Raw genomic sequence first — 129918 nt, 5'->3', positions numbered from 1 at the left:
AAAATAAAATAAAATAAAATAAGGTATCTAAATCGTTAAGGAAAAAGTAAAATTTTCACTATTTGCACATGGCATAATACTAAATAGAGTAAACCCTAAAGACTCCACCAAAAAAACCACTAGAACTGATAAATGAGTTTAGTGAAGTTACAGGATAAATATCAATGTACAGAAATGCATGCCATTTTCATACACGAATAATGAAGCAGCAGAAAGAGCAATTAAGAAAACAATCCCGTTTACAATTGCACCAAAAATAATAAAATACCTAAATAATAATAATACCTCTAAACTTAAACAGGGAGGTGTGCAGCAGCCACTGGCCAAGAGCTTATGCTAAGGATATAATAGGAAAACATGTTTGTGATCTTGTGGGCTTTAGCGTAAATGTCAGAGCACAGCAGCCGGGAACGCCTGGCTTACACAGGGCAGAACACTGCCCCAACCGAAACTTGATTGCTCTTGACAATAGCCCACGGGGTCCACAGAAACATGTTTAAGAACAGGCCTCACTTGGGGCACCTGGGTAGTGCAGTCGTTAAGTGTCTGCCTTTGGCTCAGGGCGTGATCCCGGCATTCCGGGATCGAGTCCCACATTGGGCTCCTCTGCTGGGAGCCTGCTTCTTCCTCTCCCACTCCCATGCTGTGTTCCCTCTCTCACTGGCTGTCTCTCTGTCACATTAAAAAAAAATAAAAATAAAAAAATAAAAAAATAAAAAATAAAAAAAGAATAGGCCTCATTTGCTGAATGTGACATCATCTAATCCCGTGACCTTCCCCGTGAGGTATTACTATTCGCTAGGATTAATACGGATCATTCCCTTGGTTGTCTTTGATTGTTTATTGCCAATATATATGCAAGGTTGCAGCTGTTCAGGGCAATCGCACTCTTGGCGATGGCACACCTGGCAGTCATCCCCTGCACCCACGCTCTCTTTCGCAAGCTAACCTGTCTGTGCCTCGTCCTTCTCCCGAATCAACGCCGCGGCGCTGCGGGTGGTGTCAAGGCAGAGGTGAAATACCAGTATTCAAAAAACTGTACAACACTGATGAAGGAAATTGAAGATGACACAAACAAATGGAAAGATATCCCATGGTCATTGATTAGGAGACTATTGTTAAACTGTTCATACTACCCAAAGCAATCTACAGATGGCCTTTTAAAATACCAACAGCATTTTTCACAGAACTAGAACAAATAATCTTACAGTTTGTCTGAAACCACAAAAGACCCTGGAAACCAAAGTAATGCTGAGAACAACAAAGCAGGAGGTATAACAATCTCAGATTTCAAGATATGCTACAAAGCTGTAATAATCAAAACAGTATGGTATTGGCAGAAAAGTAGACATAGAGATCAACAGAACAAAATATAGAGTCCAGAAATAAACCCACAATTATATGGTCAATTAATCTACAACAAAGTAGGCAAGAATATGCAGTGGGGAAAAGAAGACTCTCTTCAGCAATTGGTGCCAGAAAAACTGGACAGCTACCTGCAAAAGAATGAAACTGGACTACTTTCTTACACCATACACAAAAATAAACTCAAAATAGATAAAAGACCTAAATGTGAGGGGCGCCTGGGTGGCTCAACTTAGCATCCAACTCTTGGTTTCAACTCAGATTATGATCTCATAGGTCCTTAGATTGAGCCCAGTGTCAGGCTCTGCACTTAGCAGGGAGTCTGCGTGAAGATTCTCTCCCTCTGCCCCTCCCCCTTCTCTTGCTCACTCTCTTTCTCAAATGAATAAATCAATCTTAAAAAAAAAAAAAAAGATTTAAATGTGAGACCTGAAACCATCAAATTCCTAGAAGAAAATATAGATAGTAATTTCTTTAACATCCACTGTAGAAACATTTTTCTAGATATGTCTCTTCCGGCAAGAGAAACAAAAACAAAATTAAACTATTGTGGGTATACCAAAAGAAAAAGCTTTTGCCTACCATAAGAAACCAGCAACAAACCATCAGCAAAATGAAAAGGCAACAGAGTGAATGGAAGAAGATATATGCAAATTATAATTCTGATTAGGAGTTAATATCCAAAATATATGAAGGATTTAAATAACACCAAAAAAATCCTATTAAAAAACAGGCAGAGGACCCGAATAGACATTTTTCCAAAGAAGACATACAAATGACCAACAGACATATGAAAAGGTGCTCGACATCAGTAATCATCAGGAAAACAAATCAAAATGCAATGAGTTAATCACCTCACACCTGTCAGAATGGCTAAAATGAAAAACACAAGAAATAACAAGTTTTGGTGAGGATGTGGAGAAAAAGGAACCCTCATGCACTGTTAGGAATGTAAAATGGTGCAGCCCCTGTGGATAATACAGGTTCCCCAAAAAAAAAAAAAATTAAAAATAGAATTCCCTGCAACCCCTGTCAAAAGACCAATAGCATTTTTCACAGAGCGAGAATAACAATCCTAAAATGTGTATGGAACAATAAAATGCCCCCAAGAAACCAAAGTAACCTAAGCTGGAGGAATCACAACTCTAGACTTCAAGATATATTACAATGCTGTAATTATCATAACAGTATGGTACTGTCACCAAAACAGATACATAGATCAAGAGAACAGAAAATCCAGAAATGAACCCACAATTATATGTCAATTAATCTTTGACAAAGTAGGAAAGAATGTCCAATGGGAAAAAGAATGTCTCTTCAACAAATGGTGTTGCAAAAACTGGACAGCAACATGCAAAAGAATGAAACTGGGCCACTTTCTTACACCATACTACACAAAAATAAATTTGAAATGAATTAAAGACCTACATGTGAGACCTGAAAGATAAAAATCCTAGAAGAGAACACGGGCAGTCACTACTCTGACGTCAGCCAAAACAACTTCTTTCTAGATATGTCTCCTGAATCAAGAGAAACAAAATCAAAAACAAACTGTTGGGACTAAATCAAAATTAAAAGCTTCTGCACAGTGAAGGAAACAATCAACAAAACTAAAAGACAACCTACAGAACGTGACAAGATATTTGCAAATGACATATCTGATAAAGGCTTAGTATCTAAAGTATATAAAGAACTTATAAAACTCAAAACTCAAAAAGAAAATAATCCAATTAAAAAATGGGCAGAAAGCATGAACCGACATTTCTCCAAAGAAGACATCCAGATGGCCAACAGACACATGAAAAGATGCTCAACATCACTCATCGTCATGGGAATGTAAATCAAAACCACAATGAGCTCCCACCTCACACCTGTCAGAATGGCTAAAATCAACAATACAAGAAACAACAGGTGTTGGCGAGGAAGTGGAGAAATAGGAATCCTCATGCACTGTTGGTGGGAATGCAAACTAGGGCAGCCACTGTGGAAAACGGAACGAAGATTCCTCAAAAAGTTAAAAAAAAACTATCCTATGATCCAGCAATTGCACTAATGGGCATTTAACCAAAGAACACAGAAGTACAAATTCAAAGGGATTCATGCACCCCAACGTTTACAGCAGCATTATCTACAACAGCCAAATTATAGAAACAGCCCAAGTGTCCACTGATCAGTGAATGGATAAAAAAGATATAGCATATGTGTGTGTATACACAAACACATACACACACACACACACACAGGAATATTATTCAGCCATAAAAAAGAATGAAATCTCGCCATTTGCAACGACATGGATGGATCTGGAGAGTATTATGCTGTGAAGTAAGTGAAGTGAAGTCAGTCAGAGAAAGACAAATACCATATGATCTCACTCTTATGTGGCATTTAAAAAACAAAAAAAAAATGAACAAAGGGGCAAAAAGAGACAAAACAAAAAACAGACTCTCAACTATAGAGTACTGGTGGTTGCCAGAGTGGAGAGGGGTGAGGGGATGGGTACAATAGGTGACAGGGATTAAAAGTACACTTACTTGACAAGCACTGAGAAATGCAGAGAATTATTGAATCATTATATCGTACACCTCAAACAATATTATACTCTATGTTAATTATACTTGGATTTCTTACAAAGGTATTTTCCAGATTTTTTTCCAGACTAGAGAAAGAAAAACATCTAATAATAGCTCTAGGGCATAGTCTTAAATGCTGGTCTTCAGGAAATCTTGATACTTTTAATTTGCCTCCAACAAGCTCACATATGAGGAAGAGAAAGAGCTCAAATTTTTAAATGTAAAATATTATTTTTTTTCTTGCAGAATAACAAGAATTTTGCTTTGACTATAGTTAAGAGTGAGAGAAGGCATAGATCCAAGGGTTCTTGCCTTCTTTCTGCCTCCTGTGGCTATTTAGAAGACTGACTGAAAACCAAGAAAATACTTGGTGATTGATTAAAGAGCTCTCCAGGACTTACAAAACAAAGAAAATTCAGAAGCGTCTCCAACATAATAATCTGGAGTGGCCACAAAAGCCTGTTAAACACAAAACTGCTCATGGGTACTTGGGACTGAGTATCACTACCCATCAAACACTGGAGCAACTGCTCCTCACCTCAACTGCCCTACTTCCCCTGCTAATGGTGGGACAGCAGGTAAATATAGCAAAGCCATGTACCACACGTGGACGGAGTTGATGTGTATGACACTAAGTGAAGTCAGTCATTCAAAGACAAATACCATATGATCTCATATGTGGAATTTAAGAAAAAAAAAAAACAGATGAACATAAGGGCAGAGTGGAAAAAGGGAGAGAGGCAAACAAGCTGTAAGAGACTCTTAACAACAGAGAACTGAGGAGTAATGGAGGGAGGTGGGCAGGGGGGAATGGGCAAGACGGGTGGTGGGGATTAAGGAGGGCACTTGTGATGAGCCCTGGGTGTTGTACGCAAGTGATGAGTCACTGAAGTCTATTCCTGAAACCAATAATGCACTGTGTGTGAACTACCTAAAATTTAAATAAACAAACAAAAACATGGTAGTAGGATGGGAAATTTTTTGCTTTTAAACTATAGACCAGGGGTTGGCCAAATGCAGCCTGCTGCCAGCTGTTGTATGATCCTCAAGCTGGGACATGGTTTTGACGTTTTTATCAGTTCAAGAAAAACAAAACACTATTCCATGACACATGAAAATTACGCAATTCAAATCCAGATGCATGAATAAAGTTTTATTGGAAAGCAGCCATGCTCATTCATTTACAAATTGCCTCCGATTGTTTGACACTCAAACAGCGGAGTTGAGTAGTGACCACATGGCCTACAAAGCCTAAAACAGTTACTATCTGGCCCTTTCCGGAAGTTTGCTGATCCCTGCACTAGACTAGTACCAGAAAGACAAGAGACCATGTTCTCGTTGTCAGCACTTCGTTCTTTTGCCAGCATCCATCTCCCTCCTTCTGCAGGCCCACCCCTGTTCCTTTCAGAGGGAGGCCTTCTCTCTCAGCACAGTCCTTTGGATGGGGCCAAATCTGTAAGGCAAACATTAAGCCAGTCCCCTTGGGCTCAACAGTGGGGTTGAAGGCACTTGTCTCAGTTGGTCCAGAGTGAATCCTGGGACTTTCAAGGGTTCTCCCACTTTTCCCAAGGACATGAACCTGAGATGTAGAATTGGAATCATGGGTTTCAGGTTCAAGCTAACACAGAGTGAAAGAAATGCAGACATAGAAGCAGAGAGACACACCAGGTGCCTACTACACGGCTGGAGCCTGGATCACGTCACATCTGAAGCCAACTACACTCTTCAATTCAAGACAGTTTTGCTCTTATTTGTTTCAATTTTATCTCCTGTCACATGAAATTAAAAAAAAAAAGAAGAAGTCTTCACCAACACAGCTCCATTTCCATTTGATTCCTGATAGCACCCAGTCCCACAGCATTAACACAGGCAGGCTCTATAAATGCCCATGAATTGGGAGGACGGTTTGAACAGTTGAGAGCTAGGACAAAGAATCCCCACAGGCCTGTAGATACACGGAGGTTAATAAACACAAAGAACGTAGAAGCCACAAAGGCAAGGCAAGTTAAAAATAAGAGCAGCATTATCAATGACCACGGACTGTCAACATGGGCCCCACGGTGTGGCACATATCTGTTCAATGCGATGTCTTACAGCAACATATTAAAACTCCATGGAACAGAGGAACAGATGCTGGGAGGTCTTACCTGTCACAGAGTTAGAGGAGACTGAAACCAGGTCTGCCCAGTTTGAAAGCCCACGCTCACAGATGCTTTGACTATTAGAGCTCCTCTTCCTCAGACACAGGTCCTGTGAGGTAAGGCTGTCTGCCAAGGGCGACCTAAAAACTGGTTTCGATTTGTACTGATCCCTTCCTATGTGACCCTCAGCAAGGGACATTTCCACATCCCATTACCTCACTTATACAATAGAGTGGTCATCTGCCTGTATCAAAAAGTTGCCTTGAGGATTCAGAGACCAAAGACAAGAACAAAAACCAAAAAATAAAAACAAAAACAAAAAAACCATAAAGCTCCTAGCACAGAAGCTGACACATCCCGGGAACCCGAGACGTGCCCTCCTTAGGTTCCCATGCCTGGGCTGGGTCAGCGTGGTCCTGTTGCCCTGAAGCCTCTTCACAACCACGGCCCAGCAGAATTCATTCCAAAGGAACACGCACGCGCTCAGCGGCTCTTGTGGGACCCACAGCAGGCACTAAACGCTGAGAGTGCACCCTTCACTGGCTCTGGTAATGAATTGTGCTTTTAACCGGCCTGACGTGGCCAAGCCTCAAGTTCCCAAGCTGAAGCCCATTAGCATACAAAGCCGCATTTACTGATAAATGCATGTAATTTGTTTCCAGCGTGTCACTGTTTTATGCGTGCTTCCTGTCTTGGGGCTCAAGTGATGAAGTTTTATGCAGTTGTGGGGTTTTTTCTTTTAATTGGAGCTTTAGATTTCAAGAAACAAAAAGTCTGTGTTCAATTTGAAATCTCTCCTAGGTTTGCAATTCTTTGGTGCATTTAAAGGGGAACACGAAAAGGGAAAGGATGAGGGTGACATCTAATAGATCAACCTGGGTAAAGATCAAGGCAGCTTATCTCATCAAATGAAGGAAACACCTTGTCACATGTCCTTTGTAAAGACTAGGCCATTCTGTTGTCTTTCTGGGATGCTGTGACCATGTCTAATGGACCAGGGAAGCAGAGCTAAGAGTTCCTTTTCCTGGACAATGGATGGTCAATGGAAGCAACTGATTCTGATATTCATTGTCTGTGAGATACCCAGCCCTGCAACATACTTGTGCATGACCTTGGTCAATAATTTATGTAAGTTTCAGTTTCCTGTTCTGTAAAATAGGTATAAAAGTTCTCAGTTCATAGACATGACCAGGTACTTGGTTGCAGTCAAGAAGACCATATGACAATCTACAGAAGTATAGATGTGCACACAAGAAAGGTCAGCAGGAGCCCCCAGTGCCCCACAGACAAGGCAGTAAATCTGCCCAGAACGCCACTGCCAACAGCCTGAGCGGATTTCATCATCCCCGTCTCTGTCCTCTTAGCTCATGCTCAAGTTCCAAGAAGCCAGCCTGAGTGTCTGCTTGGCTAACGTGCCTGCTGGAGGCAGAGAGACAGTGTGACACCCCTGGAGGTAGGGCACTACCCCATCCCGTGGAGAGTCCCATGAAGATATGCACCAACCCAGGTCTTTCCGAGGTGAGACATGTCCAGGACAACAGGATGGTTTAAGAATAAACAACCTGACACACAGAAAGCCCTTAGCAACCGACTAAGAACGTAGCAGATGGCCAATAAATGACAGCTATTATTATTGCTATAATTAGCATTATTTTTAGCAACTACCACTCTGGCCACCAGGGGGGTAAGACAGGCAGGTGAAAAAATAGACTCATTTTTTATGAATTCATGATGAGGAATCATGGGGAGAGGGTACAACCACAGACATTCAACAGAGAGGCCAATGCTTCCGAGGAATAATACCCAAGAGTATCGAGGCCACTTGTGAACCATTCTTGGCATGTATCACAGTCCACCTGGACACTGGGGGACCCTCTCCAGCAACACCGGTGCGGCTATGCCGGGGCCTCCCTTCCATGTGGCGGATTCCACCACACCATGAGCAGGGTCCTCAGCTCTGCTCGTGAAGTTTCTTCCATTTGAATGATTTGCCTCAAGTCCCAAGGGTAAGCAAGATAGATCTGAGGTGCTCTGAAGATAACCTTCTAATTTCAAAAGAATATGGGTATGCATGCACATCGTTTGCATCAAAGATACAGCTGTAGTCTTGATATTAGCTCAGTGTAACTAGGCAGAAAATGAAGGTTGACATGGCAATTAATTCTTTGCATCTCTCTGCTGTGTACAATGGGGATTTTTTTTTTAAGGGCAAAATTCTCACCATGGGTTCAAGTCCCATTCATCAGTGGCTCTGAACTAAAATTCAAAGTGAAGTAATACCTTGGAAACTGTGGTCTTTGTAACATTCTGAAAGGGGATTATTCTCTTCAATGTGTGATTTGAGTTGCTTCTGGCGGTCCTAAAATAACTTTGTATTGCGTGGTTCTTCCACTCGGTGAAGGTACAGGATTCCGTATTAATGATGAACCTGAAGACCCAGAGGGTTCAGGAGAGACGTCACGGCCAAAAACAAACCAACCGAAAACGCCCACATATTCAGTGTTGGGTAAGATTTAGAGAAATTAATAGAAAATTAGTATTGGGTTTAAGATTACTATAATCTAGAATATAAATTATTTAGAGATACCTTACTCCACTTCCCCGCCATGCCAGATCTCTCACCCATCCTAATATGTTCAAGGTGTAATCCAAGTTGCGATAGTGATAATGCAAAATGATGGGGATTAATTAATCAAAATTTAATTAGAAGTTAATGTACTGGGTAGTCATTTCTTCATCCAAACAGTAGCTCTTCAGTGCTTCCCATTTGCTGGGAGCAATAATGTGTTCCAGGGATGCGATGGAGAACAAAGGCAGTCAGGAAATGCTGTAAGTTTTCAGACTTTTGGAAGAAAAACACAGTGATTACAGAAAGAAATGCAAACTGGCAAAAGTTATCACTGCTAACAGAAGGGTAAGCCTCCCAGGTAAGACAAATAAGGTTTCTCTAACCAAGTGCAGCAAACAAGATGAGAAGCAAAGACTATGAATTGATACCCAGGTCAATAGTGGATGGGGTAGGTGGAGAGGAAAAGGTTTTGTCAGGCAGTCATCCAACTTGCCTGATCCTCATTCCTTCCCAGGGAATTCTGAAGTCTCCGAACATCATTGTTAACTGGGAAGTATTTATGTCCCTAGACCCATCTTTCGCATGCCAATCAATAGAAGGACAAAAATTCTCAAATCCAGTGCTATTGTTTAAGCCTCTATGAATAAGGCAATGAAGATTATACAGATGACAAGAAGATGTGGTTCACCCCTGCCCTCCATAATACCCAATCTAGTTCTGAAAACATATCTATAAACAAAAATCTAACTATGATAAAAATCTAATAGTTAAAAAATCTAACCTTCATACATTGCTGGGGAGAATGCAAAATGGCACAGCTACTTTGGAAGACAGTTTCCAAAGTTGCCCCTCTGTATAATATAATGATGGGTACATGGCATTATACTCTTACCCAAACCCATAAAATGTCCAACACCAAGAGTGAACCCTAAGGTAAACTATGGACTTCAAGTGATTATAATTAATGGAGATTCATCTGTGGTGAAAAATACACATTCTGGTGGGGGTTGTTAATAATGGGGGAGGCTATACACATATGGGTGCAGTGCATATGTGGGAAATCTACATACCACCTTCTCGATTTTGTTGTAAACCTAAAACTGCCCTTAAAAAAGAAGAAACATTGGGTTTTCATTGGGTCTTCACAGGGAGTAGAAATTGACTGGTGGGAAAGTGAAAACATATAGCCCAAAAGAGTTAATGGAGGAAATAAAGTCATAGATAAGAGACTGACTGTCCAGTGTTGTTGTTGCTGAGGAACTGATCAAGTTGGCTAACTTCTGCCTAATCTGTACCCAATGCAGACAATTATGACTGATCTCCATTCTATTCTTTTCAGATTTCTAAAAATCTTTCTTCCCAGGCAACCAATCCTGAGAAGTTGAAATACAAAACTTAACACGCAAACTGGTGGCACCACTAACGGAAACAACGGAGAGAGGAAAAAGAGCTGAGCTTTGAGGCAAACAGAAAAGATCAATTTAATCTGTTAGTAGGGTAAGCCTAGGAGCAAACTAGTAAAATTCAGCAAGGCCTATTAACCTGGGAATCAGCCTCAGAAACGTGCTTCCAGATCAACATTTACTCTCAAGCCTCTTTGCTATAGAAAAACTACAAACTTCGGTTGGGGATGAATAAGCTCTTCACTGAAGAGGCTGCGGAGTTGTGGAGACCAGGAGAAGTAAGCTAATGGGCTGGATCAGGGTTTTTCAAATTTCATTCATTCATTAACTATTCATCAGTGTGAAAGAGGTAGTAAGAGACATACTAATAATTAGCCAAGACTTTGTCCTTGAAATGCAAAGGTAACTACAAGAATATGCCTATGTAAGTTAAAGGCTACCTGTGTTCAGTCTATGTGCTTCAGCAAAGCCATCTATTGGGTCATTTCTGTCTCGTATTTTTTTAAACACTGCACAATGTATAACTGAATAAAATTTACTAGTCATGTACCAGACCATTCTAAAATCTATGCTCAAAATAACTCTCTTATACAGAAAATACCTCCAGTTTATATACATGAAAATGAGACACAGAGAGGTTAGAAAGTTTCCATGGGTCACACTATTGGAAATGGTAGAGCTGGAATTGAATCCCCATCAGCGTTGCTCCAGGGGCCACCCTCTAACTATCAGACTACACGGGCTAGCCAGAGAGAGTGGAGCCCCTCTGTGGAGAGAGGTCATGGGAGCTTGAGCTGAGAGGTTTCTAAAGGGGTCCTGCACAGAGGGGAGGTCTCTGGAAATCCAGAGTTCTGATGGATGGTATATATGCCATAGCTACACAAACATAAGAAATAGCATTTAACTAAGGGAGACACTCAAGGCGGGGCCTTCACAGGTGAGAACATTATGGGATTAAGTATCTTCAAAGAATATAATTTAATACAGTATATAAACCAATACAAATTCAAGATAGTATATGTGTGTGTGTGAGTATATGGAGAAGGGGGGAATAAGTGTAAGGTGGTATTTATTTATTGGTCAGAGTTCAGTGCAGAAAACAAAAACCACTCTAGGTATCTTGAAAAGACTGGGATTTAGATACTTGCAAAAAAGAAAAAAATCACTCAAAGAGTTAGCTAAATGTAATTTAAAAGGCTGCCTCTAGGCTTCTGTGGGAGTTTTAAGTCCTGCTCACCAAGCAGTTCAGTTCTCCACCTCTGAGACCACTTCCTAACCCCTTGGTGGTTAGTCAAACTTGTGACTAGCTCTGATCACTCATTTTGTAGAGTAAGAGACATGCATTGCTTCCAGGTCAGAGCAGTTGATTGCCAGGACAACATCCCTCCACCCCCTTCATCCCTGTGCCACGGTACCCAGCAAAGACTGAGTCGATGCCTACTTCATCTGTCTGAAGATGAGAGTGAGGAGACACAAAGCACAGGCCCTCACCAATCCACACAGGGCAGAGAGCATAAATAAACAAACTTTTATGTGATAGACCACTTAAGACTTTGAGGGTGGTTGTTACCCAGCAGAACCTCACTTACACTGACTCAAACAGGTTCTGCCTTGAAGATCATCAACTATCACAGCCACGATCCAGAGAGCAGGAACTATGATTGCCAGTGAGTTACCAAGCCGTTGCTGTTTCCATGGCTACCACCACCGCTGAAGCCACAACTTCCCCAGACAACAAAAGTAAAGAACAAACAGTGAACATGAAGTCCAGCTGCTACCAACAGTCACATTTACTGGCAGCACAAAATCTCAGGGCAAAGAATGGTCTTTGCCCCTCTACTACCTTCAAAATCTCAAGGTCATCCCCTAGCCAGGACCTAAATACCATCAAGAATCCTAATGGCCAGGGACGCCTGGGTGGCACAGCAGTTAAGCGTCTGCCTTCGGCTCAGGGCGTGATCCCAGCATTATGGGATCGAGCCCCACATTCAGGCTCCTCTGCTATGAGCCCTTCTTCCTCTCCCACTCCCCCTGCTTGTGTCCCCTCTCTCGCTGGCTGTCTCTATCTCTGTTGAATAAAAAATAAAATCTTAAAAAAAAAAAAAAAAAAAGAATCCTAATGGCCAGAGAGACAGGAGAATGTGGATTTTAGCTTTCTCATCCACATGAGGAAGGAGTATGGGGACATAGAAGGTGATAGACACCAAGCTTGCTCCAGGGACCCTCTGCTTTGGAACCACTGGGGGTGCCTACCACCAGATGCCAAAAATACATAATCAGAATCCCAGGGGGCTGGGCACCTGCATTTTTACAAGGCCCTTGAGTAATCCTCATACACACTGTAGCTGAGGTCCTCTTGACTATGGCCAAGAGGATTTGCCTATAAAGGAGACCTAAAACAACAACAACAAAGACCCAAAGCAAAATGGCTCCCACATGAAAACTATTTTACTATTTTGATGATTCCTGTAAATTGCATGTTTCTTACATAGTTTTAAGTCATATTAAAGTTGGAGATCATGAAAATTTCATTTAGACCTGAAAAAAAAAAAAACCCAACTCTTTCATTTCACAAACAAGGCTAATAAAGCACACACAGGTTAACAATTTTGCTTAAGATGAAGATTTGTAGTGAGACCAAAGAAATGACTGAAAACCAAATAAATTAGATTTGCTCTCAGAAGTCAAGTCTATTCGCCAGCCACCTGAGTATTACCTGCAGAGAAAACAGATCATGAGAAACCCTTCATCCAGAAGCTACAATGGGCTAAGCCTCAAGCCACAGACATATTCTTTTTATTATATACTGTGTATTCCTTTAACATTTGAGCTAACATCTACACTTTGAGAGATTTCACATAAAAATCTGTATATCCAGTTGCTCTTGAAAAATTAAAAGAGCTAACTATTTGAGGCCCACAGTCCCAACTGGCTCCTCTGGAAAGCCGCTACCAAACCCCTGCCCAACCCACAGCGGTACACTCTCCAGTTTGCTACAACTCCCACCAGTCCCACCGTCTCCTGGAAGTTCAGACTGAGGGTCAAGGTCCATTTACCGCCATGCTTGTCTCATTTTTACTCTTAAGAAAGATTTCTTCTAGCTCTATGTCAATCAAAAGGACAGTAACACATGTAGACAATGATGCTGAGTTCTTAGACCTTACTTTTTTTTTTTTTTTTTTTTTTTTTTTTTTTTTTGCGCCTGCCTGGCCACTAGGGACAATTTACCACCGTGGCCTGTATCTGATGGCTTTTCCAACCTGAGGACAAATTTGTGGCACATGGTGTGACCGCCAACTGAGGAGAGCCCCCACGTGGTCACCTGCAGAACAGCAGCCTGGAGAGCTCCCTACGTTTGTCCTCTGGCAGGCGGGACAGTTAGGCGTGCTTTTCCTTACGGAATACCACAGCTCTATGTTTGAGGTAATTAGTCTGGCTCTAAAATTAGCAGTTAAATAAATGTTAATGAACAGCTGTTCCCAATAAACAGGATAAACTGAAATTAATAATTGCTGTATTCATTTAACAAATGAATTACCCACTTTTTAAATACACCGACATAACGTGTAATCTCCTGCCAAGCCAGGCCGGTCTAACAAAATGTATTCAGTGGCAAAATAGGGCAGACCGGGAACTTAGCAGGCCAGATACCTTGCCGCCCACCCTAAAGATACCAAGAAAACAGAAGGCCGCTTTGCTTGCATCTACTTTAATATGTAAAAATAGCTGATTGGCTATGATCCAAACAGGAGGGAGAAGAGAGTAATTGCTTTTTGCTGGAAGTAGGATGAAGTTATGCCAGTGTTCCCCAAAGGGATTTGGTTCTGACACCCTCACCCTTATTTTTTATTGAAGGTACTACTCGCTCATGAACCTTTAAGGAACCCACCTGGGTAGTGTCAAAGAAGCAGAAACCCGCCAGAGATCTTGAGTTCCCAAGCAGTGAGAAGGGCATGAGCTTGGGAGGGCCAGCTCTCCTCCTGACTATACCCATTACCTCAGCTTCCCCATATGTCCGACGGAAACAACAGTTTCCTCATAGGATTATGGTGAGTTTCCCCTGAGATCATATAGGTCAAGTAGCATATTTATTTGCCACATGGCAGTTGCTTATTACATAGTCATTTCCGCCTACGCCTCAAAAGGAAAAGCAGATTCCAAGGACCCAACTTGCAAATAAACGACACCTTGATCTGCCCGAGCCTCTGCATTCATCATTCATACAACCACCATTCACTGTGTCAGACTCTGTTCCAGGCAGGGATGCCAACGTGAACGAGGGCTCTGTTTGGAGCAGTGTACACACGGGTGTCCTCATGGGGCAGACACACTAGTGATGTGCGAGGATTTGCAGGTGAGGACCCTCAAGGGAGTAGAGGAGGTCTCAAAGTGGGAACATCTGGCATATTCCAGAAAGATGATAAGTGTCATCAGAGTATAAGGACACTGTATGATTTCCATTTTTGAAAGGCCACTCTGTGCATGTGAGACAAAGGCAGCAGGAGGGGGTAGGAGGCTCTTGCATGCAGTGGTTTCAACTCAGGTTCTCCAGAAATTACCATGACCTATCCCCTCCCATGCAAAGGGATCCTGACCGCCCCAGGAATTCCCCTAGCACACAGTGTTCACTAGACGACACAAGGCCAATACTGACAGAAGGTGTGGCAAGTACTAGCTGAGTCCTCCACTCTCTTCCCCACTAGGAGCTGGCCCTGAAGGCCATGACCGGACTGTCTGCACGACCGTTAACCCTCCCATCCACTCCTCTGTCCCTCTCCCTACTCACAACATCTGCGCCGCTCATTATCGGAGGGCTGTGCATATGGGGAGACTCAAAATGGTTGTGTTTAAAATATTAAATGACCACAGGCATGTGCAGTGTTTCAGGTTGGGTAAGAGATCTTAGGCAGCCTGGTTTGAATCCCAACACTGCCATTTCTTTCCGGGAAACGCTGGCCAATTTACTCCCCCCCCCTTTACGTGCTGGTTTCCCCATCTTTGGAAGTGGGGAGGAAGGTCCCTATCCACCAAGAAGGTCAAGGATAACACGTAAAAACATCTTTGGCCATAAGCATGTCAAGCACATAGGAAATGCTCAGTACGTATCAGCTGGTACTAAGAGGCCCTCAGTACACAGAGCTCTTCTCTGACACAAATCCCGTTGCCCCGATGACGCAGACGTAGCTGCACAGGAGATAGCCGCCTTCAAAACTGGAAGCAAAGTTAGTGGCAAAATTCCTTAATAGACAAGAAGTGTGGAGTTGTAGATAAAAACTAATGTATAGATGTACTGGCAAACTCTTTAATCTCCACAGGCATTTCTGCGAGGCCAGTGTAAGGGACACCAAACTTTCCAGTAATGTAACGTCCAGCGTAGGCAAAGGCAGGCGAGCCAGAACTCTCACACACAGATGGAGGAGGTATCCAACAGGATAGTCAGCTCAGAGGCACATCTGGCCCTACCTGATACACTGTGGATGTGAGTCAAATTCAACTCACCAATTTCACTTCTCAAGCTGTCTTCCAGAAGACACCTGCTAGGGTGTAACTGTTTCAGTCCTCCCAAAATTCGCAGGTTGGAATCCTCCCACCAACAACAATGGCGTTAGGGGGTGGGGCCTCCGGGAGGTCATCCGTGGTTAGGTCATGCAGGTAGAGCCCTCCTGAAGGCGTTCGGTGCTCTTAAACAAAAGACCTAGCTCTGCCTGCCACGTGAGGACCCAGCAAGATGTCAGCGGACTGCAGCCCCGGAAGAGAGCCCTCACCAGAACCAGACCATGCTGGCACCTGACGCTGCATGTCCCGCCTGCAGAAATGTGAGCAACGAGTTCCATTCATGTTTAAGCCACCCAGTCCATGGTATTGTTACAACAGCCCGAACAGACTACGGAAACACTCAATGTGTACAAGAAACCCCATCCAAGGGTATTCATGGCAGTACTACTACTAGCGAGAAGTTGAAGATAACCTAAGTGATTTCCCCTGGAGAAATAGCTCAACCAAATCACAGTATTTTGGCAATGTGGAATACTACGCAACCATGAACAAAAGGCAGACTTGTGTGTCCTAACATGCGAGTATCTCTGAAATGTACTGCACTCGAAAAAAACAAGATGAAAAATTCTATGTGTGATATGATCAGTAAAAAAAAAGATGCTATGTACTTTTATACACACACGTTTGCATGACAGAATTGCCAGTTGCCTTCTCCACTCTTTTCTCATAACAGAATCATGACTTTATGTATTGTAACAATGGATTTGTCTGAAAGACTACAGTTCCCAGCATCTCTTACAAAGAAGTATAGCCTAAAGACTAAATTCTGGTCAATGAGTCATACTCAGCAATAAGCCAAGTGAAGACCTCCTTCCTTCCTTCCCTGTCCGGCCTTGCATGTGGAGAGAATGAATAATGCTCTTACCACCAGGAGGTGACCCAGAGGATGGAGAAAATGGACAGGGGCTGGCAGACAGGTGCCTGGATCCCTGATGACACCACGCCAGCCTGGACTGCCTGCATCCAGACTTTCCTTGTGTGACAAAGAAACTTCTAACTTACTTAGGCTATTTTTATTTGAGTTTCCCTATCCTAGGCAGCCAAAGCTAAAACCTCAGCAATACAGAAGCCAAATCCAACAGTCTGCAGAGATACACACTCAATTGATTTCAGTTATCATCTCTGGGGAAAGGAGGGCAAGGCTGCAGTAACAGAGAGAAGGCCAAGGAAAATCCAGCTCTTCCTTATTTCATTTTTTAGAATTCATTCATGTATCTGCACATCTGAGAAATGACTTAAAATGGTAGCATCCATGTTAAATGAAAACAGGGGGCACCTGGGTGACTCAGTCAGTTCACCGTCTGCCGTCAGCTCAGGTCACGATCTCAGGGTCCTAGGATCGAGTCCCACATCCCTGCATCTGGCTCTCTGCTCAGCAGGGGAGGCTGCTTCTCTCTCTGCCCCTCCCCCTGCTCATGCTCGCTCCCTCTCAAATGGATAATTAAAATCTTTAAAAAAAAAAAAATGAGAACGAGGGAAGAAGGCAGAGCCTGAGGAAGCAGCAGCTGGCGGGGCTCAGGGCCTCAGGTGCTCCGGAGCTGCTTCTCGCTGAGCTACCCCGCCACAGCCACAGAAGGGCCAGGCCATTTCAGCAACCACCTCCCCAGGGGACTCTCACCCACTGTCAGCCGGGTAGCCCCATCACACACACTGCACCTGCGGACTGACCGCCAGAGACCACCCAGCAGGCAACGAGCCTGGTTCCTTCCAGATAAATAGGAATCCCAGCTGAGATATTTGCAGGGCTTTGTCCTCGCTGAATCCTTAGGTCCCAGAAGGTGAGAGTTAGGTTCATTCACTTGCCCTGTGGGAAGCATTTTGTCTTTCACCATCACTACTTCTAAGTCAGGAGGAAGGCGTATGGATGTCACAAAGACGATGTCACGTTGGACTTCTCCTGTGCAGGAAGAGCGATGCCCTACAATTCCATCCTGAGTCAGCCAAGGGCCTGGGAAGAAAGCGTGACCTACATATTCTGCTGGTCTTGTCCCCCCCACCACCACCACCAACCAACAGAGACAAGGGAAGCTAACGGAGTATGTCACTAAGATTTCACATCCACAGTCAACTCACATTCACCAAGTTCAGATTACATATTAGCAAAATCAGCAAGAAGCCCCAGATGTCTCAACAACAGAGCAGAAATGAAGAGCAATTTTTCCTGATTTCAACACGCCTGACCTCTTTTGTTCCAGATTTGGTTAAAACCCCAACCCTGAAGAGCCAGCCATTCACGTGGTCTGCACGCACACCTGTAAAGCCTGGCCCGAGCAGACCGGAATCATGATAAATCAGCACCCCCAGTCTCAGCTAGGCACTGGACCCGCCCCAGCGATTCTACTGTTTCAGACTGACCACATCTTCACGCGTCCTGAGTCTCACATCTTCCACCCACGGTCCGCCTGTTACCCAGCAGTCTCTATCAGGGCAACTCCCCCCTCCGCCACCGCAGATGGAAAGCCTCCCTGCATCGGCACTGTGTCCTGGCTCAGCACAGCCATCACAGAGCAACTGCCACCGCTCTGCTGGGATTCCTCTCCCCTTTGCATCTCCGCCATGCCTCCCGACACACGCGTGCTCTGGCAAAGTAGAAGGACTGCTGGGGCAAGAGGACACTGGGTCTCCTAAGAAATACCAGGCCAAGTCTCCCGGAAGAAGCAATGCTCGAACAAAGATCTGACGGGGAAGGACCAGTTCGCTTGGGAAAGAGGGGGGCAGAATATTGCCGGCAGTGGGACCGGGCATGTTCACAGGCCCGATGATGGAATAACACATTCACACAGTACTTTCCAGTTCTCCTGTTAGAACCAGCCATGTATTTTCACTTGCAAAAATAAATCCCGAAGAAGCAAAGTCTTCCTGGCACTTTCTTAACAACCAAGTCATCTTCAGCAGGTAGCTATCTTCCTCCGTTCAGGCTGTTGTAACAAAATATCATGGACTGAGAAGCTCGTAAACAGAAACTGAATACTCCCAGTTCTGGATGCTGCAACCCATGATCAGGACACCAACATGATCAGACGAGGGCGCTCTTCCCATAGACTTCTTCTCATTATAATCACATTCAGAAGGGCTCAACCTCATGACCTAATCACCTTCCCCCAAGGCCCCACCCCTAATACCATCACGTTGGGAGTCAGGATTTCCACATGAGTTGCAGGTGGGGAGACACAAACATCCAGACCACAGCAGTAGCCCATACACGCATGTGGCTAGTCTAATTAAAATTTAAAAGTTTAATTGAACAACCTAATAATTTAATTAAAATTAAGTTTAATTAAAAATTAGAACTAAGTATTCAGTGCTTTAATTGCACTAGCCCATTTCCTACTGGGCACTACAAAACAAGGACATTTCCATCATCACAGAAAGTCCTATCAGGTGCTGCTGATCTAACCACTGGGAGCAGAGCAGATCCAAGATTCATAATAACGTTTATTGGGTTTTATTTTTAAATGTATTGTTTGGTTAATTATAGGAAGATTAGTTAACTCATGGCCTTTGGTTAATATCACAAATTAAGCGATCAATATTCTTCTACAAACGTGTCAACAAATTCAAGTAAAACGAATGTGTTTTCCTTACAATTTCAAGTAGTTTCCAAAATACAAAGCCATAGTCCTCAAAAGATTACTCTGTAAGCCAACTACTGAGTATTACGGAAAAGTTCTTTGCCTTTTTAAGTGAACACTTAGAAATTCACCTTTATGCTGAAAAGATAATCAATAGAGACTTCACTCAAGTTTTATGTTTGCCGGTGTCATTATCCTCTATCCTTTCCCTTATGTCTCTAAATAAAGGATAAAGAATAACCCGAATTCAAAATTACTTGTGTTGGGGCATCTGGGTGGCTCAGGTCACGATCTCGGTGTCCTGGGATCAAGCCATGCATCAGTCCGCTTCTCCTCTGCCTCTCCCCCACTAGCGCTAGCACTTGCTCTAATAAATAACATCTTTTTTAAAAAAAAATTTTTTTTTAAATACTTGTGTCAATAACCCTTTTACTCAGCGTTTCTCATCCAGTGCCACGGGGCTTACGGCTTGTGGTTTCAACTTTAAAGCTCTATTTCGGGGTTTAAAACAGTTTTGTTCCAAAGCTGTGAGAGGAAGAAAATGTAGTAAATACACGGCCAGTGGCTGGAGGGCAGAGTGGAGGACACAGTTAAGATCAATGGGGGAAGCAGGCATGGGCCAGGCTATGGAGAGTTTTCACTTTAACCTAATGAGCAGTAAGAAGTCACTCAAGTGTTTCAAGAATAACAAGGGACACGGAAGCAGGAAAAACTTGACCAAATTCGAGTTGCTGCTCAGAGAGAAAGAACAAAGAACCGTCTGGAGGAAGACCAAAATAAATGCGGACAGACCTGTGTGCAGCAGGACTTGAGTGCATGCGTTGGGGCACCGGCCAGAGGGTCACCACGCTTCCCGAGTCGAGAAACCATACTGACATGTGTGCAAACAGTCGGGGGAAACGAGGCAGAGTATGTGAAAGACAAACAATCCCACACACCTGGAGTGTGTGGTCATCCCCGCAACGGGAGGCTTATTGGAAATATTTAGCTATTATAAATACTGATTAATACTCAAAAAGGACTGTGTTCCAGGAGAATTCTTAACTAATAGCTCAACTCCCATTTCAGGATTCCAAAACAAAAATTTATCATCACCTTGAAATTTTAATCTCCTCAGGATTCAAGACTGCATGAGTTTCCCCTGAAATATTAAAGCAACTACCTTTGTTCTCTATATGCCTTATAAAGAAAGCCTCCTTGTAAAGAAAGACGATGGCAATCGTCTTTCCTTTTCTAAGAGGAAGTAAGTCTGGGCCCATTTATAATCCTAGGATTCTATAGGTCATGGCAGAACACAGGGCAAATTCAGCCCACAAACATGTCTTTTTTTTTTGTCTGAATGATGCTTTAAAAGAAAATAAGAACTATTTTTCAATCAGAAAATCTCAGAGAAACCTGGAATACTTTTCTTGAAAAAGCACATCTGACCAAAAATGGGGCTTTCTTCATGCAAGGCAACCATCAGCTAGCAACGAGTGCAAGCTGGTCCTTTGAGACCCAGAACCCCGCTCCAATTCGGGGAGGTCTCCACTGCCCACACACGATATAGGTATTAGAATCCACACAGGTTACACCCCGTTTGTGTCCTCAGCGGCGAGGGACTTTCGTCGCTCGCCCTCTGCTGGCAAATCCATGCAACTGCATAACGCTACCGCAGTCCAGCCGGCTCATTACCAGCTGCAACTAGGTCAGCCGCTCAAAAACAAAATTAATTCTCTTTAACCATATTCCTGAACTTCTTCTAGCATCACATGATCGGTGTTCAAGCAATACAAACTGAATTTGACTTTAACAGCCAACCATTTAAGAAGTGAACAGGCATGCCAAACATCAAATACAAATTGCTTACTACAGTTAAGATTTGCGAAGAAAATTCAGAATTGCTACATTTGCATAAAAAAGCCTCGGGGGGGTTCCCCAAAATAGTATGAGATAATGTCCTCCCATATTCCTGAATATGATTAACGCATATCAATTTGTTCCTCAAGTTTAATGAGCAGCACTGCGCTAAGCCACCCCCAAGACTAGATGCTTACCTTCTTGTCCCAACTTGGTGCTCAAAGGAGCCGTCACAGAAAAGGGGCCAAAACACAAGAGGCTCTTTGTCCCTGAACTCATGCCAAATGCAGCCCTCCAGCAGGGCCTATCACTACCTTACAAGGCCTTCCCACTCTGCATGCAAAGATTTTTATAGCCCACTCCAACTCAACACACTTTGACAGCTCGATTTTGTTTTTAATTTTTATGTATCTATTTTTTTTAAGGAAATTCTCTATCCAACGTGGGGCTTGAACTCACCACCCCAAGCTCAAGAGTCACAGGCTCCACCAACTGAGCCAGTCAGGCACCCCTGACAGTTCTATTTTGAAAGACATATATTTAATTAGAGATTTCTGCTCTATTTTTACCACCATTCTCTCTAGAAGATAAAATATGACAGGAAAGCCAAGCAATGCTTTGATCCTACCCTGCAAGTTAATCACCACATTCCTAACTAGCAGCAGAGCAGCCCAAGAATGTAAAACGCCAAATATTTTGTAGCTGAACTGGAAATCTAAAGGTAATTTGCCAAGTGCACCTAATCAAAGACTCCTGTGGAAATACGATAAACCCCACAGGTGTTTATAAACCAATCTGAATTAGCAAAGCTGAGAAGTCGAATGCTCACAGAAACTGTTTCATGCGTTGCAAGTACAACTTGGGGTCCCAGCAGAGCTCTGGCCCATTAAGCAATTAATTAATCTCAAAGAACAGTTTGCCTTCAACTACATCTATTTGCTTACAAAGAATGTGTTTTCATCTTTTAAACCACCAGTTTCCCGGGAGTCCCTGAGACCCTTACAGGAGGCCCACGAGATCAAAACTCCTTTCTAATAATACTAAAATGTTATTTGCCTTTCTCCCTCTCCTGCTTTCATGAGTGTACAATGGAGTTTTCTAGAGTCTACATGATGAATGATACTTCAACAGACTGAATGAGAAGCAGATATGAGAACCCAGCTCTCTTCTATTGAACCAGATATTAAGGAGATTTGCAAAGACATACAATACTCCACACTGCTCATGAGAATTTTTTTCTTTTAGAAAATGTAGTTATTTCTTACCAAAAAAACCTAATACTTATGTTAACATATCTTTAAATGAATTAGTGTTTAAAATTTTTCTCAGCTTTTAGTTTCCAGCAAGGTCAGTATTGACAGATATAACCCACATAAACAAAATCTCTGAGCGGGGAGGGGTGCCTGGGTGGCACAGCGGTTAAGCATCTGCCTTCGGCTCAGGGCGTGATCCTGGCTTTACGGGATCGAGCCCCACATCAGGCTCCTCCACTATGAGCCTGCTTCTTCCTCTCCCACTCCCCCTGCTTGTGTTCCCTTTCTCGCTGGCTGTCTATCTGTCCAATAAATAAATAAAATCTTAAAAAAAAAAATCTCTGAGGGGGGGCTTCAATAATTTGGAGAGTGTAAAGGGATCCAGACCAAAAGGTTTCAGAACCACTGTCTTAAACAGACTTCCTGTTGTTTATTAGATTAAGCAAGCCCTCTGAAGACTGGTTTCTTCTTTTTTTTTTTTTAATTTACGATTTTTTTTTTAAAGATTTTATTTATTTACTTGACAGAGATAGAGACAGCTAGCGAGAGACGGAACACAAGTAGGGGGAGTGGGAGAGGAAGAAGCAGGCTCATAGCAGAGGAGCCTGATGTGGGGCTCGATCCCATAACGCCGGGACCACGCCCTGAGCTGAAGGCAGACGCTTAACCGCTGTGCCACCCAGGCGCCCCGAAGACTGGTTTCTTCTTAAATCATCTTTTTTGTATCACTAATGAAGACGGGTCAAGTCTGAGAACTCAGCTGTCAATGCTCGCCCCAGGCCTCAGCCCCCGGCCCCCAGGCCCCACTTGCCAACCCTACAGTCTTCAGGGCTTCTGTTGAGGCATTTCCATCCCATCCACTTGCTCAAAGACCGTGCGATAGGAGGATTACAAACATCACGACTCAGCATTTTTTCCACTGGTGAGCGTTTACCATTAGCCAGACATGGAGCCTTCAAGATCTCATTAAAAAGAGTCCAGAACAGTGCCTGAAACATGTGAGCCCTCATTCAATGTTGGCAGTGACGGCAGTGATGCCTGCCTTACAATAATCCAACGTCTTCTTCACTTACAGTTGAGGAAACCAAAGCACCTGTTACTTGCTGCAGGGCAGGGACACAGCTAAGGATTGGCAGAACTGGGATTCCAACCCAGCTCTATCTAAATCTCAAGTCCAAGAGCTCAACACTCACGCTGTGCACCGGCGTTTCTTACACCTTAAGGTGCAGATGGATCATCTGAGGTTCCTAGGAAATGCAGATTCTGACTCCACGACCATGGGGTGGGACCTGGGACTCTGCATTTCTAAGACATTTCTGCATGTCTTTGGCTCCCAAGAAGGCCAAACCTGCTGGTCCTCAATGCACAGTTTAGAAGACTGTACACCTGGCCTCTCATAAGCATCTTCAATGGGTTTTGTTTTTCAGTCTCTGTGTTCATTTTCCTCTATCTATAATGAGATGTCTTTATCCCAATTAAAAGTATTTTTCCTCTCTGTCCCATTCAACAACAGTCCCTAGCCTTCATTCAACCCCTATTTTTGCCCATTGCTCACAGCCACTCAGCAACTACCTTTAGAACATCACATTCACTCTTTTCTCCATCAGCTGAACCAGTACCTCCAGCTGCCGCCAGGGGGCACTGCCGGCTCATCAGTGGTTCGGACCCTGCACCTGCGTCTTGGGAGAGTTCAGTCCCGGCTTTGTGTGGTTACGTGAACTTCTATTAAAAATGGATGGGAACTGGAAAAATCAAACTGCAGGTGGTGACCAAAAGTATAGGTCTCAAACACAGCACACATGAAATAGCAAAAGACATCAGTAAGCGTGCCAAAATGTATTAAAAACTCTCTGGGGGCGCCTGGGTGGCACAGCGGTTAAGCGTCTGCCTTCAGCTCAGGGCGTGGTCCCCGCATTATGGGATCGAGCCCCACATCAGGCTCCTCTGCTATGAGCCTGCTTCTTCCTCTCCCACTCCCCCCCCCCCGCTTGTGTTCCCTCTCTCGCTGGCTGTCTCTATCTCTATCGAATAAATAAATAAAATCTTTAAAAAATAAAAACTATCTGGCCTTGGTGGAGTGTAGGTTTTATGACCAACTGTTTGTCCATCTAAGACAAAAACAATCAAGAACTTATTTGATGCTGGGGCGCCTGGCTGACTCAGTTGGTAGGGCACGCAACTCTTCATCTCAGTGTTGTGAGTTCAAGCCCCACATTGTGCATGGAATTTGCTTAACAAGACAAAAAAAAAATCTGTCTGAATCTAGGAAATGTATCAAGTATTAATTCTAAAGAAAAGTTAGTGGGTATTTTATAATATTAATTGCACTTTGAACAGAGCTCTCCCTCATTTTTCCATGGGTCACCTCCATTCACACTCCAGGCATAAAAGCCCCTTATACCACTATGTTACAAATATTACACAGACAAAACCAAAGATTCACTCATGATGGAACCCAGTAGCATCCCATTCATAATTGTATACATACATGTTTTTTTGTAAATAAACATCAAGAAATATATGGAAGGGTCTTCACCACAGTGTTTTATAGTAAGCAGGATTGCAGTTGAAAGTAGACTTCAATGAGAAAATGTCAAGATTCTGGACATTATCACAGGAGAAATAACTAACTCATATCAAGCACAGAGACAGTGTCTATTACACACATTTCTACCATTCCCCAGGAGCTGATCCCATAGCTCCCTTTGATAATTCATTACCTAGGGTTACAGTTATTAGAAAGAAAATTTATTTTGGAGACACATTAATGTTTTGGAGCTCAAATGCCAAGGACAGACCACATGGGATCAAATCCTAGGCCTATCACTTACTGATCACATGATTTTGAATTAGTTACTTCATGAAATGCAATGCTCCAGACTCAGTGGGCAAAGACCTTGTGATGGATAATGTGAAGAACTCAAAGATTCAATATTCCATCATCCAGGTAATCCCAGTACCCACATGATACAGGAAATGCCAATGACCATAGCAAGATTTAAACCCAGTTCCATGATCTCCAGTGTCATATGGTATTTATGGGCAAGAATGGCTCTTTAGTAATTGCTAAGTCTGGTTCTAACTAAGGAATATACCCAAGGTTGACAGGAATGGCCTGACTTCAATCAGTGACATGAGATCCTAAAAAAATCCCTCCCTCCCAAACTTATACCCTGTTCCATAAAAACATGTGACAGAACACTCAGCAGCCATTTTAAAGATCTAGATCAATTATTCAAAGTTATTTATGACAGAATATGAAAAAGCAAATTTACAAAGATATCTAGAGGCATCTTTTCAAAACTGCATACAATATATAATTGAAAATATGCATATGAAGTCATCTGGAAGGTGTCACATTCATTTCTCCCATGCAGCCTTCCCTGAGAAACCCAGGAGCTCTCCTGCCTCTGAGCTTTTAACCTCTTTTCTAGATTCTGTGAGTGACAGATATACCCTGGAGTTTCAAAAACATACCTCAGGGGCCTCAATAGTAAGTGAAGGGGGTTCAGATAATAGGACCACGATTCAGTCAACTCCTGCTTCAAACAGAATACCTCTCTGAGTTCATCTGTTGCAGGGACTGGGCTCCTGCCTAAGATTTCCTCTGAAAAAAGGTTTCCCATAGCTAAATGAAGAGTCAGTGCCATTGACCACAGTATCAACTTGGTACTCGCCTTGCATTTCCAGTGGTATGGTCTTATGTAACACGACGGATGATCTTTCACCAAAGTACCCCCGAAGAGGCTATCTTCAGGGACTTTACAAGACCTCAGTCCTACTGCCTTGATTTACCCACAGTTATACAGAATGGCTTCACAGATTCTTGTTGAACAATTGAGAATACTTCCACTAGGACATCCATGTTTACAGGACACGGTCTGCTAACCAACAACCAAGATAAGTGTATCAAAGACTGGGACTCAACATCTACAGATCTCCACTGGCTTTTTCTCATGACACCTGAAATCCTGTTTACTGTCATCTTCCACCCAAAAGCACATGCCTCTCAGAAGCATTTTCTAAAGCTGTCAACAACCATTCCTCAAATGGCATTTTATACCAATTAATTGTCAAATACAGTATTATGCTCAAAAGTCAAGTAATTACATGAACCCAGGCTTGGGTTCAACTTGAACAATAGATAGGGAAAAGTCAAGAGTTGTGCTGTCCAGTATGGAAGCCACTAGCCCCATGTGACTATTTTTTTTTTCCTTAAGACCACTTATTTATTTGAGAGAGAAAGAGAGCAGGAGTGTGCATGAGTAGGGGGAGGGGCAGAGAGAGAAGCAGACTCCCTGCTGAGCAGGGAGCCCAATGTGGGGCTTGATCCCAGGACCCTGAGATCATGACCTGAGCCAAAGGTAGAAGCTTAATCAACTGAGCCACCCAGCCCCCCCCACCATATGACTATTTCTATTTAAATAATTTAAATCAAATAAAATTTATAATTCAGTCCCTCAGCTATCTTAACAGCCAGCATTCAAGTGCTCAATTGTCACAGGTAGCTGGTGGCTACCATACTGGAAAGTATAGATAGGGAATATTCCCATCATGACAGAAAGTACTATCAGATAACATTGATAAACTTGGTGGCCTTGATAGCATTTCATAAAGTGTTCTGAAGAACACTAGCCTGGTTAAGATGCTGTAATGGTGGCTAAGTTCATCTGGAAAATTCTGCATCCACACCCCCGCCTTACGTATCAGAGTATTAACATCATGGAAACTCAAGACTCAAGTTCTAACATCAGACAGATGTGAGTTTGAATTCTCGCTCTACCACTTATAGCAGTGTGACCTTGAGAAAGTCATTTATCTTTGAACCTCGGTTTCTTCATTTGATGAATGAGAATAACTGAACTCATTAGTACTGTCACAATAATGAGATAATCCACAAAAAATTTAGCAAAGTACTTCACAAATACAAAAGTCTCAACAAATGTAAGCTCTAATAGTTATTTTTTAAAGTGCAGAGAAGTCCTATTTAACTTTGTTTAGTCCAGCATTTCCCAAATCCACTATCACCAAACTTTTTTTAGAATACATGAAAGAGAGAATAATACCCCCCCCATCAAAGAGGCTTGTGCCCTAAGAACCTGCGAATATTTACCTCACATGGCAAAAAGGACTTTTCAGGTGTGAAGTAAGGATTGTGAGATGAGAAGACCCTGGATTATCTGGTGGGCCCAATGTAATCACAAGGGTCCTTTCTATGAGGGAGGCAGTAGGCTCAGAGTCAGAGAAGAAGACACCATAAGAAAACCAGAAGTCAGAGGCGGGTTTGGAGGAAGATGCTGTGCTGCTGGCTTTGAAGATGGAGGACAGACCACAAACCAAGGAGTGCAGGCATCCTCTAGGAACTGGGAAAAATAAGGAAAAGGATTCTCCCCTATAGCCCCTAAAAGGAATGCAGCCCTGCTGACACTTGATTTTAGGACTTTTGATCTCCAGGACTGTGAGATGGTTTGTACTGTTTTAAGGCTCTAAGTTCATGGTAATTTACTGCAGTAGAAATAGGAAACCAATAGAGAATAACCTGAAATCATCTCTCAAGGTACTGATGTCCCATTGGGAGGCTTATCTGGTAGAAGGAGCTGGACCCAGTATCAGCAATGCAGGGTCTAGCTCAGTTCAGCAAGTAACCTGTTTTGTAACTACTGTCAGGTCAGAAACTCCAGGGTGCTTCAATTTCTTCTCCAAAGTTATGACATTATCAACTCCTTTACCTAATTTTTAAAAAGTGTGTGACAGTAAAAATTACAGACCTACTTCATGAGAGTAACTCCAACTTGCATATTTCAACTCTTGTTAATTACAAGTACTCAGCAGAGGGGTAAAAAAAATGCATGAAGTAGGAAAGTTTTAGAAGAATGTCCTGAACTTTCATTAAGGATTTATAATGAGGGGCTGAAAAAGATTCATTTTTGTACGTTAACGCACTCAGCCTCAAAGCTACCTGAACCAACATTGTATATACCCAGTTGAAATACTGGGAATCAAGTTCTTGTGTTCCTTCCCCTCCACTCAAACATGTTTTCTTTCAAAGATTTGCAATATGGTATTTACTCATTAAGGATGTTTAACACAAGTTTTTTAAACTTTTTTTCCCCTCCCAAGAGGGAGGACAAAACTGAGGGATCTCAAGAGCTGCCTCACTCACTTTAAAAAGAAAGACAAATCCCAGACTCAGGGATAGCAATGTCCTTTCTTCTTCCTTAACCTGCCGTGGAAAACCCGGTGATGGCCACACCTCTGAACACCGCACATTCCTTCCCCAGCTCATCCTTTGCTGGGAGGTCTGTGACAATACCACACGCCACCTGCTGGATTTGGTGGTCATAGAAACAGCCCTAGTCAGTGCCGAGGAAATCATCCCATCAGGATGGGCACCAAGGCAGCAAGAGTATAATACCAAAAACCACTGAATTATACACTTGGAGCAGCTCATACGGCACGTGAATCATAGTTCAATCAAGTTCTTTTTTTTAAAAAGAAGGTCAAAGAAATGGACATGGCAAAGGAGTTTTTTTTTTTTTTATTAGATTTTCCTCTAAATGATGAGACCTGTCATTCCGTAAGGACCAGCAACAAATGATACCCTACCAAAACACAACAGCTGGAGCCAGGGATGGGCTGTGTCCAAAGCAGGATTTTAACCATCCTGGGCCCAAAGAAACATCTCAGTCTTTTAATTGCTGACAAGACTCTGTTCTCCTAAGACCATGTGCACAAAAAAAAAAAAAAAAAAAAAAAAAAAAAAAAAAAAAAAGCCAAAAACAAAAAGCCTGTGTCATTTTCACTGTGGTGACATCAATCCCTGAGACTCCAGGGTCTTTTTGACCAGGCCGCTCATTACCTTCTAACAAAGTTAGAATAGCTACAATTATCCTTGCATTAAAGCAGAAAAAGCAAACCAACTCTCACGAAAGAAAAAAAAAAAAAAAGGTCAAAGAAAATACAACCTGATATCGACCACAGCTGTGTTTCAATGGGACTAGTTGTGATTTTTTCCAAGTTCTGCAAAGTGGGCAAAACGCATCCACGTCCTTATATTCTTACCATCCTCATGCTTTCCAAAGAGCCTTCACGTCGATGTCCAGATTTTATCCTCCATAAAAATCCAAACATTAATTATTAACCCAGGCAAAAATCCCCGGCAGGAAAAAAGTACAAGCCGATGGGAAGAACAAGAAGCATCAACCCGGCCGCTGAGATTCACGGATGCCAGCCCGTGCCCTGCCAGCCAGGAGCCAGTGGCCTCAAGAGGACAAGTCACGCACAGGGTCAGAGCATCTGTCGCCACAGCTGGACAATGACGCTCAACCCACACAATGCGGCAGGGCCCCTTTCGGATAGAACGGTCTCATTTTTTAGGGACCGGGTTCGGATCTCCAGACTCGCTGTCCGGGGAATTTGGAATCAACGGGATAGCCGCCCCTACAGCGGGCTTAGGAGGTACAAAACCAACAGCAGAAACGGGAGGAGGGGTGCCGTTTCGTAGGAGTGGCCACCTAGACGCAGCCACACGTATTCGACACTTACCTTAGAGACAGACGGTCACTCGGCTTGCGTCTGCAGCCTGAACAACACTCCAAGACCCTCAGCCTGAAGTCCGGGGATGTGCCGGTGGGGAAGCCCCACCACCAAAGGGACGCCACACAAACAAGCTAACTGTGGTCCAAAAAATAGCATGACCCGGGCCCTGGGAGAAGGAGCCCTCAACACAGCAAAGCCGTCAGCAAAGAAGCAAGCACCGAGGGCGCCTCGTACCCCCGCTGAACAGAGGGAGAGGGGGTGAGGGGCTCGCTGAGGCCTAACCCACCGAGCGCCCGCGCAGCCGGAGCCGAGCATGCTCAGTAAGCTCCCGACACGCAGCGGGCCCTGAAGTCCAGCCCCGTGCCCTTCGCGCCTCGCGGAGCTTCACCAGCGAGGTCGGAGCTTGCAAGCCTGCAAGCGTGCAGGCCGGGGGAGACATTAACTCCCAGAGACCGACGTCAACCGTGCTAACTTACGTGGTAAGAGAGCTGTTCTCCGCCGGGTGTAATACAGGGATACCGACTACGCAGCACGCATGAACTCCACCACGGCTCTGCGCACGTAGGGGCAGGGCTGAGGTCCCGCTTAGATCTCACGCCTGCCCGAGGACCTTGCTCCAGGTGCTCCTGCTCAAGCCCCCACGACAGCCTGCCTCGTACAGCCCTGTCTCTGAACTTTCCTGGCGGTTCATCCCTCCACCTGGATTGCGGCTCTGCCACCTGGGGGGCCAAGGTCGAGCACCGATGTTTGGCGTTGGGCACCGAGGAGTGGCTCAGTAAATAGTCGCTGAAAGGAAAGTACACAAGTTTTGTATTCCTAGAGCCCACGGGCTCAATACCTGCTGTTGAACTGAACTCCACCAGTTTCAGAATCGTGATGAACAGGAAGTATCCCCCGGCTCATTCTTTAGGGGGGCAGGATAGCACACTATTTGTGGACACCACCTCTGAGTCCCTAACTCTGGGGCCGGACCCACGGGGGTCCCGATCCCAACTCTGTCGTCTATTGGCTGTGCGATCTACAGACCCCAGAGGCAGATAATTTCGGTTTCTGTGCCTCAGAGTTCCCAACTGTAAGAAGGCGATGGGAGCAACACACCTGTCCAGGAGCTGTCCTGAGGCTTCGGTAGAACGTGGAGCACTGAGGTTGGCACTGAGGACTCCCCCAGTAAATGACTGTTGGCGTCACTCACCATTCCCTGGACCTGAGCTATAGAGTAAACTTGGCCCAGCCCTGGTAGAGATCCCACTCAGCACTGCTTTTATCAAAAAGCCACTTAAGTACACCTGAAACTAATGTAACACTGCAGGTTAACTACACTGAAGTTAAAATTTTTTAAAAAGCCACTTAAGGGGCACCTGGGTGGCTCAGTTGGTTAAGCGTCTGCCTTCGGCTGGAGTCGTGACCCTAGGGTCCTGGAATCGAGCCCTGCCTTGGGCTCCCTGCTCAACAGAAAGCCTGCTTCTCCCTCTCCCTCTGCCTGCCGCTCTGCCTACTTGTGCTCTCTCTCTCTCTGTCAAATAAATTAATAAAATCTTAAAAAGAAAAAAAAGCCACTTTAAAGCATGGTTACTCGTTTGCTTTGTCTGGGTTCTTTTGAAGTTTAAGCTGGTTGTGGTCCTTTACAACTTGAATTTTTTTTTTAAGATTTTATTTATTTATTTGAGAGAGAGAGAGAGCACGAGCAGGTGGAGGGGCAGAGGGAGAGGGAGAAGCAGTCTCTACGCTGAGCAGGGAGCCCAATGCGGGGCTCCATCCCAGGACCCTGGGATCATGAGCTGAGCCAAAGGCAGACGCTTAACAGACTGAGCTACCCAGGTGCCCCTGCAATTTGAAAAAAAAATTTTAAATGTCTATGCCTTAAGTTATTGTTGTTTTATTAACGCTGCTCCATTTCCAGGGGCTTCCTCTTTGCATCATTGCTATAGGTGGTGTACCTGTCGGGAAACACAGCCTGGCACCCACAGACGCCTTTGCTCGGGAGAAGGTGGTGGCTGCACTGTTTTTGGGGCCTCAGCGTGAGTGTGGAGTGGAAGGAGAAGACTGTGTTGGGAGACCATTTCCAAGCTGAGAACCAGCACGAGAGACAGCAAATTCTGAGACCTCTCCCTTTCTACCTGCTGCCTTCATATATCGTGCTTCCCCGCCTAGTACATACTGTCCATTAGTTTGGTCCTTCTAAACTGCAGTCTCTCCCTGGCTCCATCATTTGTTTTTGGAAATCATGGTCTCAGATTAGAATACCCCTCTACTGGAGCCTCTGGAGCAATCTAAGAGCAGGGTCATAGCTGCTCTTTACCTTTTCTCCATCCCAAATAACTCTTAACAAAAAAAAAAAAGCTTTATCAAGGTATACTTTACATATCGTAAAATCCACTCATTTTGAGTGTACAAGTCAATATGTTTAGCACATTTACAGAGTTGTGTAACCATCCCCACAATTCAATTTTAACACACTTCCATTACCCCACAAAGATCCTTTGTGCCCATTTGCCCTCACTCCCTTTCCCACCCCGGCCCCAGGAAACCACTAATCTATTTTCTGTCTCCATATATTTCTATGAAATGTCCTGGGCATTTCATAGAAAAGGAATTTCACAACTTGTGGTCTTGTGTCTGGCTTCTTTCACTTAGGGTTGTATTTTTGAGGTTCACCTATGTTGTAGTTTGTGTCATTCCTTTATATTGCTGGCTAGTATTCCGTTACACAAATGTAGCCACCTGTTTATCTGTCACCAGTGTGGGCTTCTGGTTGTTTCCAGCATTTTGGGGGTGGGGAGGCTGCTTCTGCTTTTCATCCCAAATAACTCTCCGTTTCATTTCTGTATTGTATTGCTCAGTCCACCTTCTCCACACAATTTCTCCCCATGATCCCTTCTATCAATCAGGAAAGGGGTTCAAATACTAGGCAATTCCCCAAAATAAATAAAAATCGGGAAACCTGACAAATGTCTATTATGCATGCAACTTAATCCTGCATTAAAGTGAATACGTTATCAACGAAGATCAACTTACAAATAAGAAACATGCCTATGGTGTTTTTTTTTCTTTTAGGTTTGCTAAATTACAGTTAGCCTTTAAATGGAAATGATGTTAAAATGAAGAAAAAGTGAACACAAACTACAGATCACACTTGTCGGTATCTAGACACACAGGTGCTGATGGATGAAAAGAAAAACATTAACTAGGACTGGGTCCTGGGGCTTGCCAAAGGAGAGACGATTCCTTTTTGCTACAAGCACATAGTCTCATTTTGATTTCTATGGTTAACGATGATTCAGGAAGAATACTCAAAAACTCATTTCTAGTCCTCGAAGGGTTCAGAAAATAACATGTATGGGTATATATACACATATGGGCACACACATACATATATGCTGAGAGAGAGCAAATGTGGGTAAATGTTAATACCCAGTGAATCTGGATGAAGTGTTTATGAATTGCATAAGGTCTCGCATTTTATTCTGTAAGATTGCAATTCCTTCAAAATAAAAAGTTAAAGTACATTACCTCCAAAAACTGTGGAAAACTCAGCCTCCCCATCTTTCAGGCCTCTGAACGTTTGGCCTCTAGCTGGAGCACCAGGGGATCCTTCCCTGAGTCCATTTAATAGACTGGGGAAGAGCCACATGACGGGCCTTCGTTTCCTTAGTTGTCTTTTAAAGATCAGACTTTCGTGACATTAAAGACTTCTGGAACTCAGCTCGCTGTCTGTCCCATGTCTTTGGGAGCCTGGAGCGTCCTAAGCTTTAAGCCATGATGTCAAGGAGTCGGGTGCTGAACGGATGTCTTCCACATACACCAGCTAATCTCTAATGCACACCTTGTCCATTTGCTCCAAGTAGTGCTCAACAAGTTTCTCTCCTCTCCCCCCACCCGTTTTCTTCCCCAGAAGATGGCGTGGCCTCTTTACCCCCACGAGGGGTGCTTTGGGGTGTGCGCCTATTATTTCCCGGGCCGCAGCGCAAATTGGGGGTTACGGCAGGTGGCTGAGACGAGGCACTGCCTCCATTACTGTTTCCGAAGTACCCCGACTTTCCAGAGGGAGAGGGGAGGCAGGCAGACACAGAGAAACCCAGCGCCACAGACAGCTTTCCCAATATTCGGGAGCTGTTTATGCCATCCGTTCTTATCGGGTGAGGCTGGGGCTTTGAGGAATTTTGAAGTGTCATCCCCTTACTTTCCAGAGACAAACTGGGGAGAGCAGAGCTAGTACCAGAACCCAAAGGTCAGCCTCCCAGCCCAGCACATTCTCGGTGCCCGACACTAAGCATTTCTGGTTCAAGTGCCCTCAGAGTAGGCAGCGTCCTCACGGCAATCCCACAAACCCCTTCCTAATTCATCGCTTGGTTGCCTTCATCATTGCCACCTGTTGAAATCGTATTCCACATAGTCTAACTCAGAGTCTAAAATCACAGCAGTTGGACCAAACTACAGACTAAAGTCGTGTGTAATTAGATTTTTACGGAGGACTTCTTTGCAGGGTTCGCTTTCCTTTTCTAGCTCCCACGTCTGACCTCAGGCGGCTGCTGGTGGTCAGGCAGCAGCTCCTCGGCGCAGGGGGAACCGCAGCGTGGGATCTTGTCTTAAAACCCACAACATCCCCGTTCGCGGGGTCCTTGTCGGAAATGCGCATTCCTGGCCTCCCTCCTGACCCAGAGCATCAGGTATGCGGGGGATGCTGGTGCGGGCTGAAGCGTGAGTCTCCTGCCCAGATGTGGTGTCGCCTGAATTACAGACTGCGGTCACAATTTTAGAAACGGCTGAACATAATTGCCTGCCTGGCTCATGACCCCCTGGGAACATCCCACTTACATGTACGTTGTCCTCATTTATCATTTATGAGTCTATGGGGGGTTAACTCTGCAGGGCTGACGATGCGACACGAGGCTTTCTAGTGAGCAGCCCCCAAGCTGCCTGCCGTTCAGTGTAGCAGCGGCGTCTCGCGTGCGACAGAGCTGAGGTGAGCAGTCAACCTTCTTCCACACTCTGCTCTCAGGAAACAAGCAAGGGGAGGGTCCAGAGGTGTCATTTGACACCGATGACAGCATATTTATTTCCTACGCAAAGGCAGAAAGACGAAGAGAAGCAAACTTCTGTAAGGACGAGCTGTGTGGGAAAGGTGATGCTGGCAGCCGCCTTTGCGGACTCCAACTCCAGCACCATGAACGTATCTGCTCATCTCCACTTTGCCGGAGGGTACCTGCCCTCTGACTCTAAGGACTGGAGGACCATCGTCCCCGCTCTCTTGGTGGCCGTCTGCCTGGTGGGCTTCATGGGGAACGTCTGCGTGATTGGCGTCCTCCTTCACAGCGCTTGGAAAGGAAAGCCGTCCATGATCCACTCCCTGATTCTGAACCTCAGCCTGGCTGATCTCTCTCTCCTGCTGTTTTCCGCACCTGTCCGAGCTACAGCATACTTCAAAAGTGTTTGGGACCTCGGCTGGTTTGTCTGCAAGTCCTCCGACTGGTTCATCCACACATGCATGGCAGCCAAGAGCCTGACGATCGTGGCAGTGGCCAAAGTATGCTTCATGTACGCAAGTGACCCAGCCAAGCAAGTGAGTATCCGCACCTGCACCATCTGGTCGGTGCTGGCAGCCATCTGGGCTGTGGCTAGCCTGCTACCCCTGCCCGAATGGTTCTTCAGCACCACCAGGCTTCACGCAGGTGTGGAAATGTGCCTCCTGGATGTACCCCCTGTGGCCAAAGAGTTCATGGCAGTGTTTGGTAAGCTCTACCCTCTCCTGGCATTTGGCCTTCCGTCACTCTTTGCCAGTTTCTATTTCTGGAGAGCTTATGGCCAGTGTAAAAAACGAGGAACTAAGACTCAAAATCTTAGAAACCAGATGCGCTCCAAGCAACTCACAGTGATGCTGCTGAGCATGGCGGGCACCTCTGCTGTTCTGTGGCTGCCTGAGTGGGTGGCCTGGCTGTGGATACGGCACGTGAAGGCTGGGGGCCCGGCCCCACCACAAGGCTTTATAGCCCTGTCTCAAGTCCTCATGTTTTCCATCTCTTCGGCCAATCCTCTCATTTTTCTCGTGATGTCAGAGGAGTTCAAGGAAGACTTGAAAGGCTTATGGAAATGGATGATAACCAAAAAGCAACTGACTGCCTCAGAGTCTCAGAAAACACCAGCTGGTAACTCAGAGGTCCCTCCCGACAATGTTCCATCTCCCGAGTCCCCAGCATCCATACCAGAGAAAGAGAAAACTGGCTCTCCCTCCTCCGGCATAGAGAGAAGTGAGAAGACACAGATTCCCATCCTCCCTGATGTAGAGCAGTTTTGGCATGAGAGGGACGCCGTGCTCTGTGTACAAGACAATGACCCTGTCCCCTGGGAACATGAAGATCAGGAAACGGGAGACTGTGACAAATAGATTAAGTTTCAATGCAAAACAAATTGTGATTATTGTATTGACTTGTACTGCTGCTTGTCAACACTACAGCCTTTACCATACACGACACAGTAAAATTACTAATGTTAGGAATTACAAAAATGCTTCACAGTATGCATTTTCAAAATGCGCAATTTGGTAAGTAGAACACCATGGTAGGTAATGATTGTGTTTCCGAATTATATCCTGGCTATCCAGAGAGTTAACCTAGGTGTTGTGTGAAGATGCTTCTGGCACACACAACTAGAAATTCCAGCTGCTTTGTCCGTTGTTCACAATCGCAGTTTTATTGGGTACTCCTTAGGACCACCCTGTACTGGCTGAAGGAGAGCTCATCTTTGCCAAAGGCTGAACTCCTTTCCTTTTACTTTCTTCCTGAACCTGCTAGCCTTAATGTTCCGTATCAAACTTTATTTCATACAACCGAAGTTCAAAATCTACTTCCACTTAAGACATTTTAAACACATTAATGAATGTTAAGGAGTTATCTTCATTTGCTTAATCCATGTAAAATTTCCATGACTGAAGGTTACAGAATAAGGACCACTCCCTTACTGTGGACTGATTTCAAACCACAGCTTATTTTTGTCTAAGTTTAAGTAAATTCACACTTCACCTTATCCCAAATAACCTGCTTCACTGTCTTTGTAAAGCCACCTCTGTCTTCAGTTTCTAAGCCTGAGGATTTTAGCAGCTTTGCATGACACTCTAAATCCTGATGTGGAGAAAGAACTTTTAAAACTGCCCTTCTTTCTCTTCCCAATTACCTGTTCCTCCCAATACCTCCTTTCAGTCAAGATAAATAGAAGCTACAGTTAATGATAAGGGTAGTAATTGCTGAAGGCAACCCTCAAGTATGAAGGATAGGGATGGTCATGTTTCTTGTTAAATGGTACTAAATGTCTCCTGAACACTGAACTTGAACCCTGCCCAAGATTTTAAAATACCTAAGGGTCTTTGTTATAAAGATGATCAAGAGTAACAAGATAAGTGTGTACACATATATATATATATATATTTTTTTTAAGTAGTAGGAAAAGAAAAACTCCATGGATATAAGACAGAAATTGGCTAAGAACAGAAAACAAACAGCACAAAGGCGATGCAGAAAGAAAAGCAGTGCTATTAAATTTTGTGTTCCCAAACATATTACCAGTAGAATTCGAGTAAAAGGCAGTAACTATTCATTTTACGGCAAGGTAGAGCATACCCAATAAAACATAATGATTCGGACACATTTCTTTCCCTATCAGATATAAGGACACTTATCCACAATTCTTGATTACTTTGTAATGGAACTCTGGGTATTTGCACTGAGGGGCTTCCTCAGAAAAAAACTGCCTTTAGGCCAAGCCACGGAGAACTTAATATATAAAAATATGCTGTGGACGGAACTTTTATGTTTAAAAAATGTTCAGTCTGTGGGTTTTTTGGTTTGTCTTTTGTCTTTACATGTGGTTGTGGTTTGCTGTTTCAACACAGAAGATAGGGCTGTTTTCATTTTACTTGGTTCATTACAAATTTTATTTTAAGGCTCACAAGATCACAAAGTACAATTTAACCCAAATATCCAAATATTGTTTTGTGAGACAATAGTTATACAAAGGGAGTACTTTTTAAATTGTCTGTGATGAACTATTTGAATTAAAGACTGTTCATTATATATACTAAATGTTGGATGTAAGCTTCCAGTGTTTGGCATTTTAAGTTGTAAACAAATAAAAACAATTGCTTTATTTCAGATAGTTTCGGAAACTTAAAAAGCTGTCTTTGTCTTGAATGCTCCTTTCAAAATCATCATTTGGCACAATGGGGCTTTATGGGGAGGTCAGACCTTAACACTGATACAGGTCTCAGGATAACTGAATCAAGTATTTTTAAGGAGTTTGCTGTTAAGTGCCAAGTCAAGATGGACATTTTGAGACACAGTGTAATTACAATGACCTTTTCATTAAGAACTTAATACACAGTCCTGACTTGATCTTTTAAAGAAATCTGCATAGTAAAGTTTGATTTGCACCTTAAATGAATAATCAATCCCAAATACTTTACAACAGAAGTAGGAAATTAGAATAGGTATCACCAAGCCATCTTTTTCCCCACGCTTTTCAACTGCGAGAAACAGAAAGTAGTGAGTGGACAAACAGTACTATGTGGAATTCAGAAAAATAAAACAAAACATTCTAGACGGTTTACTTTGTAGGTTATATTCCTATAATAGTTGTGTTCCTTTTGGCAAACACTGCAGTTTTATTCCTCACAGAACTTAAAAGCCACTCAATGGAATTATAAAAATGACCTTCGAAAAAAGGGAAAAAAAATATCTTGTTAATTTTCAGTTGCAGAGGTTAAGATCTTAGGTAATTCCAGTTTCCTACATACACAATTTCTGTGGCACTTAACATACTTAAGCTAAGTACTAAGTGATGTAAATGTGAACGAGTCTGTGCATCCATGTGCTGCATGTCTGTGTGCACGTGACATACAAATACAGATGTTGGTTCTTCCTCATTTTATGTTTTGTTAAAAGCATTCACAGCTGGTGTGAGATAACAGGGAAAATAAATTATCCAATTAACGTGTTTTTCTGAAGCATTTATGTGGTATTCTGAAATGAGAAATCTATGAAGGAATGAGACAGAGGAGTCTTTAAACTGGGGAGGTACAGCTAGAAAAAGCAAGTAGGGGTCAAAGGTGGGTGTCATGGTATGATGTGCAGGACACACTGAAAGGATGCCAAGAAGGCATCAATCAGCCAAATGGTAACATAAAAGACAAAAACAAGAGAACAAACAAACAAATCCACATCTTCTTGCTATGAAGCAATAAGATATTGCTAAGAGACTGAGCACCAAAATGGTTCTTTACATTCCTTCCCTTTTATACTCAATTAATTTATTATATTCAAGCCTTTAAAAACTATGTAATATTTAAGATGTAAAGTCAACTTGCTTTGTGCCAAATTACATTTGCTACTGCTTTTAAGAACAGGTTTAAAAGAAGTTTTTTTTTTTAATAAATTCTTTTAACAATAATCATATACAATCCACATATATAAAAAGGGTTGGTTTATTGTAGTTCAAATACATAAACTGAACATTCAAACATCTTAAAATTAAACTTTAGAAACAAAAGTTTAACATTCAAACAGGAGTATAGTTTACAGGGAACACCCAAGAAAGGTAATTTGTTGTCTAATCCAGAATATTGATAAAGATCACTTAATGGTAAATAAAATGTGTTTAACCAGCAGTCCTATTCTGGCCAACATGTTAGTTATGACCGTGGTTCCATACCTGAGAAGAAATTACTAAATAAATCTTCTCTTAGGCTAAACAACAAGACTTGGCCTCTAATTCTGAGGGGATAATCAAAGCACATAAGTGAACAAACAAAACTAAAGTGTTCTTTAGAGACAAAGGTAAAAGTATGTCCATTATAATAATCTTAGCCTCTGGAAGATAAGAATTCAATTTTCAGTGTTTTCTCTTTAAACCCGCTTTAAAAAACAAAATCAAAACCACCCCCAACTTAGGTTTTCTTGGAGTCTGTGGTATTTGCATCTTTCAAGTTCAAACCACAAATGCTCTTACGTCTTGCATGTTTAACACTGCTAGAAAGAACGTCACCAAAAGTCACTGACTTCCACACCTCATAAAAGGATGATTTTTAGCTTTGAGATTTTAGATTTACTAGAGACAGCCTATATCTGAGTATGTATGTCAGTCATGCCACACAAAGAAAAGCATAAATTATTTCCAAAGTGTTCTCTGTTCAGAAACGGTTCACGAATGCTTCTCCTTCTGTTCGTCAGATGGTTCTGCAATAGTTTGACTAATGCACATACATGTAAAAACCTGAAAATTGGCTCATGCAAGCGTTTTGAATGAAGATCCCCCTGTGGAAGAGTACTGAGAATTATTTTGTTGATCGTCTCGTGGGCTCTGACGCTGTGGGAGGCGGGGGTGGACCCCGGCGGTCCAGGTCGTCCACATATGCCACAATCAGTTTACGCCTCTCCTCGGGCACACAGTCTAGTACTAGATACCGTTTGTCGTTCTGTAAGATTTTTTCTACATCTTTCAGGTGCTGATCAGATTCCTGGATTAGCTTTTTGGATCTGAAATAAGAAAAGAAGTCCAAGAATTACTGACTGCTGTTCCTAGGTCTTTCAAAAATGAGCTGGAAATGTCCATCTAGTTCCTAATCGTGTTTCCATTTTATTTTTTTTTTTTAAGAAAAATTTCACTGCAGTGGTCACCTTTGTAAGTCGCCTCAGCAAAGACTCCAAGGAGTGAAAGGGCCTCAGAAGCTGAATTACCCTCCCACCCCTACTGGTGGTCCCTCCAGATCAGGGCTGAGGGTGGGTGGGTAAATCTTGCCCGTGCTGTACCTGTTCTGTGGATGAACAGAGGACTTCAGTCTGCGGGGCTGCCAATCCCAGCATCTCTCACAAGCTTTCACTTTCACATCTTTCACTAAATTAACTATAAAAATGTAGAAAGAAGTCTTACTTCACATCTAATTTAAAAGCCCAAGCTGATGCAAAACATTAAGGATCCTGACCAAAAAAATCCAATGACAAAATACCTAAAAACCACACCCTCAGCACTATCTATCCTCCCGTGCACATACCCTTCATTAAGATGTTTCCAATTTTTCTCTTAAAGGAAGAAAAGCTGGAGCATGAAACAAAACTGTTTCCTGCACACTGACTGCTAAGCAACATTAACTTGTTTTCCTCATGGTAAACTGTTGGGAATGTGGAACTACTGGGCATGTTACAGAGAAATCTTGTTTCAAAACTCCGATTTTATCAGTTCAAATTTTTAAAGTATGCAGCAAACTGCTATTGTCTGAAAAAATATTTTTGCTGAGCTTAAATAAGATGATTTCAAGCTTTTGAACTGTTTCACAACACTGAATAGTCTTCATAGGAAGCAAAGATAATGGATAGTGAAGGATTATTTTAAAAGTCTCTTCACAAATACAATTCTTAAAGTCAGGGGTACTCCTAAAAAAGCAGTGAAGTAAAAACAAAAGTGTGTTTAAAAAACTGGATGGGTGGGTAACACAAAATAAGAATTGACATCTGGGCCCTTTCTTTAAAAAAAAAAAAAAAGTAACACAGATATGGGCTGTATTTGGCCTTTGATAAAAGTTGGCTTCTTCTTATTCCTAAAAATTAATAATGTCAACATGTGTGTGAATGCAAAGAATGCTTTGGCCATTAGAGTAAGGACTAGTAAAGACAATGACTGCTGATATGAAACATTTCATTGCACACACCTATAGGTTATAAATTTGGTCTCTTTCAAAAGCGTCCTGAAGTCAGCTTTGGCTGTGATGTATTTGTCTCTGATGTATTCTTCAAATTCTCTTTGTTTTTTCTGCAAAAAAGAAAGTAAGATTAGAAAAAAAAGGTCACTAATTCCAAAATTAGAATCAATTATTTATTAAACCAGTTATTTATAAGTCATGTTATAAATAATTCAAAAGAAAAGGCACCAAGGTGCATTTTTGTTCACATAACAATCACTAAAATGCAAAATGTGCAATGTACATTTTTAAGGCTGAAAGAAACCAAGGTCCCATACACTGTATTAGCAGTAGCTAAGACTCCAGGGCTTGCTAGGTGCGACACTGCTGGAGGATTTGATGAGATTATCTCCCTTCATGTTCCTAACAACAAAGAGATTAAGGGGTAAATGTGCCTTTCCTATAGACTGTATTTATCTCTTCCAGCACCAAGACAATAATATGGTACAACTTAGGAGAACAACTAACAGTCATAACTTTACTGAGGGATACTGAGCATTTAGCTTTTCTAGTAAGGGAACAGGAGTGATGAGTATAAGCTCTTTGGACAAAAAAGTACATAAAATTAAATAAAATTTAAAAAGCCCTTATTGTCAATTGTAAACAATCAGCAAAGTTAGAAACTGAGACTAGACCTGTCAGCTATCAGTCTACCACTCTCTCCCACCCGTGTGTACTTTGTGGTCCACACATCTACAGTCCAACTTATTAAAGTAAATTCTATGGGGCTGTGCACTCTAGACCTAGAGAAACCAACCAGGCAAGGAGAACAATGGGGGCAGGGAACAAATGCACGGCAAAGGGCTAAAGTAAGACTGCGGTCAGCTACGGTTCCCTTGGCCTCATTCACTATTTCAGAACCTAGCTGACTTCGTTTCCCACACAGGAGGCAGAGTGCACCAGAAGAGAGCTCGGGTTCTAAAACTTCACTCGTCTAATGTCCCTCCAACTCCAGTCTCTGGAGCATACGGGAACAAGAGGCAGTGTTACGGCATTCTGGTAGCGTGGCTCAGGGGCGCTGACAGCCTGGTACCAGCATGAATGTACCTACCTAGTGGGACCTGACTGTACAGTGAATAAAAAACTATAGCTTCATTAAAGCTTTAACGCCCCCAAACACAGGCTTGACCCAAAGGATTAAATTTTTAAGTTTCTACTGTGCTTTCTTGTTTATGTATTGTGCAAGACAGAAAATATGAATTTAAGCTTCAGACTAATTTCTCATACACTTAAAAGTATTCACCTAAAATCATCAATTTCATTTTGGTCAGGATACTAGTGGTACTGGATTAAGCACCCAATTAATATTTATAAACACAGTAGACAATCTCAGACAAAATCCTCTTACCCTGTCACTGGAGGAGAACTTAATGCACCGAGGATCTTCTTTAATGATTTTTTTTACTTCTTTCCATGTGGATGTTAAGGTAATCTTTGAAAGGCAAGTGAATAAAAAACATAAATACAACTCACTTTTATTGACAGGGTCAAACGGCAGCACGTATGCTACATGACATCACACAGTGACCTGCCATCTCTTGCAATGCCCAACTGTAACTGGACTAGTTAAGGAGAGGGAAGCAGCTTTAATGCACTTTCTTTTTGGCTTGCCACAAGAGTTATTTTTTATTTTCATGGCCGTTATTTCCATGTGACCTAAGACTATCACCTGCAAACCCTGTGTCTCCACAGGTAACACCATAACTTCTAAAGAAGCCATCACCAAATAGAGATCAGATAATCAGAAGAAAACCTGAACAACAGAGGGTACAAACAGCCAAAGGAGGGGGCCATGGTGCCAAACTGAAAATGGAGCTAACGATGGAATCTATAAGATCTCTCATCAGGAGGGATCAATGGTCACACATCTAGGGACATTATGAACTACCACAGGAGCAGATACGAATGTGCAAACTGCAGAAGGAAGTAATTTCTACATAGTAAGAATGCCATGAACGTTTTTACTTAAAAAAGGAAAAATAAAATCAGAGAAGAAAGTGTCATTAAACACATGAATTCCAGTAACGGATCTAAAGACCATGACACTAATAATCACATCAATGTTTTACTTTTGGAATTATTCATGAAGGCCCATCTAGATTAAAACAGGGAAAACAAGGGACTTACTGCAGAAGTTTCATCCAGAAGTTGCCTAAAGTGCTCCCTCTTCTTTTTGGTAAGTGCTTCAATGTGTTCATTAAAAAGCTTCTCTTTCTCCTCTCTTTCCAACAAGGATCCAGATTCCCAACGGTGATCTTTCCGCAGAGTCCTCCGAGTATCAGACCATGACACATCTGAAGAACGTACCTAAAAACGTACCAAAAAATTATATCACCAGAGACTTATCTTCTCATATTTCAACAATAAAAGGCTTATTTATTTAGTTTAGGAATGATACATTTAATAATAAAAGCAGCTTCCGGTGATTCCACCTTAGTTAAGCAGTCACTGAAAATCTGCTTTTTTAAAGCCAGAAAGCCCACCACTCAGAGCTCACCTAAGCCATCAAGCATGGATCTAGAGGTGGAGAAAGATGAAGAGAAGAACTTCTATTTAACATCTTACCAACATTCAGTAGGAGAAATGGATACAAGTAAAACAGGAACTATCTTACTGTTGTTCTAAAGAGGTCACAGGGGGAAAAAAAAAACACTCAACAAATCTTGAGTTCAAATGTGTACTTATCAACTACATACGGAAAGTGACACTTCTGAGCATAAGCAAGAATTAACATGGCTAACAAGAGAAGACATGGCAGATCAGGCTGGCTCAACAACCAGCAAAAAGGTATGCTTCATGGCTGCAAATGGCATGACAAGTTATTGCTAGTCACACTGCTGCCAATGCTAAGAAATATGGGAGGCGGAAAAGACAAGTGAGAAAAAAGAAAAATAAAAAACATTTATTTAGCCAACATTTATCAAGCATCGATAAACGTGTCAGGTGAACACAGAGCTTGATACTGGAAAAACAAATAAGACACTAACCCTTCCTTCAAAGGAGTCACTTTTTTAAGAGCAAAGAGGCGTGTAAGCAAATAATTGCAACAGCATATAGTTAAGGGCTGCAGAGGTGTATGCTCAACACAGGGTGGCAAAGGGCAACAGGAAAAACAAATCCGCCTTAGATGTGTCAAGATCAACCTCACAAAAGAGAGCTTTGAGTGTGATCTTGAACAGTGAGTTTGTAAATGCAGCAGGAAGCATTGTAGGTAGAGGGACTGGCATGAGCAATGACAGGACTCATTAATGTAAGTATGGTCTGTTACAGGTAAGTTCAGAAGGTCTGAAGCTTAGGGGGGAAGAGAGGAAACCAAAGAGGGTAACGTAGTATCAAGGTGGGGGGCTCAAGAAATAAACAGCCTTATATATTATGCTAAGAAGACAGAGTTTTAAATGTAGGCGACCACTAGAAACACAGAGAACCTTCTCTCTCTGCAAGCCACAGGGAGAGTGACAAAATCGTTCGGGTTTTATGAAGATTTCTATGACTGTGATAAAGAGGATGAATTCGGGGAAAGTAAAGGCAGGGAGAACAATCAGGGAATGACTGTCACTGTCACGAGAACAGAAAGAGCAAAGTGAAAACAGATCATCAGAAGAAAGGGAAGAAATCAGAAGACGTGACGTAATAATGAAAAGAGCCTTAAGAAAGGAGAAGAGAAACAGCGGGAGAGATGGTGACAGGGAAAAGAGACAAAACAAGAAAAACAGCAGAGAGGCCTTGGGCATTCACTGTATGGAGAAAACCCTACACACCTCAACAACCCTGCGTGATGCAGAAGGGTTTGTCAAGAAAATTCCAGGGTATCTCCTGGGGTCAGTACACCTCCAGTCCTAGATCTCACACCATTTACATGTACAATAATTCATCATCACCATGACCTTAAATCATCAAGCAAAAGGTTTAACTACAGTCAGCACATTTTATTTATTACTATGGCATGTCAGTATGTAATAATTTAAGATGACTTCCATCAAGAATAAAGAAGTTATCTCTGAGACTAAAGGATTATAAATTTTTATATATACAAAATATCTAACCACTGAAATTGTTAAATAGGGTTTTCCCATTCTAATGGAAAGAACTCCATTTTAAAACACTTTCTAAAACAACTTACCAAATTATATCTCTCAGAGTCAATTTAAATACGAAAATTTTCACTAACGAGGTAATATAATAGATCTTTAATATCCAGTACTACAGAGGGGTGGGAGGGAAGAGTAATATATACCATGTCAGACAAAAGAGCCTTGAAATTCTGGATAGCTTCTTCTCGTTTGTGTTGCTCTCTCTCTCGATCTATTTCTTTTGTTTGTTCTGAACGAGCCTTTTGAACCTCTCTTTCTCGTTCTCGAAGACTTGCCTCAATGCGGGCTTGCCTTTCAAGCTCCTTTTCTTTTTCTGAGTCTAAATTCTGTAAAAGTAAAATTACAGTATCAAAATATGTTTCCACAGAATAACTAGTTTGCCAAATAGAACATTTCAAACCAGATTTTTACCAAGAATATTCCTAAATACTATACCTCGTTTCCACACCAACTACTAGAGATTCTTATATTAAGAATATCAACAAGAAAAATTCCAAATCCCAAACAGGAGTGAATACCTTTATAATGCAATTAAGAATTTTATAATTTCACGCTTACAGTACAAGTAAACAGGATGGTTACCTTGGCTATTTTTTCAATATACTGTTTGAAAAGGTCTTCTCTCATTGATGAACTGTCCACTGCTTTGTAACGTGGATCACTCTCTACTTTGTCTTTCACTTTGCTCCATCGAGACTGACTGTCCAAGTGATGATTAGATAACAGTTCAAAGAAATCCGATTTAATCTATATTTCAAAACATGTAGTGGGATGGGGGGGAAATGTGCCATGAGAAATTCCTCATATGCAAACGTTTGTAACCAGAAAAAACTATTCAGTTACCTTAAAGATGGGAATAGTAATAACTTTTTGGATGCATTTATTTAGAGTGGAATAATTTTTAGTAAAAATGATTATAGAATCGCTCTTTCAGGAAAAATGTAAAAATCAACACACATACAAGCCCTCATTTAAAACCTACCAAATTCAAGATAAATCATTTTCTCCAATGAAATTATTCAAATACAGAAAAAATCTTAGGTTGTTCTTAACTTTTGCACTTCAGAACTGCCATTTTTTAAAATAAGAAATAAGAATTCACATTTATTTTTAGGTAAGATTCAGGCTTATGAATGGATATAGTACACTATACTTTAACATCAAGACAATAAGAATGACTTATTTTTAAAAGTAGATGAGTAACATTTTTTGTTTGATACAAAAGGGGAATTTAGAAAGAGGTGAGTGCAAATAAGTCTCACTCATTAGAAACTTGAAACTATACTGTCAAATGTCTAAAAACATAAAAAAAATGGTAAATTTTTGTATTTTAGTTTAAAAAAGCAATGTTTGCACCCTTATATATAAATTACAGAATTTCTATGGTCATAATTAATCATTACATAAACTATACTCAGATTTTTTTGTACTTTTTAGCCATTAAATATGTATGCCTTTACCATTATACAACTCAAAAGTGTTAAGTAATCAACATTCTTAACCAATCAAGTACCAAGTCAGTAATATTATACCAAGGGTATGAAACGGTATTAGTCCCCTAATGTCAACATATACAAGACTTAGAATCCCTCTCCCAGACTGTAATTCCCATTTTTTTAAATAGGGAAGAAAGGAATAAAGGAGGCATTTATTTTTATGCACCTCTGAGGACCCGTTTTAAAATTTAGTCTCATTTAAATTATCTTGTACTCCTACCAGGGGAGACACCTGATGTGGCAGTCAATATAACAGAGGATTCTGACCATGTGAAGAACCTCTCCTCCCCACAGGGGTTAAACATGCTGGCTTACCACCTGACCAAGGGAATGAGAAATTAGGAATGGAACCGTTTCTTCTGCCTATTCCAACCCTCACTTTCCCTGTGAGAGGATTAAAAGGGAGGATGATGTCCTTTCTGGAGAATACCTGTAACGTTGTAAGAGTTTCCCTATCAGAGATTTTTTAAAAAAAGACAAGAGCTAACCAGCTGTGGATTTCTTTACTACTGAACTTAGCTCTTGCTTTTTTTTGGAATAGTAAGAAATACTCATAAACCCATTATTTCCAGACAGTGAAAAAGAAACTACTTGATATAGTGATTTAACAATTTTTCTGCTCATCTTGTGTACTTTGTATCTGACACGATGAACACCCAATTCCTAGATGCATATAATTACAAAGCAAAACTGACTAAATTTATGTTAAATAAAGCTTGCAAGCTATATCAAATAGGAATCTTTCCAAGCCATAGGAATTTATATTGAATTAAGGCAATTTTCATATATTAGACATGAAACCTATAAAGAAAGGATTATCATATAAGGCTTTTAAAAATGTGTGATGTATAAACAAAATGTGTGATGTAACTTTAAATAAAGTTACATTTCCTTTCACTGTGGATACTACCATGACAAGCTATTACACGGCTTACCAAAGCTGCTATTTGTATGGGAATTATTTTAACAACTGCGTAAATGTCAAAAAAAATATACGTTACCACTACCAGCAATTCAAGTCTCTATATCCCCTATTTTCTTCTCTCTCCAAATGGAAGTACCTTACCATCTAGGCTGGTCAGTTTAACAGGGAAAAATAGTCTCCCTAGCCTAATGTAATTTGTTCCTAACTTGTAACCTAAATTTAACTTGTTCAAAATGAAATTTAAGGAGGGTAGAGGGAAAATCGCCAACTTTATGAGAGGATTAACTATTATATGCAACTTCAAATGTGTTGTTACAAAAGGTATATTCCTTGAACCACAATTTTATAAAAACTGGTTATAATAAAAAATTGTAATAACATAAACAAAAACTTGAGGGTAGCTCTTTTGGCAAACAAAACAGCCCAGTAAAATAGTTTAACAGAGTTTTAGGAACATTTTTTATAAAACTGAAAATTACCAGTAAAAGCTACATGAAATGATTTTATGCTTTAGCTTAAAAATGTCTACTGAAGGAAAAAAAAGTGACTTCACCAAAAGTCAATATCCTTCATAGGTTTTTGCCTCAGCAAATAATAACCTTTAAACCTTTACTATTCAGCTATTAATTACATTATCTCAATGCTACAAACAGCAGCTAGAGAATCACAAGAATAAAGAAATTCCAATATACCAGCACCATGCTACTAGCACTAATCCTACCACTCAATTACAGTTGAAATGTGATTTTAAAAAAATGGTATAGAAAATATACTTCATAAAATAAATATACAGTAAGTCATGAAGAAAGTGGTAAAACTTCACTAACCAGCTACTTCTCAGAATGTGAATATAAAATACACTATATTTAAACCCTTACTTTAAAGATTTCTGTTTCCATAGCCTAGTGAGTATTTTGCATTCTTTAAACTGGCTGAGAAAGTTTCACTTTAGTAATTTCTGGCCTCTTTTTAAAAAATTTAATAATGATAGAAAACTAAACCTATAATTTCGAGAATTTTACAATCCAAAGAAAATAAAGATGAATATATTAGGTGTATTTAGATGTAGCATCTATTTAATTTATTTCAATTAACACATTCTGGGCACAACTCTCATCACTTCATAAGGAAAAAGACTAAAAAAATGTAAAGTACCGGAACTGCGGGAGGCTAAAGTCACCACACAGAGATACCAATTCTTTCCTCACTAGGGGATCCCATAATACTTTGCGTATCAGTGATTGACAGCTGTCAGACTGAACTGATTGACAGGCCACACAGCACAAAACTGTAAAGTCTATCCACTTGTTATAAAACAGAATACACAAAATAGTTATAAAAAAAGTGTTTAGAAAAAGAACATTAGTTACAAATGCAAAGAGAAAAACATTCAATTTGTATAAAAGCAATCACACAGTAGCAATCATTTACTTGACTTTCTTTAATCAAATAGATTATTACTAAAAGTCAAAAGTAGCAAACAATTCATTAACATGACTCTAATTCAACACTCAATTTTGCACATTTCCTGAGAAGTATAATCATTTGAAAAAAAAATTTAAAGTTACATCACACATTTTGTTTATACATCACACATTTTTTAAAGCCTTATATGATAATCCTTTCTTTATAGGTTTCATGTCTAATATATGAAAATTGTCTTAATTCAATATAAATTCCTATGGCTTGGAAAGATTCCTATTTGATATAGCTTGCAAGCTTTATTTAACATTACTTCCTGTTGAAGTAATTCTGAAAGGATCTACACTGAAGCCCAATATATCATATAATCAGGAAACCTCAGGTGTTTCTGACAAAGTCATTTCACCCAATACTACTGCTATTTACAGTGAAAGAGGCTTCTTCTCAGTAAGAGTGGTATTACTTCCCTAACATTTCTTAACAGAATTTGTGATGTTTTAACTTTCTGGAATAACAGGCCATTTTAAATGTCAAAAATGATTAGGCTTCAGAGGTTCTTTTTCCCCATTCACAAAGCACACAGGGACACTAAGGAGAGTGGCTGCATGTTTTGATGGTTCATGCACCACTGGTGCCGCCTCCACCAGCCTGCTTCTCCAGCGGTGGGCTGCTCTCCATTCCTGACACTGCTCTCAAATGACATTTGGAATTCATTAATCTTTAATAGCTGACCTTTATTTCTGATAAGCAATAATTCATATGTAAGATATGTTTACTAAAAGATTAGAAAGTCACTAAAATGCTATCTTTTAGAAGGCAAAAAAGATAAAAAAGCTTTTTGAAATTTAAAGGTTACCGCTTATTAAGAATCTTGAAATCTTAGCAAGCACCAGTGAATAGACAGACCTAACAGTCAGTTCTGGGTTTACTGGGCATCTCTGTATTAATAAATTGTAAATGTAAAATAAAATATAAAGCACATCTAGGTAGTTTAGTGAAGTTATTAAAATAAACATCACAGGGCACCTAGGTGGCTCGGTTGGTTAAGTGTCTGCCTTTGGCTCAGGTCATGATCCCAGGGTCCTGGGATCAAGCCCCACATGGGGCTCAGCGGGGAGCCTGCTTCTTTCTCTCCCTCTTCCCCTCACCCTATTTGTGCTCTCTCTCACTATCTCTCTCTCTCAAATAAAAAAAATCCTTAAAAAATAAAAAATAAAAAAAACATCATGAAAGTAAAGGGACAATTCACACATATAAACGACTATAAAAGTTAACTTATAAAGCTAAACAGTAAATGCGAGTCCTTTAATTTATGCCCATGAACAAGATTAGCAACACAGCCCCATATTAGTCCCTTCCTAGTCACACTCCCATCAATCACACCACCAGAACTAAAACCATCTTACCTTCTCACCTCTGGTCTTCGAATCTTCTTTCTCTTTCTTCCTTGCAGCTGCCACAAATTCATTAAACAAGGCTTCTCGATCTTTCATCTTTTCGATTGCTTTGAATCTTGAATCTTTAGCATGCTTGGCTGCAAATTCACTAAAAGTAGCTCTGCAACAAAATGGCAAGTGTGCTAACTTTGGTAGAGCTATTTCTGCTTGTAGAAAGGTATAGCAGAAGACACCATTTTTCCAGCAAAGGTATGTGCCAAAGAGTCACTGAGCCCCAATATCTGCCCAAACAGTGAATAATGAGCTACAGAAAGGAGTAAAAAAGGGCTAAAGGGTGAAAATGTGGTTAGCGCTTTGTATACTATCAACATGATACTGGGGGATAACACAGAGAGCAAAAAATGTATGTGCTTCAAGAGACTTCAGAGCTCATCTATTTCCACACGAAGAAGAGGCTGAGTCTTGCTTCCAGCCATGGAGGAGTAACTTTATTGAATTAGCTCTTGTTCCAGAAACAACTGTGAAACAGGACAAAATATATGAAGCAACTGATTTCAAAACAGTGAACAACAGGTAGAGTACTAAGACTGAGGAAAGCCCCACTGCCCTCTGCCTTAGGACAACTTCCCAAGAGACCGTACTCCAAGCAGAGTACAGCAGTCTCAATAGCCAGAAGCAGTGAAGATCAGTTTGGGTGCTAAAATGGCAGAGGAAAAAGCTATAGCAAGAGAGTACACCACAAATATACCTAAAAGCAATTCCCCATGAGTGGACAGCCAAGGCTGGACTGCAATAGCAGGGAAAGACCATGCCCCCCACCAAAGTGAAAGTGCCACATGGTTAAGAGCAAAAAACAGATCTTAGAAATTGATAGTACAGAAAAAGGATAGCATTTGGACAATGAAGTCCACAAAAGATGCACAGGGAGAAAAAGCTGGACTGCTGAAAAACACCTTCTACCTTGAGATCCACACCTGTTAACAAAGCCTTACATCAAAACTAACTTAACATGATCAGCCTGTAATAAAGCGAGCTGCCTGTGAAAACAAAAATCCAGAATTTCCAACATTCAATCAGAAAACACGAAATGCGCAAAGAATGCATAATCCATACCAAAAAATTTTTTAAATCAAAAGAAACCAAACCCAAAATGCCCAGATGTTTTAGGCAGAGACAAATCCTTTAAAATTATTATAATTATACTGAAAGAAAAGTAGGGTCAAAGAACTAAAAACAAGTCTTAATGAATGAACAAAAAAAAGGGAGTTTCAGCAGAGATACAGAAAATAGAAAAAAAGAACCTAAAGCTAACTGAAAGGAAAAATTCACTGGATGGGCTTAACAAAAGAGGAGACACAAATAAAGAGCCAGTGACTCCAAGTTAGATCAGTAACAGTTATCTAATAAAAGAGTACACAGAAAAAAAATTACGGGGAGGAAGAGAATAGTCTCAGGGATATGTGAGATAATACCAAACACTTTAAAATAGGCGTAATTAGAATTTTAAAAGAGAAACTGAATGAATCAGAGCAGGAAAAAAAAAAATTTCCAGATTTGATGAAAACATCAATGTAGAGAAATGCAAAAAGCACAGCAAATTGCCAAGCAGGCTATATTAAAAAGATGAGGCCTATGAAGGCTAATGAGGCTCACCATTAAAAAAAAATTTTTTTCTTCACAAATAAAAGGCATTTATATAGCTTTCATACATTTTGATAGACTCAACATTTTAAGCTTTCACCTTACATAATAGTAATTTGCTCTTATAAAAATACTCCCATATTTATCATGTTTTTAGAGGGGAAAAATAAATCTTACTTTCTCCTTTTAAGAACTATTTAACTATTTCAATGCACATATAAAACACATCTTCTCAGGTGTTAAAGGTTCTACTGTAACTTTCATTATAAAGAAAAAATTGGTTAACTTCAGAATTTAGAATTTAAAACATCAACTGAAAACTAGGAGTACCACTCACAGCTCACATTTGCTATTTTTATGCTTTGGCAACCAAACCCAGATTCTAGAAATCTTTTACATGTAACTGTTGTTACTCAGAATACCTAATTTCATTAATTCAACATTTTTAACAAAAGGATATATTGCAAACCTGGTTTGAATGGATATGTAACTTTGATAAAATTTTAACGTAAAAATTGCATGTCCCAGAAAAGGGATCACATGTAGTCCACCATATGTTTTCTTTTCATGATAAATTAAGCACCCTGCATTGTAATTTTAAGAGAAGAGCAATTACTACTATGACTAAAGAATAAACCTTTTTTTAAAATGTAAAATCAACTTATAAAAGTGAGAATTATTTTACAGGTATTTCCATTACTTGTAATAACACAGTTAAAATAATTATTATTTTTCACCAGAAAAGACCAAGAAGTTGTTTTAAAATTAGATTCAGATAGATTTTTATATGACTCATCTCTTAACTCCAAAAAGCACTGCTTGGTAACACACATGTTAACCTTTTTTCTCAGGGAGAGTTGACAGTGGATAATAGTATTAGGAGGCCAGTAGAGTGACCAGGAGTTGACCCTAGGAGGAATGCCTTAAGACTTCCATCAAAATAGAAAAAAGATGGAGAATGGGCACTAAGGTAATTGTCCCCAGTCATTCTTTCCCTTAGAATAAACTCCAGGGCTTTTTATCTACAAACTCTATTAAAAAACTTTGTCGATAGTAGTCTTTTTCCATTACAAAGTGAACTTAAGTTCATGGATACTATTTTCTCCATTTTAAGTTTTTCCTTCTCATTTTCTGTCATTCACTAAAATTGGTACTAATCTCTATGTTAGTGTTGAATGTATTAATGTAACAATACAGCACAATGTCCCCAGTGCCAAGACTTCTAGTTATTTGCCTCATGGCTTTATTTTTTGAAGTAACCTGCAAAGTACAGATCACTCCAACAATTCTATCAGCCCCAAAGAACACCAACAGGATACTGTCACACAGCAAGACTTTATTTGTCAAATCCACAAAATGGAAATCTCTTCAGAGTCTCAGTTATTGCCAGATTCATAATGGTTTTAATAAATAGATATATTTTGCTGAATCACTTGAAAACAAGCTGCAGACATCACGAGACTTCATAAATATTTCAGCATGTATTTCCCTCGGAGTAAACCCTTTTCCCTCCACCACCACAATACCCCAAAAAACTATGAATTCTCTAATATGTAGTAACAAACCATGTTCAAATTTCCTCAACTGCCTCCCAAAGTGTCTTTTATAACCCAGTCTCAAGTATCTGACCCAAGATCTCACCCTTCTGATAAACCAAACAGAAAGGCCCAAGATCCCTTGGAGAGTCTGAAACTCAATTACCCCCTGACAAATATTACATTCTTTAGAGCCACAAATACTGCTAGCTTTATTGTCTGAAATGCATATTAATACCATAGGTTTCTCTTCATTTTTCAAATATAAAATGGTAATACCAAATACACTTTCTCAAACAACATCACTCTTCTCTATCTCCAATGACAAAAGTAAATGTTTAAACAAGATGAATTTTTATAAAAACCACCATTTAACCCAGATGCTCCGTGATTCTACCCTATAGTTTTGGAAATTCTCCATGTTATGAGGTGTTCACAGCAGCCTAATAACACAACTGCTAAAACTAAGCCATAAATAAAACGTAATTCTCCCTTACCTAGACTATTCAGTGTTAACACCAGAATCTAATTGAAATCCCACATTCATTTGGGCAAGTTACCTAATTCTTACTTTCCCTATCTGCAAAATAGGTATGAGAGGAGTACATTAATCATGCACGTAAGTTTGTACATATATCTTTAAATGCACATAAAATACCCACGAAATGATGCCATTATTGTTATGATGCTAGTCACATAAGTTTAGAATGTCTCATCTTCTTCAGCCCATTATGCATACTCAATAGCCATTAACAATCAATTGCAAATGTCAGACAAAAACATAATCTAGACAGAGAGGTCCTTGACCACTTCAATTCAATCAAAATAATGTTCCTGCGCTGCGAGTTTTTATGTGTAAAACTTTAAGGATGGAGACAGATTTTTTTTTTTTAATCATTTACCAGTTTCTAGAGAAGGAAAATTATTCCCATAGGGAAGCTTTTAGAACAAAGGTAACCTTGAAAACCAACACCTCTCAAAGGGCACAAGAGAGTCCTCTAAGGGAATGCAGCCACCAATAATCAAATAATCCAATTATCCAAAAGATACGTATTCTCTTAGCTGATCTTAGGAGAAAGCACATAAATATCTTGAAATGTTACAGTAATGAACCATATACCTTGGATTAAATTTTGCTTCTTCCATCATTTTTTTGAAATCTTCCTTGGCTTGCATTATTTTGTTTTTCTTTTCCCTGCGTTCTTCCTCTGCCCTCGTCTTTACATACTGATCAAATACCTATCACAAAAATAAACCAATTTGACAAGTTAGTCTTTCATATAAATAATTTAATTACCAAACTATGGAATCTATAAGAAAATACGAAGTCATTATCTTTGTCCAAAATGTAATAGAAAAATACACTAACTATAGATATCTCAATTATATGCAGATTACCTATAGCAAGTCTCAGAAGCCCACCGTTTAGATTTCCAGAACAAAGCTAAAAGCCCCTGTAATTTTCATTTTCCCTGATTACAAATAGAATACACGTTTACTAAAAAAATTTCAGGCAATAAAAAAATGTATAAAAGAAATTACTACAGTCCTTCCAAATCTCTTCTAGAAAAAAAAAATCAATAGTATGGAACAGAGCTTAAATTCATTTCTGTGGTTCTCTTTAAGGAATAACTATTTTCATCAAAATGTAATGCTTTACATCTATCCTATAATGTTTTCCCACATAATAATATATAGACAAGATAATAACTGAACATACACGCCTATTTCCTGTTTTCTTCAAACGCCAATAAAATGCCAATAAAGGTTGTTGGGTTTTTTTTAAATCACAAACCAACAAGAACAGACCAGTGGGGAAAAAGAGAAAGAGCAACTCTCAATGGTTGAAAAGCACATGGATAACTAGTAAAGGACTTGGTGGACACGAGAAAGCAGACCCTAACTCAGCAGTCAACAAAACAAAGAAACCAGTTTTTTTTCATTAGAGAATCCTCAAATAGCTCCACAAGTGACAGCACCAGATATCCACAGAAGTGAGGGTAGAGTATAGCTACAATAAGACTGTTTAAGAATGAGTCAATTAGTAAATCCCCTTTGCCAACTTCATGTACTGGGGGGCACTGCCACTCCTGAACCTCAGTAAAAGGCAAGTGATTAGTCTCTAGAACAAGGGATGGCAATTCACAATCTGCTGGCCAAATCTGGCCTGCTGCCTGTTTTTACACAGCCCAAAAAAGCTTTAACATTTTTAAACGGTTAGGAAAAAAACATACTAGAAAATTTCATGACATTTCATGACCCATGACAATTAAATGAAATCCAAATTTTAGGGTCCATAACTAAAGCTTTACTTGAACAGTCATGTTCACTCCTTTACATGTATCGAGCTGAAGAATTACAATATAGTGAAAGAGACCAGATGGCCCCCAAAGACCAGATAATAAATGCCTGATGTTTTATGTTAAAATTTTGCTGATTGTTGCTCTAAAAGGTAAAGCGGTATCTCTGGCCTTGGTTGGGAGTGGGGGTGGGGGGAAGGACATGAATTAGAAATGAGGCATAATCAGAGAACACAGCGAATTAACCAGTTACATACCAAACAGAAAGACACAGTTCTCCCAGAACAAAAGCAGTAAGGGCTGTGTCCTCTCATCAGGACACTAAAGGTTCTTATCAAGAATCTGACCAGCCTAAAAATTACCTGCATCAGGAGATCCTCAACAAACTGGCTTAAATCACCCTACAGCAGGGTTTTTCAACCTCAGCACTTACGACACTTGGGCCAGATAATGTTTAGCAGCATCCGTGGCCACCAGATGCCAAAAGCACCCCCTCAGTTGTGACAACCAAAAATGTCTCCTAGGGCAAAACTGCCTCTGAGTGAGAAGCAAGGCTTTAGAGTAAAGCCACACTGTGGGAGCCCACTTAGATGCTCAGAGTGCCCAAAGAGCATTTTAGTGCTTCATTCCTAATCATGAGAAGTCAGGGTCTCTTTAAAGACATCTACGGAAACTCTTCAGCATGAAAAATAGAAACCAAAATAGAAAACAGAACCTATGCAGGAAAACGAAAACTTAAAAAAATCCTCAAATATCTCATAAAACTAAGATACTATAACTATAAAACAAGTAAAACAAAAAAGAAATCCTAGAAATTAAAGGATGACAGAAGAAATAAAAAATTAAAGGATTAGACTATAAAGATGAGAAAGTCACCCAAAATATTTTTTTTTAAAAAGGGCAGAGGTAGAAGACAAGAGAAAAGAAACTTTAAGGACAAGCCCAGAGGGGCAAATTCTCTGTCCCAGAAACAAAAAATAAACAGGTGGAAACAAATCAAAAAAGCAATACAAGAAAATTTCCCAGAACTGAAAGGTACAAATTCACATACTAGAAGGGCCGCCAAGGGCCCAGCACAATGGGCCCCTTCCACCAAGGCACATAATCACCACGAGATCTCAGAACTCTGTACACTAAGAGAAGATCCTACATGCCTATGAAGGAAAAATAAACATGTCCATAAACAAAGGAACAAGTAACAGATGGCTTCAAAAACAACAATGAAAACTAGAAAAAGAGCAACATCTTCAAAATCCTGAAAAAGATTTCCAATTTCAAATATCTTAACCAAACAATTCCAAATTAAGGATATACAATAAAGGTGTTTTCAAATATGTCAGGCTTCAGGAATTTATTTCCCATGCATATTTTCCCAAGAAGCTGTTAGTACAGAAATGAAATGCGTCAAAAGGGAGTAAACCAAGAAAGAAAAGAATTATGATGGAGGAAACAGGTGAACCCTCCCCACTCACACCCCTACCCCACCAAAAAGAGAGATGAGGGAAATCCCAGGATGATGGTTAAGACTGGACATCCTCAAAAATGACAGCAATACATCAGGAGTAAAGAGCAACCAGTCCAGAATGAAGCAAGTCAGAAGGCTCCGGAAGAAATGTCTTCAGAAAGATAAAACTGGGGCAGCACTCTAATATTTTTCCTAGCATATCTTATAGAACTATTTGACTATTTAAATGTGTGCATGCACATCTTCAGAAAAAGTCAAACAAAAAATGTTCTCTTTAAAAAACTTCAGACTTATTTCCAGGTCAGGCCATATATATCTACTAATCTTTAATAGCTGTATAGAAATTTCTACAATTATCTCACCAGTCTCCTGCTAGGCATTTAGGTCATTTTCAGTACCCTCTAAATATAGCACTGCAATAAATCCTGAAAGCATCTGTATGCTGATGGAAATGGGAAAGAGGGCTCTTTCCAACCCCTCTCTCTTTTCTTGGTACATACTTTTTCTTTTCCTTTCTTTCTTTCTTTTTTTTTTTTTTTTTAAGATTTATCCATTTCAGAGAGAGAGAGTGCACCAGGGAGTGGCAGGGGGGAGGGGCAGCCAACTCGGTGGGTCGGGTCCTGGGCCCCAGCCAAATGAGCCACCCATGCACCCCCTTGGTATATACTTTCTTATTTGTAAAAGTAGTAAATGAGAAATAAAACCCAAGTGAATTTATGTTAACTTTCTTTTCAGAAGCTCAAGAAAACTTCACATCCCCTCCTCTGGGATATACCACACCAAGATTAGGAATCACTAGCTGAGATGAAGTTCTCAAAGAAAATTAGGAGTTCTGTTATGCTTCCAAGTTTCTCCTAATTATTTATGTCATGCCTCCCAATACACTTGGGCTTCATGTTCTTATTTTAAGCAGTTATTTTCTTACAAAATCAACTTGTGAACAAAATGTTGTAATTAACACCATGAAAGTTACTAAGTTTTTAAAAATAATTCCTAGTTGACTTTTGTAGGCATAATCAAAACCATCCAAATTAAAGGGATATACTCTCTAAGCCAAAGCAGCTTCTAGGGTGCTGGTAATATTCCATTTCTTTGCTTTTTTTTTACACTTTACTGAGTTATGATTGACATACAAAAGATATACATATTTAATGTATACAATTTGGTAAGTTTGGAGATAAATATACATCTGGGAAACCACCAAAGTCTGCCAAAAACATATCGCCGCCAAAACGTTCCTCCAGCCCTTTTAATTTATTCTTATTTTGTGTGCGATATTAAGAACACTTCACAGAAGATTTATCATCTTAGCAAAATGTGGAGCATCAAATACAGTACTGCTGGCTATAGGCACTATGCTGTACAAACCTCTAGGACTTAGCCATCTTGCAAAACTATTTATGCACACTTTTTGTGAAACTTATGATTTTTAGACTTTTCTGCATATACATTTTTCTTCAAAATATAAAATTTGTAAAAAGTATGGGTGTGATATTGTGTTGTAAGAAAAAATGTATTAAGAATGCAATACTGGGGCGCCTGGGTGGCACAGCGGTTAAGCGTCTGCCTTCGGCTCAGGGCGTGATCCCAGCATTATGGGATCGAGCCCCCACATCAGGCTCCTCCGCTATGAGCCTGCTTCTTCCTCTCCCACTCCCCCTGCTTGTGTTCCCTCTCTCGCTGGCTATCTCTCTCTCTGTCAAATAAATAAATAAAATCTTAAAAAAAAAAAAAAAGAATGCAATATTGCCATTTGTAACAACACAGATGGAGCTAGAGAGTATTACGCTAAGCAAAATAAGTCAAGAGAAAGACAAATACCGTATGATTCCACTCATACGTGGAATTTAAGAAACAAAACAAATGAGCAAAGGGAAGAAAGAGTGAGAGACAAACCAAGAAACAGACTCTTAACTACAGAGTGAAATGGGTGATGGGGATGAAGGAGCGCACTTGTTGGGATGAGCATCGGGTGTTGTATGGAAGTGCTGAATCACTATATTGTGTACCAGAAACTAATTATTACAATGCATGCTAACTAACTGGAATTTAAATAAAAAAGAAAAAAATATATATTTGGTCTTCATCCTGGCTCCTGGCCAGAGTTCCTAAAACCCTTATAATTTCCTAAGTGGTAAGAGTGACAGGGGCACCTACTGTTGTACCTGGCTTTTGTCCTGTAGCTTTGAAATAGATAAAGGTAAAAAGAACAATTTTATGTTATTCATAACAAGGCCCTTTCACCTTTATCTAAGTTAGTGTCAGTGAAGTGATTTCTGGAAAACTTCTATATAACCACAGGATGGCAGATACTTGCCAGTGGAACCAACCATGTCATTACAGCACTGGAATTTTCAAGGGCTGTGATTGAGTCCAATCACCAATGGTCAATGACTTAATCGATCATACCTATGTCATGCTGCCTCCATAAAAATCAAAACCAAGGGTTCAGAGAGCTACTGGCATGGTGAATACATCCATGTGCCAGGAGAATGGCATACTCCCAACTCCACAGGGACAGAATCTCCAGCATCCAGGACCCTTCCAGATCTCACCCTATGTACATCATCTGATGTTCAATTGTATCCTTTATCATAATCCTTTCTTATATTATAAACCAGTAAACATAAGTGTTTTCCAGGGTTCTGTGAGCCATTAGAGCAAATTATTAAACCTGAGGAGGGTACTATAGGAATCCATGATTTGTAGCCAAACTCAACAAAAGGGTACAGAACCTGGGAACCTACTACTTGTGATTGGCATTCAAAGAGAGGGAGGTTTTGTTGGACTATAAACCCTCAATCTGTGGGATCTGATCCTAACTCCACGCAGACAGTGTCAGAATTCAATTTAATGGTAGGTCAGCCAGCTACTGTCAGATAACTGATTGATGTGGGAAAATACCTATACATTTGATGTCCAAGTATTCAATAGTTTTTCCTTTTCAACAGGTCTCCATTATTTGACTCTCACTTCAATTTATTTTTCTTTAAGATTTTATTTATTTGACACAGAGAGAGAGACAGAGAGAGAGGGAACACAAGCAGGGGAAGTGGGAGAGAGAGAAGCACACTTCCTGCTGATCAGGGAGCCCGATACAGGGCTCGATCCCAGGACCCCGGGATCAGGACCTCAGCCAAAGGCACAGGCTTAACAACTGAGCCACCCACGCACCCCTGATTCTCACTTCAATTTAATTCAATTTATAATTTGAGACTGACTCAGTAACAGTGGCCAAGACAGCCAGCTGACAGTCAGTAACTATCCTGGTAATGTATTACCATATTATAACACTATCAATCTTAAAAAGCTCTCAATAACACATACTACATTAAAATGTTTATTTTTGAAATAAAGTAAGAGACAATTTACTTTAAAATGTTAGCATAACTAGTCTCTACACCAGAGCCTAAAATCCTGCATGGAAATGCTCGGATTCTGCTGAAAAATGTTATTCACTTTAAAACTTGTTAAAACAAAAAACAAATACAACAAAAATATTTCCGACTCCTTCAGTGATCTTTTATCAAAAACAAGATTATATAAGGAATATCTTAAGTTAAAATTTATGGTTACAATTATATAAAATACTTCTTTTATAATGACGTGAAATATACATAATCTACAGATAACTAGAAAAGTGAGAGAGATGTACTTTTAGATTTTAAGACATTTTCAATGAAACTGTTGTTTTTTAAAATCAAAACACAGATTTCAGAAATGAAGTCACAAAGTCCAAATATGTAACCTAGCACTTAATTGGTTTCTCCTTGATTTTATACTTTTATGCAAAGAATAAAACTACGTACTGAAAAAGTACATTGATTAATGCCAAGTGTAAGCTTCCCTTTTCATTTCTTACACTCCAGTTGTAAGAATTCTACTCAAACAGCATGAGAACCTTTAAGTACAGCTTTTATTTAAATAAAATAATGCTTGATATTTTTCCTTTCTTTAACTATTACTCTTAATAGGAGGTAACACAATCAGCTTACAAGATGCCTCCTAAATTGGGAAAGAATTTCAGCTCTCAAAAAATAGTTGTAATTTAACTCAGTAAGAAACTGTAACACTCAGTAGCATGAACAGAAAGTCACAAGAATTTTAAAGTAAACCTCCAGAGATATTTAGGCTAAGCACTGTTCCAGGCATTACACATACAGCAACGAACAAAACAAAGTTCCAGCACTCAAGAGTTTATAATCTGCAGTAGGAAGAGACAGAAGATAAGGTAATTTTAGATAATAATCAGAGCTATGAGGGGGCGCCTGGGTGGCACAGCGGTTAAGCGTCTGCCTTCGGCTCAGGGCGTGATCCTGGCGTTATGGGATCGAGCCCCACATCAGGCTCCTCTGCTGTGAGCCTGCTTCTTCCTCTCCCACTCCCCCTGCTTGTGTTCCCTCTCTCGCTGGCTGTCTCTATCTCTGTCAAATAAATAAATAAAATCTTTAAAAAAAAAAAAAAAATAATCAGAGCTATGAGTGCTATAAAGGAAAGAAGGCAAAGAGATAACATTGATCAGAAGGCACTTGTACAAGCACCTGAATAAAATGATAGAGCATATACAGACACCTGGGGGAAGAACATTCCAGACAGAGAGAAAAGCAAGTACCAGAATGCGCCTAACTTGTTCAAGGCCTAACAAAGGATGTGTGGCCAGAATGAATGAATCTAAAAGACCTTCAAGAGGTATGCAGTTAAGAGTGTAAGCAGAATCTTATAAGCCACGATAAAGAATTTCAATCTTATCCTAAATAGAATGGGAAGCACTGGACATTTTCTAAGCAAGGGACAGTAACAACGCCTTAAACTGTCACTTAAACTTTAAAATTAGTGTGGTTGCCACATGGAAAAAGAATGTGACTACAGAAAAAGCAAGAACGGAAGGAAGCAAAGAGATCAGTCAGAGGCTATACAGATGCTAAGAAATGGTCATAGTGCCTTGAAATACAGTAATAGTGGGGGAAATGGTATATAAGAAGTGGTATTTACATGCTTTTGGAGGTAGATTTTGCTGACAGACTTGAAATGTCCAATGGGGAGAAGTAAAGAATCAAGGCTAATTTACACTTTTTGATAGGGCCATCAATCCAGGTGAGAATGAGACGATCACACAGTTTAAAACAAATAAAAACAAAAAAACCCTACTATGCTCGAAATGCAGATGCAAACAGATCTGGAAGTCATGCTTTTCTACTACACATACTAAAATACATGTCTGGCACACAGTAAATGTCCTCTCTTCGTAAAAAGTTTGTGATGAGAGCTACATGCATAATGGCACAAACAGTATAGGGAATTATTTCAACTGTTAAATTGTCAATATAAAGGACGGACAACCAAATGAAATCCTGTAGCTCAACAGCTCTACAGCAAGTGGTTCCACATACTCACCATTCTAAAGGGATCAGTGTCAGGGTGGTCCAGGTAATTCAGAAACTATGTAAGTTGAAAATGTGCAATGCTTTAGAGGAAGAAGCAATCATTGTGAGATGGTATGTATCACTGAGTCATCATGGGAATCAATGGCAACTCAATAAGCAGGCAACTGTAATTCCTGTTAACTCTAGTTCAGCAGAGACCCTTAGGTGCCCATCAATTCTTTAAGTGTATAATGAAAAGACATTTAACAGATGCCACTTAGATGGAGAATGCGCACATGAAATGTAAACATGTCTTAGAGTGTTGTCTATCTACAACACACACACACAGTCACACATATATATTGGCACTAACTGGAAGGTTATAACACCAGTATCCAATCATGGTCCCATCAGCTGGGTAAGACTAGGTGTTTCTTTTTCCTTTCCACTTATCCGTCCTTTTCTTTTTCTACTCTAAATTTGCATCATTTGCCCAAGAAAAAGTAAATTAATAAGCACAATGAAATGCATTTTGAAAACTTTAGCTATAACCTCAGTGTGTACGAGGCATAAAGACAAAATGTTCATGAAGCAACAGCCATGTCCATAATAAAGGGAAAACTATCCAAGTATTTCTGAGGCAGCAATGTCCACATAGACAATAACTATGTTCTAAGATATAAGACTATGTTTTTAAAGTACTGTGTTACGGGGGGGCAAAAGATGGTATTTTATTCCTTACATTTTAAAAATGATGCTGCTAAGGGATATACATTTCTTAAATAATGTTATTTTCCTTTTACCTGTTTTCTCTCTTTAGGATTGAGAAGTAAGTACCGAGGATCAAAAACTATCTTGTGCAACTCCTTCTCCCATGTTGAAAAAGCAGACACCTTCAAAATAAAAATGTATTGCCTCATAATTAAGTTGGCTCTAAAAACATAAAGGTCATATAATTTTCCTTGAAATCTACAGGACATCTGCTTAAAAAGGAGACATACTAAAAACCATACTGAAGTTTCCATCACTAATAAATGACAAGCAGTGGGAGGCTAGCAACAGCAAATTTCCACACTAATTGGCTCTGAACATTTCTATATTATATAGAAATAGCACACACTTAATTAGTCATTAAAATAACCACTACTGTGTGACATTTAAAAAATCAGTACATCAGAAAAAGCCTTGAAGATTTGCATTTTGATTTCCCATGCTTGCTCCAATCTTGTGAACAATGTTGTGATTTTAAATTGAACAATTACAATTATTCAAATGAATATGTGAATATAACCAAAAGGCTGAAACCCCCTCAATTAAGCTTTATTAATAATATCATAAAGTACCAGTTCTCCTTTAACCAAAACCATTCTGAAAGTATTAAAGAATCATATATACCTTACCTATCCCACGTAGTCCGCCATTCTGTAATGTTAATACTCATATTACTCACCAAAATGTAATGACCCATAAATGTTAAATGTTACTTGTATTTAAAAGGATAGTAAGATGGCATTTAGTTAAACATGATAGGATGAGCCAAGAAAAAGGCTGTTTGAGAGAGTACAGTAATTTGACAGGCTTCCCTTATCCCCCCCCACAACATGAGCACTAACCTTAGATTTGACCTTTTAGCAAGACATATTTATATTACTTATACAAAACAGAAATATCTCCCCCAAAGATTGTTTTCTGACCCCTCTCTCTAGCAGCATGTCCTTGAACTGCTTCATTCGGGCCTCCAGAGGGACAATGGCCCTTTCTCGGGCAGCTTTAATTTCAGCTTCCATCGCAGCCTCTTTCTCTGAATCAATGTCTTTATTATCGTCTCTCCTATAAAAAAATAAAATATAAGGCATCAACTGACAAAATATTAATAAGGAATCTTACTAAAATCTTTACATCAATGGAATATTCAAGACTCACTACTGAGCAGCATATTTTTGGCAAAAAAAAATATATTGAGGGTTTCAAATGAACTCTAAGAGATAAGCAACTTTCATTATAATAATAATAATAATAATAATAATAATAATAATCTTACAATGAGCTTCTGATGATGTTACAATGGCTATATTGTGCTGTCTCTCTCCCTGATACACAGAATGAACTACCTTACTTTCAAAAACAAAAAACTAACATTGCAGTAAAACTCTATGTTAGAAATAAACAGCACAAAATGTAATTTTTAGTTCTTGAAATGATAAAGGAAAAACAGTATTTTCCAAAATGTTTTACATTATAGATGCATAAAATATTTCTTAATCTAATAAAAATTGGTCTAAGTCTTAGTAATCTCAAATAATCATTTTGAAAAGAAAATGAAAATATCTGCAAACTTGGCCAAGTGGATATGTGAGATATATACCTTACCTACCTGACATCTTTTTTACTCACTTTCTGGGTGGTAAGTTGAGATTTAAGTTGAAGGACAGGTCCCAGAGAGCAACATAGGCCCAGGAGTAGTTAGATGGAATTAGAATTTTCACCAATGACTAAACTACTTTTTCCTCCAAAAATGCACCTCAGGGCTAAGGACAACCCTGTTGCTGTTGCTCTCACTCAAGTGAGATTGTAAACATGAAATCGAGTCACCTCTCAAACAACTGCACTAGGAAGAAGGCCCGTTCATGTGAATAATTCAAAACAGAAAGTAATTCAATAATATTTGCGTGTATTTGAGCAGATTTTCCTTCTTAAATATGATCTGCTAAGTATAAAAATAAAATTGGTTCATATTCCCTACACAAACTTAAGGGAATCAGGAAAACAAAACATCACCAATTTCAGAAGCATGCTATACATAGGGAAGTGAAGGCAGCCCACCAGATTTAAATGGAACTAAGGCTAACTCACAAATACGTGTTAAGTGAGAGGTAATTAGCAACTTAGGGAATGAATCAAAAGAAACAGAAGACATATTCCGTGACCTGCAGGAACTTAGCGAGATAGTCTGTGACCTAAGATATGCACAAAACAAACAGGTAAAAGTAATTTGCCAAACAATATACCCTCTTATAATAATTTATTTAAGAACTATTTAAATAAAGAGTTAAAAGACATCCAAGAAATATAACTAACGAAAACAAATAACCTTTATAGAATTACACTAAATGGAAATGTCACAATACAAACTATCACTATCTATCTCAATAAAAGAAGTAAAGAAAAACTAAGCCAGGAAAAATAGGCTTTTAACTTTGTACCTAAATAGAGAAGCTCGGGCAATCCACATAAAGGACTTCTTTGACATTCTCCTGATAAAAGCAGTTAAAAACCTTACAGAGTTGTCTATAAGAACAAACAATTAAAAACAACCTAAAAGTTTAACATTGTAGGAACATCCAAAATTATGGTTATATAAACAGAATGAATACAGTCATTTATAATTATTAAGAAAACAAATGTCTTATTCTAGAATTTTTTTTTAAGAACACAAAATCGGTTGATTACAACTAATAAAAATATTTACATATTTGGTCAAGAACTAAAAAGTCAACTGCAAAAATGAAAAAGCTATGTTACTTCGGTTGATTATGCGTGACTCTCTTTAGTATCTTAGTATCTTTAACATTGTTGCTAACGATTTTTTAAAAAGAACCACCCTTCCGAGGGGTTGTCTTACTGATTACTTTGCCATAATTTGGCTGCATTCAATCTGTCCTTTTTAGATAAGGACTATGGTTCATCCAGTTCCTAATAATGTCTTTAAACTTTCCTTTTTGCTGCTAAATAATGGTCCCATTCCTCCCCCTACCCACATACAAATACACTCTACCCCAGCCTTTCATCCCCCATAACTAGAAACATTCATAATTTTACCCAACTACAGAGCACTGGCCAACCTAATGCTCCCACTTATGGCAGTCTCTTTCTCCCAAAGCATTTTCTAAGCTCACAGGTTCCCTCTTCACCAGGTAGTAATGACACAGACTCAAGGACCAGCTAAGTGACAAGTACATAAAAAGAGAGAGAAGTCTGTGTGTCTGTATTTATGCATTTCTGGAATGGTGTCTGCTGAGGTCTACATTAAGGAGGAAATTCATTTTCTATGAAATTCAGGCTTAATGAATGTCTGAAAATAATTTATCTCTAATTCCTAAAATGTCACTTGGCTTTATAATACATATTTAAGTAATCAAGTACTCTGCACATCTAGCAACAGAAGGGACACCATTTCCGCATTCTTAAGCAAAGCTTTCTAATATCGGGCCTTAGACAGCAATCATGACTTCTGGCTCCTAACATACACATTACTTGTCCCAACCACAAACTGAATGGGACCTAATCAACTTTTAAAATAGGTATAATCTACCTGAATTACATAAACTGTAAGTATTACTTACTTTCGTTTTTTGGCTTTAACAGGTTCATCTTCATTAAGTTCCTCCATTAATTCTTGTTCTTCTTTAACTGTAAGATGAAATTTAATTAAACCTTGTCAGAATAAAATTCAGCAAGCAACAATTAAAACATTTAAATCTGAATCCTTCTTCTAGTCACTACCAGAACACTTGCTTTAACAGTATTAAAAAGCAGCTATAGGGGAGCCTAGGTGGTTCAGTTGGTTAAGCGTCTGCCTTCGGCTCAGGTCACGATCCCAGGGTCCTGGAATTCAGCCCTGTATCAGGCTCTCTGCTCAGCGGGAGCCTGCTTTTTCCTCTCCTCCCCACTCGTGCTATCTCTCTCTCTCTCTCTCTCTCCCATATAAATAAAATCTTAAAAAAAAAAAAAAAGTAGCTACAATCTGTAGTTTACTCACTTGCACTCATAGAGAATTGCCATTTTTGGATGGACAGCATTGTGGGGGTCGGGTGTCCTGGCAAAAACATATCAAATATTATTATGAATAGTTACATGCACATATTACAAAATATTTTCTTCTAAAAAGTTACTGTTTACATAAAATACCCATCCCATAAACTCTCCCCTTTATAAAACATTAAACAATTCTATACTTCCTAAATTAACCTTCCCTTTAAATTTCCAATTCACTTTGAAATGTTTATTCATGAGACATGAATTTATCAAATAACTGAACTGAATATTTGAAAACAGTCATAAAAACAAAAGCAAATCTCATACCTCCTTGGCACAATTCAACACAAGGATTGTAAAGTATCATCAATATCACAGCTATAAAACAAATACTGCTGAAGGGAAAAAGTGGTGTCTAGTATCTTTACCACTAGGCAGGCAAAGTTTCACTGATCTGGAAATGACTTGCAAGAAAAAAATGTAGCACCACATATATATCCCATAAAGATTTCTCAATTATAATAAATGACATATATTTGGATTTACTTCATTGGAACTATCAGGTGATTCATTTATGCTTCTACAGCACATGGGGGGGTTTCTATAAAAACACAATCCTGTCAATATTAGGGCAAATTACCAATAAAAAATATGCAATAAAAATTACGTAAAAATATGAGCTCATTTTATCTACTGAAATGCTGTCTGAACACAAGGTACCTTAAAAGATAATCTCTTAATAAGGTTTGTCTCTATCTTGTCAGGAATAGGGTTTATATTCCCTAAATTTCATCTACCTGAAAAGAGTAAGCTTTTGCGGCAATTGGGTGACACGGTCAGTTAGGCGTCCAACTCTTGACTTCAGCTCAAGTCATGATCTTGGGGATCATGAGATCAAGCCGGGGGTTGGGCTCTGTGCTCAGTGGGGAGTCTGCTGGTCTTCTCGCTCTCCTCTCTCTGCCCTTCCCACCACCACCCCCACCACACACACTCTCTAATATAAATAAATCTTTAAAAGAGTAAGCTTTTATAATTCTACAAAATTTTGTGTTTTACAGAAGTTTAGTAAAATGTACTCTATACACTTCTGATTATTTCAAAAAATATATTACTAGTTATAAAAAGTCCTAAAAGGCTCACTAAGGAGTGTTTTAGTATTATTAGTAAGCACAGAGCAAACCTTAAGCAGAACCAACATAACTGGACTAACTAAAAATCTTGACAAGGACAGTAAGTTAAAAAAATATAAATATTTTACAAAAAAACATTCGTCCAAACTTTCTAATTTTTAGTATCTCTACTACTGAACTCAAACTAGCATAGCAGTCTATTTCCCATTTCTCAAATTTCTTATATTCTTTGAAAACAGCAAGTTATCCTAAATGGCCTCATATTTTCTGTAAAAATATTAAAAGAACGATAAAATTAGAGGATAAATTCTTAATTTAAAACTTACTTAGTTTCTTCACTTCTTCCATTCCTTTTTTATGAGGCGGCTCCTGAATAATTTTGTCAACATCTGCCCTTCCAATCAGATCATCAGGTCGGTCCCACATGGAAAGACGGGTGGTAGGATTATAGAAGAAGACCCGCTCATCACCAGTCCAAACAACACACCTACGAATTGATTCAAACATCAGTTTCTTCTATTATGGAACATATTTGATAGTTAAAGTCTTTCATTGTCATCCTGCCTAAAGGAGAGGTGGGCGGGTGGTTAGGACACCTTTGTATTCAATAATAGTTACAGAGCTGAATACAATTTCTAGAGGAGAGAGCTAAGTGGCTAAGGTTAGAACAGCAGTTCAACATTTTAACTGAGAAAACCAAAAAAAGCGAAGTAATTCAGTGGTTTAGAGCGCTCAAGAACTTGGTGTACCTGGCTCAATCTGAGAGTGTTACATTTTAACCTATCACAAAGGATGAATTCAATGGCAACAAATAAGAATGCTATTAAGCAGTTCTAAAACTGAAGAACAGACCACAGCACAATATCTATTATGTAATACTTCTTAGTATTTACCAAATCAGAATTTTACATACTCAAATGCAACCTGCTATGAAGTCTTTAATTAATCTTATTATACCTGATATAAAAAATAAGAAATATTGATTGCACTATGACACCAGAGCCCACTACAGCTCACTGTTCCTGTTCATTACAAGAAATTCAGAAAAAATAGAAAAAAAGAGAATGCAAGGACTGTGTACAGTTTTTATTTTATTTTATTTATTTTTTTTTTTTAAAGATTTTGTTTATTTATTCGACAGAGATAGAGAGACAGCCAGCGAGAGAGGGAACACAAGCAGGGGGAGTGGGAGAGGAAGAAGCAGGCTCATAGCGGAGGAGCCTGATGTGGGGCTCGATCCCATAACGCCGGGATCACGCCCTGAGCCGAAGGCAGACGCTTTAACCGCTGTGCCACCCAGGCGCCCCATGTGTACAGTTTTTAAAAAATAAATATAAGTATGGAAGAGAGTCAATATATATAGCAGCAACTGCAAGGGTGCAAATTTCCAATTTTTCCTCCCTCACACCTCTGCCCTAAGGGCCCCCAAACACAAACAGTAGCATGGTGGTAGCAGCACAGGCAGTGAAAACTCCCAATAGAAACCAGGTACTTATGGCCAGATAATTACCAGTTCATCAACAGCTGCCAAGCCAAGTTGATCTAGATGTTGAAAATATCAGACAAAACCTCTATTGTTGAGATAATCAAAGACTTTAAAGCAGCAATTATAACTAGAGTTCATGAGATGAAGAAAAAAAAAAAAACCTGAATGAAAACACAGTTCTCATTAGAGAAACAGAAACTGTAAAAAAACAAAACCAAAAACTTTAGAGATGAAAAACACACAACTGAAGCAAAGGAAAAAAGAGAGAGAGAGACAAGCCAAGAAACAGACTCTTAACTATAAGAGAGAGCAAACTGGTTACCAGAGGGGAGGTGACTAGGGGGATCTGGATTAAGGAGTACACTTGTCATGAGCACCAGGTAATGTATGGAAGTACTGAATCACTATATTGTACACCTGAAATGATATCACACTGCCTGTTAACTATATAAGAATTAAAATAAAACTAAAAAATAAAAAGAGAAAAAGAAAAATACACAACTGAAATAAAATCTCTTTGGATTGGCTCAAAAACAGAACAGAGATGACAGGGAATGATCAGTGACCTAGAAAGTACAGCAGTAATTATCCCACCCGAAGAATAAAGAGAGGAAAAAAACAATCAATAGGCTTTCAGGAAACCTAAGGGATTATATCAAAATGCCTTACATAAATGTCACTTATGTAGATGTTTAACTCTGCTTGGGGAAAACCCTACCCTAAATTTTCTATGCCAGTTTCTAAAATACGTCACACTACAAACAGGGCAACAAGTCCAATGACCATGGATTTCTTACCAGAAACCACAGAGCAAGAACACAGTAAAACATTCTTAAAGTTGGGGGGGAGGGGCGGAATGGGAGTGAAAATGTTCAAAACTGAATATGGTAATGGCTGCACAATTCCATTAATATATTAAAAATCATGGAGTCATAGACTTTAAATGAGTGAACTGTACAGGATGTGAATCATCTCAGTACATTTGTCATATTTTTAAGAAACAGCTAGACAAAAAAAGTATATATGATTCTTGACATAACATTCTAGAAAATACAAAGTAATCTAAAATAGAAAGCAGAAGGATCCTTAGGGATGGATAACAAAGGGACACAAGAAAACTGTCGGGGTTATTGGAAATGTTTATTTTGATTGTGGAAATGAACTTGAAATATTTCAGCTCACCATACTTCAATTTTACTTGAGTAACACAAAAAAATGAGAAAATGGGGGCTCCCGGCTGGTTCAGACAGAAAAGCATGGAACTCCTGATATCGGGGGTTCTAAGTTTGAGGCCCACGCTGGGTGTAGCTATTACTTAAAATTAAATATTTTTTTAAAAAATGAGAAAATGTACTACTAAATCAAAATCTTTTGTGGAAACGGGACTAGATGTGTTTTTTTGTCTTGAATCCAACAAATATCCAAAGCTCAATGATCCTAGGGAAAACAAAACACTTCCACTTTTGACCTCTCTTTACAATTAATTTTAAAAGCAGGTGTGAAAGCCCCTGAGTGGCACAGTCAGTTAAGTGTCTGATTCTTGGTTTCAGCTCAGGTCATGATCTCAGGGTGGTGAGATTGAGCCCCACATCCAGCTCGGCGCTCAGAACGGAGTCTGCTTGGGAATCTTTTTCCCTGTCCCGCTGCCCCTGTTGCTCATGCTCATGTGCGTACAATCTCTCTCTCTCTCTCTCTCTCTCTCTCACCCTCAAATAGATCTTTAAAAACATAAATAAATTAAAGCAGGTGAGGGGGAAACATGTTATATACTATGTTCCATTAGAATAATCCTGAGAGGAGCACATGGCTGGTTCAGTTGGGAGAACATGTGACTCTTGATCTTGGCATTGTGAGTTCATGCCTCACGGTGGGTATAGAGATTACTCAAAAATAAAACCTTAAAAAAAAATTTAAAAAAGAACAATCCTGAGATACTTAAGCCATCCTGACAGATGTTTAACTTTACTGGGGGAAAAAAAAAGTACCCTAAACTTTCTATGACAGTTTCTAAAACACTATTTAATTATTAACAGCAGTAACTACTTCAAGAGAGAGAGATGCTATTTTACTAATTCATGCTGACTTCAAAACACCGAAGTGTGCTAATATACTCCATCGTACTAAATGTGGAGTGAGAGGCTATCAGGACATTTCAGAACAGAAAAATTATGGACAAAGAATTCTTGTACCAAAAAAATGCCCTGTGCTGGGGCACCCGGGTGGCTCAGTCCATTGAGCGTCTGACTCTTGATTTCAGTTCAGGTCATGATTTCACGATTCATGGGATCGAGCCCTGCGCTGGGCTCCACGCTCAGCAGAGCCTGTTAATCTCACTCCCTCTGCTCACTCTCTCTTGCTCTCTAATAAAAAAAAAAAAAAAAAAAAAAAAATCTTAAAAAAGAAAACAAAACTGCCCTGTGCTAATAATATGCATGTACACATGATAAAATGTTTCGGGATGAAGTGTACTAATATCTGCAACTTTTAACCTATCAAAAAATTATTATTGGCAGATGCACTGAGAGATGGTAAATAAATGATAACACAAACAGAACAAAAAGTTAATTCTAGACGCTAAGTCAATACATGGTGTTCACTGTTCTAGACACATTCTTTCAACGTTTCTATAGGTTTCAACTTCTTCAAAATAAAATACTAGAGCAAAAAGCTCTGGAAACAACAACAAAAACCTACAGAAACAGAAGAGCTAATTAATTAGTGGCCCTGTGCCACTCTCAGTATATGCAAAAGTGAGTAAAACTTGAAAAACCAATTTTCCTAAGTTAAAACCCAATACAGAGTACATGCCAGGAAAGCATGGCAAATATACACAGCCCTCACTGTGCGCTCTGCAGGACACTGTAAAAGTAACTGCAAGCTAAAGCTGTAGGATACAATCTCAGTAAGCACAGGAAAAAATTACAATTAGTCCACAACCTTTATTTTTTTTTAAAGATTTTATTTATTTCTCAGAGAGAGAGCGCACAAGCGGGGGAGCGGCAGGCAGAGGGAGAAGCTGAGCAGGGAGCCCGGTGCAGGACTCAATCCCAGGACCCTGGGATCATGACCTGAGCCAAAGGTAGACACTTAACTGACTGAGCCACCAGGCGTCCCAGTCCATAACCTTTAAAAACTTTTGTCGAAACATTAAAAACTCTCTTAAACCAGAAACTAAAGTTCCTGATCCTAAGGAATAAAAAATGCTTCTAATTTTGATCTCTTTATTTAGAAGAGTCAAACTACTGCCGTGAAATACCAGGAAAAAAATTCCAATATTGGTAAGGAAAATATGAAGCTTCATGTTTTACACTTAGCTTTTTTTTTTTTTTTTAAGATTTTATTTATTTATTTGACAGAGATAGACACAGCCAGCGAGAGAGGGAACACAAGCAGGGGGAGTGGGAGAGGAAGAAGCAGGCTCACAGCGGAGGAGCCTGACGGGGCTCGATCCCATAACGCCAGGATCACGCCCTGAGCCGAAGGCAGACGCTTAACTGCTATGCCACCCAGGCGCCCCTACACTTAGCTTCTTAACTCTGAAGAAAGTTATTTCGAGAACAACATTGGAAGATATGAAGAGACAGAAAGACTAATAAAAATCTGATTATCCAAATGAAGTGGCATAGCCTGCTTAGCTAAGATTATTGTTGTTTCTTTCTTTGTTTTCCTAAAAAATCTCTACACCCAACATGGGGCTGAAATTTATAATCCCGAGACCTAGAGTCGCGTGCTCCACTGAATGAGCAGACCAGGCTGCCCCTGAGTAATTTGTTTTGCTTAAAGTTAGCATTTATTCATTTTACAAGAAACAGAAAAAAATTAAGGAATTAAAGTTCTACTGACAATAAATTTTTCACTGACAGACCTTGGGAAATAATTTACACAAGCAGTTATCTTACATGTATTCAGATGTACTGTTAAAACACTAGGAACATATAGTTGCATTAGGGGATGGAGGACAGTCCCTAAGAAATACCTAGAACCTATAAATAAAAGATCAATAAATTTGATCTCATCAAATATAAAATTTATGTATGACAAGACATAAAACAAAAATCAACAGGTAGGGAGAAAGTGTAATGTATACAAAAATTAAAGGGGTTAACAGCATGCATAAAAAGGTCTCTTCTGGGGCACCTGGGTGGCTCAGTAGGTTAAGCATCTAACATCAGCTCAAATCATGATCTCAGGGTCATGGGATTGAGTCCTGCATCAGGCTCCATGCTCAAGAGGGAGTCTACTTGTCCCTCTCCCTCCTTCTGCCTCTCCCCACACTCCCTTGAGCTATCTCCCTCTCAAATAAATAAATAAATAAAATCTTAAAAAAAGAAAAAAAAACCTCTCTCCTATCATTAAGAAAAAGACAAGTCCATAAAAAACATGAGTAAAACTGTGAAGGAAGCAATCCACAGCCAATGAACATGAAATAAACTGAATTATACCAGCATTCTGCAAACATGTAACAGAAATCTTTTTCTCAACAGCTTACCAAAGATTTAAACAGAATATGCCACACTGGTTAAGAGGGAGAGAAAAATGGTACTCTGAGGCTATTGCTGGGAATACTAACAGGCACAGTCCAGCCTGCCCCTCCCCCCAACACCAAAACCTTTCTGAGGTCAACCTAGCAGTATCTACCGAAATATTAAATAACAGTATCACTTGATTCAATTTCACCTCTAGGAATCAATCCAACAGAAATACTTGCATGTTGTTCACAAAGAAGTATGTACAAGGATGTCCTAAACAGCAACTTTTGTTAATGCTAAGGTGGGAGACAACCTCATCATCCATTTATAGAAAAACTACGCATTTACAGAATACTATGCTATCACAAATATATTTAAATGTACAAAAATAGCAAAATTTCTGAGACATAGTAAAAACCACCAAGGAATACACTGTTGTTGTTGTTTTTTTTAAAGATTTTATTTATTTATTTGACAGAGAAACAGCCAGACAGCAAGGGAGGGAACACAAGCAGGGGGAGTGGGAGGGGAAGAAGCAGGCTTCCAGCAGAGGAGCCTGATGTGGGGCTCGATCCCAGAACACTGGGATCACGCCCAAGGCAGACGCTTAACGACTGAGCCACCCAGGCGCCCCAAGGAATACAGTTTTTAAGATACTGTTAGATGCACACACACCACACAACTCTGTACACGTGTACACAAAACAATGTAACAAAGGGTCCAGAAGGCATATGAGACTTGGGGAAAGTAGAATTCTTTAATTTTTTCCTCCATATAATTCTTTCATATCGAATGTTTTTATGGATTCACATATTCTTTTCTAATAATATCAGACCAATGAGAAAATAACTGAAAGCAGGACACAAAAACTATAGATATAAACATACAGAAAAAGGTTTAGAGAATGATAAATATAAGAAACTTGACATGCAAATAACAAATGTTCCGAAAAAGGAAAAACAAACAGATAAAGAGAAGCAATAATTAAACAAATTCCAAAAGAAAATTCCACTTATCTGGGGACAGACTCAAATCTGAAAACTGATTAGCATCCACGAAGCTTCAGATTGGTGGGGTTCAGAGGTGGTTACCAGCTTTTCATGTACAATACTCAAACTCAGAAACCACAAGCTAGGAACATATTCTTTAAACAGACTGTTTCCATAATTTGGATTTTGGATCAAGGTAAATATTTTTGCTTAATTATTTTTTAAAATGAGGCTTAATGTATCAAGTTGGTGTTATGAAATATACAGAAGACAATTATTCCAAATGTCTTTAAAACATAGTAATTTGACTATAAATCCCTGGAGTGACATGCCCTGAACATAAAAATAAGGGGGGTGGGGGGTAAAAAAGTTTAAAAAGTCTCTTCAGTATCACACTGCTAGTGACAGTGTTGGTACCACAATTCTGTGACTCATATGTGAGAAAAGCAAATGAGTAATTACGTTGCTATCACTCAGCAGAAGGATTTTCAGCAGGAAAGGGGACGCTGAATTAAAATGATGATGAGGTTCAGTAAAAGCCTTGTAGTAAATCTCAACTACAAGTAATGATATGAACTCACGATGTATCTTTAAATGTGTGCATCTTCAATCCGTGTCTACCAAAGAGGTCTAAAGATAATGACTTATTCGGTAGTTAACAACTATCCCTAGATCCTATAAATGCCACGTCCCACAAAAGCAAAATGGCTGAATCTAGGCCTAAGATACGAAATACATGAGAAAGCCACGAACATCTTTGTCAGAGTAGAAAACAAGGAAAGGATCAATGACAGGGTCGCAACAAAAAACCCCAGTCAACCTTAAGAGGCTTCACCCAGCCCTAGCTGAATTAACTGAACTTCAGTAAGAATAATAACGATAACAGAAGCAAAGAAAATGTATTTAAATCTATGAAATTTAACACTCAAATCAATTCATCACTGTAAAAACCTCAGCACTACTGACATTTTGGACATAACGAACTCTTGCAGGGAGCTCTCGGGTGTTTAGGAGCATCGCTGCCCTCTAACAACTAGATGCTACAGGCTATTAATCCCTTCCAAGTTATGACAACCAAAAATGTCTCCAGACACTGCCAAACATCCACTTATGAACTAGTCTTGCCAAAAAGATCACATGTGAATCTGCTCAGGTCTCTACATAGACGATTGCTAGTTTGCAGGAAATTCAGGACTTCTAGACTGAAATGGTACCACAGGGATGCAACAGTAACATTCAGACTGTGAGCCTCCAGGTAACAAACATATTTATTTTTTAAATAACAAAAACAGAAAGGAAAAAGCAATGAAAACACAATGGAGGGGAACCTATAAATGACAAGACGTAAGGAACAACTCCCTGCAATATGTGGACTGTGTATGATTAAACGGGCTAGAGCAGGAACAGGAGAGAGCAGAGAGAAGAAAAGGGAAAACTAAAGAAGAAAAAGTACACTTAAGTAAAAAGACAACTTCACACAGTTCTATAAATATAATCATGTATGTGGGCAGATGCACAAAATTAATTTTAAACAATAAAAAGGAGATTCAGGATCTCACAGCAGTTCAAGTCTATAATCACATACAATAAACATTAATGGACAGTACCATGAAAGGAGAAAGACAATGCAGCAATTGAGTTTTAGGTCTGAACACCCAAAATACAAGAAAGAAGAACCAAAATATTCATTCACATCTACTTGGCATGTATCTTTTTAAAGCACCTTTTCTTCCTATATGATAAACCATGTAACAATCAAATATGGCAATAAATAAGCAAACAAGAACGAAATAAATTTAACTTACTAATTAAGCCAAGTACATACCATGGAGTACCAGGAATAGGGGTAGTAGCTACTGGCTTCGCCTTCTGGGCAGCCTTTTCTTCTTCAGTCATCTCCTCCTCTTTGGGCTCCTAAGGGAAATGATGTTACTCCCATTTAATTAGTATCACAAAACTATACCTGTATCTTATACAAATACAAGTAATACTGTGAACACCTCAAAGTGCAACCAACATAAGGTCTGTTGCTAGCATAGTGAGGACCCTGAGTGGGAATTTCTAAGAAAGTTCTAAATCCTTGCTCCCTAGACAGAGCCGAATTCTACAATAGCAGACCCCAGCAATAGCAGATGGTCCTATCTTACATACTCACTAACCATCTGCTTAGGTGCAGAAATGGAGAATTTAGCATAGAAAATCAGATGAGACCTCTTCCTTTAAGGTTATTTCTTTCTCCTGCTAACTTCCTTACTAATAAAACAAGACTACCATTAGTCCCTCACTGAATAAAGGAAGCTTCCAAAAAGCAGAGCTCTTTCAGTGTTGTGTAGAGATCATTCCATGCCAGAATAAGACAGATAAAATATCACATTCCCCAAATATAAAGCTGTACTTAAAATTTTTACCATGTGCCAGTCTATAAAGCAGGAGGTTGGGATTGGGTCGATGCCCTGGTCCTTTCTAGAGGCCCTGGTTTACCATAAGAAGTAATTTAATGAAACTTTCAAAGGAAAAACTGAAATACAAACTTCAAAGAACCCTAAAATTTCAGAAATCAGACTACAGCAATTATCTAAATCTGTATCAGATGGGTTTTCAATTACAAGTAAATTGTACCCAACAGTTAATGCTGGCTCCCAGGTTAACGGTCTTGGCCCTTTACCTCCTTTATCTCCTTTATCGGCTCTTCTTTAGGGTCCTCCTCCTCCGTCTCCATTGGCAGAGGTTCTTCAGAAGGTTCTTTAATTGGCTCTTTAATCTTCTCCTCTAATTTTTCTATACAAAGTTAAGACAATGTCATTCAATGGTTTTTGGTATGATTTTCCAAGAACTTTTAGAGACTAAGCAATTAAAATATTCCATAACTAGAAGTTATTAACTACAAAGATAAAATGTTCTTCTTTGTATCATCAATTTCAACATAATGTACTGGTCACCTTCAAATACCTTGCTATACCATCGGAAAACTGTCACTAGAAAAGAACCACTGACTACAGGGGGATATAGTCTTTCAAGTCACTCAAGTATCATTTGTAGCAATGATTCATTTTGCTCAAAGGGACAAGATACTAAGATTCTTAGAAAGAGGAACCTGTGATACAGAAAATCATGAGTTTTCTTCATCCAAGACTCCAAGGGCCTACACTTCTTTCTTCAGAACACATGCAATACAGACATCTCTTCCTGAGAGTACTATTAATGTTAGACATCAGTAATTACACAGGAGAATAATTATGCAATTCCTAACAGCAAAAATATATATGTGTACAGATGTATAATTTAATTTCTCCAGATGGAAAAATCATGGACAAACATGTAAGTGGAACTGGCTTTTTAAATACATACGTTATTTATCAATTTGGTAGAAATAAATAATCCAACAACTACGGAATTAGCAAATACTTCAAATGTGTTAAAAAGGAATTAACTCAATTTCAAATAGCATTCTATTTATAGTATCATAGCTTTTACTACATCTCAACAAGTCATTAAAACTATACCTTTTTCCTTCAGCTCTTGGGGTTTTTCCCAGGTTGATTCTAACGTTCTATTATTATAGTAATATGTCTTTCCATCTGCTGTTTTATACTCAGTCCACTCAGAAACTGCCGTCGCTCCAGCTAAGGTAGCAGGGGAAGCTGCAATAGCAACCTGGGGGTGTATCATAGGTACGATAGGAGGGGCCATGCCTGGCAACACACCTAAAAGAAGAAGAATACAAAGTTAGGTCCAAGTATCAAATTGTAAAGCAAAATGAAACTTTAAAATATGAGCTACATCTTTCTATTAAGTATTAATAAATGAATGAGCCAGTTGGAACAAAAAAAAAATCATTTAAAATGTGATTTAATTATTTAATGCTATTTCCCTGGTTTAGTTCTAAGATCTAAATTCAAATAGGTTCAGAAATTCAACCTAAGAAGTACCTTAAGAACAGTCAAAAATTTGGATAATAGTTATGATGAAGTCCTAACAATAATTATAAAAATGATGACACATTCTGTACGTGTGAAGAGAAATAATTTTTATAAAGAATTTCTCAAATTCTAATGAAATCAAGACAACAAACATTTACTGAGCATATTCCCTGAAGCAAAATTATTTTCTAGTTCTAAGGTACCTAGAAGGGTATGAATAAAATTCTCAGTTTTAAAGTAAATGACTGAGTTTATTATCAAATCCACTTTAATATACTAAGTGATTAAGTCAGATGTCCCTGTTAACTGTCAGTTTACTCTTTTCCTTAAAAAAAAAAAGCAGTTTCTTCTATTTTTTAAAAGGTAAGCCAAGATTAATTTTTTTTTTAACAAGACAGCTACACAAGCTGACATTATACAAATAACTAAGGATATATGAATCCAAATTGAAAAAAAACCCTCATATCTTATTCTAGAATTTAAGTTTCGGGAGCTATCTTCAATAAGTTTCAAATGTAAATTTATATTATACACACAAATATTCACACACATATACTCACTAGCATGCAAGCATAATCACATCACTTTACACATGGAAATGATTTTTTTATATTTAACTTAAAAACACATCAAAAATAAAATTAAATGTTATGAATATGAGAATGAAGTTGTTTACACTTATTACAAAAATTAAGATATAAAGTGATCTGACCTTATTTGCTTTTGTGAACCAAAGAAGCTAATACTACAGGCAATTGGGAAAATTAAGTGTTGGCCAAATATGACAACTGTATTTATACTGCTCATTAAAAAGAAAAATATAAAAAAATCCACTCACTTGGGCAAAAATAAATAAATAAAAGGATAAACAACAACATTCACTACCATGCCAACTTACAGACAAAACAAACTAAGATGGTTTTAAAAAATTACCGGTCTTGGTGGTAGCGACTGTCTTTACATACGGGCAGCTGACTATTTGCATCATTGCTACACCTGTAAAATGGATAAGCAAGCATACGTTGGAAAGCTGCCATGGTATGTCGGCTACCACTGGGATTCAGGGAAGTAATTTACCACTACAATTTAGAATGCTATTTCCAATGAAAAAGACCAGGAATGGAGTAGAATTTCTTTCTGTTTGACATTTTGTGGGAAGTGGTGCCAAATCCAATGATAACTAATTCTAAATTATAGCATCAATTACCTTTTTATCAAACCAGCTCTGATAATATTTGAAGGAGTCTCGAGAGTTTAAATTCAATGAAGGAAGCCCCTTCATTGCATATATATAACAAGTTCTCATGTGGGACATTTTCCCACAGGACATCAAACCCATGCTGCTGTTGCTTAGATACCAGTGAAAGGCAGATGCAGCATGACACTGACAAGACACCTTCTCTGTGCTGCTGCTAAGTGGGAACTACATGCAGAAGCTAAGGCATGGAGCATAACCATGCAGAAGGAGAAAAAGAATAAAATAGGACAAAGAGGGGTACAAGAGAAAGGAAGAAAGTAAGGTATGAGATGGATTCAAATATTCCAATGCAAACAATATTTTAAATAAAAGGGCAGAGATGAAAAGGGTTGCATTCAACTAATGACAAAATATCCATGTTCAGGACCTGCTCTATGGAATGTCACAGGCTTGAAACAGTGTGGAAGCCGGATAACATGTGAAGAAAAATACAGCCCCTTTAGTAGCGCTAATGACTACATGGGCTGATTGCTCAGAAACCTCTATTATTTAAGCCAACTAAAGAAGTAGCACTTGTATCAAAGAATGGAAATTACGTACAGTTCTTAGAAGAATGAAGATTCATCATGATGCATTACAATGGTGATAAAAAGGGAGTGAAAGGAAAAGCTGGAAAACTAAGACTGATTAATTAAAGAAATCCAAAATTAAGTGTGAATTAGAAAAAAAATTTTAAAGGGAAAGGCTGAAGGCAGGAAGAAAAGGGGTTGGGGGATTAAGTTTTAATTTCTATTTGTTTTGGCTGAAAAAACTAAACCTAGTTTCATACCAATAAAAATTTAAAATAACATACTATTTTCCCCACTAAAGTATAGGAAAAGAAATTTCTCTTAGAGTTAAAAATTGAAATTAAACCCCTCAGTTTGTAAATAAGGTACCTAAGTTCACACACACACACACAAAAATACTGCCAATTTTTGAAAAACGCCTTTAATTTCTTATTTACTATTTTAACTAAAGAATATTAAAGCTAAACTTCCTATTACCTCTGACACTAAAACAAAAGCGCTGGATCATAAAAGCATACTGAGTTAATTCATACGTATGGTTCTGTTTTCCCTGATGTTAAAAGAAAGCAAGGGAAAAATTCATTTGGTTAAAGAAGTTAAACCACATATTAGGTTTAAATTAGTATAAATACTGCCATCTGCAGGACCACTGAACCTAGTACGTCGGCCCTAAAAATTCAATCCTTAGAATACATGAACTTTTTTCTCAAGTTTCTCTAAAACCACCCACCAAAAGATAATTTTAACTATTCAACTTAAACAGAAGAAAAATCAACTCTATTCATATTTAGGCCTAAGTGCCATTATTAAATATCAACTGGGCCAACACAGAATTCCTCTATTTGACAACAACGAGACCATACTAAAAGGTCATACGTGTTTCTTCTCATGATAAAAAGACGAACTTAAGGTTTTCTTTGAGGGTGATTACATACATAAGACTCACAATACTACCACACATCTAAATTTTTAATCTTCTATTTAAAGGGAGTATCTGGGGTGCCTGGGTGCCTCAGTGCTTCAGCCAGTTAAGCATGCGACTCTCAATTTTGGCTCAGGTCATGATCTCTTGGTTGTGAGATCGAGCCCTGTGTTGGGCTCCACACTCAGCAAGAAGTGTGCTTAAGGATTCTCTATCTCCCTCTCCCTCTGCCCTTCCCTCTGATCGAGCTGGCTCTTACTCTCTCTCAAATAAACAAATTTTAAAAATAAAATTTTAAAAATCTAAAGGGTGCATCTGTTCAATTTTCCTGTAACTTTATTCTCAAATTATGTTCTACTAAGAAATCAGAAAACTCCATTTCACATTCTGAATAGTTCTAATGTCAAAGACAAGTTTCTTCAAATTCCAAATAAGATTTTATAGTCTTAGAAATCCTGTAATTCCAATCCAATTTACTATTCCCAATTCCAACTCTAACTCCTGTATTGTACCTATAATTCTTCCAGTCCTTTCCTTCATTTTATTTATTATCTCTTCCTTAATCATCCTTATTAGAGCCATACACTGCTATTACAGATAGGAACTTAAAGCTCCAGGATAAATCACATCCAAATCTTTCCTGTTTACCTTACTGCCAAATTGATAAAAAGAAACAAAAAGAGATCAATCCCACTGTAAATAAAAGATTTGGGGAGGAGAAAAACAAGTCATCTTTTCCCTTTTTTAACCCCTCCCCCCAACAAAAGCACCTTGGAGAACTGAATTAAAAGGGAAAATGAGAAAATGAATTCATAATATCAAAGATACCTTACCACAGAAATAAATACTATTATTATTTTCTATAAAACATTAACTCTCTCTTTAAGGAATCTTGGCATCTTGGACATAATTTTACAGATTATCTAACTCAAGCTCTCTTCCAAATGACCTACAAAATGACATTAGTGACTGTCATTTACCAAATGCCTTTTATTGCTAAACTTCACAGGTACCACCACGCTTGGTTAAATGGTCACTACCATCCATTTTAAAACTTAAAGATGGGTTAAGGGTCAAAGAAGACCGTATCAAAACAGAGCTATAAGTGAAGAGATTTTATTGTGACAAAATTCAATGCTCCATAGAAATGAATTTTGCTACTCTGTACCTTTCACCCACCGGTTCCTATTAAGAACCTTCAAAGCAAAAGTCCTTTTACAAAACCTCTCAAGTACTTTGGTAACATTACTATGCTATGCTTCAATCATCTCTCCACAGAATTCACAACTCCAGCTTCTTCAGATCATTTAGAATCCAGTATATGGTCTGAATACTGTCCTTGACCCCAGAGCAGAGCAAGACTGTGAGAGCTTATGACCAATGTCAACCTAGTCTCCACGTATCACCTGGTTTTCTACCAAAAGTATATCCAGAGGCAATTATCCAGCAGCTTGTCTTAAAATTTAATTTAGAAAAAAGGTAATCCCTAGTATGAGGAAACATTATTGGTTTTCTCTTACTTTTAAATCATTTGAGTTTCTTAAACAGCACATATTGGGCATTTAATTATCTAGCACCACATCAACGATGTGCAAAAGGTTTTCCTCAGGGAAAAAACCCACGAATTCTTAAAATTTTTGGTTTCTTTCTTGCTAAGGTGCAATACCTAAGTGGCTGCTTCTTTTCCAAGCGGTCACAAGGAAAAAGACAATTAGAACAAGAGCAATAATTAAAATATGTACAGATCTAAGAAATAGCTATACTACAACCCTATTCTTACATAAGAACTACTACAATAAAATAGCAATAATAGATAGCAGGAGGAATATGAAACTGGGAGACAAGAAGCCTACATTCTCTCCATCTTTGCTACAAACTAGCCCTATGAACTGAGCTCCCTAAGATACAAAAGCTTCAAACTGTAATACTAGGAGAACAGACCATGGATTAAGGAAGGGTTAAATGTGTTTGCCAACAGCAAATGCATTCAAATTAGGATGCCTGACACTATCACTGTTTAATCGCTACAGGAAAAATTCTACTCCACAATCTCTAACTATGTAAATGTTTAAATGGTGCAGGTTATACTTCACTTCACGTTAAAAGGAAAAGCTTCAGTTTTGCTTTAGATGAATTTCTTACAGTTAAGTGATTCACATTTTCTTCCCAGTATAGCATAGTTATTAAGAGCGTGGTCTTCCCGTCTGGAATACTCAGCTCATATCCCAACACCATCACTTATTAGCTATGTGACCATGGGCAAGTAATTTCACCTGTCTGTGTACCTACCTCATACGATGGTTGCAAAAATTAAACTGAGTTATTACATGTAAGGTGCTTAGAACAGGGCACAATACATAAAATCACTCAATTTGTATTAGCTATTAATGACCTGTAAGTTCTCAACTTCACAGACTCAATCCCTTAAAGATATTGCATTTGAACATAGTTACATGAAAAGATGATCATTTTTAATTCATTGAGGCCATTATCCAAAAATGAGTGTAGCTTCAAATGTGGCTCTAATTTTAAGACATGTAAACAACAACAAAAAAAGGACATTTACCAAAACTGAAGAGAAAATATTGCAGTTAGCCATGAATCTTTCAAAAACATTTCAAACAGGTGAGATTCAAGGCAAATTTCAAATGCAACAGACACATGAGAACAAACTAACTGACAATATGAAAACATAGCTGGAAAGGACTATTAGAATCTATTGGTTTACCTGGAAGTGGAATTGGCATGCCAGGAAGGGGAACACGAAACGGAGGTACCATTACTGGTGGAAAAGCAGGTATTGCTGCTGCCGGCTGAGGTACTGAATGAGGAACAGCAGGAGGTAACGTCTGGGGATGCGGCTGGGGAACAGTTTGCACAGGTGTGGCTGTAGGAGCAGGAGTTGAAACACTAACTGTAGGCGTGGCAACTGAAACAGCAGAACTTGGGGTCTGATCTTGTGTTGTGGGTGCTGATAAAAGATAAAACAAAAATATGTATCACTCCTTCATAAACCATTTCGCTATATTCAATCATCATTCTCTCATTAAGTATTTAAGAGCCCATTCCATGCACTGCGAGAAATTTGTAACAAGATCTCTGTCTTCAAGAAGCTTGAAAATAGTTGCTTAAATGAAATACAAAAAACAACTAAAATACAAAGTGAAATGGGATAAATGTATAGGAGTGTAAATCAAGACGCAAAGACCATTTCTAACTGTGAGAGGGTACAGAAAATTGTATACTGTGATGACAAGCCTTGAAAGATTAGATTTCGACAAGGACAATGACAAAGCAGGAGGAGAAAATAAGCAAGTGGTGGAAAAAGTGAGTAAAAGCAAAGAGGAGATGACAACCAGGAATTATTTAGAAACTACAAGGCAAGCAGTCAACTAGTAAAACACTAGGCATATCAAAAGAACCAATGAGTTATCACTGGAAAGGCAGGCCAGAGGCATAAAGTAGAAGGCTCTGACAGAAGACTAGGGAGTCTGCACTTTACTGGGTAGGGAAAGGGAAGAACTAAGGTAAATGTAGAAAACTGACCTAGGAGAATGCACACCAAAATGTATGAACTCATTACATCTGTGTATGCCTTTCACCTTTTGCTGCGTATCTTTCATTACTAGAGTTTAATGTTTCATAAGAATGCATTCATGTGTTATTTGTGTGACTTTGTGGCAAAAGGGAGGTTTCTGTATGGAAGTGAATTAAGCGGTGTTCATTTGATGAATTAATCTGGCAGATGAATGGGAAGAAAAGGAAGAACAGAGGTGAGAAAATCAATTTCAACCTATCTGGAACTACCCAAGCAAGGAAGAACAGTGAGAAAAAGATATGCAATAACTAATGACTGAGTATGAACAAACGGAGTAAAAAACAAGTTGGGTTTCTCTACAGTTAAAAAAGAAAAAATAGTAATAACTCATGTTTCCAGTGTGAGAGACCAGGAGAATGTGAAATTCGGGATAATTTGATTCTAATACATTATTTTTAAGTACCAAAAATAAAACATTTCATCTCCAGTTACCACATTTAAAATCAAATTGTGACCCAAAAAATAAATAAAATTTGTATTTTATACTTTTTTTTAAAAGTTTCAGTTCTCAAGTATTATAAAACATTTTTGTTATTTATTTATAACACATTTAGTTCCAAAACAAAATTCATTTTGGTAACTCACTGGTAACAAATACTTCATTTTTTCTTGATGTAAAAAAAAATTTCAAACTACCTATACTGGACTAAGAATGAATTTCTCAAATTAAATGAAATAAAACAGTGCATTCCCAATCCTTATGCCAATTTTATTCTACGGGAAAGCACACTATTGAATACAAGCCACCCAATAATCCACCTGACAAAATTTATACCTTTGTTCAGATCCTAATAATGAAAAACTCACTTAGGCTGGGAAGATGTGAGCAATTTCATACTTGTTAATGCGGGACTCACCTTGGCTAAATAGACAGCAGGGCCAAACAAGTATCTTCAGGGGCCCAGGAATGAATTGTTGGTCTAGCATAGACCTAGCCTTAGGGTACAGTATCATATTAATATAATTTTATAACAGTGTGAAAAATACAAATTACATGCAACATTTGCCCAGTCCCATAAATATACCACTTAGCATCTGTAATCTACTATAATGGCTGAAAATATGTCCAGTTATTCTTCCCAACTTCCCTGAGAAGGAGGATTACATCAGCATTTTTCACAAACTTACACAGGATAAAATGAGTTTATGCTCAGCTAGGGCTAAAATATAAATTTCTTAATTTTTATTTCCATTTAACCACAGGGCTATACCTCAGTTCATACAATCAATTTTTTTAAAATGTTATGGTAGTAATAATTAGATATAATTAGAAGTATGATAAAAAGTACTATACTCAGGAAAAGACTAGGAGTTACAAAAGCATCAAATTTCAAGTGGAAAGGAACACCAATGGAGATGGCAAAAAGTTATTCACTCAATCCACTCCTCCTGCTGACGCAGGATTTTCTAAATCTGATTTGTGGCCATGAGTCATGAGAAGAAAGACATAAAGGCAATGAAAGAATTCAATGGGAAACTGGGAGAATGGGAGCTAGAACTTAATGGTCACTAAACTCCTAACACCTTTTGCTAAAATAACTAGTGAAAGACTAGGCCTCAAATATACTCCTAATCCAGCCTCAGATCTTAATTAAAAAAGACAAGTGACTACAACAGATGGAGAAATACTAAGACTGCAGTATGACAACACTCCAGGATGCTGAATCAAGTGAAATAAAAACAGACATCAGGAATACTCAGAAAGAACATCAAAAGTGATGTTTAAGGGCAGTAAAAAGAACATGTTTTTGCTATTCTGTTCTTAGAATAAGGGCCTCCCAAACAGTGAACAGCAGTGCAAAAAATGACAAACCGGAGTTCTGAATAGAATAGTTCACAGCAGCAAGACAGCTATGAGCCTATGGACAGACCACTCTGATACAGAAACAGAATACATAAAGGACAGTTAAAGTATTCTGCTACCAACCTTCTTTAAAACAAAGTACTGCTACTTCTCCTTCCTAAGAAGGAAGGGAACAAAAGTATAAGCAACACAGAGCCTCCACACAGAACTGCAATGCTTTTCTTAATCTCCTTCTGTCATTATCACCACAGGCACCCCGTAAAAACTGGCAGTTTCTTGCCTTACCACACAGGTTTTTAGGAACACTAGCCTATGAGAAGGGAAAGCCCCTCAGCCAGCTAGCAACTGTCAGTTATACTTCCATATCAGAATTCACCTTAGCTAAGCAAGATGTAAAGCATTATTTACATCTTCCTACTAAGTGCATTTTCCCCCAATCTGTCTAAACTATATCAAGTACAGCCATTAAAAAACTGTCTCTGTATTAGGTGTACCTTACTTACTCCTTGTTATCAATCCAATTTGAATCTATTATGATTAAATCTCTCACATATTTCTTACAGGATAAAAGACATTAATAATTCCCAAGTCCCTGAAGCTAAGGGACTTCTTATTCTCATCTATTATCCAGGTAGCAAAATAATCCAACTTCTAATCACCTATACGGTTAACTACATACTTCATAGCAATATCAAAACATATAATCAAATCGATAAAATCATTATTTAAATATTTTGGGGCTCAATCTCAGCCTGAAGATTAAGTAGTACCATATATATAAAAACACAAATAAAAACTTCCCAGGACTAGTAGTGTTAATATTAATGACAATCTTTTCAGCAAATTAACAATTCTTCTCTCCTCATTCCTAAAATCTGTTAATCCCCTCTCATCCTTTTAGGAAAGGTCTAAGCCTGGGGCTTCTGTGACGTTATAATGAAAATTCTCTTACGATTCTGACTGCTTCTATCTCCGCTCCTCACTCATTTGCCTGTATCCCATTCTAGGATCAACCGAACTCTGAACGAGATTACTAAAAAGTGCCTAATAACTTTCCCTAATTTCAGGAACTACGCCCCCCCCACCCAAAAAAGAACACCAGAAAAATGTTCCCAAATACTGCACTTATACTGAACCCCTGGAACCTACCTGCCTCACCCATCTGACTGGTTCTTAAAACTCTTCGTAACCTGGTCTCGCTCTGAATAAACGTGTTAACCAAAACCACACCCCACCTCAGAAGAGTTTAACAATACCATAAACTGTATTTATCCTCATCTCCTGACCTTTGTGTATGCTGTTCCCCATACCTAATTTACTTTGAAACCTACTCAAATCCTACCACACATCCTTCATGATCAATCTCCATACCCACATTGTCCATCCACCCATTTACTCATCTCTCCCTTTTCTTAAATCCTACATCTTTTATTTTCACTGTATAATTAAGCACACTACTCCCTAATTGTCCCACATACATTATTCTTGCCTCAACTGGAAAAACTGAAGTCCTAAAAGGCAGGAACAAAGACTAACATTTATTTTACAAACCCCACAGCACCCAGCATTACCGCTGGCTGAGAGGAAAAGCTACTTCTGTACTTCCCAGTTTAGCTTCATGAACGCCAACAGGACAAATAATTTCTTCTACTAATTTAAATTCCTGTTCTTTTTTTTAAACCCAGAAGTCTTAGTGTCAAAAATGTATTTGAAATAACATCAAGGATAACGCCTGAAACACTAGGATCATTTTGTTATGCAGTCCCTACTTGTCCGTTTCTCTAACCCCTAAATGAAAATACATGCTGGCTGGTACTCACTTGATACTGTCTGCGAAACCGAAGAGGCAGTTGTTGTGGTAGAAGTGGTAGAGGATGGGGTGGATGATGATGTTGAAGTGGACACTGCAGGTGCTGGGCTACTGGTTGTAGGGGTGGAAGCTCCTACTGCTTGTGCTTGTACTTGTGCCTGCACCTGGGCCTGCGCCTGGGCCTGCGCCTGAGCCTGTGCTTGTGCCTGAGCCTGGGCCTGCGCCTGGGCCTGCGCTTGAGCTTGTGCTTGTGCCTGCGCCTGAGCCTGCGCCTGGGCCTGGGCCTGGGCCTGCGCCTGGGCTTGGGCCTGAACCTGAGCCTGGGCTGCAAGCATAGGTGTCAGTTCTGACTGCTGAATAACCTTAACTCCATCTGGTTTGGTCCATGCAGATTCACGTGTCCGAGCATTATAATAATAAACCTGCAGAGGAAGCAAAATCGTTGGTATCCCAGAATCTGTCAACTATCATTAAAGAACACTAATGCAACTATATCCTGTCTTAAAAGGTATTTAAAAAAAAACAAAAAACAAAAAACTTAGAAAAGAGAAGTACATGGAAATTGGCCGTTGGTATACTGATACTAGAGGTAATTTTTCCCTCCTTTCTCCCCTTCCCCTAATTTTCTATAATGAGCGTGCTGTATTTTTAACACAAAAAAGAAAACCAAGATTGTATTTTGTGCATGAAGTTAACTTAGAAGGCCTCAGACTGCTCTCCTTAGAAAGCTTTGCTTACAAAGTTGGTCCATGACTGGCTTGGACACCTGAATTTTAAGAGGGCTCCCAACATTCCCTGAAAACCCTCAACTCCTTGGCTCAGGCAATCTTCCCTGGTAGACAACACTTCACACGTATTCTCATAATTCCACACTGGAGGAATTAAACATGTTCAATGTGATTCCACTGAGGGGACTCTTGGAAGCTTATGCTTGGTTTCCTCCAGTCTTTGCCCCACACACCTTTTTTTCTTTGCTGGTTTTGCTTTGGATCCTTTCGCTGTAATTAGTCGTAGCTGTGAGTACTACTATATGCTGAGTTCTGTGCGTCCTCCTAGCGAACACCAAACCTCATGACACTATTTAAAATACAAGCTTCCAGAATCACAGGTAAACATATGTAAGCACTCCAGGCAACCTTATATCTGTGCAGAAATCCAATCAGTGAGCCTTTCTTGGAGTTCTACCCTATCTGGTGCTTGTCTGAGACTCACTTTCATTGACAAGGATACTTTCACTTATCTCCATTTGCCAGAACTATTAACTTTTACTCTCTTGTCACCAAGGAGATAACAACCTAAATACATTTTATAATTTACCTTCCCATCTGGAGTTTTATTTTCAACCCATATCTCCTCAGTAGGAGGCAGTGCTGGAGTACCAGGAGCAGTCACAGGAGGCATTCCTGGTGGAAACATCATACCCGGAGGAGGCGGCATGGTTCCCATGGGTGGAGGCATAAAAGGTGGTCTCTGTCAATTAACAAAAACAACAATGGTCACTTGTATTTATCTTTTTCCCCCCTTCAAATGACTAAATTCTACCCAAAAGTCAAGTACTGTAAGAGAAACTGGTTTTATAGCCCATTCAAAGACATTCATCTACGTTGTATAAGCCAAGTTTCTCTTTAACAAAAATGACTACTAAAACAGACTAGAAAGGAATACATCAAAATACTAACAGAGTCCTCTCTGTGTTTCGGCATCACTGATGAATCAATCTTGCTTTTCATTTATACTTTAACTGCATTATTTCATACACTGAGCACTGGATTATTTTCAAAAGGAAAAAACTGATTTATGTATCTTGCTGAACACCAAGCACATCAATGCCTCCATACCTCACCTACGACAGGAACCAACCATAAGAGCAACATTATTTTATAAATAACATAGCAATAACTGAAAAAGAAAAACCAGCTGTACCTAATCCTTTATTCTATTCTCTTTTCCTATTAAGAAGTAACTATAAGGTAGGAAAATAAATCATCATTTCCTTTTCTTTCAAGTAATACTAATAATGTAGCTCAAACACACAAACATCAGGAAGTTTAAAAGACACAATTAAATGGTTGTCCATTTCACTTTTAGTGAAAGTAAGAATTTAAATGGCATATATTACAATTTTTAAACAAATTTCCTGGAGCCATTACTGATATAACCCTATCTCTGATAATTCCTTTACTGTCATTCTTTAAAGATTGCTGACAAAGACCCCGAACCAAACAATAAGCGAAACTGCTATATCTTACTTACTAAAGCCAAAATGTGGCCTGACATTTTAAAAACAGATTCTGAACAGGAATTAAAAAGATTTCCTCTAAATCTATAAGTTACATTAAAATTCAATTATCCAAAGCAACTTAATCTGTATAATGGAAGGGACACTATGCTAATAATATGAAAATGCATTTCCTTTTCCTAAAACTGTCCTCTTTGCCATATTCTAAGTTTTTCTGGATTCAGTTTAGTCTTTCCAGCAATAGCACAAAAACCCCTTTCAATGAAATAACTACCCCAAATATGTCTCATGCACCATTAGCTGGAAATCATTTAGATTTAAAGTAAAACCACACACTTACCCATCAAGACCAAGAAAAGTATCAAAACATTAGAAAATATCACATTACAACATCTGATTTATTCCATTAGAGGATCACATTAATCCATTACATTTTATAATAGTCTACAAGTAGATTTAACTCTTAAGGGCACAAATTAGAATAAATCCAAATTAGAATAAATCAGTAGGTCAAAAACCTATTTCTTATTCTAATCTTCAAGGAAATATAAAACCATTTAACACTTTGTTGGGGGTGGGGGTAGAACTATCCATTACTTGGAAGACAACACAATTATTAAGCAAAATATTAAAACTGCGTCTCTTCCACAAACATAACCCTATCTAAACGGAGTTAACTTCACTTAAATACTACATCATTACCCTTTTCTATTTTTAGTTAAGCTCATTCTTGATTATCTAAGCTAATGGAGGGCAGATGACAGCACTATATTCGGTTTCAGAGGTGTGCAGCCTGGATAAACATGAAAACAGATACATACTCAAACAAAAAGAAAACAACCTCAAAAGCAGACATTTGAGAGTTGATACCTTCATGACACCGTTTCAGATAATAATGGAGTCTACATAAACTAGGGAGGAATATTATGCCTCATGTTAAAATACCAGAAAAGTATTTATTTAAAAAAATCCCACAATAATTCTATTTCTAAAATTTTAAGATAACCTTTTTTTCCCTCAGGGAGAGAAAACCCAAGTATTATACTTACGTCTTTGTCGTCACTTTCTAGATTCTATTCTAAGCATCACTTCTGGGGAGAATCGCTCAGAAATATATATACATATATTTATACTTATTGGCAACATGTATCATTGAAAATAAATTTCACCCACTCTATCCATATATTAAAACTTCAAATTTCATATCCCATAAAGACGGATTACTAAATTCTCAAGAGATAAAGGCGTGTTAAGAAATACCTTGCTGAATCCTAGTTTTATATGTATGGTTTTCTATCACCATCTAAATTTCCATTCTGAATTTCTATACTAATTATGTTTTCACTGCTTTTGGATAAACATGCTAACATACGGATGTTCTCTTTAGTTCCCATTTTCCTAAAGAGTAAAATGAAGAACTAGTTTTTAAGCAAAACTCATATATAATCTTGATACTAACACTGACAAACAGCAACCTTTACATTCTTTACCTGGAGGTGCGGAGGGCCCATAGGTGGAGGAATCCCTCCTGGAGGAGGCATTGGCGGCATATTAGGATCAAAAGGAGGACGTCCAAAAGGGGGCCGAGGTGGTGGTGGAGGGCCTCGCATCATACCAAAAGGTGGAGGAGGTCGCATAAGAGGTGGTGGGCCTCGCATCACTGCATTTGGTGGGGGAGCTGGGCCTCGGAACCTCAAGGCCTGCTGTTGAGCCATCCTGTGTGGGAAAGCAATGCATAAATTTTTCCTTCTCAAAATTACAAAATATAGCTATTGACCTCTAATTAAAATCAAATTTAAAAGGCCCTTAAGAGCAAGTGGAGTTGGAAAGTCATCATTTTGCAAACATCATGGTAAAAAGTCCATCGGTAAGAATGGCCAACAGTCACCAAATCCAGGAGGAAATCTGGATGAGGCTGATACTTGGATGGTCTTAAAATGTCTCCCCACATGCTATTTACAGTTGCAGGGTAGCATGAAGAACTACTAACTACACATTAAGGAAACTGGGCACCCTGACCAAGTGATCAAAATTACTATCATCTAAAAAGGATAAATGGACACCATGCGACTAACAGGGTCACAATTATCACCTATTCCAGGCAAGAATGTATAACCTCAATCTAATAATGAGGAAATATTAGACAAACACAAACTGAGAAATGTTCCATTAAAAAGGAAGAAAGGGGCGGCGCCTGGGTGGCACCGTCAGTTAAGCGCCTGGCTTTTGATTTTGACTGAGGTCATGATTTCAGGATCGTGAGATCAAGCCCCACGTCTGGCTCCAAGCTCAACACAGAGTCTGCTTCAGATTCTCTCTCCCTCTCCCTCTGCCCTTCCCACTCGTGCCTGTGCTTTCTCTACAATAAAATAAATAAATCTTAAAAGAAAAAAGGGAGGAAGGGGAGTATATTCTTTACAAATGTCGATGTTATACATAAAAGACAAATAAAGGCTGTGGAAATGTTCTAGATTTTAAAGGAAGCTAGAGATGACAACACAATATTAACTCCAGAATGGACTCTGTACTGAAGAGATGAAATGCTATAAAGGATACTTTGAATTAATGGACAACTCCTGGGATAGGAATAATAAGTACCGTGTCAGTGTAAATTTATGAAGTTGATAACTGTGTTGTAGTTAAGTAAGAGAGTATCTCCATTCTTAGAAAATAGACACTTAAGTATTTAGGGGTAAAGGGCCATGGTATACCTATCTTACCCTCAAACGGTTTGGAGTAACAGAGGGCATGCATGTGTGCAAATAAGAAAGCAGAAGAGATAAAATATTAATACTAGGTATACTACCTTCATTTCTGCAACTTTTTGAAATTACTTTCAAATAAAAAGTTTTTACGGGACAGGTGGGTAGCAGCTTAAGAGATCACAAGTATTCTTTAACTAAAGGAAAAGCATTTCACTACACTGCACCCCATCCCAACTCTCAATCTGTAAATACCGTGGTTTGTTTTCTCCATGGCACTTAAACAGATAGGTAGTATCACCTAAGACGGTATTATCTATCTCCTCTCACAAGTGTTTTTTAAAAAAATTATTAACTCTAGGGGCGCCTGGGTGGCACAGCGGTTAAGCGTCTGCCTTCGGCTCAGGGCGTGATCCCGGCGTTATGGGATCCGAGCCCCACGTCAGGCTCCTCTGCTGTGAGCCTGCTTCTTCCTCTCCCACTCCCCCTGCTTGTGTTCCCTCTCTCGCTGGCTGTCTCTATCTCTGTAGAATAAATAAATAAAATCAAAAAAAAAATTATTAACTCTGATTACTATGCGTAAGGCAGTGCTCTAAGCTCTTTTTAAATCATTTAACCACCATAAACCCTATGAGATAGATGCTACAGTTGACCCTTGAACAACACAGGTTTGAATTGCACAGGTCCACTTATGGGTGAATTTTCTTCAATAAATTCAGTACAATACTTACTTATGTTCTCTTCTTTATGATTTTCTTAACATTTTCTTTTCTTTAGCTTACTTTATTGTAAGAAAACAGTATGCAATACATGTAACATACAAAATGCGTGTTAATCAACTGCTTATGTTATGGGTAAGGCTTCCAGACAAGAGCATAATAGTTTACTTTTGGGGGAGTCAAAAGTTATACTCGAATTTTCAAATTGCATGGGGCTTGGGGGTTAGCATCCCTAATCTCCACATTGTTCAAGAGTCAACTGTATGATCAACCTCATTTTAAAGATGAGGACATTAAGGTACAGGAAAGTTAAGTATCACTTGCCCAAGACCTCACAGCTGGCTCAGTAGTAAAACCAGGATTTGAACACAGGCAATAGACTCTTAAACACTATACCACACTGTCTACGTAAGCCCCTTTAGAGCAGGAATTCTGTCTGCCCCGCTCCCCTGTATATTCCCAGCACACAGGTCCGCACACAGTAGCTCTCAGTATGCACGGAATCAACCAATAAATACCCAGGTGATATTGTACCTAAGCTACCTTACAAGTAGGGTATGTGGAATACTATAAAAATTATTTTTAATATAATTTGCCTTAGTCTTCCCAGTAGCTACTATAACTCTCTCCTTCATATATGAAGTTTACACTTCTATGCTCACAAGAAGATTGTTACATTCTTTAAGTGTATTTGAAAATAATCATTTTTATACTCTCCTCACTAAGATCTTCCAACTTTCCTACATTTTCAACCCTCTGCTTAAGATTATCCTTTGAGGGGCGCCTGGGTGGCACAGCGGTTAAGCACCTGCCTTCGGCTCAGGGCGTGATCCCGGCGTTATGGGATCGAGCCCCACGTACATCAGGCTCCTCTGCTATGAGCCTGCTTCTTCCTTTCCCACTCCCCCTGCTTGTGTTCCCTCTCTCGCTGGCTGTCTCTATCTCTGTCAAATAAATAAATAAAATCTTAAAAAAAATTATCCTTTGAACTTTCTCTGAATTTTCCACATTGTAGTTCAACTGTCACAAAAAATCCCAAGAACCAAGACAACTTCCAAGAGAACACTCGGATTATAAACACATCGAAGAACTACTATACCAAGTGTATTTAACCAAATTTGCAAATGATCCTGCACTCAAGGTTACAAAGTATGAGGTAAAAATGGTGACTACAAAAAATAAGGATTTTATCGGAATGATCAGTCTTCAAATTATATCCCCCCCCCCAAAGAGAGAGACCCACTGTTACTGAAGGAAATCTTAACCTTAAGCAGAAAAGAAGTTAAGCACCAAGGAAAAATATTCTATTTTAGCACTGAGTTAATAATGTACCTTAATCTTCTGATTTCCTTTGAGTCTGCCTCTCCCTTTTTGAAAAATTTCCAGTAATTCTTTAGAATTTCACTCACTAGTTACAGCTTGAAGTTAAGCATTTAGGCTCTAGAATCACAGAAAAGTCAAATCAGGGCTCTACCTCTTGTTTTGAGGCTAGTTACATAATTTCTGAGCCTGAGTATACTCAGATGTAAATTAGCAAGGGAAGAGAAATAACATCTATCTCCTACCTCCCCGTTAAATGAGATAATCCCTTCCAAACATTTAGGATAGTATCTGGGACACACTAAACTACTTTATCGTTACTTTCATTACCCCACAAAACCTAGCACAGTGCTCTACTTGAAAAGGCACTTCACTGTCAATTTGACTAGACAGCTTAGCTATCAAGTCTGCCACTAAAAATACACAGAATTTCCTCCATCAACAGCCTAAAGATGCCATCTTCTGATGTCAGATCTGTATGGCACATGTGCTGAGCTCTCTATACCACTGTTTCATTCCAAGAGCCTTACTAGAAACTGCAAGGAGGAATAAATGAGCTAATCAAGCACTTGGAACAGCACCTAGCACTTAAGTCCTCCATAAGTATTAGTTATTATTACTGTGGCTGTAACATCAGTATAGTAAGATTAATAAGTGTTAAATGGCATTAATATTAGAAAGTTAGCTATACTATAGTGTTAGCTATATTACTGTAATTACTATTATCAAACTTCCTATAACCTGACCCCTCTATAACTTGACCTCTTTATAGACTCCAGTCTTCTTTTTTGGTCAAATACTTCAAAAGTTCATTACCTTGAAGCCTCTGCCTGGCATGCTTTTCCCAAGAAGTTTACATAACTGGCTCCTCATTATTCAACCTCAGTCCAAATGTTACCTCAACCTCTTTTCCTATTCCAAACCTCTCCTAGTTCTGCTCTGGCTCATTACCCAGTTTGAATCTTCAATTATGATAAATGCTATGAAGAAATTTCTCACTTGTTTAGTTTTGTATTATCTCTACCCACTGGTATATAATTTCCCCTTAGTATACTGCTGCAACCCAGTGTTAATAACTGTACAAGCATTACTCTTTTAATAACGATATTATTATGAAATGAAAGCTAGATACTTCTTATATACCAGGCAAGTTATATGGACGGTATTTGTACTAATGCTTTTATTCTCACCACAACCCAATAAAGTTTGGCACCATTTTTACAAAGGAAACTGCGGCACAGAAAAGTAGTTTTTTAAGGCAGCTGGCCAGTGGTAGGATGACTGCATTCTTATACACATTTTACAGTTGAGGAAATTGAGATTGCAAGTACCTTGTCATAAGACATAAAGCATTAAACAAAGGCCTCGGAAAAAGGATCTATACAAATACGACTCTATGAAAGTTTTCTTAATAGTCCTCAGCCATTAAGGGATGGATGGCATTTGGATCTCTGAATAAATTCTGTCTATTGTGGGTTATTTGTATCCCTACCACTTTCAACCCTTTTGGAAAAGAGAAGTCTACTTACATAAATAGAAAAATAATTTTTCTTTTTACAAGAACAAATGTACTTCCCTACAAGTATTCTATCCCGATATGCAATGTCCCCAGTGGTGATGACAAAGCTGCAATTACTTTCAGAAGGGGCAAAAATAGAGAGATGCTACTGATGGGAGTCAAATTAAGTGATAAAACTGTGAGGAGACCTAGACCCTGCCAATTACTCAATGACCCTGCCTAAGACTCTTCACACTTGCAGGCTGATCATTTGATGAGGTTAGTTTAATTTAGATTTTGGATCAATCTTAATTAGCATGGAAGCTCCTTGAGGACAAAGGTTTCTGGTCTGGTTCAAGGCTCTACTGCTAGCAGGTACCTAGGTCAATGACTGTCACAAAGCACACACTAAATACAGGTCCAAAAAGGAAACCATCTCTAAATCTCCTATATTCATTTATTTACCATATTTCCATTGAACACCTCATTTGCCAGGGACTATGACAAACACATCATGATATACATAAAGGATACCAATACAAAAACTAAGCCTCAATTTCTACCATCAAAGAAGCCACATCAACAAGCAATTTCTCTTAAAACCTGAGAAATGCTAAAATATTTTATTTAAATGAAACAGCTTTTACAATACGCTCTGGAAGCAACTTCCAACCTCAGAGGCCAAGGTATAAAATATGTGCAACAGAACACCTATTAAAAACTCTATTCAAATCAGTTTTGCAACAATGTCTAGCTCCTATTAATAAAGTCTAAAAGACTACTCATTGTGAAGCTCTAAAATGCAAAGTAATGTTCCCAATATGACTAGCTAAGTATTCTCTTGAGATCACAATCAGGAATAACTTTCATCACTAATACTGAACCACCCTGACAATGCACTTTGATCACTTGTCACTAATGTGTACATATGGGGTTTAAAGGATTTGGAATTCATCTGTGAAAGAAAACAAGATTTTATTCCTGTCAAATAAGGATTTTTATGTGTGACAATTCAGAATTTAGAAGACACTTTTCCTGAAAACTTGAGTTACAATACCCATTTCTTTATACAATTTCATCTTGAGCTCCAGACAATACTAAAGAGTCCTCATAACCTACACTGCTCTTTTCATTTTCAAATGCTGACAATGGCACAATTCAGAATGAGAGCTAAACATCTGAAATGACATTTTTCCCATGCGGGGGGGCAAAAACGTACCAAACGTACATAAAGCTCGGTACCTCCTGTCCTCAAAAATCACTGACTAAAAAATTTTACTTTATCAAGATTCTTTTACTGTACCAAATCTTAATTACAAATTCCATAGGCACTGAGATACCAGAGGAAGAAAGGTCACTGCACTCTTTAGGGCAATGGCGTAAACAGAAGAATGGAACAGAGATCCAGATTGCAGGTCTGGAGCCTGACTGCCTGGGTTCAAGCCACTTCCTGGAGCCACAATTCCACCAGTGCGACCTTGTCCCACTTCCTCAACCTCTTCGAGGTTCAGTTTCCTCACCTGTACGATGGACAACTAACTTAACTGAAGAGGGGCCTGCAAAATGACAATAGCAACTACTCCAAAGGCACACAGAAGCACGTAACAAACGGCTGTTGCTACTGCTGTTATTCACAAATGCCGCATGAGAAATAGAAGGAGAGAAATGAAGGAAATACACAGGAAGTTCAGAAAAGCAAGCGATGTGGGGATGAAGGAACAGGGCAGACGTGGAGACCCCCGAGGGCCGCGGAGGGCGTGTTGAAGGCTAAGCCAGAAGTGGCGAAGGGTCCCCGGGAATTCAGCGCGGAGTGGAGGGGGTCGATGAGGAAAATCGGGCCCGCGGCGGTGCGAAGCCGAGAGGAAGGCTGAGGGGGGCCGAGGCGGAGGCGGCACGCGGCTGAGGCGGGGCCCCAAGGCGGGAACGCCGGACCCCGCCCGCAGGCCGCAGGCGGCGAGGGGCGCTGAGGACCCGCGAAAACCGCAGGGAGCGCCCGGGCAAGGCGCAGGAGGCCGCGGCCCAGCCCCGGCCCCGCTCTCTCATTCAAGCCACCTTCCCCTTCCCCCTTCGCCAACCCCATGCGGTCCTAGCCCTGAGCCGCCGCGGCTCCTCCGCTCACCACCCACCGCGGATCTCCGCGCCACAGACCTAGCCCCTGGGACTCCACTGTGTTGAAATGTAAAGAGAGGGCATAGCCCCTTACCTGAGCTCCCCCGGGTTGAATCGCTCACCGTCCCCCCCGTCCCCGCCACGCTCCGCCATTACAGAGGGCCGCGTTCATCCACCCGCCGACTGAGCGTCTCCTATTGGTCGGACGGATCGTCAATCCCGTGCGAGCGAGGCGGAGATCTCAGAGATCTATGAGACGACTGGTGAGGCTTTCCGTCAGTCCTCAGGGTGGGGGCGGTATCTGCCTTACTATTGGTGAAAGGGCCCGCCGACTTTGAAAGCGGTATTGAGACAGCCAGTTGATTGGTCACTCGGAGGCTTTATGGGAAATGAGACTTGAGCAACGAGGAACCGCCGGCGCCCTCTCGCGGTAAGCAAAACTAGGTCCTCCTACGTACTCGGGGCTGCGGTAGCCACGTGTCTGCCGGCTTCCAGGAAAGCCAATTGTGGAGCCATGTTGGCCACATATTGGCAGTACTGGCTCAGGCAGAGTCCCTTTCCACGGCGAGAGCCAATCAAAAAATCGACCTGGGTCGCGCCTAAGCCAATCACAGAGTGGCTGTGGAAATAAGCTATTTACCAGCTTTTCAGAATCAAGTCTTAAGCAACCACGCGATTAGAGCCGCGTTATTAATAATAGATTACTAACAACAGAAGTACATCCTAAATTGTATCGCCGGTTGATGAGTGCTATAAGTTGCTGTATTAAGACAAGTTGGAGATGGCAAGCCTCTGCTTATTTTACAGTATATAAAGCATCTGTCCTTCAATTTCGAAATACGCTTGTCTGAAATCAGCACACCCTGATACCGCAAAGGAATTGTTTCCTTCTCTTTTTATTGAAGGGGAAAAAAATAAAAAATAAGCCTCTAGACTCAGGTATCATAGGCATAATGAAGATGAACCAAATCTATCATTAAGGAACTCAAAATATTAAAATAATAATAGGTAATTTTTACTCACACCTAACCACACGTACCAGGTTCGGTCCTTAGTACTTTACATGTATTATTAGCTCTTTGAAGTCTCATAAACACTGAAAGGTGGGTACTATGAATAGCCACCGTTTATAAATGAAACTGAGGTACAGAGAAGTTAAGTAACTTCACAGAACCGGTAAATGGCAGAGCGTGACCTTAAACCCAAGGCAGTGGGGCAGCAAAGCCCCATACTTAGGGACCATATCCAAGAAAACTGAAAACATCCTCCCACACAAAAACTCGTACAGTGTTTATAGCAGCATTATCCATAATAGCCAAAAAGTCAAGTCACCCAAATGTCCAATCAAGGAATGAAAGGGTAAAAAAGTGCTATATCTAATCTATACACAGGAATATTAGTCATTAAAAGGAAGTACTGATACATGCTATGACATAGATGAACCTTGAAAACATTTTGCTAAGTGAAAAAAAAAAACCAGACAGAAAAGGCTACATATTGTATGATTCCATTTATATTAACTGCCTGGAGGAGACAAATCCAATACAGACAGAAAGTAGATTAGGGATTTCCAGGGGGTGAAGGGAGAGACTGCTAATTGGTATGGGATTACTTTTTGGATGATGAATGTGTTCTGGAATTAGATAGTGATGATGGCTGCACAATTTGAAAATATACTAAAATGCATTGAACTGTACACTTTGAAAGGGTGAAGTTTATTCGATGTGAATTATATTGCAATAAATGCCTGTCATATTGAACCCCAGTAAAATATTCAAAATCAATTATGATAAAATGTAATCTGAACACAGTTCTGAGGTGATCAACTGGTGAAACAAAGAATGGTTAAAGTTTCACTAAATACGTGACATTTTAAACAAACTGGAGTCTAAGAGAGGTCAGATCCCTTTTTCAACATAAGCCTGCATCCCCAAATCCTGGCAAACTATTCTGAGAATAATACTGGTGTAGATGGCTGAGGACAAACTAATCCCCACTGTTGGGGAAGAAATAAAACACCTCAAAATAGTTATCTCATAGAAAGCAAATCACTGGCATGTACAAAAAGTGAAAACAAACTATCAGCTTGAATGAATGGAAGAAACTCTTTGCAGTTGTAATGAAAGTTTTATCATTTGAGAGTTGAATTACTTGTCTATATATAGACATTAAGATATTTATATCTTATTAGATTATCTTCTTTTTAGATGTTTAGAGCAGGCATACATACAGATGTGTATGTATCACATGTACATGATTATTCATACATAACCATTTCACTGTTTCATTGCCACAGCTTATTCACATGAACATGAGCTGGAAATTCGGTTATTTGGCACTCCATAGTTACACAAATCATACTGCAAATATCTGATCTGAGCCACATCTACACATTTTATTGAATCAATGCGAAAAAAGAATAATTAAAGGGACTCATTGCATCTTTTAAGAGGCCAAATGTACTTTCCTATAGTCAAAGCTTGATAACTCAGGATACTGAAAATGTGCATAGCTACACAGAACAGAAAAACAAATACCACCCTTGCCCAACTGGCAGCAGTTGAATTACAGACCCTAAAACTTACTATATGAAAGTAAGGTAAAGAGACAGTATTTGTTTAAGACTAATTCATATCATCAGGGCTTTAAGTTTTAGCTGTGAAGTCACTCTTCTTCAGAAGTGACTCTTAAAAAGTGGTTCCAGTGCAGAATCAGGCTTTTCATTTTAATAACTACCATTTTTGAACACCCGTCTTAAACCTATGGTAAGTACCTTGCATACACTATCTTTAATCCCCTCAAGAGCCCTGCAAGGCAGACCTATTGTCACCATTTTACATATAGAGAAACTGAGGCTTACGGAGGTTATGGAACTGGCTCAGAGTGACATTCACACAGCTGATAAGAGGTGAAGCCAGGATTCAAGCACAGATGTATGTCACACCAAAGCCAATTGGGGACTGCTAAATCCCACATCTCACCCAAACCAGAAAGACAGCAGAGCTGATATATCATTTCTTCCTCTCTCCTCTAAACTGAAATACTTGGAAAGGACTCTATTTTCTTCACTGAATCCCCAAGTCCTAGTAGAGTAGTCATTCCCCAATAAGGCCAGTGCTATCTACTGTGCTGTGCAGCTATATTATTCCTTACTGGAAATACTGGTCTTTGAAACACCAAAAGAGAACTCAGAAATGGAGATACTAGTGATGGGTAGTAAGGAGGGCCCACGTATTGCATGGTGCACTGGGTGTTATATGCAAGTAATGAATCATGGAACTTTACATCAAAAACTAGGGATGTACTGTATGGTGACTAACATAACAAAAAATATTATTAAATAAAAAAAGGAAAAAAAAGAAATGGAGATACATTTGCTGACTACCTAAGAGGCCATATGGACAGCAGTTGCTAACAGGTTTTGGAGTAAATGAGATCAGGGTTCTCATCCTGGCTCTACTAACTACTGGCTGTGTAATCCTGGGCAAATTACTTGACTTCCCATAGCTTCAGCTTCTTTATTTGTAAAAGAAAGAGTTGCTGTGGGGTCTCTCCATGGGGCTGATGAGACGTGGCAGTTTGCTTCTCCTAGCATAAGCAATCTAAGAGAGAGAGAAAGAAAGGGAGAGAGAAAGAGAAATGGAGAGATGGGGGGGGGTAGAATAAGAAAGAGAGAAGGAGGGAGGGAGAGAGAGAGAATGCCCAAAACAGAAGCCACAGACTTTTTGCAGCTTAATGTTGGCAGTGAAATTTGATCACTGCTACCCATAGCCTGTTCATTCCAAGCGGGTCAGTAAATCAATCCAGCTCACACACAAGGAGAGATTACCCAAGAGTTGAACACCAGCAGGCGGGGAGCCCTGGGGGCCCTCTTACCTGCCACACTATCTTTTTCAGGTCTCAGTTTCCTGGTTACTTCCTCCAGAAAGCATTCTTCAGAGAGAAAATCTGACCTCCTGCTGTGCCCATTTTGGTAATTTCCCCCATTCACCCTTCATGTCTCTTAATGTTCCAACCACTCGTTACTACATATTGTAACACTGAGCATTATGCATATGGCATGTTTCACATATATTGTCTTATTTCTTTTCCTGTCAACTTTTTTGTTTTTAATGCTGTAGCACTGTAAATGAGGAACATCCTAACATTCCATGACTCAATACATCAGTATGTATCTCTTAAAATAAAACAAAACAAAACCCCACAGTTTTCTGTGTATCAAAAATAACATTTTCACACCTAACAAAATGAACAGTAATGCCAAGTCCATACTCACCCCAGCTGTCTCTAAGATGTCATTTTCCGTTGATTTGTCCAAATTACGATCCAATTTAGAACCATGCAATGCACCTGATTGCCATGTTGCTTAAGTCACTTTTAACCTGGAGGAGTTCTTCGGTCAGGATGCTGACTTGCTGAAGATACCAGACTAGTTCCACTTTCTGGATCTGTGTGATTGCTCCCTCTTACCCTGGTATTTCTGTAAGCTGGAAATGAGATCTGAAGACTCAGTTAGATATAAATTGCACATTTTTATGAAGAGAACTTCAGAAGTAGTGCCGTTTATTTCAGTTATAACACACCAAGAAATATATGCATTCGTGATGATCCCACCCTTAATGAGGCTGAGATGGACACTGTGTTACAGTAACGGCAGCTCTATCCTTCCGTTGTAATCAGAGTACTATCTGCACTATGAATAGTTACATCTGGACTAGAGTCAGAAACCGGGACTATTTCTGGCAAAATTGGATGAATGGTCACCCTGCCTATCAACCATTAACTTAAATGGTTTAATGGTTTTGTCTTTTCCTGAATCAATACTCACCTTAGGGGGTGGCACAATAATGAGTTTCTAATTATATGTTACCTTCTACATTTACTAGCTAACAATTCTGTAAATTAGAGATGTCCCCGAACAATAGCCACTACTTAGTTACCCCCAAATATAGTTTCTATTTTAAAAGGTAGATAAATGCTTAATGCTTTCCCTTTATTTATCAGCTTTCAAAATAAAAAGGTGGTTTGATAGCCATCTCAACTAGAGACAAATTCGGATGTTTTTTTTTTCCTGACTCCTTTCTTTAAGTATTAGCATGGATTCACAGGTTTTCAATAGATTCAATCCATTTCAATTAACTAAAATCAATAATCATTTTTGATGCTCGAATTTCCATAAATTATCCATTTGTTCTTCACAAGGCTCCTTTAAGTAAGGTATCTTTACTATCCCTTTTTACATAACAAGAACCTGGGACAAAGAGAAGTTAAGTAACTTAGAAGAGAACTAAGGCGGCTCAGACAGTAACTTCAGTGTGCAATTGAATCCAGACGCCAAGAGAGTAGGGAATGAATTCATGTTTTTTCAATTCATTTTTCTGGAATGTAGCTCAGTGCCAGTCAATAAATAAGTCGATGAGCAAATTAATTAATTGATTACCATTTCTAGTTGACACCAAAAAACATTCTAATACCTACTGACGACTTTCAGATTAAATAATGTAATACCTGGGATTAGGTTCAAAATAAACAAGAGTAGGGAGCTGCAAGGCAGGGGAGAGGGTTACAGAGGAAACAAGGTTGACTGTACCTTGGAAACGTTGAAGCTGGGTTATAGGTACATGAGGGTTTATAATACTATTCTCTGTACTTTTTAATATTTGAAATATTCCATTAACAAAGAAAATATTCTAAGCCTTTGAAACATTGAAATGCAGGGAACTTCATAAAACTATTTAAACTTATGCACAGCAAAATGTATGTGCTTCCATTTTTGTCTATAGTCTGACAAAAGGTCAGAAAGTAAAGTGAATGGGATGCCTGGGTGTCTCAGTTGGTTAGGCATCAGACTCTTGATTTCGGGTCAGGTCATGATCTCAGGGTTGTGAGATCGAGCCCCGCATCTGGCTCTGTGTTCGGCGGGGAGTCTGCTTGAGATTCTCTCTCCTCTTCTCCCTCCATTCCTCCCTCCAACTCACGCTCTCTCTCTCTCCAAAAGAAATAAATAAATCTTTAAAAAAAGAAAGAAAGTAAACTGATGATACCAGCTATCCCACACACAAGGTAAATTAGATATGCAAAGAGTAAGATCCTCCTTATAGTCATAGATGGTAAGTACACTTAACATAGTGAACATTGCATAATGTATAGAATTGTCAATCACTATATCGTGCACCTGAAACTAATGTAACATTATATGTCAACCATACTTAATAAAAAAAATTTTTTAAGTGTAAGATCATCCTATGAAACATTAACAGAAATGTTATGTTTGACTTTTTTGTTGGAAAGCTGAAAACAATGGTATGTGTAATATTGTTTAAATGCCAAGACTTAGAGAAAATCTGATCACTACAAAAGGAATGGGGAAAGAAACCTGTGAATCTTTCTTCTAGAAGAAAAGATCTTCTCAAGACAAGGACTTACCCCGGGTGACCAAGTTCAGAAGCCAGATAAAAAGATGCCAGGTCACAAAACACCCTGGGATACAAATAGAGATCCATTAAAAATATTGTGTCTAATAAATGTAGAAAGAAAGAGGAAAACAAAATTACCATTAGAATACCACAGTAATTATGCTCTAGGCAGGTTCTTCTGATGAATGCTAAAATTAGTGGATAAAACTGAAAGAGAAACAGGATATTGCATAGGCTCAAAATATCTCCACCCAAAAGTTATAAAATAGTGTAGTGGTTTTAAGATACACCAATGAATCCTTTGATACTCCTCCCTTCAAAAGAAGGAGTTCAACGTCCCTCTCCTTGAGTGGAGGTTGACATTAGCGACTCTGCCTCACAGCATTTACACTTACAGTGGAGAAATCTGGCACACACCATTTCAACCAACTGCTCTGGGTTAATATCTTTAATGACAGCATGCACTCCTGATACCCTGTGACAGGAAGGGCTCTTCACCTCTGTGGCATTCTTCCCCGAAATCCGTAACATCAGTCTAAACCCGAGGAAACATGAAACAGATACAAATTGAGAGACATTCTACAAAACACCTGATCAATACCCTTCAAAAGTGTCTAAGTCATCAAAGAAAAGTAAAGACTGAGAAACTGTCACCAATTTAAAGCAACAAAGGAAATGTGACAACTAAATGCAGTGTGGTATCTTGGATTGCATCCTGGAGCAGGAAAAGGACACAAGTGGGAAAAACTGAGGAAATCTGCATAAAGCTTGTAGTTCAGTTAGTATTATATCGCTTAGTTTTGATAAATGCACTATAGTTATGGAATACATTAACTTTAGGGGAAGCTGGATGCAGAGTATCTCTGTACTTTGTGTTTCTTGCGTAAATCCGAAATTATTTCAAAATAAAAAAATTTTCAAACTGTATCATAAGCTTGCAGATAGCTCTCACTGAGGCCAACTAAGTGCAGAGGGTAAAACCACAGTCATTTTGTGATGTATGCCTTTCTTTGTCCATCTATGAAATGAGAGGATTGGGCAAGATGCTTACCCAGTGATAAGGGCAAGCAGGGCAAAATGTCCCTAGAAAAGCCTCAGCTCCATGAGTGTCAAGTGACCTCCCAAGGTACCCCGGACCTTGGGAAATACTTGCGGTTAAGGATTATATTCCCAGCTTTACTGTCTCCCAAATAGATTTTGTTGGCAGAAGAAGACTAAAACCGAAGTCAATAACACTCACTTTAAATTGAGCACATGAAGATCATCTCTATAAACCAGAATGCCAATTTATTTACAGAGAATTACAGTAGTCAAATGAGCAAGATGTTCCTGTCCTCTCTGTAGGCAAACTTACAGAGCTAGCAAAATTATCAGAGAACAGCTCAATGAGACCAGAAGTGAACAAGGGCAGTAAGTTTTTTATTTGAATTTTTAATAACATTGGTTCGTGACAGCCTGATAAGTCGCTGTTCCAAATAGAGATATACCTTCCATTTAGACCGTCTGTGTCTGCCCTTGCACTGGGGAACTCTCTGCCCTACCCAAGCACCTCTTCTTCCCATGTATACCTAAGCCTACTTCCCTGGCTAGAAGGAAATTTTAAAAAGTGATGTGTTCTTTTCTATTCTGCTCTATAGGAAACAAAGAGAAAGGAAGTCATTTTTATCATTAACGTGATTGGTTGATTCAGTCAACAGACAACAATGTCTGATGTGCTTGTGAATTTGTAGACCCTTAGGATAATTCCATGGACCACCTGGGATCTGTGAGCCACAGAGTGGGGTACACTGATTTAAGACAACCATCTACGTTTCGTTCCCACAATTTTTCCCCAATAAGAGACCATGTGATTACTTAGGCCTCCACTTATTAAATGATGATCACATTCCCTAAGATTACCCTAATTTGGATTTGTACTGGAATAGTCACCCAGTCATGTGCAAGCTTTGGGTTTACTAACACAGACAACTAGATCTAAGTCCACTGTATATGCATTGTACTGGTTTCACTCTCAGAACCTTTGGATTTGTCCCCAAATATTCAATGACACATTTACAATATCTTGGTTACTAACACAAACAGTTCATCAAACCCACTGTGTAAAGTAAACATTAGTTCTTTCACTGTATTGGTGGGAGGGACCCTTTCTCTTTCTTTTATTAGCAACAATCATGTCTTTTACAGCTCATTCTAGCTCCAAAATCATACTATTTTAATTTTTTTGTTTCTCAAAATTAAAACATCATCTCAAGAATCCTCATTGAAAGATAATGTTTAAGACTCTATTATATTGCAATTTTATATACTGTCATATGCAATTTCCCCAATTACTGCTTTGAGAAGTTACAAAAGAAGTTGATTGGAGAGCTGAAAGGAATCTCTGATATCATCTGACCCAACATTCTTTGTCTACAGATAAGGAAACAGAGACCCTGACACTTAACTTTTTCATGGTCTCATATCCACTGAGTGGCAGAGACAGGACTAGAACCCAAGTCTCCATGACCTTGTGCTTCCTTAGTCCAATCTGACTTAAAACTCTGTCTCTTAAAATTTATGAAACTCAATGTCTGCAGTGTATCATTAAGCAACCCACCAGTTTCAGGACAGAGTGAAGTAATAACTTTTTATTGCTGAAGTAATAACTCACCATTTTAGAAGTTACTTGAACTCTTCTCCATTACACAAAATATTACAGACCAAGAGATTCAGAAGATAATTAACTTGTCCATTTGGCAAATCCATTCATTTGTCCATTGAGCAAACATTTAACGAACATTCATTTTGTGTGAGACACTACCTTAGTTGCTAAAGATGCAAGAGTCATTGTCCATGGAGTTCGCAGTCCAGAAGAGGGGGTAGGTGAACCAAATCTTAGCCAAGACAAACGACTAGTATTTACAAAGGGATTACTGTATGCAAGCATTTTACGTGGAACTTCTCATGGAACTCCTCATCACAATCATAAGTAGGAGCTACTTATCCCCACTTCACAGATGAGAATTAGAAAGGCTAACTGAATTGCCCAAACTCCTACTGTGTAAGCGGGACACTCAGGCCATTCCACACAACTGCGTTTGCTCCGAATGTTTGTGCCATACTGTTTGGAACTCAGGCAGACACACGGCGGGGGTGGTTATATTTGGGGGGAGACTCCACTGTGGACAGGGAAACTGAGGCGGCAAAAGAACTAGGAAAGGATGCAGTAGGGACAGTGTTTTGGAAGTCATCTTAGGAACTACATGATGAAAGGACCAATGTGCAGGGGAGTGGCAGGATCAGACTTGCAAAATGATCACTTGGACTACGGGGAGAATGAGGAGTTAAAACAGAGCAAGACTGAGGTTAGGGAGACAGTAAAAAGCTTTTGTTATTCACCATGAAGAGACTTTGAGCTAAGACAATGAAGCGAGATGGAGAAGAGGGGACAGGTTCAGGAACCATTTAAAAGATAGAATCAGGGTGCCTGGGTGGCCCAGCTGGTTAAGCATCCAACTCTTTTTTTTTTTTTTAAAGATTTTATTTATTTATTTTACAGAGACAGAGACAGCCAGCGAGAGAGGGAACACAAGCAGGGGGAGTGGGAGAGGAAGAAGCAGGCTCATAGCAGAGGAGCCTGACGTGGGGCTCGATCCCATAACGCCGGGATCACGCCCTGAGCCGAAGGCAGACGCTTAACCGCTGTGCCACCCAGGCACCCCAAGCATCCAACTCTTGATTATGGCTCAGATCATGAACTCAGGGTCGTGAGATCGAGCCCCTTGTTGGGCTCCAGGCTGAGCTTGGAGCCTGTTTGGGATTCTCTCTCTCTCTCTCTCTCTCTTTCGCCTTCCTTCTGCCCCTTCCCCTCCCCCCCAAAAAGACAGAATCAACAAAACTAGATGATGGATTGGATTGCAGTGTGGGACAGGGGGGAAGTTTTAGGCAATGTTAGAATTTCTGACTTGGGCAGCCTGGGTAATACATAGGGAAAACTTCTCCAACATTATAGATCAAGTATAGAGTACAGTATGTATGGATACACACACACAGTGCAGTACAGATATATATTCTAAATAGACTTGTTCTGGTTTTAGACTTTGATTTACTCTAGCATATGCAAATTCCCTTGCTAATGAAATCTGTCATTACCAGATACTGTAGGATTTTTAGAACAAAATAGAAAACAGTGGAAATTAAATAATTTCCCCCAGCCCAGTGACTTACACCACATCATCAAAACTTCATGAGCTTTTAATTAGAAAGTTTCCAGAACTGCCATGACAGGTCACAGGTCCCTTTACGCAGAAGAACTTGTCAGGCCAAAGTAATAGCACAAAAAAGTAAATAATAAAGCAAATCACTATTAGTGGAATCCACTATTAGTGAAATGACATATTCATTTCTTTGAGAAATTTCATTGCCTTTCGAAACGGTACCAGTCCGACACTAGGACATGGAAACATATAATGAGACCCAACTCCTGCCGTTAAGGAGCTTGTGGTCTAAGAAGGAAGGCTAAGAAGCAAAAACTGCAAAATAGATGATAAGATCTCCAGCAAGGATTAGCTCAGATTCTGGGAAGCCCAACAGAAGGGACAGGAGCCCCAGCACTCCGGGCAGTGGGGCCCTCCTCCTCCAGGTCAGGCCAGCTCCTCTAGAGGAAACAGATGGCTAGGTTAGTCACAGAAGGTGTGGGAGGGCATTTCAGGTGGCAGAAAAGCATGGGGTGAAAGAAGGACATTTTGACTCATGTCACCATTTTGTTCCAGAGGACGTTTTGATGCTGCAATATTGAGAAGTAAGCAATTAGTGTACAAGGACCCCGCAACTTCTCTGTCACGGGTTGCCCAGGTTTGACTCCTGCATCTGCCCTCAACTGGCTGTGTATTTGGGGACAATTGATTTCCGGTCTTTGTGCCAAAGCTTCCCCATCTTATAATTATATCTCTGCAAAGAGTTATTGTGAGGGTTAATAAATGTAAGCCCATTTGAAGTATTTAGAACAGGGCAGATAGTAAGTGCTCAATCAACAGTAGCTATTACCACTACTATAAATATAATTTTATTCTTTTTGCTGGATCTCTGCTTGTTATATTACCTCTCCACGTCTGGATCTTTCTCTCTGTTTTGCCTAGATCTCTCTGTTACATAAAACGCTCTCAACTTTCTCAAGGGTAACTAAGAAATAAATACAAACTATTCATCTGGTGTCCAATTAGTAATGGATATTTCTGGTAAAAATAACCGGTACAAATTAAAACCAAAAATGGCTATCACTGCACGTGGTAAGATGTGGTTACTGACTGAAAATTGACTGAAGACCAGGGCACCTGGGTGGCTCAGTCAGTTAAGTATCTGACTCTTGGTTTTGGCTCAGTTCATGATTTCAGGGTAGTGATCTCATCAGGGTCATGGGCTCCAGCCCCGAGTTGGGCTCTGCGCTCAGCAGACAGTCTGCTTCCCTCCCTCTCCCTCGCCACCCCCTCTGGCTAAAATAATTAAATAAATAAGGCTTTTTAAAAAATTGGCTGAAGATCAAATCTTCAAATGCGTGTTTGCAAAATTTGTCTCAGAAAAGTGGGATCTGGTAAAAACAATCACTGAAGAACCCTCACAAAAACAATATAAAAATCAGTAAAATTTGATCCAGGGAAAACTACAGGATGATTCAAATCTTCACTCTGCAATTTAAATGAACACTTAATTCTGTCAGAAAGACAGAATTATTACTTTACTAGTATTTAGTATCATTACCTTAATAAACAAAAAGTATAGCAAAAATTATAAAAATATTTTATAATATAGGAAATTGATCCATAAATTTGTTGGCGTTTTGGGAGGGTTTATTGTTTATTGGAAGTTATTGGGGCTATTGGTGTTTGCTCCTGAAAAAGCTTTCTCAATGAACATGTAATAATGTTGGTATAGTTTTGATTCAATGTCAAAATGCACTAGGGTCCAAGAGTTGCGATGGACATATATATCAAGGTGTGTGTGTGTGTGCATGTGTGTGTGTGTGTGTGTGCATGCACACGCAGATGCGTAGAAGAAAAGTTAGGAAAAAAAACAAAGGCAGCATGGGACACCTGGGTGGCTCAGTGGGTTGAATGACTCTTGATTTCTGCTCAGGTCGTGATCTCAGGGTTGTGAGAACTGAGCCCCACATCTGGCTCTGCGCTCAGCAGGGAGTCCACTTGAGATTCTCTCTCCCTCTCCCCCAACGCCCCCAAATAAATAAATCCCTAAAAAGGGGGGGCAGCATGGCTTCAGAGAAGGACCAGCATGCAGAATAGCCCCCCCGATGCCATTAGGAATCTCATGTCATCCTAACTGATGGGCCAGAGATAACGCAGCGCACAAGCTTCAAGATGAGCCCGGCTTGCACAGAGAAAGCGTTCCCCCACTCACCAGCTCTCACCCTATAGTCACCACCTCCCCAAACTTCCGCTTCCTCATAGGAAAATGAAAATAGCAATTGTACTCACCCCCTAAGCTTATTCTGAGTCCCCCCTGAGATAAGGCTCTTGGGCAGGTGCCTGGCACCCTCGAGCCTTGATATAGACGTTAGCCACCATTATTTTGATTCGACTTTTTCAGTGCGTATGTGCTGCCTGGAATTACTCATCCAGCTGGCAGTCAGCTCGATGAGTAACTTCTCCTGAGCAGGGCCTTCAGATCATATTTCCAGGCCCCTCAGCCCAGTTTCCAGGACCTCAGCACAATGCCACGCTTATCATATGATCCCGGGGATGTTGAGCCGTGTGTTGAACGCATAGCAAAGAGAGAGAAATAAAAGGGGAGAAATAAAGGGCATTGGGGTCGCGGCTGTTAGACATATGGGGTACATCAAAGGGATGTCAGGCAGATGGTGAGCAGGGGAGCGGCTCAGGGTAGGAAAAACACCTGGGTAACATGTACTAATTAGCTGACAGGTGGGGTCAAGGACCGGAGGAGGTGGGAAGCAGTGTGTTGTTTATTCCCCAGAATCAGAGGCTGCCCGAGGCCAGATTCCCCTAATACCCCTACTCCTCCTGGCTGAGTTAGTAAGAATAGTTACAAAGAACTGCTAGGAAGATTAATTCTGCATTCAGACTCTTTAGTTAAAAGTAAGAACAAGTTAAGAATATGTTCTGCTTCACCTTGAAGAAGCCCCGGGCCAGGTGCAGGGAGGCTTTGCTGACAGGTTTGATAACTGGGCCTTTCAAAAGAGGCTGGGAGCCACTCTGGCCTCAGCCAGCACTCCACTTCCTCCAGTCATGTCTTCCCCGAAACTAAAATACAGCTTGCAAAGACAGCTCGGTGCCCTCAGAGTCGCTGCGGCTTCCTCAAGCCATGACACGCTCTCTCTTTTATGAGGCTGCGGGGCTGTAATTCTCATCCCCTGACATTTATGGGAGGCTTCATATTAGCACAAGGCTTTACAGCCATTTTTATGAGGAATGCCTCCCTGAGACCTGTCAGGTATAATCACCCGGACTGAGCAGAAGGAAAGAGAGCAAAGCACACGACAGTGGCCCTCACCTGCTGGCTCACAAGGAGCGAGGGCCGGAGGCCGCAAATGCCACTTCTCTTCAACGTCAGAGTTGACTTTCTTGCCCTCGTAACCTTGGCAGCTCTCTCTCTCTCTCACCCTCTTCCATCTGCGGCCCATCCCCAGGTTCTGCAGGTTCAAGTCCCAAAGGCATCTCGGGTCCATCTGTTTCTGCCCACCTCCCTGGCATCGCTCTGGCCCAGCCTGACTCCCACACAGCCCCCTCCGGCTCCACATCCTTGTCTTGTCCCCAGCCCTACCATCCATTATCCACACAGGAGACAAAGTACATTTATTTAGTAGATATTCACTTCTTTATATAATGTATGCACCTTTGAAAACTTTCTGGTACTTCTGGAAACATCTTTATTGATATCTTAGAGAAAATATGTGGCATCAAAAAGAATAATCTTTTAGCGGTGGCTCGATGGCTCAGTTAGTTAAGCGTCCAACTCTTGATTTCAGTTCAGGTCTTGATCCTTGTGTTGGGCTCCATGGTGGGCATGGAGCCTACTTTAAACAAAACTAAACTAAAGAATAATATTTTAAAAACAAAAATAGCAACCTTCAGTAGCTTCCTGTACTGAGTAAGATCGATTTAGAATAAAATCCAAGTTCCTTTGCAGACTGCAGGGTCCCTTTATGACCTGGCCTTCCCTCCACTCTGACCCACCAAGCTCTTTCCTGCCTCCCGAGTTTACACCCACCTCTTGGTCTGCCTGGAAAGCCTTGGGTCCTGTTTTCAGCACTGCTGGCTTTGTCTCGCCCTTCCGTTCTCAGCTAACGTGCCACCTCCCGATCCATCCAATCTTAAATTGTCCCCTCTCCCCCATTACCCTGTTCATTACTTCCAGAGCATTTTGAATAATCTTAAAATGTTTCTTATTTGTCACCTTTGCTCGAATGTACATCCCATGAGAACAGGGACTTAGTGTGTATTTCTCATGGCTCTATTTAATGCCTAGCCCAGCATCTGCAGAGTGTAAGCTCAGTAAATACGTGTTGAAAAATTAAATGAGGGGGTGAAGCACTCTGCTGAAAAGCCTCTCTCCTTCTCTGAACCCCATGCTAGTCCCCATTACTATCAGTAGAGGGCGGCAAAGACCCTGAGTTAACGACATTCTGCCATTTACGCTGGAAAAGCTCCGTAAAACTTAACTTCCCTTTGCCAAATAGTAGATGTGGTTTTATCAGGAATTTCAGGGAAATGTCCAGCCTTACAAACTCTTTCTTCTCCTTGTTCCTGAAGCCTTCTCTGCTCTCCACCATTTATAGAATTTTTCTTTTAAAGGTTTCATGCTGACAACACTCCTCAGGAAAAGAAAGCAGATGTTGTAGTGACGAAGCCAAAAAGACACCCAGCGGCCTGGAGCCTGTCCCTTTCTGCCTGACAAGTTAGTTTGGAAAAAAAGACAGTCTGATCCTAGCTGGCAGCTGTTTGGGACAGAAGGGTTTACAGCTCTCCCTTAGGGTGTGTGGGGAGGAACACACACCAGCTGGGCAGCTGCTGCTCGGGTCTCGAGCATTTGTAAGAGCAAAGTGTGTGTGTTTATCCTTCTCTCCTCTGCTTGTATGTTTCTGCTTATTCCATCTCCTCTTTCTGTTGAACAAATGCCCCACCCAGGGCAAGAACCTCCCAGTCTCCTGCCTTTGTGGGCTCCTGCACCAAGGATGCCCACGGAACCCAGGTAATCCACACACTCTTAGAATGGTGTTTTCATTCACTCTCTGCCCCACAAATACTGCCTGAGCCCTCTGACTTACCAGGCCCGGGTCTGAGCTCTGTGGGTACAGATACTCCGCGCGATTGAAAGAATAGCTACAAGAATCAAAAGGGAGGCAGGGGTTCTCAATCTCAGCAATCCTGACATTTTGGACTAGATAGGTCTTTGCTGTGGGAGCATCCTAGGATGTGTGGCAACATCCCTGGCCTCTGCCCATGAGATCCAGGTAGCACTGACCCCCTAAGTTGTGATAACCAAAGATGTTTCCACATTGCTACAGGTCCTCCTTGGGGGGGGGCAGTTTCCACCCAAAGCTTGAAACCACGATCTTAAAGATCATGATGGATAACTTTGGGGCTATCTTTCCAGCCTGGGTCAATGACCCCTTTCCTCCTAGCACTGTCCCTCCTCCCTGTGCCATGCCTGGCTGCTGTGACCTGAAGCCTATGGACTTGGTACATTGGTCATCTGACCCAGCTTAGGCCTCTCAGCTTCTCTTTTGGGAATTTGAAACTAGGACCTAGGGACTGACTACCACCTGGGTTCTTTGTGGGGCCAAAGCTTGAATGCAAATTTAGAAGGTGTGGAAGAGTGTAGGCTACCATCGGGCCGGCAAGCAGAGATAGCCCTACTGCAGAGATTAGATTGAAATAACTCCAGAGAAACACAGAGGAAAAGACAGGGAAGTCACCTAGTTCTAGCATTTTCCGGGCAGGCCAAACTTCCTGCCTTTGGGTGTTTAAGATATTCCTGTACAATTATAACTAATTGCTCTTTCATACTAGGGTAGTTTCTTATTTCTTTGTCNGAAGTCACCTAGTTCTAGCATTTTCCGGGCAGGCCAAACTTCCTGCCTTTGGGTGTTTAAGATATTCCTGTATAATTATAACTAATTGCTCTTTCATACTAGGGTAGTTTCTTATTTCTTNGAGGGCCGGAGGCCGCAAATGCCACTTCTCTTCAACGTCAGAGTTGACTTTCTTGCCCTCGTAACCTTGGCAGCTCTCTCTCTCTCTCACCCTCTTCCATCTGCGGCCCATCCCCAGGTTCTGCAGGTTCAAGTCCCAAAGGCATCTCGGGTCCATCTGTTTCTGCCCACCTCCCTGGCATCGCTCTGGCCCAGCCTGACTCCCACACAGCCCCCTCCGGCTCCACATCCTTGTCTTGTCCCCAGCCCTACCATCCATTATCCACACAGGAGACAAAGTACATTTATTTAGTAGATATTCACTTCTTTATATAATGTATGCACCTTTGAAAACTTTCTGGTACTTCTGGAAACATCTTTATTGATATCTTAGAGAAAATATGTGGCATCAAAAAGAATAATCTTTTAGCGGTGGCTCGATGGCTCAGTTAGTTAAGCGTCCAACTCTTGATTTCAGTTCAGGTCTTGATCCTTGTGTTGGGCTCCATGGTGGGCATGGAGCCTACTTTAAACAAAACTAAACTAAAGAATAATATTTTAAAAACAAAAATAGCAACCTTCAGTAGCTTCCTGTACTGAGTAAGATCGATTTAGAATAAAATCCAAGTTCCTTTGCAGACTGCAGGGTCCCTTTATGACCTGGCCTTCCCTCCACTCTGACCCACCAAGCTCTTTCCTGCCTCCCGAGTTTACACCCACCTCTTGGTCTGCCTGGAAAGCCTTGGGTCCTGTTTTCAGCACTGCTGGCTTTGTCTCGCCCTTCCGTTCTCAGCTAACGTGCCACCTCCCGATCCATCCAATCTTAAATTGTCCCCTCTCCCCCATTACCCTGTTCATTACTTCCAGAGCATTTTGAATAATCTTAAAATGTTTCTTATTTGTCACCTTTGCTCGAATGTACATCCCATGAGAACAGGGACTTAGTGTGTATTTCTCATGGCTCTATTTAATGCCTAGCCCAGCATCTGCAGAGTGTAAGCTCAGTAAATACGTGTTGAAAAATTAAATGAGGGGGTGAAGCACTCTGCTGAAAAGCCTCTCTCCTTCTCTGAACCCCATGCTAGTCCCCATTACTATCAGTAGAGGGCGGCAAAGACCCTGAGTTAACGACATTCTGCCATTTACGCTGGAAAAGCTCCGTAAAACTTAACTTCCCTTTGCCAAATAGTAGATGTGGTTTTATCAGGAATTTCAGGGAAATGTTCAGCCTTACAAACTCTTTCTTCTCCTTGTTCCTGAAGCCTTCTCTGCTCTCCACCATTTATAGAATTTTTCTTTTAAAGGTTTCATGCTGACAACACTCCTCAGGAAAAGAAAGCAGATGTTGTAGTGACGAAGCCAAAAAGACACCCAGCGGCCTGGAGCCTGTCCCTTTCTGCCTGACAAGTTAGTTTGGAAAAAAAGACAGTCTGATCCTAGCTGGCAGCTGTTTGGGACAGAAGGGTTTACAGCTCTCCCTTAGGGTGTGTGGGGAGGAACACACACCAGCTGGGCAGCTGCTGCTCGGGTCTCGAGCATTTGTAAGAGCAAAGTGTGTGTGTTTATCCTTCTCTCCTCTGCTTGTATGTTTCTGCTTATTCCATCTCCTCTTTCTGTTGAACAAATGCCCCACCCAGGGCAAGAACCTCCCAGTCTCCTGCCTTTGTGGGCTCCTGCACCAAGGATGCCCACGGAACCCAGGTAATCCACACACTCTTAGAATGGTGTTTTCATTCACTCTCTGCCCCACAAATACTGCCTGAGCCCTCTGACTTACCAGGCCCGGGTCTGAGCTCTGTGGGTACAGATACTCCGCGCGATTGAAAGAATAGCTACAAGAATCAAAAGGGAGGCAGGGGTTCTCAATCTCAGCAATCCTGACATTTTGGACTAGATAGGTCTTTGCTGTGGGAGCATCCTAGGATGTGTGGCAACATCCCTGGCCTCTGCCCATGAGATCCAGGTAGCACTGACCCCCTAAGTTGTGATAACCAAAGATGTTTCCACATTGCTACAGGTCCTCCTTGGGGGGGGGCAGTTTCCACCCAAAGCTTGAAACCACGATCTTAAAGATCATGATGGATAACTTTGGGGCTATCTTTCCAGCCTGGGTCAATGACCCCTTTCTCCTAGCACTGTCCCTCCTCCCTGTGCCATGCCTGGCTGCTGTGACCTGAAGCCTATGGACTTGGTACATTGGTCATCTGACCCAGCTTAGGCCTCTCAGCTTCTCTTTTGGGAATTTGAAACTAGGACCTAGGGACTGACTACCACCTGGGTTCTTTGTGGGGCCAAAGCTTGAATGCAAATTTAGAAGGTGTGGAAGAGTGTAGGCTACCATCGGGCCGGCAAGCAGAGATAGCCCTACTGCAGAGATTAGATTGAAATAACTCCAGAGAAACACAGAGGAAAAGACAGGGAAGTCACCTAGTTCTAGCATTTTCCGGGCAGGCCAAACTTCCTGCCTTTGGGTGTTTAAGATATTCCTGTATAATTATAACTAATTGCTCTTTCATACTAGGGTAGTTTCTTATTTCTTTGTTCTGTAACTGGCAAATGAGTCCTAACTGGTATATTCTCTGTGGCCTGGAACTGAAATCATGACTGGAAAGAAGGGATCTAGGCAGTTGAGGGACGGTTTCTAGCCCTCGAGGCAGCCCCGCCCTCCTTGGCACAGATGCTACTTTCTCCTTTCCCTACCAAATGGCTTCCTTCTCCTTTCCCTACCAAATGGCTTTCTCACCCTCTCCGTAGAGTTTTCTCTTGTCCTAACCTTGCTTTGTACACAGCCTGGCGTGCCATGGCCTCGACTCAGCTTCCGGTTGTCCATTCACCAGCAGCGTGAGGGCTAACAGCAAACCCAGGCCGGGTTTCTTGGCTCAGATTCCTGACCAAGTGAGTGTGACTGGCTCATGTGGCAAACGTGGTTGGCTGCCCGTCCAACAAACCATCCTTCCCAATCCCTCCCAGTTAGTTTTGTTCAGGTGAACAACCCCAAGTGGTGAACTAAATTGGTTTGGAAGGACGAAGAGATATAAGAGGAATCTTCAGGAAGGGTGGGGAGGCTTAGGGGAAAGCATTTTATCCTTGATCCCACAGGGCAAAGCCTATGGAAGAGCCAGCCCGAGCCCTTCCTGCCGGCTTTGGACATGTCCTGTGAGGACGTGATATTGAAACTATAGTAGCCATTTTGCAACCATGAAGGAAAGCCAAGAGAACTAGAGAGGAACTGAGAGAGGGCTATAACATCCTTGAGCTGACGAATTAACCAACCCTGGAGGCATTTACCATTTACCTTTAGACTTCTTGTTACATGAGATAATTAGATGTCCTTACAGTTTTAGCTACTTTGACTCAGATATCCTGTTACTTGAAGCCCAAAGGATCCCCGTAGATACAGTACAGCTCATCTTTTCAGGCCAGGTCACTCAGGTGCCAGGTCACTAGCTGGCTACCCTGCAGATTTACTGCCTTGGAATCATGCACCTACCTCCAGTCCATATGGTTATCCTCCACCCCAAACTTTCATTATGGAAATTTAAAAACCTACAGAATCATTGAGAAAATAATACAATGAATGCTTAAATATGCTTCACCTATATCCATCAGTTGTTAACATTTAGCTACATACATTGTACATGTTCCCCTACAGAAGGGTTTTTTTACCGACTCATTTCAAACGTAGTTTAGAAACTTCATGAAGCTTCACCCCAAAGTACTTCGGGATATACCCTCCTAAGAAACAAGGACATTCCTCTAAATAACCAGTAATATCCTTTGGAGCTTTTTTGGGTTTGTCTTTGTTTTTGTTCTCATTCAGGATTCATGAAGAATTAGATGCTGTTTTAAAGTCATCCCACAGTTTCTCCTTTGTTCCAAAACAATTCTCCCGCTTTTTTTTTTTTTTTTTTTTGGTCTTTCCTGTCATTGACTTTCAGGGCCAGTTCTTTTATTTATTTATTCATTTTTTTAAAAGATTTATTTATTTATTTATTTATTTATTAGAAAGAGAGAGAAAGAGTGCAGTGGGCTCAGTGCAGAGCCCGATGTGGGGCTCAATCTCACAACCCCGAGATCATGACCTGAGCCAAAACCAAGAGTCAGATGCTTATCCGACTGAGCCGACCAAGTGCCCCAGGCCAGTGCTTTTATAGAATGTCCACAATTTGGGTTGTCTGGTTGTTTCTTCAGAATTATATCCAGTTTGGGGCGCCTGGGTGACTCAGCCGTTAAGCGTCTGCCTTTGGCTCAGGTCATGATTCCAGGGTCCTGAGCTCCAGCCCCGCATCAGGCTCCCTGCGCAGAGGGAAGCCTGCTTCTCCCTCTCACACTCTCCTTGCTTGTGTTCCCTCTCTCTCTGCCAAACAAATAAATAAAATTAAAAAAAAAAAAGAATTATATCCAAAGATTTTTAGCAAAATCTCTAACAGAGGTGAGGCTGGGTCTTTCTCAGTGTGTCACAACAAAAGGCATTTCTGTTCATTTGTGATGCCATTGTGTTCTTTCATTGGTCGTGCTAAGTAAAATCAGTGGATTGAGGTGCCGTCTGGTAGAACTCTCCGTCGTGAAGGCATCTCTGTCTCCTTTGTGATTAATAAGTAACCTGAGGGATTGTACTTTGAGAATATGAGAATATCTCGTGCCCCCAAAACTTTCAGCCACTGTTTTAACAGTCATTAATAAGACTTGCCTGGGTCAACTGTTACATTAGTGATTGTAAAAATCACAATTTTTAAAAATTCTGTCATTTTTTTCTACATTTATTATCTGACACTCCACTTANACATTTATTATCTGGCACTCCACTGTTTAAGAAAAAGAGTTTTCTCTTCTCTCACATACACTTTTGCAATTTTCTTGAGTATCATGATGAACTCAGAATATCATTACCACTCACTTTCTTTTTGGTTTTCAGTTTGTCCCAAATTTGTCCCCTTCAAAGCGAGAGCCCTTTTGAATTGGTTTCTGTGTCCTTTTAACATAACCCTATCTGTTTTTGAGCACTTCTTTGCTCTTCTAGCAAAGGAAGTCCCAAGCTCATCTTGTATTTTCCTTGACCCAGACTTGGAATCAGACCTAGTTCTTTTCAGTGGGAAACAGCTGTTGGAAACCAAGAACTGAGTGTTAAGAGTGCTCATGGCAAGTGAGGTGTCACTGTTTCTAGCCCCTTTCAGGGGACAGAGCCAGGAAATGTATTTTATTTTATTTTGTTTTATTTTATTTTATTTAAGGTTTTATTTATTTATTCGACAGAAAGAGAAAGAGAGCACAAGCAGGGGGAGCTGCAGAGGGAGATGGAGACATAGACTCTTTGCTGAGCAGGGAGCCCAATGAGGGGCTTGATCCCAGGACCCTGGGATCATGACCTGAGCTGAAGGCAGATGCATAACTGACTGAGCCACCCAGGTGTTCCTGTATTTTATTTAAAATAATTATTTTAAATGATCTGCCTTCCGCTCAGGGCGTGATCCTGGCATTCTGGGATCCTGGGATTGAGCCCCGCATTGGGCTCCTCTGCTGGGAGCCTGCTTCTTCCTCTCCCACTCCCCCTGCTTGTGTTCCCTCTCTCGCTGGCTGTCTCTATGTCAAATAAATAAATAAAATCTTTAAATAAATAAATAAAAAATAAAAATAGGATAATTTATCTCAACCCCCGAACTCCAATCTAACACTACAGGGTTCTTCCTCTTTTCCCCTCAGTCCATTTTTTTTTAAAGATTTTTAAAAATTATTCATTTGTGAGGGGAGGGAAGGAGAGCACAGAGGGTGAATGAGAGGCAGAAGCAGACTCCCCACTGAGCAGGGAGCCCAAGGCTGGGCTCGATCCCAGGACCCTGAGATCATGACCTGAGCTGAAGACAGAAACTGAACCAACTGAGCCACCCAAGCATCTGCCTCAGTCCATACTTTCATCTCCTTTTTCCCACATTGAAAACCCTGATTTTCACCATCATCAGTATATTTGCTCATTTACTGAATAGTATGAGAATTAGTATGTCTATACCACAACAAAGTTATTAATAAAGTACGAGATTTATCCTTAGAATATAGCCCACTAAAGGTAATGGTGTATCTAAAAGCCCTTAAACCTTGAAATAAATTCATTTGTTTCTCATCAAATTAGGGTTTTCCTCTCCATGTTGATTTCTTTTTTTTTGTGGTAGTGGACTATTATTTTTATTTTTAAAAATTTTATTATATTTTTCCAATTTTATTGAAATATAATTGACATTGTGTTAGTTTCAGGTAAAGAACATAATGATCTGATATATGTGTATATTGCAAAATGATTGCCACAGTAAGTTTCGTTAACATCCACCATGGAAATATAGAACACCTCACAAAGTTACATATGTGTACAAGGGCCATGCTATTCTTCTACTGTTAGTATATGTAGGGAGTGCTAATATGATTTTTTAAATATGTAAAACATACCATAATTCAAAAGTCAAAATCATATGAAAAGGTAACTCAGGTTTTCTTCAATTCCCATACATAACAAATTTTATTAGTTTCTGGTTTATCCTTTCTTATTTGCAAAAATAAGCAAATACATACATACATATGTCCTTATTTTGCCTTCTTTTTTATTCAAATGATAGTATATGGTATCTACTTCTTTGCACAAAAGCATGTCTTTCTGATAGGTATTAATTGTTGGAATGGTCTGTTCTTTATTGTCTTTTTTTCTATAATAACTTAGTGTTGGATTTTTTTCCCCAGTCGGAGATACAATTACCTATAATACGGTATAAGCTTAGGGTATAACAATTCAATGATTTTATGTGTGTATATATTATAAAATGTAAAAATTGTAATGTAAATGTAAAAAAATTACCAAAAAATTGTTAAATATAAAATTGTAAAATGTAAAAAGTTAACACATGCAGCTTCATGTTGAATTTGAACACGGTCTGATTCTACTGTTTCTTTTTGTGTGAATTCAGTTTTTCTTTTATGAAAAAGGGGTGAGTCAGGACACCTTTTCTGGCTTCAGTGTTCCAGATCTTCCTCTTACGGGGTCCTCACAAAGAAATCTTTTTTAATGGCCTTACGCTTTCTGAGATGTGGTTCCTCTGCTATTTCATTAGACTTTCTTTTTCCTTTCTTCTACGCTGTCCTTCCCCATTTGGATTCTACTCTCAGAACTCTACCCTTGGTGTGAGACTTCCTCCTGAAAAGGAGTTTGGAATTTTGAAAGTTCACAGAGCCAAGATTATACCAGCTCCTTCAGATCTCATCTTGGACCCCACACAGCCACAGCTTTGCGAAGTGTAAAAAACTCCTCCTCATTCCAATTGTTCTCAAATTGCTTCACTCCGCATTTCATTGAGTCCTGTTGTCAGTTGTAGAGTTCCGTTCTCAGGTCCGTCAGCTACCCCACTGCTTCCTCCTGGGACACCGATAAGACAGTGTGTCCCTAGTTCTTGGTAGTTTTCCTTCACCTGCTCTCATGTTGGGGTTCGTGAAGATGCCGTGTTCATCTAGATTTTTTAAGATGTTGACATTGGGCCTTGGATTTTGCCATTAGAGTTTATCTTTTTTATTTTTAAGGGGATTTCGTCAGATTTAAAAACCTCACTGCCCCTGCTACCATCTTCCCATCATTTCCACTGATTTATTTGTTCATTCATTTAGTCAACAAATAAGTTTGAGCCCTGAATTGTAATCTTATGCCTCTTCCTATTCTCTTGGTGCCATTAAGTTCAGGACCCTCCTGCTTGTTCTGGCCTGACTGCCGTTGTAATTACCTGATTCCACTTAAGCCCAGAGGTATCTGCCACCTCAGGCTGATCATTCACTACTGGGAGAAGTCAAGAACTCCCCACTGCTTCTGTGCAGCCAAACCAAAGAGCTACATGCCCTGTGTTTCTTGCTTCTCTTGCCACATCTGGACTTATGCTATAAAAGCATAGAGCATTGGGGCGCCTGGGTGGCTCAGTTGGTTAAGTATCTAACTCTTGATTTTGGCTCAGGTCATGATCTCAGGGTTATGAGATGGAGCCCCGAGTCGGGCTCCAAGCTCAATGTGAATCTGCTTCTCCCTCACCCTCTGCCCCTCCCCCTCCTCAAATAAATAAACTCTTAGGGGGAAAAAAAAGGCATAGTGCATTTAATCTAGCTTCCCAAATGGCTGCTAAAAGGATTGCATGAGGTGACTTGAGGCACAAGAGAGTTAACTCTCCTTGGAGCAAACCATGACCAATGGGAAACAAAAAAGAATGGAGCTGGGCAGACAGATTCCCTCTACCTTCTTCGTACCTGGGTCTATTACAAGGCTCATCTTCTTTGTTCTGCTTATCCTGAGACATCCATGCCATTCACAAACTCTTTGATGCACCATGACCACCACTAATTTCTAATCCCTGCTAGAAGGCATAGCATGATGGCAGGACTGCTGCCATTGGTGTCAGCCAAACCTGGATTTTGATTTTGTATCTGCCACTTTCTAGCTCCCAACAAATGCATGCGGCTAATACTAAGATGGAGATATACATCTTTCCTTATAATTAATACACGAGAATAAAATATTTAAATATACATTATATACATATTTGAGTTTCCATTTGCCATTCCTAATTAATATAGATTTTTAAGTTTTCTGCCATTTCTGGGCAGTAAAGATTAACACATTAATATATCAGACTGCCTTGGATCCTAGACAAGGCACATTAGAGTGAAATATTCACTTGGAACTTTGTTGTCCAGAAAAGTCTGCAGGAAAGCCTCAAGATGAAAACAGGAGCAGGGACTACATATAGCCCAGTTCTAACATTTATAAATTAGCTGTAACTGACTAAATGCAGTCATGAGTTTAAAAGTAGTAAAAACCTAGAACGGTGAGCGTGCCAGAGGCTGGAGGGAGGGGGGAATGGGGGAGGTGCTGTTCAACAAGTATAAAGTCTCAGTCATGCAAGATGAAAAAGTTCTAGATCTGCGGTACCCCACGGTGCTTATAGCTAAGAATACTTAACTATGCACTTGAAATAGTTAAGAGGGTAGATCTCACATTATGTGTTCTTACCACGGTAATAAAAAAGGGAAGGATGTTAATGGAAAATTTGATGGAATCTGTAAGTTAGCCAATAGTATTGAATTAATGTTCATTTCTTTGTTTCAACAAACGGATGCTGGTTATGGAAGATGTTACCATTCGAGGAAGCTAGCTGAAGGGTCTCCAGTAACTCTCTGCACCGTCTTCGCAATGTTTCTATAAGTCTAAAATTATTCCAAAGGAAAAAGGTTATTTTTTTTTAAAGTAATGAAAACCAAGTCACCCACACAAGGGTATTCGCTGTATGATTTTTATAATGGCAAAAACTGGGGTAAAAACCACGGGCACCTGGGTGGCTCAGTGGGTTAAGTGCCTGCCTTCGGCTCAGGTCATGATCCCAGAGTCCAGGGTTGGAGTCCCGTGTCTGGCTCCCTGCTCAGTGGGGAGTCTGCTTCTCCCTCTGCCTCTGCCGCTCTCCCTGCTTGTGCGCGCACTCTCTCTCAAATAAATAAATAGAATCTTTAAAAAGAAATTGGGGTAAAAACCATTTAAGAAGTAATTGGCTAAAAAAATTAGGTGTGTATTATGTAGTCATTCACAAGATAAAACTGATGGTGAGTATTATGTAACAATATGGAAAGCAGTCCCTGATATATTTTTAAGTAGGAAAAGAAGCTTACTAAATCTTTTATATTATGATCTCATTTGCGTATATACGTATTTTTTACATAAAATAAAAAACAGCTGTATTTTATTTTACATAAAATAAAAAATACATATATATATATGTAGGTTAGTATAAAAGATGCCCAGAAAATTAAACCCCAAACTGTTTACATGGTAGTTTATTCAGGNCAGATGGGGCTCGATCTCACAACCCCATGATCATGACCTGAGCCGAAATCAAAAGTTGGAGGCTTAACTGACTGAGCCACCCAGGAACCCCAAGATATAATTAAATTTTAAAACAAGTAACTAAGCTTTATTTGAATAATTTTTGTTCAGATTTTATTCTTCATTAATTATTGTTTCTTTTTTGCTCTTTAATAACTTTTTGACCCCATACAGGAAAAATAATGTTAATTTTTCAATATTTTAACATCTACTTTAGTTACATTTTTGATGAAGTACAGGCAAACTTGGAATCTTTTGAATATGACTACATTTAATCTTTTAATCCTATAGATCATAGAGAATGAGAACAAGAGGGCATTGGGATACAACCACACATAATGAAAGAGGAGCTCAGAAGAGGAAGGGCTGAAAAGAAAATGAACCAAAAAAGTGGGCTGCTTCAATGTAGTTAAATTGCAGACAATGAAAGTAAACAGACTTCTGCTAAGCATTACCCACATAAAATTTACAAACATTACAAATTATTTACTGAACGAAGACTTACTGACTGAGCAAAACCACAAAATAAGCAAGGAAAGTATTCTTAGCAAATCTACAACCCGAACGGGTCAGATAAAATGACTGTGACTTTATGTTCTTTACGAAAGTTTTTTTTTTTTCCCTGATCAAAAGATGACAATGAAAAAGAAAATTTTTTATTTAAAATTAACAACTTAGAAGAAATAAATGCAATTCTGGCCTGCCCATTAGACAATAAAGAAATTACCAAAAAAATTGGCAAATTGGATGAGAAAAATAAAAACTTTGAATCTTTACTGTTTACAGAAAAGTGACCCTACAAAAAGCCTGTCATGATCTTTATAAATCATGAGAATGCTTCCAGAACAACGTGAAGTTGATTCAAATGATTGCTTAATAATTTTCCATTGAATAAAGATGGGGAAAAATGTAATATTTCATATTATATTTTTCAAATGGAGAAACTGTAGAAACCTTGTTATATTTTAAGTTGACAAAGTATTTTGTTAGTATTACTACACATTTCCCAGCCAGTCTTCACAAGCGGCTCTGAACAAGGAAAGTATTTGCGAGCGAAAATACTTAGGTTCTCGATGAAAAGAACACACAATATTACTTACAACCAAAAATACATACACAGGGGCGCCTGGGTGGCACAGCGGTTAAGCGTCTGCCTTCGGCTCAGGGNAAAAATGTAATATTTCATATTATATTTTTCAAATGGAGAAACTGTAGAAACCTTGTTATATTTTAAGTTGACAAAGTATTTTGTTAGTATTACTACACATTTCCCAGCCAGTCTTCACAAGCGGCTCTGAACAAGGAAAGTATTTGCGAGCGAAAATACTTAGGTTCTCGATGAAAAGAACACACAATATTACTTACAACCAAAATACATACACAAACAAAATAACACAAAAAACCTGCCTATGCAAATACAAGAACTGTAAAAAAGTCTAAAATAACAGTAACTGAACAAGAATAATCAATAAGGAAACTCGTAAACAAACAGGGATATACGATATTGCTGCGATATTACTACAAGAATAGACGTTGTGTATTTAACCAACCTTCTGTGACAACAGCAGCACAACATTCAGAGAAAACAATGGAAAGTTTCTAGTTTAGTAGAAAAAATAACTTCAAAATTTGATGCCAGAATAACCAAGTATATTAGATAAAAGCTAACCTCTTGAAAATTACATTGAGGGAAGAGAATGCAAAATAGTATTAAAAGTGAGTGAAAAATTACACGTAGAATTCTAAAAATAAATAACTACTNAGATAAAAGCTAACCTCTTGAAAATTACATTGAGGGAAGAGAATGCAAAATAGTATTAAAAGTGAGTGAAAAGTTACACGTAGAATTCTAAAAATAAATAACTACTTTAGCTGATATTAGGACAGATCATATTAAAGAACATTCATCACATATACTGTCAAACTATGAGAAGATTAAAATAGAAGAAATCAAAATTAATGAGTAGCTTATTGGTGATGCCCATTGTAAAAAATAGAATTGCAAAAATAAGTGAGTTTTAGGCATTGATCTAAAAGAATGATGAGGGCTAGCTACTGATAATAGCAATTGGTCAGGAACAAGCATTTTTTGTGAGCCATGGACAATGCACCATTTGAATTTCTTAATAAGAAACAAGTTCTCATCTGTACCAATAAGTGATGGCATCTGAACAATTCAGTGATGGCATAGATATTTTCTGTATCTGCCCAAATGAGAGGCATCATGATGAAAACCATGTCAGGTCTGCCACTACAGCCACTTTCGGACACACAAAGGGAATGCTGATGAAACACCATTAAGGCAGTAAGATTTAATTTACACACAACAAGATGGATTAGAATTGTACAAGAAATAAGATGATCCTTAAGTTAAAAAAAATCATGGTTTTTGATTTTGCGCTATCCAAACAGTTCCCTGGTGTGAACTGTTGCCCTACTGTTAATAATGTGAGCCAAAGCTTGCAGAAACTCCAAACACTTGCACAGATAGGACTTTGGCTATTTTGCCTTTCTAAGACTCATTTGTTTTTAATTTAGAGAAAATCATTTCTCTAAGTTGAAATAAACTGTATGCGAAGCATGTGATAAATGTGACAGTCCTATAAAATTTTAGAAAATCAGAATAAGTCAACAAAAATGTTTGCAGCACTATAAAAGAGAATATTCAGATACAAATAATCCCCAACTAATTTATACTGAGACTAAATTAATTAAAACATGAGAATGCAATGATTTAAGAACAGTTGACTAATTTGGCATTACTACCGTTAGATCACAAGTTATGTAAAAATCCTTTATAACAATGTAATTAGTAACTTAGCTGAAATAAAAGATGCAAAAAAATTGCATTTAGGTAATAAGTCATAGTAACGTATGGATTATGCATGCATTTGTTACAATGCATTCAAACATCAGCCAGACAGCAGAACTTCCAGATATGTGCAAAAAATTAAAGATTGGTCAACTTTCAAGTTTGCTGACACCCAGTCATACAAAAATTTGTTTTTTAGATCTCAGGCTAAGTGTTCTTGCCATAATAAAATAATTTTTGCTAAAAAAAAAGAAAA

General features: G+C 39.7%; 2 protein-coding genes across 7 annotated transcripts; one reads left to right on the top strand and one right to left on the bottom strand.

The window, feature by feature from the left end:
- Positions 1-34935: 34935 nt before the first annotated feature.
- Positions 34936-36192, top strand: GPR151 (G protein-coupled receptor 151). Its single transcript, XM_002924693.1, has one exon. The coding sequence runs from the start codon at positions 34936-34938 to the stop codon at positions 36190-36192; it is 1257 nt and encodes a 418-aa protein (XP_002924739.1).
- Positions 36193-37716: 1524 nt separating this feature from the next.
- On the bottom strand, positions 37717-100652 carry TCERG1 (transcription elongation regulator 1). Of its 6 annotated transcripts, XR_004624067.1 has the most exons (24): positions 100496-100652; positions 93544-93769; positions 91132-91284; positions 89825-90236; positions 85331-85573; positions 80847-80909; positions 79497-79697; positions 78659-78771; positions 77819-77907; positions 69376-69536; positions 67924-67980; positions 67508-67574; positions 66368-66418; positions 64859-64994; positions 63968-64057; positions 55157-55275; positions 50870-51020; positions 46203-46367; positions 45764-45946; positions 43657-43836; positions 42878-42961; positions 41500-41600; positions 40604-40697; positions 40198-40330 (listed from the first exon to the last, which is right to left on the bottom strand). XR_004624067.1 is itself a non-coding variant. In XM_034656215.1 (23 exons), the coding sequence occupies exons 1-23, from the start codon at positions 100552-100554 to the stop codon at positions 40129-40131; spliced, it is 3306 nt and encodes a 1101-aa protein (XP_034512106.1). In that variant the 5' UTR covers positions 100555-100652; the 3' UTR covers positions 37717-40128. The 6 variants fall into 6 exon arrangements, 5 of the variants coding, with proteins under 5 accessions (XP_034512106.1, XP_034512108.1, XP_002924735.1 ...); XM_034656215.1 differs by lacking the exon at positions 40604-40697 and having other exon boundaries at positions 37717-40330; XM_034656217.1 differs by lacking the exon at positions 40604-40697 and having other exon boundaries at positions 37717-40330; positions 85331-85489.
- Between the last annotated feature and the right edge of the window lie 29266 nt (positions 100653-129918).

This window comes from Ailuropoda melanoleuca, chromosome 3 (genome assembly GCF_002007445.2).
Source record: "Ailuropoda melanoleuca isolate Jingjing chromosome 3, ASM200744v2, whole genome shotgun sequence".
NCBI classification, from domain to species: domain Eukaryota; kingdom Metazoa; phylum Chordata; class Mammalia; order Carnivora; family Ursidae; genus Ailuropoda; species Ailuropoda melanoleuca.
Note: the sequence above shows the minus strand (reverse complement) of the source record. Positions and strands in the feature narration are given on the sequence as shown.

Bases quoted from the DNA above. Each gene is read 5' to 3' on its own strand.
- GPR151 (XM_002924693.1), top strand. From the start codon at position 34,936: ATGCTGGCAGCCGCCTTTGCGGACTCCAACTCCAGCACCATGAACGTA.
- TCERG1 (XM_034656215.1), bottom strand. From the start codon at position 100,554: ATGGCGGAGCGTGGCGGGGACGGGGGGGACGGTGAGCGATTCAACCCG. The intron at 78,772-79,496 runs GTATAGTTTTAA...AACTTTGTATAG, and splicing joins CCAAGAGCTGAAGGAAAAAG to AAAAATTAGAGGAGAAGATT. The intron at 66,419-67,507 runs GTAAGTAATACT...TGCTTTTATCAG, and splicing joins GTTAAAGCCAAAAAACGAAA to GAGAATGTCAAAGAAGTCCT.